Source organism: Oreochromis niloticus, linkage group LG7, assembly GCF_001858045.2.
Source record: "Oreochromis niloticus isolate F11D_XX linkage group LG7, O_niloticus_UMD_NMBU, whole genome shotgun sequence".
In the NCBI taxonomy this organism is placed as follows: Eukaryota; Metazoa; Chordata; class Actinopteri; order Cichliformes; family Cichlidae; genus Oreochromis; species Oreochromis niloticus.
This window is the reverse complement of record NC_031972.2, coordinates 51,795,481-51,936,410: the sequence shown is the minus strand read 5'-3', so window position 1 is coordinate 51,936,410 and position 140,930 is coordinate 51,795,481. Positions and strand designations below refer to the sequence as shown.

Here is a 140,930-nt window from a genome sequence, read left to right as displayed (position 1 = left end):
CAAAGGAAGAAAAAGGTCTGAGATACAGACAGGAGGTGATCATGGATATTGGAAACATATAGGGAAACAGCTAAATGAAATGAAAATTATGATATCACAGTAGAATAGTAAAATTAAACACTAAGAAGAAAGAAGCACAGGACTGTCGAAGTAAAACAGCAAGCATAACAACATGCAGACATGACACGAACCAACAAGGGAGGCTTGACAACATGAAACACGCAGACAAGAAATACATGTCGTACTAACTACATAACAAGAACTGGCTTACACAATGGGATATAGATGATAACATTAACTAACATAACACTACCGTAGTTTCCTTCAGGATAAATAAAGTATCAATTTCTTTCTTTGGTGTTTTCATCTCACCTTCCTGTTTGATCCTTGTTTTCCTTGCTCTGGCCCCCTGGTGAAATAAAACTGATGCTGGATACAAACTACTGTGCAAATGTCTTAAGCCACTCCTCGTTTCTGTTTTGTTTTTGCTAGGGAAATGGGCGCAGCGATTTATTGAAATGTACAAACATACAGTATATAAGGCAAAAATGGAGTTTGTACAATTCGTTTGAGTGTAAAAGTGAATATTTGGTATGACCACCTTTATTCTTCAACACAGCCTGAACTCTTTTAGGCAAGCTTTCTTGTTGTTTCTTTAATTAGTCTTCAGGAATAGTTCTTCAGACTTCCTGAAGATCATTCAAAGCTCTTCTTTGGATGTTTGCTGTTTGGGCTTGCTTTTAGCAAGCAAGTTATAAAGGAAAAATGAGGGTTGGCTCAAGACTCTTCCACAGTAACATGAAGCTCACTGTTGGCCAAAAGACAGTTCATGCTCACCTTTTTCTTGTTTATGTAATCATGGTCATCGTCTTTCTTTGCCCACTTTTTTTGCCTTGGGTGACTTTGAATCTTAAAAAAATAAATTAAAGAAAAAAGTTACTTAATGAACATTTTCATGTACATTTCACCTGAAGTGCTAAACTTCTTGGGAGCATTACCTTTTGGTGCCATGGGCCCTGGATCCCCCTAAAATTATAAAGGTAGACAAATAATTGTGTGATAAATAAAATCATCTGGCAGAGCTTTGTTATGTTGCATTTCCTTTAAACTCACTCTGAACCATATCGTTCTCCCATTATGATCCCGGAGTGTTTTCATCCCGTCCACATAGTAGCACTGCAGCCATGCCTGAAAGTCAGAGAAGTCCCCACTTGCTGGATCATATCCTTTCCCACCTAAAAACCACAAGTTATCCAACACTGCGTTCATCTCACGAGTGGCCACACTGTACACACTTGACTACCCACCGAGGTTCACCACTTCCAGAGGAACTGTATGACAAAGTCTGAGCAAGTTATCCGTCTGGTGTTTCATCAGTTTCTTTTTTGTTCTTACAGATGTCTTCTGAGAAGAATAAAACAAAGACACTGTGAGAAAGAGGCTGAGTTTTATGGCGTTACTTTTGTCCCTCTATTCTGAGTGCATGGAAAAAAATTTGCAAGTGCAAATGTTGCATTTCAAGGAGAAAATTATTTTAAGCGAAGAAAAGTTTAATTTGAGCGAACAAAATTCATTGCTGCGTGAGAGAAATGTATTTCAGTGTTTGCTATTATCCATATACACACACAATAACAGCCCCTCTCGCCCAGTTTTTGGCATTTGCTCTTGCTCAGATCTCTGCTCTGTTTGCTGACATACATCTGCAGACCTGCTCTCAGTGTGTCGCTCCCGCTGTCAACATCTCTGCTCCTCGCACCTCAACTCTTTCTCTACACCATTATAAATGTGGCACACGACCAAGCAATCACAGACTTGAATGCAAAAATTCTGATTGTCTGTTTTGGTCTCCAATCAGCTCGCTAGCTCCTGCATTCCGGAAACACTGTCCAAAGTGTAGCTTTATAATGGTGTAGAGAAAGAGTTGAGGTGCAGGGAGCAGAGATGTTGACAGCGGGAGCAACACACTGAGAGCAAATTTACAGTGTGCATGGTTTTGGGAATACCTTTGGGATGTACTTCAGTAGGTGTGAAGCAAAATGTGGTGTGAAGACAGGAAGCAGAAGCAGGTTCAGAGCAAAGAGCTGGTGAGATTTTAATAGTTAAAGTAAATGTTTAAAGCATTTAAAAAGACATCTGGAAAATAAAAAGAAGATAGAAATCTAGAAGGTTTACTGCAGGGACTTGAATCACGAATACAACAGGAAATTGTACGGCAGCCGAGCAGGCAGCCAAGGAGGAAAAGGAAGAGAGAGTACGTTAGTTTTTCATCAGAATCTATTTTTACTTTCTGACACAAAACAAAACCTAAAAAATTTTTTAAAAAAGTAAATTGATACCCAAAAGACAAGTTATATTGAGACTTGACAATTAAACAAATCGTGACCGGGTTGAGGGAAGAATATAAATCTCCAGGTGATTACCTGGATAGGAAAATGAACACTGCCCAGAACTGTTTTAAAAAAGAGGCTTTGGGAAATTTAAACTGAACTCTTTGTGGTGATTAATACTTCTGTCTCATAGCGGTACAGGCTGGGCTTTTCCTGTGAAGTTTGTGTGGGTTGTCTTTTACCTGTTGTTGCTTCCTTTCACAGTCCAAAGACATGCATAGTTGGACTAATTGATGATTCTAAATTGGCCGTAGATGTGTTGAGGGGGCACCCTGCCTCCTTAGATAAGCTCCAGTTTGCAGATATTTGGACAGTGACACAGTTTCTATAATTTTGCTTTTGTCCACCATGGCAGTGAAATTTAAATCAAACAACCAACATGTGATTGAAGTGCAGACGTTCAGTTTGAATTTGTGGGTTTAACAAAAGTAGCCTATTACATGAACTGTTTAGGAATCCTATAATTTGTGTACACAGACCTCCTTACCATTGTTAAATACATTTTTAGTATGACACATTATATCTCAAACAGTCTCTAAGGACTGTTGAATAACTTTTAAAGGACCATTAATACCCATAATATGCCATTTTCGACCTGCCAAAAAGTGATTGTGGACTATAACTTGTCACTGAAATACTATTTCTGCTTCAAACTTGGTGGATGTCATTCAGAAGGGTCATATGTCAAATATTATATCTCAAACAGTCCCTCAGAACTGCTAAATAACCATTAAGGGAACAATAAAACTGACAATATGCCATTTCCAACCTGCCAAAAAGTGATTGCCGCCTATATCTTGTCACTGAAACAATATTTCTGCTTCAAACTTGTTGGGTATCATCCAAAAGGATCATATGTGGCACATCATATCCCAAACAGTCTGTAAGAAATGCTGAATAACTTTTAAAGGAACATAAACATTGATAATATGCCATTTCCAGCCTGCCAAAAAGTGATTGCTGCCTATAACTTGTCACTGAAACAATATTTCTGCTTCAAACTTGACTGATATCATTCAGAAGGATCATATGTGACACATTCTGCTGCAAATTTAAATCAAGCCTTTATTGGACAGCGCAGAAAATGTCAAATTTCAAATATAACACAAAAAAGGATAATGGCCAAATGGAAACAGCTGGGAGGAGATATGCATAAACAAATTCGGAACAATAAGTAATACTAAAGAGAAAACAAAAGGTAAAAAAATGTAATTCCAATACAGCACTTATTAATTGAAACTAAAACCAAAAAAAATAATAATAATATCCAATTAAAGAACAAACCACCAATTGAAATAAACTAACAAATATACCAGAAACATTGGGTATAGCGGAAGCTGAACACCAGTAAACCATGAAACAACATCAAAGCTGAATTTTAATGTTGTTAACAATACAGAAGCACACACAGCAACACAAACATAAATGAAAGAATAAATAAATAAACAACTAATAAATACTATTGGAGACAACGATACAAAACACACATTTCAAAAAAGAAACCCTAACTGGCTGACCAGCATGCTTCACAGACAAATTTGTTTTCTTTGCTCTTGCGGGGCTTCTTTGCACAGCTCCTGTGGTACCACCGTGGGCAAATGTCGCAGCCAATCTGAATTAGACAAAACAAGGTAACACAATTATTATGTTAATAGTGTTATATAAATAAGTATTTAAATAACAATTTTGCAAAATACTCAGATCATAAAGCAGTCCACCATTTATTACAACTACAATAAGTCATATGATGTGTGGTCTGTGACATCTTTAAAATTATATTTTTGTTTCATGATTTTTTTTTATCATCTTTTAAGCTCAATGGGCTAAGGACATGTAAAACATAAGCATTTACCCATTGGGTGTCACCATCCTGGTTCCCACAATAGTGGCATAGGTCAGTCAGGTCATCTTCAACAACAAGAAGCAAATACTTTACTTTTAACAATAATGAACTCTGTTTGCATGACTACATAATAAGATTATAGCAATAAAAGAACAATGTTAAAAACACGTTCAAGATAACAGTTTGTAGTTTATTATGTAATTTATATTTGTAATGATACCTGAATTCTCAAGAAGACATATTGCAATTTGTTGTCTCAGACTTGCAATACTTGAAGCAGAGTTCTCAAACTCTACTGCAACATCTTTTAAGATGCACTCTGCAAACTGTGAATAAAATATATAACAATGCAGTCATTATTTCAAGTAACATTTGCTATTCAAAAAATTTGAATCATATTTATTTTTAGAAAATCATAGTAAGTGCTTGTGTTGAACAAGAACGAGGACAGAAATGGAGACACTGGAGGAGACAGAGCAGAGACTAGAACCAAAAGCAAGTGGTTTTATTAATGCAAGTAAACATGAGCAAAACACCAGCAAAGATGGAACAGGAGTAACAACTAAAGTGGGAAAATAATTATGAAAACTGTTATGAAACTATGATAAATATGAACCAATTTAGACAACTATCACAGCTCCTTCCTGATACACCCTCGCTGCAGGAAGGAGTGCTTTCGCAGATCATTCATCCCAACAGTAGTTAAACTCTATAACTCCTCAATCACGATGTCATAATTCACAGAACTTTGTGGATATCCATGGACAACATTAATGCAAAATGCACCTTCTCTGTTTATGGACGTGTGCAGGTATATATGTATGTATATGTATACATATGTATATTTAGTGTCTATGTGTGTGTTCATGTACATGTCTATACGTATAGATATCTATTACTTCACAGGAACAGTAATAGAATAGTTATGTTAAGCTATATAGTTTATGTCTTGGATATTTCCACAAGCACATCCATAAGCACATACTTTGTATGCTACCGTTGTATAAAGTGTATTTTATATTTGTTTGTATTTAGTGATACTTTTGTATTTTCCTTCCGATACCTACTTTACCTACTTGAGCTGAGGTAACGCAAAAATTTCACCATTGTGTGATCAATAAAGTCTTATCCTATTCTATCCTATCTTATCTTATATATGATGACTACAATGAGTATTGTGATGAGATGTGAAGTTAAAATACACAGAAGACTTGACAGCAAAACAAAGGAAGAAAAAGGTCTGAGATACAGACAGGAGGTGATCATGGATATTGGAAACATATAGGGAAACAGCTAAATGAAATGAAAATTATGATATCACAGTAGAATAGTAAAATTAAACACTAAGAAGAAAGAAGCACAGGACTGTCGAAGTAAAACAGCAAGCATAACAACATGCAGACATGACACGAACCAACAAGGGAGGCTTGACAACATGAAACACGCAGACAAGAAATACATGTTGTACTAACTACATGACAAGAACTGGCTTACACAATGGGATATAGATGATAACATTAACTAACATAACACTACCGTAGTTTCCTTCAGGATAAATAAAGTAAAAATGGTAAATGGCCTGTATTTATGGTCCCTAAGGACCCCAAAGCGCTTTATATATCCAGTCATTCACCCATTTACACACACATTCACACACTGGTGATGGCAAGCTACGTTGTAGCCACAGCCACTCTGGGGAGCACTGACAGAGGCGAGGCTGCCGGACACTGGCGCCACCGGGCCCTCTGACCACCACCAGTAGGCAACGGGTGAAGTGTCTTGCCCAAGGACACAACGACCGAGACTGTCCGAGCCGGGGCTCGAACCTGCAACCTTCCGATTACAAGGCAAACTCCAAACTCTTGAGCCACGATCGCCCCAATCAATCAATCAAGTGATTCCTAACTGACATTACTAACAAAAGAATTAACATATTTTTTTATACAATATGAGAAATCAAAAGTACAAGATTAATTCTAAGTCAAAGACAACGCTTTATGCTAAATGTTCAGACATTGTAGCTGACATATGCATATACACTTACTGGACAATTTATTAGTTATACCTAAAAGGCTAATACATAATCACGTGCCAATCACATGGCAGACATGCATTGCGGCATGTAGACAAGGTCAAAATGAACTTCGGAGGTTGTCATTGAGCATCAACATAGTATCAGCAAGTAATTGTGAAAAATATGTATATTTGATGATATAATTTATCATAATTTTTGGTCCAAGAGCTGGTCTTTATTGCTCCATATTCTGCATGCCTTTTATTCAAAAGCTAACATTGTGTTTATTTCAGTCATGCTCTTACACATACCTTCAATACGTAGGCACCACATGAAGTTGCATCCTGTTGAATAGGATGAGGCAGTGTGTCACATGCCCATCTTGATGCATTAAGCCCTCTGTGTCTCATGAAAAACCTGAAAGACATATGTAGTAAAGATTAATAAGTTGTTCTGTATAAACGATTTACATGTTAAACCTAGACATGCAAGGTGCGTGTGGGGTACTGGTACAAGCCACAGGAAGGACATCCAGCAGAAATCTTCGCCAAATTAGAAAAACAAAACATCAGTGTTGTTGACCAGAAGGTGGAAACTGTGCTACAGTTGGGTAAACTCAGAGGAAGAGAGGGGGAATATATATTCCGGGGCAGTGTGCCAGTGGGGCGGAAACAGAAAAGCATGCATTACTGTGGGGGTCAGAATAGGGAATTTCAATGTACGCACTATGACTGGTAAAGAGAAAGACAGTGGGATTACATCACTGATTGTGTCAGAGCCCGTTCTTCTTTGCCATGTTGATGTTTGGTTCTAGGTTTACAGATAAGGTTAGGCAGGAATCTCCATTGAGTCATGTTCAAAGATGACATTGTGACCGGTTGTGAGAACAGAAATTAAAAATCCACCAAAAATTTTAATGTTTTAAAAGACAGCCTGGAGGGGTGGAGGTGCCCTGGAGAGAAGAAAAATGATAGTCCGACAAAATTTTCTTGTGTGAATGACTGCTTGGTAGGTGTAAGCCGTAGAGGTAGCGATAGCGAGTTATGAATTTAACTTGGGGTTAAACATCGAAAGCAACAGACAATTCAGAAGAGAGGTAAAGAAGTGAATCCAGAGGGTCGGTGTGACAGATAAGTATGTATGTATAGTATGAGATATAGGCAGATGATCCAAAGTGTTGACCCCCACATGAATCAGCTGAAAGAAAAACAAGATAAAAATTAGTGCGTTAACACATGAACTTTACTTCTAAAAAATAACATTAAAATTTCAAGCATAAAAGGTTATATCAAATGTATAAATACTGCAAATGAAGGAAGAAAGAATGACATTTGAGAATAATAAAATGACAACTGTGTCAAGGAAGCAGCTGTGTGTAGGCAGGCGAGGACACGAATGCTGGACTCAAAACACACGGGGTAAACTTTAAAACCCGGCTTTATTAACTGAAAGGCAAGCAGCGATCCAATAACTTTACTGGGATGAACTAAAGCTAAGACACAGGGAAAACATGAGGAAACGCTCGCATCAATGACGCCAGACAGAACAGAGAGAGATCCAGACATAAATACACAGAATGTAATGAAGGACGTGTGAACGTAAGGGGACTACAGATGGGAACAATTACACATAACAAGACAGGGAGGACACTGAAATGAAAATAGTGACCCAAGACTGGGACCTTATGTAGACAGGAGGGGGAGAGAGAGCATGAGGGAGCACAGACATAACGGACTGGGGAAACATGGAAGAAAACACAAACTGGGGAAAGAAGGCACAAGACTTACCTAACTACATAAACAGTAATACAGCGGGATACCCAGAGGACAACTACACAGGAGGAAATTACTAAATAATCTGGGAACCAAACATAATCCAACAACCCCAAAATATGACACTTTTCTCTATAGAATAAACTCAGAGTTACAAAGTGAGCTTTGAACATAAGCCATAATACAAAATCACAGGGACACAAGACAACTCAAATCACTGGGTCGAGAGACCCAGGATCCCAGCAAACTGTGTTTTCGATTAAATGAGGCATAACTTACAAATGTAATTACATAAGTCATTTTAAAATAGTGTATACACAGAAGGTGCAGTGCTCCGAAACAGAAAAAGTTGAGTTTTCTAATTGAGAGATTTGTGATATTTCAACAAGACTGTTGAATCCAATAAAGTAATATGCTTGGAATTCATACTTTTTAAAATATATATTAAAAAATGATTGTCTTTGAGCGTATAACTTCTACATCAAAGACTTAAAAATGTGTATATTTGGCAACATCCAGCAGCTCCAAAATGTGAGATGAGGATGCATTAGACAGATTATTTTAAAGATCATTGCAACTACTACAATTTTAAGGTAACTTATAATGTCACTTTCTGAGTTTTAAATGTTTCTGTTCTACTGGATTTACATTGTGTTAACATATATGCAGAGACAAATTTACCTTGAAATGTCCTGACATTGTGTGACTCTCCTTTGGCTTTCACCAAGTGGATCGAGAAACACGCTTCTCTTTTCTCCAGGTTTGATCACCTAAATGTTGAAGGACTAGAGTTACAAATAAATAAAATTGACGATGTACTTGTGTATCGCAAGGCACACTGAAAGCACTACTTAATTTATGCTTGAACATAAGATCAAGATGGGTGAGAAATAAATTTTAAAAAGACATACAATGTCTTAGTAATATGCTCTTCTACATTGTGTCTTGTCTTAATTGCAAATGATTCTCCAATTGTCCAACTTGGAGAATGTTTTAAAATGTATTTATATTTTTCTTGTAATTTGTCACCCACTAATCTATACGCAAATGACCATGAAGTATGAAAAAATTATTACCACCAGCATCCAGTGATGACCTTCATTGACAACTCCCAAAATATACTTGTAGAAGACTGGGTCAATCTGTAACACATTAAAAAAAACAAGTTAAATAGACCCACCTCATTGATAATACATATTACAAAGCCTTTAAGGACAACTTAATGACAGAATATTGTTTAATACCTTAATTTTTGGCTTATTCCGCTTCCATACCCATGTCATTTCATAGGTATCAACCACAAATGCTTTTTCAGCACTGTCTTGGTTGAATTTACTTACCAAGACAGTCAGATAGGCATTAATAACCTGGAATTACAACAAGAGATTTAAAATAATTGATTTACATTTTTAAATTAATTAAATAAAGTTAGTTATGCTACAAACAATTTTTGTTGGAAAGCATAAAAACAAAAAGAAAGAAATGTCACTTTACCTCACTTTCTAGTTCCCTTTGGGGAGCTGTATTGTAAATGTCTTGAAAGAATATCTTGTATGGTCCGATTTTTGACAGGAGGACATACGTCTTATTTCCCTCCCATGCATCTGTCACATCTGTGAAATGTTTACAAAAAATAATGTTGTATTTGGATGGACCTTAGAATAACCCCCCCCCCCCAAAAAAACAAACAAAAACACAAAAAAACAAAAAAACAACAACAACTCTAATTTGTTGTAAAATAATTCAGCTGACTATTTTTAGACATGATAAGAAGATAATATTAGATCAGTTTTAGTGTTCCTTAGCTTATTACATCTCAGTTTGCACATTAAGTAAAATATTTTATGAATATTTCAGACTGCTTTGTGATTTAGACTAATGCAAAAGTGACAGTGACAGTATTACCTAACTGCACATTAGTGTTCCAGGTTTAAGGAACACATCCTCAGGGCTATTCAGCTCTATGTTACTGTTCATCAATCTTATATTACGACTAAAAGATAGACAGATCTTTTGAATACATGAGCCCACAACTCATAAACATTCAGCATCAACAGTTAAAGACTACGTAGTCAGTAAATGCTATTCCAAAAACGCCAATAATTTTAGAACTTCTTGAAATGAATAAACATACTCTTGATGATCGAGGGGTCTGCTGTAGATTTTACAGAGGCAGTGGAGGCATGCATCATGCCCAGAGCGGCACTGGACAATGCATTGGTGTCTGACACAGGTGTGGACATGGTGGTGGATGTTTCAGAGGTGGATGTGGTGGTGGATGGTTCAGAGGTGGACGTAGTAGTGGATGTTTCACAGGTGGACGTGGTGGTTGGGGGCCCGACTGTGGATGTGGTGGTGGTGGATGGCTCAGAAGAAGAAGCATTAGACAACTTATGTGGAATTCTTGGCTGTTCCTCTGTGAACACCATTAAATGGTCAATGTTAATTTTTGGTATTGTCACACCTTTGCTGTCCAAAAGATCCACACTTTTTCCTGATATTGCAGCAATTGTGTAGGGGCCGAGGTAATTGCGATCTAACTTTCCCCCTTTCCTCTGCTGGCTCCTCGTGTTCATCCTCCACACTTTCATGCCAACTGTAAAACTCGGAGTAGGTCTGCCTTTATTTTTGTTTTGATATTTTGACTGTGTTTTTTTGCAATTGGAAATAGCAGTCTGAAGGACTTCATCCAGCTTAAGAATTTCTTCTGTTGCCTCTTCAACAGACAAAATGTCCTCTACACTGCTGTCCACCTGTAAGATGTAGAAAAGGGATGTGTTATTATATGAAAATCTACAAAAAAATTCAAGAAAAGAAAGTCTAGTCTTAAGTATCTAATCCAAAAATGTTTTTTTTTAAATAACTTACTCTGTATTCATCTGGGATTTGAGTAGGGTACCTCGCCTCTCTACCAAACATTAAAAAAAAGGGTGAGTACTTAGTGGTCATATGGCGCTTGGTTCTCAGGCCAAACATGACAGGATCCAAATGTTTGTCCCATTCCTCTGGCTTTTCATTTACCAACTTGGAGAGTGCTCTACAAAATTAAATAACAAAGCAGTTATTGGGATATGAAGCAAAACCAAATTAAAAATCTAAACATATGAAATGCGTAAATAACATTATACCTCTGTATGGTCCCATTCATCCTTTCTACCAACCCATTTGTCTGTGGGTGGCATGGGGCACAGAGACTCCTTTGAATGTTTAGGATTTTGCAAACATTTCGGTTGATCTGAATTCAGAAAGAAATAACCACATTACACTAGTAAAACAAGATGACACTTGAACAGTTAATTCAGTTCTAAATGAGTAATGGATTTTAGGAGTTTCTGACTTACTTCATTCACAAACTCCTTCCCCTGGTCCGTTAGAATGCGCTTCGGTGCTTCAAACTGGTAAAAGAACTTCAGAATGCATTTTGCTACCTCTTCAGCGCTTTTGGACTTCAGCGAATATGCCTGGGGCCATTTTGTCAAGTAGTCAATAAGTACACATATGTACTGGTTGTTATTTGAAGTCATTTTTAATGGACCAATTAAATCCATTCCAATAAGCTCAAATGGATGGTTGACCTATTAAACACAGAAATCATTAGCAATTCCTTATTTTCAATATAGTAATTTGAATTCTAATCAATGGTTTTATCTTATGTATTATGTCACAAACCATTTACAGGAAAAAAATACACCTAAAATGTTTACCTGTATCGGTGTGTACTCCACCTCCTTTTTAATGATGACACTGCTGGCCTGGCATGCCACACACTGAGTCACCTAAAAGGAGGGCAAAATAAATAAAATAATATTATTATAATATAATCAGTATAATTATTTATGAGGGGCCGTACAAGCCAAAATTCATTTATGAGGGGCCGTACAAGCCAAAATTCATTCTTTCACTCTCACACACATATATTTTCACTCTCACATACATATATTTTCACTCTCACACACATATATTTTCACTCTCACATACATATATTTTCACTCTCACACACATATATTTTCACTCTCACATACATATATTTTCACTCTCACACACATACATTCTTCTTTCACACACATATATTTTCACTCTCACACACATATATTTTCACTCTCACATACATATATTTTCACTCTCACATACATATATTTTCACTCTCACACACATACATTCTTCTTTCACACACATATATTTTCACTCTCACACACATATATTTTCACTCTCACATACATATATTTTCACTCTCACATACATATATTTTCACTCTCACACACATACATTCTTCTTTCACACACATATATTTTCACTCTCACACACATATATTTTCACTCTCACATACATATATTTTCACTCTCACATACATATATTTTCACTCTCACACACATACATTCTTCTTTCACACACATATATTTTCACTCTCACACACATACATTTTCACTCTCACACACATACATTCTTCTTTCACACACATATATATTTTCACTCTCACATACATATATTTTCACTCTCACATACATACATTTTCATTTATGCATTCCTACATTTTGCTCTCATTTACATGCATTCAATATGCATTTAATCTCACAAATAATATATGTATGTAAGAAGAGAATGCATACATGTCAGAAGAAAATATATGTATGTGAATGAAAGAGTATAGTGGAAACGGAAGGAGTTTAATGGAAACGGAAGGCTGGGTGTCTGTACCGCTGTGATTGGCTGAGAAGCACGCGCGGGTCACTTTCAAGTGTCTGACAGTATGGAGGGGGGAGAAGAAACTCGAGTTCTTCAGCAAGCTATCGGGGTGTTAAGAAATATTTTATCATCTCCTGAAACGGTCACATCGTTGTCCTCGTCACTTGATCGAGATGGGACGGGCTCAACTTTTTTTTTTACGTGCGCTCAAATTTTTTTTAGGTGCGCTCAGAATAGTGGGACAAAAATAAGGCCATAGGTAACAGGCATCTCCGAAAATGTTAGAGCACTTATGGAAATATGTGATGTCTTGATGAATCAAGCAGATATTTGAAGTTTACACAGCACCATTCTCGCATGAAAATATCTTAAAAGTTTATTTTGTGACCTATGGCGTTATTTTTGTGCCACAAAACCAGCCAATCACAGACTTGGATGCAAAAATATCTGATTGGCTGTTCTGGTCTCCAATCAGCTCGAAATGACGAAATGCAATATCTCAGAATCCATTTCGTCCAAAACTCAAACGAGGCAGTGGCAGAGAAGCACAGAGTGGCGGAGTTTGAAATATTACTCTTTCTGGGTTACTGTGGCGTTATTTTTGTGCCACTATTCTGAGCGCACGTAAAAAAAAAAGTTGAGCCCGTCCCATCTCGATCAAGTGACGAGGACAACGATGCGACCGTTTCAGGAGATGATAAAATATTTCTTAACACCCCGATAGCTTGCTGAAGAACTCGAGTTTCTTCTCCCCCCTCCATACTGTCAGACACTTGAAAGTGACCCGCGCGTGCTTCTCAGCCAATCACAGCGGTACAGACACCCAGCCTTCCGTTTCCATTAAACTCCTTCCGTTTCCACTATACTCTTTCATTCACATACATATATTTTCTTCTGACATGTATGCATTCTCTTCTTACATACATATATTATTTGTGAGATTAAATGCATATTGAATGCATGTAAATGAGAGCAAACTGTAGGAATGCATAAATGAAAATGTATGTATGTGAGAGTGAAAATATATGTATGTGAGTGTGAAAATATATATGTGTGTGAAAGAAGAATGTATGTGTGTGAGAGTGAAAATGTATGTATGTGAGAGTGAAAATATATGTGTGTGAAAGAAGAATGTATGTGTGTGAGAGTGAAAGAATGAAAATATATGTATGTGAGAGTGAAAATATATGTGTGTGAGAGAAGAATGTATGTGTGTGAGAGTGAAAGAATGAATTTTGGCTTGTACGGCCCCTCATAATTATTTAAATCCTATACATCTCAATAAAAAGACTTTTAATTTTTTTCTGATACAAAACGTATAAGACATCGACAGCAAACTAGTAAACTTGTTAACTTGAAATTTAAGACATTAAAGGAAATTTTTTCGAGACAAACAATATGCGTGTATAATCAAGTTGGATACAGACCCATAAATTTATGTCCTCTGACATTCCAGGCCAATAAAATCTTTTTGAGATTGCTTCTCTTGTTTTTTTCTGGCCACAGTGCGAACCACCACTGCTGGCATGAAAGTCAAGGAAAACTTCATTGGCTTCGTTGGGCCCACACAGCACTTTTGCCTTAATGCAGTCATTTCTGCCTTTGTACCTTATGTAGTACAACTCGTCATCTGTAAGAAATCAAAGAAATACATTAGTAGTTTTAATCAGCTATAACATAGTCATAAATGTGGAATTATTACAGTACTGTAACATGGTCAAAAACACATGATGTGTATGTGTAAATAGAATTATTTCCACAATATCAATGTACCACACCAAAGAGTTAATGTTTAATTATAAATATTTCCTGAATAACACACCATAGTTCATTATGAATTGCAGTTATGAGCCAATGCACACATTTAAAAATCAAAAGCAGGGCATTTTTCTGTTTACTTTAAATTAAAAACTTCATTAAGAGGGAGCGACTGTTGTATTGCTGACACGTGTATTATTAGCACAGCAAAATAAAAAACAACACACGAACAGAACACGTGGCCTCACGATATAAATTGCTTTTGTTTTCTAAATTTTTCCTTTTTTTCAAATTATGTTTTTCATTTTAGAAAAATTACAAGACAACAATAATATGTTGTTGGTGTCATTAACAAAATCCCCATTTTAATTTTTCAAACAGAATTAAGTTGTAAACACTATGAACTTCTAACGCTAGCCAGTACAAGTTACCACACCGTCACACCTAGTAATCGGCGGTGATAGCGATGATGTTGTTCACTTGGGAATTAGAAAACACACTATACATGTTTTAGGACAAATATTATGTATTCCTCAAGAGACGTAACTTTTCTTCGCTGTTGTGCGCAGCTGTTAATTAAACTCAAATTTGGCAAACAGTGCAAAGCTAAAATTATACGTAAAACATTCGACAAACTCACCTTGAACCTCAAAGTTCTTTGCCTTTCGACGAAAATTACACTTTTGTGTGGTGGAAAACCCACTAGGCAAGGTTCCGTTGGTTTTAAACGACAGGATATCGGCATAAAGAGTTGGGTCCATGACTCTGAAACGCTTTGCTCACACTGCTAATTGAAGGACTTTAGGCTTCTGCTCCGTGCTGAAGTTTTCTGGTGACTCTGCAATAGTCGGCCTCATCGCTGATGAGGACTCAGGAGGACAGAGGACTCCACGAGTAGTGACATGGGTCAGTTCCAGTTTCTCCAATCAGGGTTAAGTTTCAAATGATGTGACTCATCCTGTGCATGCCCAATTCAGTTCTGCTATCACATGTGGAAAAATCAGCACATTTTGTCAAACACAGACAATTTAACACGAAAAAAAAAGTAATTTGTATGCCAGAAAGTAGGTTTTTCTACTTTATTTCAATTTCTAATAGCATTATCTGCGTTGCAGTTAAACTCATAAAACTTAAATGATGGTATTTGTATGTCTATGGGGATATATTCTGTGTAGGTCTTTGGTTCTAATGTTTTACCCGTTGGCTGTAATGTTAGCTAGTTCATGGCTATAGGAGTCTGGGTCAGTTGTAACAGCAACAGTCTGGGTTAGTTGTAACAATAATGCAGATGTTACAACTTACCAGAATATTACTTTAACTTATATTAAACAAGTTGGGTCAACGACATCAGCAGAGGTTCGCCTTTGTATATGCGGTTAATGCCATTGGCAACACAACCACTGTTTGTGTTCCCACACATACATTATGCAGACCACTGTATCAGAGATATACCAGTAGGAAGTAGTGGTAGTGGAAATAAATTAGGATGGATGCAAGAAACAGATTTCCTCATCTTTCTGAAGCACTTTGCAAACAACACCAAGGTAAGCCATGATAAAAAGAAATGGAATTGCGATGCTGGTGCACAACTACATTTTTTCAGCTTCATTGTTATGTTCAAAAGTTGGTGCAAGAGTTGTAGGTTATAATGCCCACTGAGCCAATGAGGCCAAACTCAAGGAAGACCAACCAAAATTAATGAAATATTCAGGTACAGAAAATTCCATAATTTGTCTTTTTTGGGGGGTTGGAATATGTTCAAAAGCTAGATTTCTGCATTCTGTCACACACACACATAGCTACATAAATGGTTCTATGTGCATTCATGTGTTGAATAAAAAGGATTACATGTAAATGTTTTGTCAGTACCCTTATTTCATTGTGTTACATTTCACCCCAGGATATGTTACAACTAACCCAGACTATGGGGTTAATTGTAACATTTCACTCTTTGTGTTTGAGACCATACCATGCAATGGGTAATTGTGCTGCAGAGAAAATAGCTGCACTATTTAATAGCAGAGACATGTAAATACTTTGCATTACATTTTGAATCCACTACCTTAAAAGAGCTCCAATTTACAGACAGAAATGTCAAAAATGTTACAACTATCCCCGGTCTCCCCTACAGACAGAGGACTCCAGGAGTCTCTGTTCCTTAATGTTCCTTTCACAGTTATTCAGCATTTCTTAGAGACTGTTTGAGATATAATATGTCACATATGTCCCTTCTGAATGATATCAGTCAAGTTTGAAGCAGAAATATTGTTTCAGTGACAAGTTAGAGACCACAATCACTTTTTGGCAGGCTGAAAATGGCATGTTATCAATGTTAATGTTCCTTTAAAAGTTATTCAGCATTTCTTAGAGACTGTGTGGGATATAATATATCACATTTAACACTTCTGAATGAAATCCTGCAAGTTTGAAATAGAAATATTGTTTCAGTGACAAGTTATAGTCCACAATCACTTTTTGGCAGGTCGAAAATGGCATATTATGGGTATTAATGTTCCTTTAAAAGTTATTCAACAGTCCTTAGAGACTGTTTGAGATAAAATGTGTCACATATAACCCTTTTGGATGATACCCACCAAGTTTGATGCAGAAATATTGTTTCAGTGACAAGATATAGGCGGCAATCACTTTTTGGCAGGTTGGAAATTGCATATTGTCAGTTTTATTTTTCCCTTAAAGATTATCCAGCAGTTCTAAGGGACTGTTTGAGATATAATATTTGACATATGACCCATCTGAATGACATGCAGCAAGTTTGAAGCAGAAATAGTATTTCAGTGACAAGATATAGGCGGCAATCACTTTTTGGCAGGTCGAAAATGGCATATTATCAATGTTAATGTTCCTTTAAAAGTTATTCAGCATTTCTTGGAGACTGTTTGGGATATGATGTGCCACATATGATCCTTTTGGATGATACCCACCAAGTTTGAAGCAGAAATATTGTTTCAGTGACAAGATATAGGCCACAATCACTTTTTGGCAGGTTGAAAATTGCATATTGTCAGTTTTATTGTTCCCTTAATGGTTATTTAGCAGTTGTGAGGGACTGTTTGAGATGAAATATTTGACATATGACCCTTCTGAATGACATCCACCAAGTTTGAAGCAGAAATAGTATTTCAGTGACAAGTTATAGTCCACAATCACTTTTTGGCAGGTCGAAAATGGCATATTATGGGTATTAATGGTCCTTTAAAAGTTATTCAACAGTACTAAGAGACGGTTTGAGATATAATGTGTCACATATAACCCTTTTGGATGATACCCACCAAGTTTGATGCAGAAATATTGTTTCAGTGACAAGATATGGGCCACAATCACTTTTTGGCAGGTTGAAAATGACATATTATCTGTATTAATGTTATTTTAAAAGTTTTTCAGCAGTTCTAATGGACTGTTTGAGATATAATATGTCACATAGGACCCTTCTGAATGACATCCACCAAGTTTGAAACCGAAATATTGTTTCAGTGACAAGTTATAGGCCACAATCACTTTTTGGTAGCGCTAAAATGCCATGTTCTCAGTCGTTATTCTGAACAAACAAGAAAGAGTCATGGTGATACTGGCACAATAGGTCTTTATTGTTTTAACTACTATTCGACCGTCTTATGACAAATATAAACAACGAGAGTAGACTAAACCTGTAGGCATTAATTATTCCATCGTGATGCGTAGTCATTCGTGACTGCGCTACACACTGAAAGCAACCTTCTGATAAGCGTCATAATTCGGTTACAAGAAACGTTAAAGTTCCATAAATGCATACCTTTGCCTAATAACAAAGGCATAAATGTGTTTGGGTCCCCCCCTCCCCACGTTATATCAGTTGCACGGAAGTTGGCATCCGGGCGCTGCAGCTTTAAGCAGACAATCACTTTTGGGCACAACACCTGTATCGTTAGGGTTCAACAGGGTAATTGTTTTTTGCTTAATTACTTTCTGTAGCATGAATGGCCAAAAGTGAGGCTTTTATAATTATGAAAAGCTGTAAACTTTATGAAAATACAGTTAATAGCCAAAATATTTTTGCTATTATGCCATGTGGGCTTATTTGTGGTGATCAAACAAGATAAGAATTATAAATGGTTTCAAGCGCACATTCAGGCCTGTGAGATTCATTAGACACTCAGACACTGAGCCATGGCTCTGTGCTACACGCACACGTTTCTGCATCTCTGTTATTCAAAGGCACTTTGTATATAGTTTATTTTATGTAACATTCACTACTAAACTGTAACTTTAAGGACAAGGAAGCGATTTCTTTTATTCAGTGTTTTCATAAAAGCTTTATTTTTATGGATTTGCTATTACTAGGAGAACAAACATGAGGTTTAAGGCCTGGATTATTTTGAAAAGTTTTGTCCTCCACAATAAAAACAATTGGCTGAAAATAAAAACGGACATCACTTTATTTACGTCTGACACCTCTGCAGTACACCAGAAGATGGCAGCATCTGAGCAGGAAACCCGTCTCCTTAAACGCAACCACCAATTCGCAAGACTCAAACGCTTATATTGATTATATAATGTAATGTTTATTTACACAGCGATAGGCTGCAAGTCACTGGTGCACACAAGCCTTTTAAATAAGACACGAGACTAGCTTCTAAACAAAAAAAAATGTGCACGAATTTGGCTTTTTAGTTTACGAAAATCAAAAGTAATAAATTTCAGATTTACCCGAAATTTGTTGCGTTAAATCAAATTATTTTTATTTTTATTTTTATTAAAAACAGTTAAAGCAGGTTTCACGATGCGGTGCAGTTGCAGTCTAACAGCATCAAATGGTCCGGGTATCCTGTGGCTCTATGCAGAGCCTGTCCTTACACTGGACTCCTCAGAATTCACCTTCTCTCCAGCCTTATTTGTTATTGTTATTAAAGATAATATTAGATAATATAAGTGCCTCTGCAGTCTCTCCTAATCATAAGCACACTTTATATGTTTTACTCCGTGTGCAAACTGTTACTTTTGTGTTTACCTGTGTCCTTTAGTTAAAGACAAAGGGTTGAAGGTGAAGCGAATGAGGTCAAAGATGGGCTTAGGTCGGTGTAATAAATTAAACATCGGATCCTAAATTATGGATTTTCTTGGTGGGCGGAGGACCCCTCCAAGAGGAGCTTCTGTATCTTTAATAGACACGGAGAGGGGCTGGGAGAGGCTGCGCGTTCACGTTCATTTTCTCGCGCCGCAGCGGCGGGGACGCGCAGAGGCTCCCACACTCGCCGGAGAGGAAGAAAAAAGCGCCGTCGGACCGCAAAAGCGACTCAACGGGAGAAAAATGATCCCTCCACCGTCCTTCATCTGCGCTCAGGTCTGCACAAAGCATGTGAAAGGATCCGAAACCTCCGAGGACTCGACTTTTCTCAAACATTAAACTTGTTTCAAGTGGACTGTAAACTCCGAGGGTGATTTATAAGACACGGGAATTGAAGTTAACATTGGACAGGTAAGATGACGGAAAAATAAGCTAATGCGGGAGTTACTGCATGAAATTAGAGAGAGGCGGAGCAGCATCCGGATCAAAACTTTAAAACAAATAGAAAAATGTCTAGAAATCAACCCGCGGATTAATTCTGACTGTGTCTGTGTCACAAAGGCGTTTGTGCACGAATGCAAAAGCTTTAATAATTCGATTGATCGGGAAAATTCTGATTTCAGCATTAAGTGCTTTTGGGAACGAAACCTTCTCGAATAACTAAAAGAAAAACCATTAACGAGAGCTCGTTTCATCACCACGGACAGCGCCAGTTTACCCGGACCTGCCTGTGTAGACGCGCTCAGAGGAGGGCAGAGAATCTGAAATCAAATATGACACACAACTTATGTGCGTATGTGCGCTTGTTCGTCAAACATTGTCGTTCTGTGTAGCGAAGAAAGCAACAGGAAACTGTTTTTATGGCATTCAGAGAAGCACATTTCAATCTATATGAGATAAAAAGCATCCGCAGTACATTTCCGTCGGTGTGATTGCTCTAATGGATGTCTTATAAATGTCTGATCGTAGCTAATGTCTGCTAATTGATGCTTGCAGGTGCAGAAAATGGCAAGAAGGTTCTTACAGCTCCTTGCCTTGTGGACTGTTGTGACTAGCATTGTGCAGACCTGTCCAGAGCAATGCAGCTGCCAGGATAAATTTTCCCATCAAATTGCTGACTGTGCTTACAAAGACCTGCTGGAGGTCCCTGTTGGTCTCCCTTCCAATGTTACCACCGTGAGCCTTTCTGCCAATAAAATCCAAATCCTGAAAAGCAAAAGCTTTGTTAATATCACTCAGGCCACCTCTCTGTGGCTCGCCCACAATGACATAGTCACCATAGAGAGAGGCACCTTGGCCCCCTTGGTTCAGCTTCGCAACTTTGACATCAGCCACAACAAAATTGTGAACTTTCCATGGGCAGATCTGCGCGGTCTCACGGCCCTGCAGCTTCTCAAAATGAACAACAATGAAATGGTGAACCTCCCAAAGGATGCCTTTTCCACGCTTAAAGACCTGAGGTCGCTTCGAATTAACAACAACAGGTTTACCACCATTGTCGAGGGGACTTTCAGTGCCCTCACCGCTATGTCTCACCTGCAGATCTTTAGCAATCCCTTCGTTTGCTCCTGCCGTCTGCAGTGGCTGAGGGACTGGATCACAACAACTAAAATTTCTGTCCCCGAGCCAAATTCAATTGTGTGCGAGGCCCCTGAACATCTGAAGGGTACAATGGTTTCAAGCATTCCCAAACTGGACTGTGAGCCCCCTGCTGTCACTATAACATATCAGCCAAACATAGAAAACACAGATCTGTATGAAGGTATTATGGTGATCTTAAATTGTGAGACAAAAGGGAGCCCTAAGCCACAGATCACCTGGGAGGTGACTGCAGGAAATCAAAATGATCTTTTCCCCTTGCCCTCCACTGGAGAAATAAATGATGTGCCAATTAATGATAAAACAACCAGCAATCGATTTCTTGTTTTTAGAAATGGAACTCTCATCATCCCCAGTGTGAGTAAAAAGGAAGATGGGAATTACAGCTGCTTTGCGGTGAACGAGTTGGGTAAAGCAGAGAGCAGCGTTAAAGTGGCTCTGGCAGGCACCCAAAAGGAAGCCAGCAACGCAGTCATCGATTCAACAGTGGACAAGAGCCGTCCGTCTGGTAAAAAGCCTGCAGACCCCAAGGCCTCCAAAAATAATGTGGTCAACTGGACGAAGCTTGATGAGAAGACAAAGGAAAGTCCCGAAACGTCAAAAGACAAACACGATGCAACAGAGCAGACCAGTGTTGTTCCTAAGACACACACCTTCACAGGCAAGTGCGGTGTTAGAGAAAGCAGTGAATACATCTCCAACCATGCCTTCAACATGAGCCTGGAAGACCTGAAGCAGTACACCTTTGACTTTGGTGTTATTGCATTAGAAGTGTCAGAGACGGAGGCCAAAGTGCAGCTGAATCCACTGCAGCTTGCCAAAAGCAAATCTAATCTTCATCTAAGTCAAACTGAAAACCAGGAAACAGTGAATAAGGAACCTATGGGTCTGTACCAGTCCTCATCTAGCAAGACCACTCTGGACATGCTCTACCTCTGTGTAAATACAGGAAACGGACACTCCATGGTTCAGTGGTCCAATATAGAGGAGGGAATTAATTCCTACCGCTTCCATAATTTACAGCCTGGCACCAATTACACACTTTGTCTCACCTATGGGGGGAAGGACTGCCAAGTCCAAGTAGTCTTCACAACTAGAAAGAAGATCCCCTCCCTGCTCATAATTGTGGTTGTCAGCATTTTCCTATTGGGTCTGGCCACTGTCCCCTTGCTGGGAGCCACCTGCTGTCATTTGCTATACAAATATCAAGGAAAAACCTACAAGCTGATCATGAAAGCTCAGAATCCAGATCAGATGGAGAAGCAAATGACAAAAGACTTTGATCACAGGGGATCTTTCGTGGAGTCAGAGAAAACCAGCGAGTTAGGCGAGGGGGAGGGAGAGGTTGACGGAGAGGAACGAGAAGGAGAGGAAGAGGCTGAGGGGAGCGTGGTGACCGAGTCCATCCCCGGATCATCATCCAAGACCAACCAGGAGGAATTTGAAGTTGGCTCGGAGTACAGTGACAGGTTACCGCTGGGAGCAGAGGCCGTCAACATCTCCGAGGAAATCAACGGCAACTACAAGCAGCCAAGCCGCTGAGCTTCGCTGACGTCTGCGAGTATATTGTAAAATATTTTCCTTTCAAGTAGCCTATATTCAAGCAGGTAACACACACATCATTACTTCACGTGAAAAAACGATGCCGTGTGATTTTTTTCTTTAAAAAAAAAGGGATCGTTAACTTTTTTACCTCAATACTCCTTCAATCACCGCGATTGTGAATGAATTATTGTGACATGTGTAGTTTCCGTAAGGTTAAAACGAGTAACTCACGTTTACAAACCGAGCACAGATTTATATCTTTTATCAGACCTCAAAACCGACGGGAAAGCACCAACGTTTACCCCATCTGTGGGACGTACGCGAACGGGCATATGGGAGCAAATTTCGCGAAGGCGAGACTTGGAGAGATGTGCGTAATTCGAGGCAGCAAAAAAAAGGAGAAAAAAAGTTCACAAAATTTTACCCACCGTTTCGCTGGGTTTTAAACAAGCAAAAACAACAAAAACCACGATTTTCTATGAAACCATTGTAAATAAACTGACATCAGGGACAAGATTCTCTCACTGAGCCGCGTGTGTCTGTGCAAGGCTGTTAAAATCTCATAACGGCCATTTAACATCTTCTCAGGTGTCGGCACTCTGGCTCCACTCGACTTGTCCACGAAACCAGAGAAAGATTGGGATTAATGTGTTTGATGAATTGATATTTGCGCTTGGCGCTGTTGCACCTGACAGAGCGCACAGCGGCGCCCTGCCCGCTGTCCTGTGCGTCCAAAAACGGGAAACTGAGCTTTCAGAGGTGACGATGTGCTTGACGGGAAATTCCAGGTTATTTACCAACGACATGTTGTTCCACGTGTAACGTAAGGCTTTAAAAATGTGCGACTTTAACCTCTTAATCGACGGGTGCTTGCTGTACTCTCGCTTTTTACGGTGAACGTGTCCATGGCATGTCACTCCTTGTGCGGTTTTCTAATAGTTTAGTCTATATAGGACTTTTAGATGTGACTGTCTACTTGTGATGTAAAGCCACGTGAATTTTCTTTCTTTTTTTAAAAATCAATTTTCCAATGAAGTCCTAACAAATGGGCGCAGTGAGCGTCTGTCGGCTTCACTGTCTTGTAATTTGATATGTAAAGTGAGTTTTTTTGTGAACTATGTTGTAAAACAAAACAAAAAAAACAAACGTGACCTTTTAAGATTTTTTGATATAATTTTATGTAAGTGGAATTAATAAAACATATGAAACTATACAGATTGGTGGATTTTTCTGGATTTAACTATCATTCCGATTTTAAAACAACAACAAAAACAAACAAACAAACAAACAAAAACCATATCATTTCGAATAATTATGTTCCAAATAATTATTTCGATTACGAAAAATAATCATTTTTTCTTTAAATATAGAAGATATTCTCCTTCCTTCTTTGGAAAGTGTTTATTATGGCATGGCTTTTTTTCTTTTCTAGGGGATTAAAAACAGAGAAGCCTCAACACTGCTGCGTTTTGGAGCTCCGATCAGTCACAAAGCCTCCCTTTGTCTATATTTTTCGCTTATGGTTCAGTTCAGGTCTCTTCTTTCGGCAGAAAATCATCACACTGCACAACTGGATCTAAATTGTCTTATATAAAAATGTGAAATGATAATAGAATGTTTATCAAAACACTTAAGCAGTTACCAGAGTCTTAGAATTACGTTTCAACAAATTTACTTGCAGCAAGGACTCCTACAGAGTACAGCAATGTACAGAGTAGGACTAAAGCCTACAGTGTCTAGGCTTCATTTATAGTATACAGGGTTCATCCTGAGTTTTACGAGCACTTACATCTATGGAAATTCCCATGAAGACATGCTGAGACCGGTGGTCTTATTTCTGCTACCGCAGCCCCTTTCCTGTTGCAAGTGCATTCGTGCATATATTAGTTGAACAATAGCTTAACAAAATTTCCCATCAGAGTGATTTTAAAAAAACAAAAACAGGATAAAACTGTATTTTTCATTTTATTTTCACAGTTATCAGGAAAAAAAAACAATCGGATGTGTATATTTTCATTTAAAAGTCGGCAGGCATAAATGCGCAGACAAATGGTGAAATATCACGGAACATTAGAAACAAGAAGATGTTTATTTGACAAGAACTGGAAATACTGGAAACAGTAAGATGTTTTGACTTAAAAGTCTACAAATTAAAACAGAATAAATATACAGTCTATTCCACAGGTTAATGTCAGATACACAATGTGTGTAGCCTAAAGATGGGGGAAAAGAGAATTTATTGGCCACAGTATGACAATGGTTCATTATTTATATTCAGATCAGATGTTCTGTCTTTCTGCCCTTCTCTGTCACTCTATATATGAACTCCCATTCAAAGGGATGATTCATTGACTTGTGCATCCATGTTTTTAGTTGGATAACCATCATTTTATATTATCTGCACTGTTGAATGTTGAAAATAATACATGATTAAAGGCTATTAGTGCAAATGAGTTCTATCCCAAAATAAGCACATACATGTTTAGAAAATTATTTTTATAAGTGTGTTTACTAGGTGATCAGTGCCACACAAGCATTCCCATCAGACTGGAGACTGAGGTCCTCACAGACAGGAGAGCATGAAAAGCACAGGAGGGACTCCGAATCTCCAGGCGTTTAGGAAAGACTTGGTGAATATCTTTACACTAGGCACTGAGCTATAATGCATGTATTTCACCAAATGCAGACAAATAGTACAAACGCAGACCCAAACCGGAAGAGACTCTGCAGCCAGTACATAATCAGTATCGCATTCTTGATTAGTTGCTGGCAGCGGCTTCTGCCTCCTTGGTCGTAGCCTCCTTTTTGCTCTCCTCCCTGGTGCTGCGGTTCAGGCTTCCATTCAGAAAGCTGTCTGCGGTCTGACGCTGGAAGTGCTTCCTGGTGCCCACAAGGGAGGGGTTGTTGACCAGGGTGTAGAGGAGCTGCCAGTGCCTGCGGGCTCTCTTGGCAATGGACACTTTGTTCTGCTTCTTATCCTGCTGGACGAGCTGGATCCCTGAGGACGTTCAGACATCATGATTGCACCAAAAGGTATGACATCTATAAGTCCTATGTAATGACATCTAAGGATAACCCTTTTTCTATTTTAAACTGAAATTGGAAAAGGGTGACTTGTGGGCCTCCCAAAAGACACCCTATATACAGCAGATAGAGTAATAATAGAAAGCAATCATATTTTAATCCTCTAAGCATGGTAGGAGCATACTGGGCTTTTCATTAACACGCTGAAAGCCAAAGCCCCTTGGGCTGGATGAATATGTAACAGGCAATTAGCGTAGCTCATCTGTGTTATCAGCTACTGGAGAAGTAATCACTGTAATACAATAGATTATTCCTGATAATACATTGTTTTCTAGATGCAAACAAGCAACATCTCCATGGCACATTTCTAATTGGACTCAGCTGTGTCTAAATTCCACAACAGCCGCTGAATCCTGGTGGATTTTCTTGTTAATTTGTCACCGTAATGCGTGTCCTGCTGTCACGACATGTGAGCGACCATCAGTCTCTTCCTTTGCGTGTCAGTGGCGTCGCTGCACATCTGCGGTCCACCATAAAGCACCCGTTCACACTTTGGATTAACGCAAGTTGTTAATGTAAAAGATACAATATAGCACGTATATTACAGGATGCAGAGTCATAACGAAAGTTGATTCGTTTATGACTGATATGATTAGGACAGGCAGCCGGACTCTAAGTTATACCGCTCTGAGACTCAATTTGCTCTTAGCATATTAAATCAGAGCTGCAAAGCCTTCATTTTCACTGTACGTGCAGCAAAGTGAGATGGTCTGATTATGTGTTACAGTGACCTGCTATTAAATTCTAAACACCCCAGAGAAATTAAAGATGCTACAGCACTTTTAATACAGGTATTAAGCTGATTTTGAGCTTTAAGAATAACCTGGAGAGAATTTCTAAATGTCATGAAACAACTAAAACAATGAACTGATCCCATTAACAAGGACTACCTGTGTAGCAATGGTCACTCCTCTGTGCCATTAAAAAAAACAAAAAACAAAAGAAAACCACAATGTGCTTTTTTTGTCCACAAATGGAGAACAGTCTGTGGTGTGGATTGAGTTTTGCACTACAGACCTTCTTCGGCATCTTGTGACCTCTGTCCAGCTTTGGTGTCCTGGCCCACAGACTGCAGCAGCATCCCACAGAAGGCCTTCATCACAGGGTGAGACTGGCTCACCTCGATCTTCAGATAATGAGCATAGCAGCGGTAGGCTGCAGGCAGACATGGGGAGGGGTGAATCATTCTGACTGGGCAAAAGCAATAAACACACAGGACTGCACCCCATGTTGGCTTTGAGGCAATCACACATAATGACCATACAATCACACTTTTTTTCTCTCTCTTTTTTTAAACCACCTGCTTTTTCTGACAGCAAATCTGCAGCCATTTCCATGCAATTAGAGTCCCTGCCCTGCACAGAATACAGATATCATATGAGCTGCAGTGAGCTGGCGGGAGGGTAAAGTGGGCAGGATGCAAATTTCTAACCTCTAAGTGGGATCAGAAGAAGTGCTTTTTCTCATGGAAAATTGCTTCCACAATGCTTCCACAAACATAAAAGCGTGCTGCTATTACCTATTAATATGTTAACATCCTGTTTCTGAGTCTAAAGAGAAAAAAATGGGAGCTATTAAATATTTATTAACTGTCTTTAAGCAATGGATGCAAAAAAGTGGCATTAATTGATGAAGAAAGTGTTTTTTAGCCAAGGTACAATCCTTCTAATAATGACAGCGTGTTCACTATTACAGAAATGGACACTATAATAATTGTAGCCTGCATACATGTCAGTTATCTCGCTCACCTGGGTCAAAAGCCTCCACATTGCGGTTAAGAAGACTGATATCCATACGTCCCATGTGGACAATGTTGAACAGGGCTGTGATGATCATGCGCCAGATTCCCAGTATCACCCCGATCAAAACATTAACAGGAAACATCAGGTATGTCAGCAGGAACAGATTACCCCTGTGAGATAAATTAGAATGCATCAAATTAAAAATCAGGCAGTGAAATTATGTAAGTACAGGAAAATGTACGGTAGAAAATGCAGTAAATCACCTGTTGTCTAGGTCTCGTGTGCCTCCTGTCTTTTTGATGAAGCAAAACCTGGCGATGACGTGTTGAATCAACACAACCAGGAGAAGCATGAGCCAGAAAGGCCTGAAAAGGTGAAACCCACATAGAAGCAGCAGTGATTAAAGTGCAAAAAACATTTGTAGCTGGCAGGAAATTGTACAACATACACAGAGAATGTTGTTGATTGAAAAACGCTCCAGGTGTCAAATTTCAAACCTAGCAGCACCACTGCACAGATACTCTCAGGTCTGCATTTACTACAACTTGTGTTTATGTATATATTTTTTCTTTCTTTCTTTTTTTGCAAGGTCACAACCTTAAAATAAGCTAAAACTGAAAGCTGAGAAACACCGAGGAATTATATCACTCACCACATGCTCCACAGGACCTGAAAGAGAATCAGATTCTGTCTGTGGAGGACAGGTATGATAACAAGGAAGACTGCAATCAGAAGGCAGAGGAAGAACACTATGGTCTGGATGATCATGCCTGTGGGGGAGAGATCAGAGCGTTACAGTCTTAGCACTTAGACACTATCCAGCATCCAACAGATCTACAGTGGTCACCCCACTGTAGAAGACTTGAATACTCTGATATGTCTCTGCCCGAGCTGGTCGATTTAAAGAATTGTTTTTAGGCAATATTTAAGGAGCACGAACAGAAAATAATACAAATATCTAACAGAATTTGGAAACTAGATATACAAGAATTGGTAGCGAGCACAGTTATGTCAAAAACAGGATGTAAAGATGTTGTTAAAAATTGCTGAGGTTTGTGTTTGGAGTGAGAAAGGATGAACAGGACTTTGAAAGCATAAATCATAGGGACAGCTAAGGTTGGAGAGTTCACAGAAAAGTGAAAGAGGTTTGGGGAGTTGATGTGGATGTGCGTGGTGGAGAATTACTGAGTATACCGAGGGAAGGATTGTGAAAATGAGCTGCAAAGGAAGAGGAAAAGAGAAAGGCCAAAGGAGCAGTTAATATATGTGGTGAGAGAGGACATCCAGGGCACTTCTGTGATGAACAGAGGAAGAACAGATGATGAGTGATATACTGTGCTGACCCCTAATTAGAACAGTCAACAGAAAACTATGAGAGGGCATGATGTACTCTTCCCTGAATATGGATTCACATACAGAAAATTCATCAAAGTTTTGTCTCTAACTTGTTTTATTTAAAGTAGAAACAATATATAGAAAATCTAAATAATAACAATCTTTCAGAGTAACTGTACCAATGCAGATGTGAGCTGCTGTAAAGCTGGTGTATCCCATCCAGCAGACGAGTGCAGGCCGGGAAGCTCTGATATTTCTCTGGCAGTTGTAAACATTATAGCTATCGCCTCTGTACAGCCCTTTCAGATTTGACCTACGGAAGGTATAACACAATTAAGACAATGTGACACTATGGAATACATAAACTAGTTCAGTACTAACTGTGCAAATCAAATAGTAAATTGTAGAAGTAATTTAGCAAGGGATAAACTGAAAACCCAATTCAATACTTGACTCGGAAATCCATTTCTTTTAATGCGATGCCATTTCTGGTAATGGCGCAGTATTTCATTTTTCATCTTAATAGCCATTTTCAATTGGAGCAGCAGTTAACGCAGAGTAAATGCTTCCCTGTGTGCATGATTAGTACTCTATTATGTTATAATAACCATGGCATTATAATGAAGTAGCCAGAGTGCAAAGGAAATTCAATGCAAAACAACAGAAAAAGGGAAAAAGCACTATCACACCCAACCTACCGATGCAGAACCATAGATCGCATGAGCATAGCCAGGTTGACCAAACCAGACAGGGTCATTGCTGAAATATAACACACTGCAGAAACATTGGCACATGACATTCAGGTTATTTAATGTGGAACGATGTTAATCTTGAACAGTAAAATAGTACAAAATAAATGCATCAAACATAAAGGGTATAGTGTGATGCACATGTGCATCTCTCATATTTCTAAATGGCTTCTCTTGTTGTCTTGTGTCACTTACCCTCTACACACCACATGTAATAAACCACTATCCGAACCACTTCATGTTTGTCTGGAGACAGCATGATTCTGAAACCAGCTAAAAGGTTTGCAACATCTTCATTGACTCCCAAACGAGCAGTCTGGAGAGACGGCACGACTGCTGAGATCAGCAGAAGACCCATCTAAGAGGGAAAAAAGGACATTCATTAATAGTCAGTGAAGCTACTCTTGAATGCTAATGCAATAACTTTTACGGATGTGGGAATAAAATGAAACACATCATGATAATATTCAGAGCTTGGCTGAAGTTCTTGATTTAGGATAAGAACGTTTAAGAGATTCTGTCCTCTCTTTAACACCAAGCCATGCGATTATGACTCTCCTTGTGTGTTTTGTTAACATTTATGAAATATACAGGGATTTTTGCGTTTAATAGTAGCTGTGGTAGTTACCTGATACAGGGTTATGAAAGACACAACACCAGATATAGCCAGCTTCAGGGGAAAACGGAAAGCTGCATGAAAACAGTAAAATGGTAGAAACAATCAGTTAACAGGATTACATATTGTTTTTCCAAATCAGATCTAAGCATATTTGTACTGCACACATTGTGTATTCATGCAGGTGCTTCACACGACCACCTTCTGTATAAATGACCAATTCAATAATTCTTCCAAGAAGAGTTTGACCAGTTTTAACACCTAATATGTGCATGATATGGTATTAAGCAGGTCCAAGACAAATATATTTACCATCCTCTGGTGTATAAATGTAAGATTTCACAGCATCGGTTATTCTTTGGGGGAGTTTGGGCTTGTCTGTGCTCGACGTGCTGAAGCGAAAGGTGAAAAAAATGAAAGTTACGTTAAAAATGTAAACAGCATTTTAAACCACAGTGAACTCATGAGGTAAGGCAAAATATATATAAATGAATGAACCAACTTTAAACACATTCTCTTTCAAATCTGTTTCTACTTAGGTTAAAACTTTGGGCTCTTTGTTGCAGCACCACTGCTGCCAGTGGCACTGGTACATTGTACAAAGTGGACGGAATAATAAAGGCCTTCATCACACCTCTACCTAAATTCTTCAGCTTCACTTCAAATCAATAGCTCGATGGTTAAAACTTGGACACAACGGTGCAAAAAAAACATGTTTGTTCTAAAATCCCTAAAATGGTCAGTTCTTGAAATCCACTGCTGTTATTTTGCTGAGCCTCTCTCTGCTATGCTGAAACACAAATTGTTTACTTCACGACATTCGAACTGAAGAAACACAGAGATGACTGTGTAACAGCACAGCAAATCAATGTTTTTGATAAGAGGCAACAACTCTCACCTGATTTTGGTAGACTTTTTCTTATTGAGCATTTTCTTGACATAGTCTCTATAGTAGCTGCTGCTCAGATCCTAAAAGAAGAGCAACCATATAAGTAACCAAATTTGGGGAGACATAAATTATTGAGTCAGGCTTTAATGTACCTAAACACCTTTGGACATCTGTGTCTTTAAATTCTATCTACATGTAAATGTATTTGCTAAAATATGAAAAAAAAAAAACACCCTCCTTACAATAAGGTTTATGGGGGACATTGGGGGTGTGACTCATACACTGGCGATCCCAACATCCAGCTTTGTCGCACCCATGCCAAGATTAGCATCAAATAAACACAGCATTGTGTCTCCTCATTGCAAAAACAAGGTAACCTTTTCATAAACCGATCATGAACATAACGCAAACCAATTACGTCAAATCTACTTAAAATGATTAGGTCACAGATGTGCCGTGTCGGACTTCACATTTTCCCTCAGCCTAGACTTTATGAGCATAATAAGCCTGTAGATTACAAGGCAGCTTATACAGGTTCCTCATGTCCACAGATTCAAAGGAAATGTGAGTCCCAGTAAGAGTTTTTTTTTTAAATGTCAGGTTCACACAAATGCAGACTATTAATACATACAATTGTTTTGAGTATGTTATGCAAGAAGCCCAAACAATTAGTGACATAAGAGCTGTTCAACAAAAATGAATCAATGAAGTCAGAAAAACTGCTCTCAGATCAATACTCACCTCTGTAGCATTGTTCTTTTCAGTGCCCTTTAAGCCCTTGAACAGAAGAAGGGGATACTGAAAGCTAAGGAATGCCAAGCAAGCAATCTGGGGCAGGCTGGAGAAAAGAGAGTAGTGTTTGTGTATCTGAAAAGAGGTAAAAAAAGAAAAAAAAGAAAAAGATTTTAAATCACCTAAAGACTTGATTTGGGAGTTTGGGGATTAAGCGCTGGGAATACATTTTGCAAAAATAGCTTTTTATGTTTGTTGTGGTGAAAGTCTGTACGCTGGCCAAATCAATTCTCACCTGCCACACAAACATCTGAAACCTCCACTGACCGCACATCTCGTATCTAACTTGATAACTGAAATGTATTTTGAAAAGTAGCTGGTTATAAACTAAACGTGGATAGATTTTCTTACTAAATATGTAATTCTGTGCAATTTACTCTATTGTTTTCATGTGATTTGGCTCAAAACCTCACTAATATATTTTTTAAAGACAGCCATCACACACAGTGTACTCTGGATGTGACATATTACTGAGACACACTAAAGTGATTAAGTGTGACAAAGCCTCTTGATTAAGACCAACAGACAGTGGAACTAATTGTTTTGAGTCACAGGCATTCATAGGTCTGAAAACCTTAACAACTTGGACGTGGCACAACATTTGGGATTGGGTAAGGTTTTAAAAACCCCAACCTAGTATCCATGGATCTATCTCAAATCCCCAATATTCATCTATTGAAATCCCATCTTTTGTAGATACTACAGACCAGCTTTGTTTGGTAGTCACTGTGTTTCCAGACAAGAACAAACCAGCTTTGTTTTTGAAATGACCCTTTATATTGAGACAGATGACAGACAACAAAGAAAGTGACTGAATCCTGGAGCAGATTCATTGTAAGAAAATAAACCACTTATAAATGAACTGGAGCTAATTATGACAATGAAAGTGATCTGTGCTTACCACTGGTGTTTTTGGGCAGTCAATTATCTGCCATACCAGAACACCAAAGTGTGTCCAAGACAAGAGGCTACCGAGTACATAGCCAACTTTATTATGTAAAGTGCCACATGCCAGGAGAGGGTAGTATAGCGCGGGGTAAAAGAAGACTCCCAGAATCACCCAGTTCTCTGCAAATACAACAGAAATGTGAGAAGACCAAGAGTATAAAGAGAAAAATGCACTTATCTATGTTTTATTAAACCATATGACACATTATAAGTTTGAAGAGCTACAACTCTTATTGCACCATACCACACACCAAAACTATTGCTGAAACTATAGTTGATTTAGGCTGCATTTCTTACTCTGCTGAACCCTCTACTGTTTAGGGATTGTGTAACGTTGCAGGGGACCAGCTGCCTGCAGTCCTTTGTTATGTACTTTCAGACACAAAGCTTCTTGCGAAGCTTACAATCAAACTCCTGAGTTTAAAATAACATAGGAGCAAAATAATCCAGTTATATAAGGCAGACATTTAACACTATTTTTGTGTATGGAGACACGTCAGTCTATTGGTTTTAACTGCTAAGATAACTCACAAAGTTATGGGACAAGCAAATGTTAAAATTGTTTGCTGGGATGATCAAGACGACCTCACGTTTGTTCACGGTGTCTGTTGTGAAGGGGAGAGGGTTTGGTGATATGAGCAGGCCCCACAGTTTGCACAAGAGCACTCCAAACACAGCCACTGCCAAGCCCTTGTGCTGCGTATGGTCCAGGAAGTTCACCGGACTGTGAATAAAGCAGCAGGTATTTAGAGCTCACTTGCCATCCTCCTCACATTTGGATAAAACAGTTCAACAGATCAAGTGAGAAATTATGAAACTTAAAAGGAACACTTTTAAGTTTTCACTAGAAAACTTTAAAAAATGACAGCTCAGTTAGAGAAGATAGAGACAGAGAATTTTCTAATTCATGTAGCATGAAAATAAGGCTTTAATTTTTAGAGTTTTAACCTAAAGTTTCAAACGGATCACTTGAATGTTCTCACCTGAATCCAGTTCAGGTTTTTGCCATAGTTTTAGTCACTGACCAATGAACAGCAGAAATGGGGGATAACTGAATGTCATGTTGACTTGAGATTTAATTAATAAATAAAGTGACAAACAAACTAAACCATGTTTCCAATTGATTTATGGTCTGACCCAAAGCTAATAAACACAATTAGCACCTGCTACATTTAAAACTCACCTCAAATGCCAAATTATCCCTACAATAGATTCTGCTGTAGCTTCTGCACATAAAGCTTCATATCACTGTTAAATAGATGGAAGCCAATAGACAGGTAGACTGAAAATCTGGATGAGAGTAATAGTAGGATACAGGACGTGTCTGTAAAAAATGGATTTTCAATTTCACCTTTAACCACAAAGTTGATGAAACTGTAAGATAAAGTAAAGTGAGGCTCACCTGAGTAAACCTGGGAGTCCTTTCTGTCTGTCGCCGACCTTCATGCGCCTTGCCAACACCGCCAGAATCAGCATGACAACAAGCTAAAAGGAGAATAGGCCTCAGTTAGCCTACCATAGCTCACTACAGCCCACTATGCAGCTTATGCTTCATTCTGCATCAGGCTAAAAAAGAGGAAAAATGATGGGGTGTCTATGATACAAAAGGCCAAACACCAGCGTCTGACTAATGCTCCCCAAGAATGTTGCTTGAATGAAGTTCAATGACCTGTCATGACCTGAGACACATTTACAAAACAGAACTGGGGAGAGGGGGGGGTAGACTATAAGTCTGGACCAACTACAGAGACCATCCATAATCAGTTAATGAAGGAACTTCATCATGAAAACACAAATGTACTTTTCATTAAACCTAAAATGGCAAATCTGTGTTCAGTGATTATACAAACGTTTTGTAATGTAGTGCTTAACAACTTCTAAATTTGAAAAATTATATCTCAGTTTAGTCAGAATGTGGGCTACAAATAGCTTTCTTTTTATTATTCGTGTAAGTGCAGCGTTTAATAAGCAGCAAAACATTAGGCAAAAACAATTTTCCAATATGGATCACGCTTGTGATCACATAACAGGATTATTTGTTCCTGGGATCATTGCCAAAAGGTTCACAAAACTTCATTCAAACCAACATTTTTAAAACTTGAATGCAATTAGAAACGAAAGAAACGCAAACCTTGATGTCTCAGTGTGGCACATCATTACAGACACCGTATGCCTGACAACACGATGTAATATACAGGACAGTTTAATGTGATGTCATATCAATCCAAGAAGACTGTGGACTTACAGATATCACAGTGATGCATATATGATAGAGCCTGTCATCAGCAGTAGGGTCACAGGGAGGGATTACTCTAAAAAAAATGGAGCAAAACATTCACGTGAGTAAAATAATCTGAAAACTGAAGGCTTCTGAGTCACTGCACTGACCTTCAGTATACCTCATTAACCTTTTCACACTTTCACTATCAGAGCCATTTGTGGTTGGAAGCTCTGCAGCTGAAATCCCGCAGCAGAGATTTGCATGTTAAACGGATTGGTATCGGCGTGACGGGGAAACAACAAATGCCTATGTTCATGTTCCTGTGCTCTAGAAGAGCAGGAATGCCTGGTCATGGGGTTGTAATTACAATTCAGAGAAGGCCTCACACATCAACCACTTACTTTATCATCTGTGAGCATAAAGATGGCAGCTTCCAGAATAGATGTTTCAATATTTCCTAAACAATCTGTGAATTCCTAACTTGCTATTTTATAACAATGTGAAAAAATTAAATTATAGCCAGCTCTCAGTGATGCAGCAGGATATTTTATACTTCATAAACTGCCAGGGAGCTATATTAGAGGCCCAAGACTAGCTACAACTCAATACAGTATTATTTTTTTACAACAGCAAAATGGCTTTTTAGCTAAACATGGCAGCTTCTTCCACCATACTTCATTCGTGTTGTTCATCTGGAGGCATAATTTCTTTTATTCACTACCCCGTACCAGTGAAAACATAATGGATATTAACAACATAGAAAAGCAATTTGGACAAAAGGAGCTAAGAGGAAAAAGCTTCACTGTGGGATACGTCATGGATCTTTAAGCGGTATCATATACAGTGCAACTTGGTAACATTTTGGGTGTGAAATATACATACAGACAAATGTTTAAAAAGTCTAATGTTTTTGCAATAAGTTCCACAGGCATTTCCAGGACAGCCTACAACCTCAAAAGATGAAAAGGATACAGCCTCGACATGATAAATAATAAGAACTGAAAGAAGACCACACACTGACGCTGGCACTAGCACTGTAGAAGTGTGCCAAGTGTCACCTAATATCTCAATGAGAGGAGAATCTCACAGAGACATTGTTCACCCTCAGAGAAAGTTTTAAGAACTACTAATAAACATCAAACAAAGTGCAGACTAATTTTAAGCATTTAAAAGCATTAAAAGTAAAATAGCATTAACTTGAAAGAATTCAACTTAAATCTTAAGACTTTACTTACTCTGGTTCAATTTTGGATGGCAGTGGATCCAATTCTGGGTAGTCATAGTCCATTGCGACTTCTCTTTATCAAGAGTCCCACGTCTTACAAAAGATCTGGAGTTCTTTTAACCACAAAGTGGCACACAGCTGTGATCACCTTGTCTCCAAGGCAAAAATGTCTTCCAAATCCCACGCTGGACTCAGTTACTGCTGCAAGTGTCCTTGTTTCCCTGTGTTTGGTCTACTTGCACTCAGACTGTGCTACCCTCCTTCACTGCATTCAGGTGACCTGGTCCCACTGTGGAGCTGAGAGTAATGTGACAGGTCCTGGCTGCAGCGCGTTGCCTCTACCTTCCAAAGGCCCTATTTCAGCTCAGGGTTACCACCGCACCAAGAGCCTGGGGAAGAGAGCGAGAGGGGGGCAGGGTGTGAAAGAAGGGAAAAATGTGGAGATCTGGGTAGCCAATCTGTAAGGCCACCTGTGGCTTACAGGGATTACATCTACTTTTGGAGTTGTTTTATTGGACCTGTGGCTGGTGGCTGCAGTGGTCAGGTGTGCAGAGTTATAAATCTCCAGCTGGGACTATGTGGGTAGCTGGGAGCTATGAGCCTTTTCTATCAGAGCAATCAGAGTTCCACGTTGATAACATGGAAATTCAGGTGTTGTTCCTTTCAGTCATGGTTCAGGTGCATTTGCAAAAGGTTACCCAAACTAAATCCAGGAAACCCACCATTGCAGCATGGAACAAGGAAAGCAGAATGGAAGGGTTTCAGTACAGTCACTAAGGTGTATCCTCACATCACCTCGCATAACTCTGCACCTTCAGCATGATAAGGATCAAGGAGGGGTTGATTTACCTCAGTACTTTGTCTTCTGCACATAATTTAAGATAGCATGTCCTAGTACATATTTATGTGACGACAAGTTTCTTAATCAGATATGTGCATCTTTAGCCTCCATACTGATATCAAGTTATTTTAAAATATTTGAAAGTTATGTCCAAACAGTGTTGCAAGTTGTCCTGATAAGGATCACAAAACATAATGAGAAAGGAGGAAATGTGTTCATGCAAGTATATATGTGATGGTGAATGAGTTACTGTCAATGTGCCCAGAAGATAGAAATTTCATCTGAGCTTTTTTTTTTTTAACATACCAGTGGTGTCTTTGACAGATGAATAATATACAAAAAAGGGTTTCTTGTATGGATCTACAATGGTCAGTAAAGTTCAGAATATAAATATTAATTGCCTTTCACATATCTTTGAATTCAGTTACTACTGCACATAGTTAAATTATCACATTATTAATATATTTTAAAAAATCATTTGATAGAGGTTTGAAAAAAATGACTTTCTTTCTGACTGACTTTCATTTCTCCTTCTTCTCCTTATTCCTAAATAACTGAATACCTGATTTGTTGGGCAAACAGAAACCATCACTGATGCTTTTAATAATTTATTATCCAATAGCTGTAAGTTATTTGTCAAGCAGGGATGTCGGACATTTGCTGTTTCAGTCTTTTCATGATGAGTTCCTTCTTTTCTTTTTGGTTTTCCATTATAAACCGAAACTCTTGGATTGGGTCAAGTGATCCAAAAATATGTAGAAGTTATTGTATTGGTTGCTTTTGCACATTTCCTTCAAGTTTGAAGCAAGTGGCTGATCGGTCTTTTAAAAAATAAGAACAAATAAATCAAGAATGAATATAGTCCATGGTTGAAGGTCTAAAATAATAATATTTATTGATTTATACCTGAGTTTTTGCCTGTTTCACATGACCTAGTTCAACCCATGGCAGCAGGTTGCCATGACTCCCTAATCAAGACAATTCTTCTGTAAACATTAAATCCAGGTACAAAGCAGGTTTACTCAAAATATCAAAATGTGGCTATGCTATGACAGATGACATCACAATGGCAACGACACAGGTTCAGGTGATGTTGCTGTACTTCATTAGAAGCAGTATAATCAACAATAATCACAGCAGTCGCTCTTATTTGTCATTACTTTCAATAAGGAATGTAGAATATCAACAGAAGCTTAATCTCTCTAAAGTTAGGCTCATCCTTGCTCCCATCTAATTAACCTTATTAACTAGATGTTGGCTACATGGCTATAGCCTTAAGTACGACAAAAGCATGGGAATGTGTGACCGAGGTCAGAGGTCAGCATTACAACTCCTGCTAATTTCCTTTTGTGCAACAAGTTGAACAACAACAAAAAAAACAGAAACACTCGAAATTGTATATCTATGTTGCCCCACATACACAAAAGATCCTACTATATGTATTCTGTGCAGTATGTCTGCAGAAATCTCTTCCAGCATTCAGCTGCAGCTGGCTGAGACTAAGTCAGTTCTGCAACATTGCTTCCATGTCTCATTATTCCAAGATTAAAGGCACACAACCTTAAAACTCAACAAAATATCCCCCCTAACACCCTTAAGAAAACATGGTTTCTCAAGCTTAGTAAGCCACCAAATCAAATGTGCTCCCAAAGAAAAACTAGCCCGACAAATAAAGGGGTCAGTGAACAAAGAATGCTTTGAACAGTTACATCACAGAGAGGCAGTTTGATTGAGTCAGACAGTTCACTTGTATCAGGTTTAGGAAGTCAGCTCTAAAGCCTTTTGGAAGAAACTATGTTAAGCATGAGTGTTTAAAATAAACACACTTGAAATACTGATTAACTAATCCCTTCTTAACAATGTAAACACCAACATCATAAAGACAGACAAGGCAGGCATTCAAAAAAAAAGTTAGATCTGGGAAAGCAGACATTGAAAAGATGTTAGCACAATCATTCACCGCACCAAAATTTTATATACATATATATCTGTTTTCTGTGGCAGATCCACCTGTATAGCACCTTAAAGTACCTCCTAAATACTGTCATGCGGAGAAGATGATTCATAACTCTTTATAATCAAACACTCCACACACCTTTTATGTTTTTCATTTTTCACAGTTCAAACCAAAATGTAGTTGCGAATCAGATCAGTTTCCCACAGATGAACATGACTGCCATGTATTGTGTGAAGGACAGCTGCAGGGATCGGTTAGATTCGGTTTCCTGCAAACATCACTGAGAAATTTCATGCCTTTGAAGTGGAGTTTGATCTTGCAAACAAAGGCACTTTCAGCTTGAGAGCGACAGCAGGTAACTCAACCACCTGTGCCACTGTCCCGCATGTGCAATGGACTAATCTAACCTTGCTTGCGTTTTGTGCAGTTAAACCTGCACCTTCTAGGGTGATTAGAAAAGCAAAAATGTGAGTGTATTTTACACCATCTGCAGTGGCAACTTAATTTCATTATCTTTAAATTGCTAGCTACTTAACGACCACATGTGGGTGTGCTGCAGCACCAGATAAGCATGGAAAATCATCAATTGCTTAAGATCGACTCGTTTCCAATTTTGCCAAGAGCACGAAATCAGGCACATTTAAACAAGGTTGGTTTTGTGCATCACCTTGACCTATCTGGCAGCTTCAGTAAAACACCACTCAGGACTAGCTCACAAAGTTCACCAAAACTATGGAGCCTGTAATTAGTACCTTACCTTGTGCTGACCTGGTGCTGTCTTTAGAGAAGGGACTGAGACTTCATGCACCCCTTGGAGAAGTTCACTAATTACAGAAACATAACTCTCAAGTGCAACTAGTTTTTTTTTCTGAACAGCTCTTGCAGTGTAAAGTGGGGACTTTGTACTCTCTATCTTGTTGTGATGAAAGCATCATAAAAGTGCTGCTCCATGCAAAGAGAGAAAAAAAAAGCTGTTGTGAAACATAAAGAAATGATTAATGTGGCCAAGTTCAAGTTTTAGTGTGGAGTTATAGATGCATATTTCCATTATTACAGTTACAAGCAATCGGTGCAAAAACGTTTGTTACATGGGTGTGCCTATTGATTGGAATCAATATATAAAGTGATACATTATTAGTTTACTGCCATTATTTAGCCTTATTGGTGCTTTTAGCCTACTTACTGACCTTTGGTGACATCCTGCTGGGGATTTTTGCACTGTTGACATATCAGGTCAAAGAGGGAATTGTTCCTGTCATAGACGTGTCAGCCTGGGGAAACATTGGTCACAATGCACGGGAGGTCCATTCTCATCCACTGTGTCATCCCATGACTGTGAATTTCATCTGATTTATTTAGTTTTTGCCCAAGCTGTGCAACCTGGGAAGAGACGCTCTTCAGATTCAAGACGAGTCAGCCGACAGTGTACCATTCAATTTTTTTTATTGATATTTTTTTCTACTAATTGAGGCTCTGTTTGTGTTTCACCCAAGTAAAAGCATCATAGATGGGGATGTACTCCTGGGCAAAATTATCAACTTAGTTCTTTCCCTGGAGACAAAGTGATCTACTAAGAGCAGCTGGTGTATAGTGAGTTTATTAAGTTAGGTGCTTTGTGAAGGTCATTATTAACTCCTTTTTCATGGAGGAGAGTACATTGTTATTCCTGGAGAAGAGGAGTTATGCCTACACTAACCTCGGGATTTTGATAACACTCACAACATACCTCACTTTCTATTTTTTTTACACCAGGGAGCAGTAAAATTCATGTCTGCAGTCTCTTAGAATCAGAATCAGAATCAGAATACTTTATTGATCCCTAGGGGAAATTATTTGGGTAAAACAAATGCTATTCTTCCCTTCTCTAGTTTTGTGATACTGGAGTAGAAATCTCAAGTGCAACTTTAAGAGCCCAGAGTTGCTCTTCTACATACACGTCACAGATGACCTTCCTCTGGCCTTTCCATACAAGTGAGTACATCCTCCTAATACTGTTGAGCAAGCTCTTGAGGAAGCACAGTAATCACATCATGAGGATGAGCTTGGTATCATAATTATTAACTTGCTGACTTCAGGTTTCTTCTGAAAAAACCTGTAGCTGAAGTAATGAGCAAGCAGCCATGCTGTTCTCATTCAAAAACATGAAATCAGTAAATAATAAGAAGTCAATCGGAATTCGGCTGTTATTTTTTACTCCATTGGAGTAAGTGCTGTGCGCTGGAGATTGTTTGAGGCCTTCCAAAACAGTTTAGTTTCAATTTGAAATAGCTCAGTTGAAAGTAACTCAATAAAACTTAATCTTCCTTAAAATATTTGGGGGTTTTCTCTTCTTTATTACAGTAATGTGCAAAAGTCTTGAGCCACCCCACATTTCTTCATATTTTGCTTCCAGGGAGCTAGAGTTTTTCACAATTTAAGTTTCAAAGTAAAAGTTGTCCAGGCTTTCTAAGGCCTCTTAAAGTTTTTCTTTGTACATAAGCAGCCTTTTCACTAATTTTCAGTCCGGTCTTTGTACCTGACCATTTTCAGAGTAATTTGTTTTTCTTTGTTTGTCAAGACACTTAACACTGACTATTCAAGCACACTGGTTCAAGGGATGAACTGGTATTGTGTCTATACATAATAAACATTTGGTCACTTTGTTACTAGCAGTATGTCACAAGAACACATTGTTCTAATTTCTTTAGTTAATCTAATCTATGAAAAATGCAGTAAATAAATTAAAAACACAGTTTGACAGGCATAAAATAGTACAACAATGTGACCTCCCAGATAGCTATTAGTTGGCATATCTCAGCATGCTATCCAGTGTGTCCTTAAAACATTTGAGGAAACTGGACAAGTGGAGGACAACTGGTGAAGAGGCAAGCCTAAAAAACTATCTACAGCAAATAAATATGATCTAAAAGTCGTGTTTGTAAAAAAGACCTGAGCCCTTCAGTTGATCCAGCTACTATTCCCTGAAAGATAGCTGTCAAGGAGCCATTATGCCAAACTACACAAGAACTGGAATGAAAATCTTGCTGCATGAAAAAATCCAAGTTTGAAATTTTCTGTTCATTTCATTGTCAGTATGTACAGAGGATGTCAGGAGAGACAACAGTGAGTGTCAACAGCCATCTGTAAAACATGGTGGAGGCTCTGTCATGATTTGGGGCTGCATCTCAGTCAGTGGTGTTGGGATCTTGTCAAACTTGGAATTACAGATGCAGAAAAAGTACCATCAGACTTTGGAGAACTATTCCTAAAGTCTACTCAAAGAAATGGCAAGAAAGCTTGCCTTGCCGAGAGTTCAGGCTGTGTTGAAAATAAAGGTGGTCATAACAAATATGGACGCTTGTTAGAATTGCACAAAATCTGTTTCACCAAATCACTGCACCTACTTCCTATTTTCCTAGCAACATATGAAGAAATACGGGTTGGCTCAGGGTCACTCCGCACTGCCGTATGTGTGCCATAAATATGAAAATGTTATTGTTGGCAAAATCAATTCATATTGAGTAACCTGAGTAATATTAAGAAATATTGCCTCTGTGTTAAATCATGGCTAGTGAAACCTCGCGGGTACATGAGGCTAATTACTGGGGATATTTTTCTTCCGCTCAGTCTGCTTCACTGCCTCTGTCATAATCAATGAGCCTTGTAACAGTCAATTAGGACATAATTGGATTTGTGCATGTTCGAGGCGGGAAAAGAAATGTACATTTGAGGAGACATGAAAGAACTGCTTATCTCTGTTGACAGCTGCAATGTAGCTGAATTGGGTTGGCCAATTGTAAATTTCTGAAAAATTAAGTCGGTGTAAGCATATTTCAACACGTCCCCTCCCACTCTGTCCTCACATGCCTTTTATTTGGCTTGGTTCAAGCAACTTGGATTTACATCAAAATGCTTGAATTTAGCCACATAGGCTACATACAGATTCAGTTAGTTACATGTTCACATTGATGTATACACAATGAAGTTTAATATGATGATCAAAAGACTGAAGTCATTTACTCAGTTTAGAATGAGTAAAATGCTTTATTTAGGGTCACTCTGATTTTTGAATTCTTCTCACATCTGTTTTCACCAACGCATACAAATGAAGATAGACATCTTTTTTTCTTAAGTAATTCCTCTAATATTGTATATTTAATGTTTGAGAGGATTTACAGTTTGGAGGAGTCATTGTGAAATTCATATTCCACTCAGCAAGCTGTTAAGCTAGGCTACCTAGCTTTCGTATGGCATTGGACAATAGTTAGCCTAGCTTGCTAACTTTAAAATAATTCCTAGGATGTATTGTAGTAACAACTGGATCTGGGACTTCAAAGCATCACCCATTCACTTGATGTACATAGCCACGCATGCATGTTACCATACTAACTTCACCTTCTTCTTTTTAGGTTAAGAATTGTAATTATATGTGATGATTAAAACACGAAACCCCAAAGGCAATTTTTTTTAATTTTTTTTTTTTTTAGGATTCAGTTATAGTTATAGTTGTAGAGAAAGTCCTTATTGGATTTCTAGTAATCTGGGAACCCACTGGTCATCACCTAAGGACTTGCCCTTTGGTTAAACAGGAAATATTTCCCATTTCTCAAATTGCCACCTTCTCATGGTGGAGGGGTTTGTGCGTTCCCACGTTGTTGGGGGCAACTTGCCCCTGGTAGGGTCTCTCATGCAGGGGTGGATCTAGAGAAATTTTCTTAGGGTAGCATGGAAATCAGATGGGATAGCAAAATCTGCCATGGTGGCTGTGTGGCTGGCAGAGCTAAGACCCAAATGCAGGACTCAGAAACACAAGGATTAAACTAAAAACTGGCTTAATTAAAATGAAATACAAAAATGAAATACAAAATAACATGAATACCAAAACTAGGAAAAATACCTTACATAAAACAGTGATGATTTTGATTTTATGTACAGTATAACCTATAATAAACACACATGTAGTCCATTAAGTATAAAACCCAGGAAGCTACACAACATGAGGTAGATTAAAAACCTTTATTTCTAACTTAAGTTAGAAATAAAAGTCTAACTTAAGTTTAACACTCTTTTTATTAGAAATAATCAAATTGTTAATTGCTGAAATTTACACAAAATGTCAGAAATCTGCACTGTCATGAACAAATGATGTATTTTTCACCAGAAATTTAATTTACATTATTTACTGGGTTATTAACACTGAACGTCATTCCATTTCCAGAATGTAACAATGAACTACCTGTGTTGAAATCTGAAATGGCCATAGTGCTGTTTTAAAATGTGCTCTGGCACAACCATAGGCGTCAGTTTTGAATTTATATTCAATGTTAATTTTAGCTAGACTCAGGCTACGTCCACACGTGCCCGGGTATTTTTTGAAAACGCAGATTTTTCTGTGCGTTTGCACATTTCGTCCACACGTAAACGGCGTTTTCGGTCACTAAAAACTGAGATTTTTAAAAACTCCTGCCAGGGTGGAGATTTTCGAAAACTCTGTTTTTGCGTTTATGTGTGGATGAGGAAAACGGAGAAAACGCAGCGTCAAAGGTGTGCGCCTTTTTTTCACGTCACATTGTGCGCCAAGTTATTGTTTCGGTGAAATAAATTTCTACAATGGCGGACTTAGACAAATTACTGTTACTGTTAATTGTACTCTCTGCAGTGTTTAAATGCTTACATATACACACACAGTTACTGTCCCTCCACACATAGGACTCAGTTCTGCTTCTATGCGCCATCTTTGTTTACTCTTTCCCACCCAGGCTTCTAGACTTCTGATTGGCCAACATTTCTACACGGTTAGGAATATATCGCCACCTGCTGCTTTGGCATGTTCCTGGCAGCGTTTTCCTTCGTTTTTGGTTTTTGCATGTGGAAGGGAGTTTTAAAAAAAACGAAAACGGAAAATCTCCATTTTCAAAAATACCCGTGTACGTGTGGACATAGCCTCAATGTGTTAATGCTAGCTTATTTTAATACAAAACAATTTCATATGCAAAACTAGGGTGGCACTATAGGGATGGCAAGAGATTATTTTAGGGCGGCACATGCCACCACAGTAGAGCTGCCCCTGTTATCATGGAAAATTGGTTCCTGTGTGAGGGGTCAGACGTATAGCGATTCAGACACCCCTATGCAGCATACTAAATTAAGGATCCAGTGTACCCTTCCTTCGTTACCGAGCTCATACCCTGCAGCCAGGCCGAGCCTTAACCCACAGTTATTTTATCATTATGAGCTAAAGAGACTTGGGGACTGAGAGCAGTTCAGGTGAGCACTTGGTGGCTGAAAAAGACTGAAACAAAGAAAACAAATTGTCACATTGTCAGAAAATTCTGCTTTGATAATGCTATAATTATGACCAAACGAAGCAAAACAACAATCAAGAATATCCATGTTGCATTAACAATTTAATAAAATATAGTTGTACTTTGAGTTAAGCTTTGACAGCGGTGATCAGTGAGATTCGGTTTTCTTTTTTAGTTTTTCGAAAAAGATCCACAACACTTTTTAGCCATGTAATAGATTTTAATAGTCCTGTTTTACTGTAGATGAGCTTCCATATTGCCAGGTAATGTACCTTCAACCATCATTAGGAAAGAAAAAAAAAGGGCAACTTTAATCATAGAGGTTTTTTTCTGTTATGATATATCGCTGTTATTATGGTAGTCTGGAGGGTGAAAGATTTATATCCACTTTTATGAGCGCTGCGAATGGGACGCTTTATCTAAGCAGCCTGTGACAAGTACAAATCTTCTTGATAGTTATTAAAGTGGTCATGATCACTTTGCCACAGATGCCGGTTTGCAGCGCTCAGTCCATCACGCTCCTGCTGCGATTGCCTGACAAGCACCGTGAATTTATGGGAGGGACGCAGGGTCATGTCTGAGCGACCGCGTAATAATCTTCTTTATATAACCATTTGGAGAACACCTTGGCAAACACTCAAGAATTTGATTTGAGTTTTACAATCTGTTTATCTTAAATGACAGCTGTTTAAATACCATTATGAGATCACAGTTGTGCATGTATCCACTTAAATTGACTTACCAGTATATTAAGTACACCATTACTATGTGTGTATGTACTGTATGGCTGGGATATGGCTGTGTGTGTGTGTGTGTGTGTGTGTGTGTGTGTGTGAGAGAGAGAGAGAGAGAGAGAAAGAGAGAGAGAAGTGGGGGGGGATTTGATGTCTGTTTTAGTTGGGGTGTTATGCATCTCAGTGTGATAGATGATGTCCTTGCCCTGGCCTCTGTTTTGTCATTCTGTGTGTGTGGGTTGTTGTTGGGTGGTCTCTGTAAGCATTAATTTACAGGCTTTGCTGATGTGCTTCTGTGGGTCCTGTGAGCAGTGGCTTATTGGCGTCTTATTGTATTTCAGATGTTGCAATCTTAACTTATGACCATTAAAACTGCTGGGTGGGAGAGTTCAGTCTTATCATATTTTCATAACCTTTTTTCCTGGAATCAGAAGCTCTTTTTTATTTTCATTTTATTTCGGCAAAAGGTCAATCGAGCTTTCTTTTAAATCCGAAAACAGGATGTCCCGTACAACAAAAACAAAACTGGCAACCGTGTCACAATTTTTAGCCAGACACAACGACACAACGAATATGGATCTACAAAGGCAGCACAGTCTCGAGCTGATAGAGTATTTGCATTTCTCACATCTCAGTGGTTTGTTAGTGAAATGAAAAAAAGAAAAAGCACCCCAGCCTGCCCAGCATAATTGCTATAAAAATGACACGTTTGCCAAATTCGCCCAAAAGAATTAATCGAGGCAGAGACGGATCGAGTCTCTGTGCACACAGTGTGGGTGAGTGTGTGCGTGTTTCAGTTACAGATGTATACTCTGTTTTGATTTGTTGTTTAGATGAATTTTGTAGCACATAAACTGGGCTGTTGGCTTGTCTCTGACTTAAATACAAATGGAAATGGGAACCATCTGGCCTTTTTTTTTTTTTTAGAAACATTTGAACCAGCTGGATTTTTTAATTCACAGTATTTAATGTGTTTTCACAACTAAAGTGGAGCTTGTGGATCTAATGTCTGGATGTCTTGCAATGCCTTTCAGCACAACATCATTTGTCCCACAGGGACTGCCTCTGACCACTTTTCATAAGAGGAAGCCTCCTGGCCTGTAAAGCGTTAGATTTTTCTGATGAATAATGTATTCATAGTCTGCAGACGCATCTCGGTGTGTTCAGAGAAGCTTGACTTTCACATGTCTCTGCTGGAATGAGGCTGAATCCAGACCTTGTCTCGGCTATCGGCAGATGTGGGGAATATCCTCCCATGCACAAAGAGCACAAAGAATTTGTGGGTATTTCTCAGGTCATAGATTGGCTTTTGGGCTTTAGAAGGTAACTGCATGAACACCGATCCATTTTGGCCACACAGGTTAATGTGCTGCTCGTTTCCATCACAAAAACCATCCTGAGAATGGATTTTTTGAATTTGCATTAATGGGAGCAGTAGACTGAAATTATAAAGGATGCACAGGGTTACTAAAACATGCATAGTATGATGCAACAAAATATCATACTTGCAATATGTTTTAGTTTTATGAGTTTGACTGGGTCTCTGCTATAACAATTTTTAGGACATATTTTGCCTTTTTGTATATGATTTCTTTAATTGTTATTTCACTATAAAGGAGATAAATTCTAGTTAAAAAAAATGTGGATACAACTGTATTTCCAAGTCAAGCAGCAAAATAATTGTGAGATGTTAATATCTTATCTCCGCAGCATCATATGATTTATTTATTTTTTTCTTGCAGCTTGAATGAAATTTAATCAGGGAGTCATCATTATTCCTTCAATAGCAATTATTATTGAGCCTGAGACTACTGGATTACAGCTTCAGAGAATCAATACTGAGGATCATGTTGCTTTCACTGGGTTATAAAAGTAATAACGTCTAGTTTCCTTTCACTGATGTAAGTTAGTTCTTATCAGTTTTGCTTTCCATCCAAGACTTCTGTCAGTGGAAAATATATAAAGGTCAAAAAAAGAAAAGCAAGATGTTGCACTTAAATTGCTGCACTGCAGTTTGATTTAATAGCAGATAATATTTCAAACAGTACAATTGTGACCTCTGTGCTGTCAGCTGGCTCTTGTGGTTGTTTTTCAAGGCTTAGGAGGGGTCAGGGTGATGAGTTGTTAATGTTACTTTAGCGCAAATGGTCAGACGACCGGGAATCTGGCTGTTGTCAGAAGCTGCCGGTAAATCCACTTTAGACTGCAGTGCCATCACACAGCATGGGTCCCCTGCAAAGATCAGACAGTCCGGACTCCTTTTGCGAAAGATTCCTCTCCACATGTCACAGAAGGAGGAATCCTAACATTCATAAATAAGGTTTTGGTAAACACAGTCTGACACAAGAAAAGAGCTTGTGTAATTCATTATTCACGATGCTGTTTGATGTGAATGCTTGAGCACTGCTGCAGTTCTTTGAGATCTGAAAACCATCTGTGACTAAATGGATGAGGTGGGAAAAGGTGGCGCTTCTTAAAGACAATTTATTGTTAAAGCAGCAGTTTTGCAACATTCTGCTACAGTGTTTGTATGCTAAATGTGTTATTCAGTATTTGCTATATTTGAAGAAAGAAGTATTCTGCCATCTTTTTTCAGCAGTGTGTGGGGTGGGGGGTTTTTTCTTGGTGAGGTTGTGGTATTATGTTACTCCATTTGTGATTCTGATTTCCCTGATGTATTATCACCATTGGTTTTGCTATTCACCTCCTCTCGTGGTGACATCATGGTATTGATTCCCTGTATGACTGTCACAGGGAACTGAATCATGTTTCCCGGAGAGTTTTGGCTATAGGCCATTAAGGAAACCCCAGTGGGTCCCATACAAGCAGGGTAGAATACATCACACCTCTTCTGGTTTGTCACCATTTTCATTACTAGCTTCTAAAATCCCTCTTTGAACAGGTTTTATAAACCACTTTTAATAACATCACAGTCCTTACCTTCCTCAGTGGGATGCTTGAAGTGTGATTGGATGATAGTAAGACCCCTTCTTGAGCTCGCGGAGTCACGCAGCTCTCTTTCACGTGACCTAGACCTTAATTAGCATGGCAACAGATTGTCATTTGCATGTACGTGCCCCGGTGAGTAGATGGGAGGTGAGGTAAATGTGGGGGAAGGATAGCGGCACTTCAGGGCCAGTTTGCTTAACAGACCCTGAAGGTACACTCATTTCTCAATTTGTTTTTGTAACTTATAACACTACATGAAATTATCCTGAAAGACTGGAGCATTTTTGTGTTGTAAGGTGCAATTAAAGTACTGTTATTTATATTTTAGAATCCGAGAGGTTTTCTTTTCACTCCATTAACATTTACTTTGCCATTTAGCCGCATGTCACATGAACAACAGGAAGGGAACGCCACAAAGCGTCATTATTTTTCAAACTGGGCCCTGTACTCCTGACAAAAGATGTACTTCAAACCTGCTGGGAATTTCCGACTCTGGAGAGCAGAGCTGCACAGCGCTGCAAGACTCCTTTCATTTAGCAGGCAGCGGGATTTATACATTGTATGCCTTTGGCTGTTTGCTTTAATGTAAAAGTGCCTCATGTGCCGCAGAGACACAGCTTTGTTCTTACTTTGATACAACAGCGATTCAGTGGTGCCAGGTTGTGATTTTTTTTTATAAATTCTGGGAGTGAGTCATAAAATGTAAGACAAGTCATGCTTTATAGCTTTGCCTTTACTCGTGTGCTTTGGTTTAAATTGTTTTAAAAGAGTTCTTGTTTTAGTAAACACCTTATAGTATTATAGTGTCCTTAATTCATCAGATTATGTCCTCTTTTTTGTGAGAATGATGCTTTATCTTGTTCCAGTCTCCTTTAGATGTGGCAAAAACATTCAAAATTGTCTTTTATAATTTGTTATGGTGGTTGTCATTTATACACACGCTACTGGCCAGTTTAATATCACACATCATTGCTCATGCTGTCAGTGGCTGCTAACTACGCCCATTCAAATATTCTCCGCAGTGATTTGCATCTGGGCTCCAGACACTGATCAATGCACCATGGCTCTATTGTTCATACAAGTGTTGGCTGGGTGTAGCTATAGCAATCAGATGCCTTATCTCACATTAGACAGATTTCTCTGGTGAAACCCCAGCCATGGAAAATAAAAGGAAAATAGCTCCTTTCCAGTTCTCCGTAATGACCGTTCGCCTGCACTGAGGTGCCCCGCTGATTGACAGGTAGAATCCCTGAAAGCTTCTTCTGACATGTTATTGCTCTGGGTCAGGAGCAAGCAAACAGGATTTAGCCCCCAGATTCCCCTGTATCTACTCTTTTCTGCTTTTCCGCCCTTATTTCAGAATCCACTATCTTTCTGCCTCCTTATAAAATTTTAGTCCCTGTGCTGAATTATTGACTTGTCTCCAGTCCTGTGAGACTAAGCTGGTGGTGTGTTGTTGTCTGTCAGCAGGAGAGGCTTTATTTCTGTTAAAGCTCAAAAAAGTAAATCTGAGGAGATGGTAAGGCTACAGTTCATGCACAATGCATGCAGCATTTTCATGCACTCATATAACAAATATTACCATAAAGATACCTTCAGTCTTACGTAACCTCACCTAACCTAGTTACTTTTTGTAACTATGAGATATCAGGTGTTTCTTGGGAGCAAAGTCTGAATGAGGTCTTTTCTGTTCTGATCCTTGGTACCTGATCGATTTGCTTGTTTGTGTTTTAAAAAGTCTACTTTTGCATGGATTGCAGATTTTTGCAATTATCAGTTCAGATAAAGTGTTGTGAAATATTTCTTGCATATGTGCAGTGAGGTAAACAGCTGAGATGGTCATGCTACCTTGGAGGACACCTGAAACCTGAGAAATGCACAAAAGCCAAAACCAGAGTATTTGTCCTTGTTGTGGCACATTTCTAGAAAGTGTGTATGTGTACATGTTTAGACCTCTTTGTGAGGACACAAAATTGGTATGTCACTATACTTGTGGTGACCAATAGTTACTTATGGGGACAAAATGCCCATCCTCACAAGTTTGAAGGCATTTTTGAGGCTCAAAATGTAGTTTTAGTATCAGGGTTACAATTAGGTTATGGTTAGAATTAGTCATTCTTTTTCAATAGTTAGGGTAAGCAGCTAGGCAAAGCATTATGTCAATTGGAAGTCCTCACTAAGATATGAAAACGAGTGTGTGTGTGTGTGTGGTGTTTCAGTTTACAGACGTATACTGTATTTTGATTTGTTGTTAAAATTTGTAGCACATATAATAGGCTGTTGGCTTGTCTCTGAGATAAGTGCAAATGGAAATAAACCATCCAGCCTTTTTCCACAAACATTTGATAGCTGAATTCTTCTAATTTGCAGTATTTAATGTATTTCTGAGTTGACCAGCAAAATAAAAGTGAGATGTCTCCCTAGCATCAAATGATTCTTTTACTTTCTTGCAGCATGAATGAAATTTAAAAGAATCATCCGAGTCATCATTACTTCTTTAATAGCAGGTATTAGCAAGCCTCAGACTACTGGATTACAGCTGTAAAGAATCAATACTGAGAATCATGTTGGTGTGTGTGTTCACTTATTTATGCATCTGGGTACTGTAGTTTTTAGTAAATGTTCAAACAGGAGGACATGTGTGGATTTCATGTAGTAGTCCGTATAACATTAGAACAGTGTAGGGCACATAGGGTGGAACAAAATATATAAATGCATGTATGAGAGCCACGCCCTTCTGTATGTATTTGGGAAACTCTGACTAGACAAACAGAATAAGCTTTACATATGATGGCATCGTCTTTCTGAATTCTGATCTGATCTGCTGTTTTGGCTGATATTCTGTTAACTCTAAAAGCTAATGGGGTCTTCTCGGAAGCAGCTTTTGTGACGGGTTGGTTTTCGTCTTATCTGTTTAAACTCAGTAACCTGAGACTGTGCCTGGAAACCGCAGGTTATACAGGGGAATGTTGATTCATATGGCACTGAAGAAGACATTGCTGCTGAAGACGAATGCTGCTTCATTGTGCTGGAGTAATTATTCCCGTAACAAGTGTGACATTTCCCCCCAAGCTTTGACCACAGCTTTGAGCAGTATTGTTTGGCTCAAGGTTACCATCTGATGTGACTTTAAATGGGCTCGAAGCCCTGCTATGAAAAGCTGCTGCTGCACGTGTGTTGTGAAATTACCTGTTGCTTAGGAACCAGTGTGACTTCATGCGTGAAAGAAGACTTTACCAAGGTCGCTGAACGACAGAGTTTTTCAGCAGAATTTTCTGTTCAACTTTAAAAACAAACTATCTTCTCATCCTACTGAGGACATACCCTTTCCTAACTGCCTCTGAGACATTATATCTGTTGTTTTACTAACATGAACAGAATTGTGAAAGATAATTTCATATTCAGTGTTCTAGGTGTTACTCATTCACTCCTTAGCATACTGTTTTATTCTTTTACATTTCGACGGTTCAAAGGGATGTGTAAAAACATATTTTTTTGGACTCACACTGGATCTGAAGGATGCAGAGGTTTTGGTAAAATTCGCCCACGTGTTCATTCCGGGCGTAGAGGTTGTCATTAACACAATGCATAGTGATTAAATCTTCCCACGCTAAGCATTTGCATCCCAGCCATTTCAAATGGTGTGAGCGTCACATCTGAAACCTTACATGATAAACATATTTGAACAGCGTGTGCAACATCTGGGAGTAAATAATGATTTTTTTTTTAATTATATGAATATTCCAGTTTTTATTTGTTTAATTTATTTAGTTAAAGGCACTGAAGCAGATCATGAACATCATTATTATTATTTTAATAATAGTAGTAACAATAATAATATTAATATGCAGGGGAAACAAATTGATATAAAAGATCTTCATTTAAAATGTTATTATTTACAATGATAAATGTCTACAATTACATATTATGTATATTGGTATTACATTATTGCAATTAAACATCTTATTTTACTGACTTTTTCAAAGAATTTAAGGTTAAAATTGAAGTATATTCAATGTGCATATCAGCTGAGCGTGTTTCATAAAAGGGTAGCCAGTCAAAAATAGTTTACTTTGCAGTCCTGCAGTGTCCATATCAGATGGAATTACACAGGTGTTTCTTGAGATTAACAATAGAAAAAAGAGTGAAACGTTTTAATGTAAGAGCTACAATATAATGCAGATATAGTTCTAAGAGAGTTGTGTGGGTGGCTTCTAAAAGCAGCTAATCAATGTCCTGTAATTGGTTGCGAGCAGCAAGGAGAAAAAAAAATCCTTGATTAGTGAATACCAGTGAAGTAAAGCCATGGACACCGTCCCAGCCTCTCTCCCTGATTTGCACACCCGCTGTGAGGGGGAACGGTCGAATGAAAACTGCAGATGCAGCCACCATCAGTGGGGGCAGCATCAGAAGAACAGCAGCAGCACTTCAAATGAAATAGGCATAGCAGTCATAAATTTTTCATCTACAACCAGCTTTGAGGCAGGAGAGGGGGCAGGCCTGGCAGGCTCCAATTGAAGGCTTCTAACAACAAACCAAGGCTTTCAGAAACAAAAGGTAGCTGGGGGAAGGGCACTTGAAATGAGAAACAACAACAATCCTTTGTTTACAACAGATGAACAAAGAGCGGTAAATAATAAAAGTCAATGTTTAGCCGCCATAACCGAGAAAATCTGCCAAGCAAGCGTGGCAGAAATCACGACAGCAATCAAACGGATGAAGGCAGAGCTGCATTTGTGATAACTGTTAGTCACAATTATGGCTGGCACAGCGGCAAACTTCAAGGGCTTACTAAAGTGCAATTCATTTATCATTCATTTGTTTATCTTATGATTTATTGCTTTACTTCCCTCATGTGTTCATCATTTTGTGCCTTACAGTGCAAATGAATCCATAAAACCTTTGGTGCCTACAGTACATTAGCTGTTATATGCTTTTGTATAACAAATGGAGGAGCAGAACATAGTTTGTTTTATACTCATAGAGTAATTGTCTTTGAAATCTGTTTTTAAATGTTGAAAGCATCGATATTATGTCATACTTTATCTCAGGCATGGCAAAAATAAGTGCACAGGGACTAAAGCCACTTATCTATTTTAGCACAGTTTTTTGGGGTTAGAATTGTGAATAATAAATCTCAATTACAACATGCTGTAGTTAAAATATGGCAAGTTCTGTTTCCATAATTCAGAAATTTAAAAAAAAGAAAGATTGTATAAAATAAACGCCACTCTTTATCTGCGAGGTGGATCACAGATCCTTCACTAGCATCCATGACCGCCCCCCCATCCAATAAGCAGACAGTGAAGCTCTGCAGAACGACTGCAAATTTAATGACTGAGTTTCTCAGCACTGCAGAGTCCTCTGGGTGCAGAGGCTGTCTGGATGCTAATGCAGCCTGACATCTCCATCCTTGTTTAAACAGACCATCGTATACTGAATGGGATACTAAAACAACAAATTAAAGTCAACTTTAATGCGAAAAATCATCTAGACATTATACTACACGGCTCTTTCAGTATACTTCGGTCCCGGTCTGGTCTGATTTGATCCTGAAATTATTATATAGGCAGTTTGCAGACAACCACTTCACTGTGCTCTTTTAAGCACAACTCAAAGCTCATTTTAACTCTTTCACTTTTGAATAGCGTTCAGTGTGTACATCTTTTGGACTGCCGAGACCATTTAGCCTAGTTTGAAGCTCCTTAGGCTGCGTGCTACATATACAGTATAGCAGTATATTATTCTCACAGTTGAGAGCCATGACGGTAGATGCATATATTCTGCTTAAAGGTTAAGATGTATGACTTCAAACTGGTAATGTTATGTCACCTCTAAATCACAGGCAAAGGCCAAATCATGTGCAGTAACTTCTACTTGATTGGCACTTAATAAATTATTTGAGGAAAAAGTTTAATACTAGCTATGACAGTTAAACAAACACTTAAATGACCATTTTTTTCTGTAGATAATGAAAGGCTTGAATTTGCTAAGGGAGGATGGAAATATGTATGCAGCACCAAGTCTAGATCCAGCAGTGGCATCTGAGGCTATGCATTTGCTCATGAGATTATGGCCAGCGTGGTGTCACAAGGGCAGTCAGGCCACGAGCTGGTATGACTGGAGGCAGGTGGCACGTTTCTTACATCCGTGCTAAGAGGGATTAGGCCTCTGAAGAGAGAAGGAGCAAGCCTGTTTGTGAGAATGTAGAGCTGTTTGTGCGATTAGCCAGGCATTTTGAGCTGCATTTCTAGTTTCTGTGGACGTGTTTAACAACGTCTTATGAAAGATAACAGGGTCATTTCAAGGTCACAAAGGTCAGTTGCATAATTTTCTGTCTCGGGGGGAAAAATCACTTCTTTAAAAAAATGTATAACAAAACAGTCCCAGTAAATTCTGTCTCCTTAGCATACGGAATATGTTAGCTTCTGTTCATTTATGGAAAAAGTGAAGCGAATGAATCCTGTAGGTGGAGGACTCAGGATGTGACCTGTTCCACCCTCCCATCCCACACACCATCCTGAGAGAGGCCCACTATGGAGCTGCAGGCCTACAGGGAGCATGAGAAGCCAAAGAGCACAACACCACCAAATAGGATAAAGCTATTGGGTAATGTCGTGTGGGCTTGGCTTTAGATTGTACACTAGAGTACAAAGAGCTAAGAACACAGATTGCGATCTGTCTGGGTGAGATTATACTGACTTGTTAGTATACACCATTTGAATTTAAATGTGTAGCATGCTATACATTCTCCGGCATTCATACTTAAAATCATAGTTGGTACTAAGGGGCCCAAAGTGTGGCAAGAAACAGCTACACCACACAACACCACCTTGATACCAGGCAGAATGCTTTAGTGCTTTCATATCGTTTACACCAAATTCTGTATGTAACACCAGAAACCAAGACTCATCAGACCAGACATCATCTTCTCCTCAACTTTAGTGAGTCTGTGTGAACTGTGTCCTGTTCTTAGCTGACAGGAGTGGCACCCGGTACATACTTTGGTTGTAATAAATGATTATTTGAGTTACTCTTGCCTTCCTATCAGCTTGAAGCCTTCTGGCCATTCCCCTTTGACTTCTGACATCAACACGGTATTGTGGCCCATAGAACTCAAGGCTCAATGGATATTTTTTCTTTTTTGGGCTATTCTCTTTAAACTCTGAAGAAGGTTTTGTAGAAAAATCCCAGCAGATCAGCAGTTTCTGAAATATTCAGACCATTCCATGCTCAGAGTCACTTAAAACCCATTTCTTTCCCTTTCTGATGCGTCGTTTTGACCATGTCTATATTCCTAACTGTATTTAGTTGCTGCGATGTGACTGGTTGAATTCATATTTGCATTAGTGATGAATTAAACATGTTTATCTGGTGACTGTAAATGCTGTGTGTTGCAATTTTGGGAAACCTACCTGTTGCAAAGTACATAGTCTGAAAGTACCGTATTTTTTGGACTATAAGGCGCACCGGATTACAAGGCGCATTAAGCGAAACAAAACGTGACTGATAGCCTTGAGTTTGAAATGTCTCTTAACAGGTGCCATTTTGGGGGCCTTATACACACAGAATAATATTATGTTGAAGCACCGTACATATTACTCCGCAAGGCTCCTGACTATGGTAGCCGTAATGCTCCGACAAACTATCAAGCGGTGCGGCTTCGTAGCTTACCAAAGTCGTACTAAAACATTTTGACAGATTGCTGAGCGCCGTGTAGCACATAAAATCGGTTCGAGGTCAGTAAGCACAACCAGAATTAATACATAAGGCGCACCACATTATAAGGCACAATGTCGATTTTTGAGAAAATTAAAGGATTTTAAGTGCGCGTTACAGTCCGAAAAATACGGTAGGTACAGGACCGATACATTGTGATGGACACAATCTTTAACTGAGGAGATGTAGTGGTTTACTGAGACTATAGCAAATGTACAGGCACTAAAATTCCCACCTGTTTGCAGTAGGGCTGTTCGATATAACGATATATATCGGATGACAATAGAAAAACGTCTATCGTTTCATTTTACGCTATCGTTTGTTTCGTGGTGTCGCAAAATAAACTGTTTACGGCAATATTTTTTCATCATTTTGATGGTCACTGTAGTGGCTATATTAATTTCCTAAAGTTCTCTCTTTCTCTTATATTTAATATAACCACACTATGGAAGGACAAGCGCTTGTTTTTTATGCGTTTTCGTTAGCAACAACGACGGTAAAACCACGGCGTGTCCGCTTGTTTATTTTCCACATAAACCTTTCACAATAAAGCTCAAGATCCTGTTGAGGCTTTTCAAAATAAAACGAGTCACGTGAAAGATGCAGAGTATTAACGGATGAGAAGCAAAAAAGAGCCGCCAGGTGCTAAAAAATAAACCTTAGACTCAAACGTTAGAACAGGCTTTTCCCCGCAGCACGCCGTGTAATAAATACTCACAAAGAAAACGGCGGCCGTTACAACTTACGTCTAAAAATATATCGTTTCATGCATCAGTTAAAACACTCGACTCCAGGTACGCGACGCCCAGCTGGAAACACTTCACGCAAGTCGAGATGCCCGACATTCACAGAATTTACAGGAACTGTTACATTTTTGTAATTTATATCGTTATATCGACGATAGATGTTTTAATATCGGGATATGAGATTTTGGTCATATCGCACAGCCCTAGTTTGCAGAGCTCTGGCCAGCTATTGCCCATACTACTTCATGCTCAAGTAGGTATATAAGATGTGTTGCATAGTGCTATTTTTCACTTTTACCCACAAACACTGACTCACATTGAAAAGCAAAGATCTGTTAAGGTGTTTAAATTTGTCTTTAGGAAATGCACTCACTGCAATCAGACTCATACCTGTATGTGTCCTGAAGTCTCTCTGCCACTGGGGAAAATTATTCATTTTAGGGTTGTAAAATTGCACTTATTCACGTAAAAGCCATAGAAATTAGCAACATTAGGTTCTTTATACAATTTTCTACCAAAATTTCCCATAATTAAATTTTTTAAATTATTTTTAAATCGACCTGCTTAGAAAAAGACATAACTGCTGCTGACAATTGTCAAGCATGGGTCTGCTCTTTTATGGAGCATGTTTTCTGACTGTCAAGTGACAGTTATAATTACACATGAGACTAAATAGTGCTCTTATTGAGTGTGAAGTGATAGCAGTGAATGTGGAGAGAATACTGATGTTCCAGCAGTTCCTGAAACCCCTTTTCCTTTGTTCAAGTCCCTCCTTTATTTGCCTATGGCTGCCTCCTCCCCTTTGCGGCGAAGCAAGCTCATTGGAGGAGAGCAAAGTCACGGGCTGGCGATCATTACCACCGTGTGATAGATTCTAACTGTTGCTAAGGTGTTTTGAATGGTTAGTTGACCATTATACTAGTCCATCTCCTCTCCATCTTCACCTGCTGAATGCTCGATGACGGCATGGGATGTGTTAAAAGTGTGAAATCTCAGCATTACTCAGTTTCTCATCAGTGAACCAGACAGTCTTCGCTGTCACTGTCTGGGGTGTTGATGGTTTCAGGCAACATTTGTTGCTGAGGTTTGACCCGCATTGTGTTGGATTCCTTTATACTGAATGCCTGTTAAATCCTCTGCCAAGAGAAATTTGGCAAAGATTCATGCTGTCTGCAGATAGGCCTCTTTAGAAATGGAGTTTTAAAAAAAAAACGCAGGTTCACCCTCAGTTCAGAGCTCATGTAGAGGAAAATCTATTTCAGTACTGCAGACTGAGCAGATCATTCAAGGCAGGAGTCAGAGGAGCTTCCTTTAAACACAGTTATGTTTTCATGCAGTAACTAAAATATTGTATTTATTAAAGTCAAATTATTCATTTTCTTATATAATTTGAATTTATTACATGTCCCTGTCCATGTCTATGTACATTTTAGTTAAATTAATATTTTGTTTTTTCCACAATTCAAAAACGCCTCTGTGAGAATTTCATTTTTTGTTAAAAATAAATCTTACCATAAGAAAGTGTTCAGTTATGTCACAAATGAGAGTTAAACAACTATAGAATTATAGAAGCATACATCTAATTTTAAATACATCTATATTTCTGCGGTGATGATGGAAGATGGCAGAGTTTCATTCCTTCCATCATTAACACCCCTACAGCTTTTCCACCTACTGCTTGGAGCTGATCCAGGTGAGTTCACCCATTCAAAGGCAGTGTTAACATACCAAAACAGCAAAAAGAAAAAAAATGAGAGTTCAGTGCATTACTGCACGGCTCAGAAGGTGACAATGTTTTTGCATCCCTTTTGTCACCCCGTTGCCCCTCCAACTGCCAGCTGATTTGTATGACAGGCCCTTACACTCGAACGCCATCAGCACTTGTCTCCCGCTACACTCACTACCTGTCTGCTCTACTACGCCCCTTTTGAAACTCTAGTTTAAATTTAGGCTCACCTCAGACCACACACCATCATTATGTCTGACTGCAGAGAGGAGATGAGAGCCGCTGGCCCTGTCTGTGATTCTGGGGGAGCTCATCATGCCGGCTTCGCGGTGCAGCATCAGGCAGAGCTGCGCGGGACTGTTGGTATTGAGCAGGGAGGAGCGCCCCGGGCAAAATCCATCAAAAAGGAGCTGTTTGCACTGTGGGAATAGACATGAATAATCCATGCTTTCTTTACCATTTCCTCAGTAACTGTGCGTATCCCATTACATTCTCGGTTGCCTTTTCTTCAAATAGCCTACCATTGTGTTTGTATTAATGTTTTTAGTGAATAGTGATATTTTTTAAGTATGAAGAATTTATCCACGTATTTTTTTTTTGGCAGCTGACTTAAGTATATGACAGGAAAAAAAAGGAAAGAAAAACAGTTTTATCATACTGATATCAAGAAGTCATCAGGCTTAACAAATAAATGATTTAGGAATATATAAAACATCTAAAAACTGAAGCGATCATCACCAGTATGAAACAAAAATCACTAAAAGTATCAATAATTTCATCTTTAAATAACAACTTACAGTTTTTTGTTTTTCTATGCGCGTTTCCATCATTTAAATGTCAGTAAAGTGTTATTGAAGTGTTATATGGTGCTATTGAGGTTAGAATGAAGCGCCACATTTTTGTGTTATGTTAAATAACGCTTAGGTTCTTTATGTTTTGTGTGATCAGGACTTTTGTTGTTTTGATCTTGGAAAATATTTACTATAAAAGTATTAACATAAAAATACTGTATTATTTTATTTATATATATGATTTTTTATTGTATACGTGCACTTCCTTTTATAATGGTAACATGAAAATCCATACAATTTAGAATAAGTTACAGAAATGATCCCGTAGCTTCTTTCTTCTCCTTCTTCTTCTTTTTTTTAATTTGCCATTTTATATTGTGGTAATATAAAAAAACCAAGATAGCAATACTGGTGTTTAATTTTTCTTCCCCTGTGGAATAAACACGATGAGTTAACAGACTCACCAGGCTTCAGAATAGAAAAGCTAAAGCTGATGAACATACTGTGCAAAGAACAGATTTTATGGTTGGATCAGGCTTCGGGGGCTCTCTAGTTTTCAGATTTTTACAATGGTCATAAACATTGATTTGTGCAGCATTATTAATGGAGGGCACTCTTGAGACCTCTGAACCATAATTACTGTTTTTTCAGGGGGTTTTTTAATCCTTCAAAGGCAGACGTTAGCACTGTACTATTTCTCAATGCTATTTCTTCCTAGATGAGTTATGTAGTGAATGCTGCCTGTAAGGAGATCTAATTCTTGGATTATAGTTTAACAGACTACTGCCCCACTGTGGCAGTAACTGTGGCACTAATATTGCTGTGCTCAAATGCCATACTGTGCTCGTTTCCTTCCTTTTTACCACTTTCCACCTAAGGTCTTTAGTCTTGAGTAAAGTCGCTGATTTTTGCAGCCGCCTTGTCCCTCCTTCTTCGTGTTTGAGGTGAGCACACCTTTTTCCATCTAAAATGAGGTATCTATTAGTAGATAAATGGATAAATCCCCTGGCGGTGATGAATATCCAGTGAGTTGTGAGGAAGAGTTTATGGGCTCTGGACCTGAGCAATTATATTGTCGGCAAATCATTTTGCTTTAATTAGATCTTAGAAAATCTGATAAGATACCTCATGCCAGTTTTACTTTGTCACAGTTCTGTGCAAGCGAGATGAAAAAGATAGTAATGCAATCAAGCAAACTGAGAATTTGATCTTAAGTGAATAATTCAATTGATCTTACGCCCACCTGGTGGTATTGTATTGCATGGGCTTAAATATCGGCATGTGATACTGCATAACTTAAACGTGCCAGTAGGGATGTGCTATGTTTATAGATAAGGATTTGTGGTGTGTGTCCTCTCTACCTCCGTCTCTTTTTTAGCCATCTCAATAAATCAGCCTTGCTTTTAGGCAGTTCTGCTGGCGAAAGAAAAGCCCAATGGAGACCTCACTGCAGTAGGTCATCTGCACACCACCTGCACATATTGTCTTTGACGGCCACTCAAACAGGTCAGGCAGGAAAAATATCCCACTCCTTTTATTCTGCCTCCATGAGCAGCATAATCAATATGCTCTGGCTGTATCGTGCAGCTGGTGGGCAAGGCAAGTTGCTTCTTGGAGTGAGGGCAAATGCACACCAGCATGGCACATCTTGCAAAGCACTAACCTCAGGGCCATGACATCAATTAAGAAAGACAAGCCTCCTGTGCATCCGGTGCATTTGTGAAGCAAATGGGCATGAATACCCAGTGAAAGGAAAGGCCGTCATCAATGAGGTCTCTGCTGAGATGATATTGTGTCACCAATGCCCATCTGCTGAGACAGTTGTCCTAATGTTTTTAAGAGATTTTGGGAAGCAGGCTTATCTGTTTCCTTGCAGAAATTCATATGAGAACACTAATGTGTCATTTAGACTCCCAGTTAACACAGAGTAAAAACTGGGGGAATGGGGGAGATGATTAGAGTCATGTGAAAAATTAAGAACAGTCAGGTCTTCATTAATTACACTTGATTAATTGATCATCAGCAAACATGAGCGCATATATAAAAGTGGATGTTTTGGCAGTGTGCTTGCCTAGAGCATTCAGGTGTATGTTAATACGATGCCACTATCTTCCAAGAGGATGGATGTCCTAGCAAATTCATGTCAAGGTCAGCTTAGAGAAGCTTAGAGAAACTGCAAAAAGATTCTCAGAGGCTACAGGTTTCAGTTTGTTAAATCTTAAACTTTTGCAAAGTACAATTACAAAAAGACTAAACAAGTACCGCTTGTTTAGAAGCATTGCCAGGGGAAATATTGGGGTTTGCAAAGTTGTATTTGTAGTTGTACAAACAATAACATTTTGGATGGACGGATAAAATTTTGGATCTGTGAGGCCAAAGTGGAGATGATATGGGTGGCCACAGGATCTGGATACCTTACAGTCATTGAATTGACTATGAACTCCTCTGTAGACCAAACATTTCTACAGTTAAATCTTCTTTTTAACACAAATTCCTTGTATAGAATAAAAAAAAACAAGATATGAGGTGTCAGTTAGTGAGCTTTAGACAGACTTTTTTTCACAAGTCATCTCAAACTGAAGGTGAGATTTCTTTAAGTTTAGTTTAAAATGATATGATAAAGTATGATTTTTAGAGTCCTGTTTTGAGCTTTTTCAAACTGGTTAACACATACAGGTCTGGCTTGTCTGAACATATTAGAGCCTTTCTGTTTCAGTCTCTGCTTCATCTACCAATCCTTTAATAGCAGTAGAGCTGCTGCCCAGGTGCAAATGGTGCAACTCGATGTTTTATTTATTTTGCTCTCACAAATTGATTTGCTAGCTGAGTGTCAGAACCTAATCTGTAGCAGCGATGCTGGTCGACATCCACATCATGTTTTCATTTATGCCTTGCGAGGGAGGGGTCAACATTACGCATTCATTTTATTCTGGACGACAGAGAGAGCAATTCTCCATTTCCACAGAAACTATGTTTCTGTCACTCAATTTCCCAAATATGGCATATTGGTGATGGTGACACCTAAATTGTATGAATGAATATGTATGAATCAGTAAGGAATGAAGCCAAATTAATGTTTTTACATATATATATATATATATATGTGTGTGTGTGTGTGTGTGTGTGTGTGTGTGTGTATAAAATCATTCAGTTTTATATATATTATGATGGTTTTCACCTCAGCAAGCAGCAAGGCTGGCTGTGACTGCAGTATATTTTCCACTGCCTTGTTTCCACCCTTCACGCCTCGCTGCACAGGGTTGACTTTGACTTCAGGTATGCATGTTCTGTTTTTAGTCCATTTTATTTTGGTTTCCCTCTGAAATACATCCAGAAAGATAGCAAGATGATGTGTGTGATGAAAAACCCTCAAGAGCAAATGAAGAGCTCTGCATTTCTCTTGATGGCTGTAACTGAGCGATGATGGGCAGGGCATGGCTGCCGTCCCAGCGTCATGGCAGGGAACTGGAGTCTGGAGAACCGGCATGTCTTCCTCTCTTCTCTCAGAGAGCTCTGTTTGTTGCTTGCTTTCACCGTCTGTCACGCCGCAGAGCGCCATGGCTACACACTCTCTTTTCATACATTTTTCCATCCTTCCCATCACGGCATATTTCACTCTCACATACTCGACACCTCAAAGAGGAAACATGTCATCCTCCTCTCCACACATAGTGCTAAAAGGCCCCAATGTCCCCTGCGGGAACTCTGCTCTTCCTCTGCTGATCGATCTGCTGAACCCTCGCCTTCATTCATCTACCTATCAATCCGTCTTCCTGTCTTTATGCCTTGCCATTTGTCTCCAGTCTTTATTTGCTCACAGAGGATCTCTCAATAGCTTTTGTTAATAATCAATATGGTGTGTTCTTCTCTGTTTAGAATATAAATTATGAATATTAATGCTTTTAATATAGATGCTGGACATCCTGTGCCCAGTGTGGACTCATTGCTCACAATGAGTGGAATCCCTCCAGCAGACCTGCTTGCAATGTAGGCTGTATGCATGTTTGAATTTTGCCTTTTCTTGCAGTTCTCTTCCTTAGATTGCTTTTTTTCCTGTCTACATTCAACCCCCACATGAGGTATATTGATTGTTCCAGTGCACTAATTATCCTTCTTGGCCTTGGATGTCTGTGTGAACTACAGTCAATACTTTTATTATCATGTCTGGATGAAAAAAAAAACCTGTCTGATTACAGAATTAAGAGCATATTTTGGTTCTTGTATTTTATAAAAGTGATTGCTTCCTAAATGTCTCTGCAGTCACTTCCTGTGCCATACAATGAGGTCTTGACTTGGCTTGTCAACACCACTGTGTGGGTGAAGGCACTGTTTTCACATGCATCCATGCATACATTATTATTATATATATATATATTCTATGTGTATATGTGTGTGTGTGTGTGTGCATGTGGACAAGCCTTGTGGGCAAAGGTACAGGTTGGTACATCCTGCTCTGCCACCATCTGTGCTCAGGCAGGGATCAGGCCACTTCTTACATGCACATACTCTTTCCATATAGCCACACAGATCTGCTTTTATTTGTTGTTGAATGTTTCTAGCATCAAAAAATAAATAAATAAACACTTTTGCTTGGTTTTATTAGTGATGTAAAGCCTGTTGGTGGTGGTTGCAGCTTGGTATTGGAGCAATTACTGGTCCTATTTTTCCCCTTTGTTTTTGTGATTGCACATACAGCACATTATCAGAATTTACATGTCAAGCTATCACGAATGTGACGTCACCTGTTGGTTTTCCTGAAGTTTCCAAGCCGTGAGCTGAGCATTTTGACTGCTGCTATCTTTTTGTCAATTGGGGCGGGTGGGCGTGTTTAATATTATCATAAAATCTCTACACACCTAAATGCACCACTGGAAAAATACAGTGCACTGGTTCTCAAAGGGATCCCTCGACCTCATGTTTAATTATACATGTACTGATCCTAAATTACAATTCCAGATACGTCCTCATAGTGAATGTATATTCATGATTAAAATTTCAGGTGCATCTGTAATTGCCAGGCATAATGATGGTGGATTGGGAATCAATAAGTGTGCTGGAGCCAGTGTCACTTGTGACCTTTGTGTGTGCTGACAGGAGCCTCATCCAATGACATTTTAAGCCCAAAGGTCCCCATGGATAAGTGCTCATCGGGCGGTGTGTAAATGACACTCTTGGCAACCTCTGTGTGTTGCTAAACAGTGCTCAGCCGCCTGACAGAGCATTTGAATGCAGAGAGGCAGACGTGTGTGTTCATGTGAGCTGCACCCAAAATATCGCTTTAAATGTTAAGTCTACATCCTGCCTAATAAAATGTTGAAAGGTTTTTTCTCTGTCACACATATCTGTGTGTTTTTGAAAATGGCCAAGACAAAATCATTTATACCTATTTTAAAAGTTGTGATATATAAATAGGATGATTTCACCTAGACCTGAGTTGCATGCTAATTGGTACCTCTGACAGAATGTCCTTGGGACAGATGAAGCTAAAGCTTTTTGGAGCTTTTTGGAAAGACATATCAGTGTTACGAGGTTCAGTTTTATCACAAGGCAAAAATTAAATTCCCTTGAAAGACTTGATTATCACAGGGCAGTATATATCTCAGCCGCACAGAAAGCACTGGGTTTTGGTTGTATAGCCACCTGGCAGAACATATAAACACCTCTTTTCAGTCATTCATAGAGTGCTGAAATGTTAACACCAAAAATGTTAAACTAATTAAACTATTTTGAGAGAAAACTGCTAAATAAATTATAATTATGAATGCATTCTTCATTTTCTGCTGGAAAATAATAACATATGGACCGGCTGGAGAAAGGTACAGAGATCGTAGGCATCAATAATTCATTTATTCAGCATAATAGACGAGATTTATAAACCCATATGAGCTCAAACATCTGTCTGCCTGAGGCACATCGTGACCTCGGTAGCCTTTCTCCCACCAATCCAACGGAGTCCCTTTGCCCAACCTTTTTGGCAATGCTGCCTTTCCTCACCTGCGAGGCACCCTCCTTGTTTCAGTACTCTCTCTCGCCGAGACTGAGGCTTAAACATGCTCAGTATATGAGGAAGTACACCCTAGCGTCAATACCATCTGCCAGCTCCCCTCAGGGCTCCAGCCAGGTGCTGGGCATGCTCTCACCCCAGCTATGCCACAACAGCACTGCCTGCTGGGATAAGCCTGCCTGTGCCAACTGTTGATCATCATGTCCTCTCATTCTCGTCCAGAGATTCCCTATTAACACAAGGAAAAGCTGTGCTTAGTATACTACGTCCACAGTAGACCAAAAAATGTGTTTTTAATTTTTGATGAAAGCAGACAATTTCCTGAAGCCATGCTTCAATCTTTGTTATATGTTGCTGCACTCCTCCCCTGTGTTTACTGCTGGTCTCCCAGGTTGTTCCCCTCGAGAGGCAGCGTGGAAGCACAGCTTTCATTTTCTGGAACAAGACTGCACTGCCATGTTTAGCTGTGCGTCTGCTCTGATGCTGTACTGCTAAATTAATCACTGTTAACACGGGGACTAAAAGCAAACGCGCATAAGAAGAGAAGGTGAAACAGCATGGCGCTTAATCGAGAGCATTTGTGCAGTTTTGGTGATGCTAATTCTTCAAGTGCAGCTGCTGTTTGCCGCATTAGAAACAAGGTTGAACAGTGGAAGAAGGTGGAGAAGTTCAGCCTAAGAGTGAGTGAGGAGGTAAACTGGATTTTTAAAACCCAAAGCCTTACTACCCTTCATTTGGTGGTGCAGTTGTTGTTTAGCCAGGCTTAAAGGCATTATTTAAAAGGCACAACCATTATTTTAATAAATTGCGTTCCTTTGCCATTGTAAAAACTGCATATATCAAATATCAAAAGCATTATGTTTAGTCACAACTAGTCAAAACATTGTTTTCTTTCTTTCTTTTCTAATTACATATATATATATACATATATATATATGTAGTGAACAGTTGTAAGCATTGTAACTCTTGCATGAATCAGAATCTTGTACACAGCCAGCAATCACTGTCATAAGTCACGTCCACACACTTGCAGTCACAGGCCTTCCTTCTTAGCTCAATTACTAAAAAAAATAAAAAACAGAAGCATGCCACTTGCCTTGAGAGGGTACTAAACATATTTTATTGCTCTTTAATAATTGCCTTTTCAACATTGTTATCTTAATGCACCCACTTTTACAGGATCTAAGGGAAAAAAACATTTACTAGCTCTCAGGAGCAGAGTGGCAATCTTGGATGTGATGTGTCTCACCAACTATGTGCTCAGTCTGCCTTTGGCCTGCTGTTTGGCTCCTTTATGAGACCTGATTCATTGGCAAGGTGCAGCAGTATTATATTAATAGATCTCTGTTGAACCAGAATGGCTCTCTTGTGTGCCACACTCATAAGTTTTATGTTCCTGGACAATAACCTCTAAAAAAAATATTCTCCTGACTGTCTTGTTGCAAATAACTGTAGATGTGCGCAGGATTTATTACAATCAGAAGTGCTTGTTTTTACATTTCAAAATAAAATTCTAAACTTTGTGCTCAAGGTCAGAATGTACAACTGCATAGAGGAGGGGCTTATACATAATATATACAATATACTGTTAATTAGCACTAACAGGAAAGGATGCCCCCAGATTTCCCCTGATTTTGGTCTCATTTGCATAAATATAATGGGGCACAAGAGAGTGTAAATCCCGACGTCTGTCCTCCCCAAGGGGAGGAGGAGAGGTGTTAGTACGATCTGGGTGCACAAGTGATAATTGTTAGAGCTGTTATTCTGACGCTCAGACCATAAACTACACAATGTGAACAAAGACTGGGTAATATCTCTGGTTAGTTATCTAGATTTCTTTCATATATGCACACTTATTTATATTCAGATTGGCAAATGGGCTGTTTCCGCTGCATTTATTGGGGAGAGTGGAAATAAGAATTTGTTTTAAAACAAGTACACTTCCACAATATGTGTAATGCTAATGAAAATGGACTCTGATCAAATGCCATATCTTTGCATATACATGTAAAAGGTTTTGACATAAGAATCTAACACTTGTTTTGCCCAAAACGAGGAATCATTACAGAAGAGTTGAATGATGGTGGGATATGGGGGGTTGGGGACTGATTTAAGGGAGTGGTGATACATTATTCACATGGGTGGGGGTGCGGGGGGCCTTAAGTGCCAAATTAATTTGTTTTTTCTTTCCAGTTGGACGGCAGTATAAATGGGCGCTGTCAGTCGTGCAGTAAAGTGCTGCGCATTCATTTAGACAAGTGTTATTGCTGCACTGGAGCAATACGGTTTTAGCAAAGCAGGCCAGCCTGGTGGGTGGAAGCTGTGTAATTATCTTTGGTTCCTATGATGGCAATCATTGCTAAAACAGCCAAGTGGTCCCAGAGCACAGCAGGTGTGACTGTAGACTGCAGGTTGGTGAGACTGTCAGCAGATGTGAGTGCACATGAGCACCTTATTTGAAGACAGAGAAGACTACTGTCTACATTTGTCTTTGATGGCAAAGATACACTCATAATTATTTGTAAGGACAGATTCAAATAAAATCTGATTTATTACTTAGTGTTCAAAAAGTCACGAAAACGAAGTCTCCTAAGAGACCAGACATCATATATCACAAAGTGGATCCCATCTAATTACTCCTATACCCCCAGCAAAACCATATTTTAAGCTTGCCATCTTTCCTACCTCTGTATAATGATCTTAAAACATAGTTTCGAGCAGATTAATGTTGACAGATATGGTGCAGATTAAAGTGAGCCCAGCAGATGTTTCATTTTTTTCCTCCTTTAAAATTCTGCCATTACTACTAAGCAAGTCTGACAACGTGCAAATACAGAAACACAGACATCTGCTGCGTTTCAAAGGAACAGGGGAACGTAAAATGAATACTGATGTTGCTGGGCTGCATTTATCTGCCTGACATTCAAAAGCGCTAAATGCTCTGTTTGTTCTCTGTTGCACAGAAGAAACTTTGAAACCTGTCATACTTTCAGTGGTGTGGGTCAGACAGATGTTTGCCAAGAGATATGGATGTTATTGATGCTCTCACACAGCTTGGACTGTCAGAGATATTGAGACCAGTTTCCTATTCTGACTGCCTTGAGTTGGTTCAGCTACTATGGACAGTCAGTAACACGAATGATGTTAACTGGTAATACACTCTAAATGTAAAATATAGGAAATGGAGGTTGGACCTATAGACTTTATCCTTTATAAATGGTGGACCAAGCCAGAGTGCATGCACTGCCCACTGGACTCACATTTTGAAGCCTTCGCTCTAGCTTTATGAATATCGGCAAGTTAACAGCAGCAGTTTGGGCCAGAGGATGGACTTCTAATACAGGGGTGTCCAAATCCAGGCCTCAAGGGCCGGTGTCCTGCAGGTTTTAGATCTCACCCTGGGTCAGCACACCTGAATCAAATGATTAGTTCATTACCAGGCCTCTGGAGAACTTCAAGACATGTTGAGGAGGTAATTTAGCCATTTAAATCAGCTGTACTGGATCAAGGACACATCTAAAACCTGCAGGACACCAGCCCTCGAGGCCTGGATTTGGACACCCCTGTTCTAATACATACACAATTGCTAATAAGTGTAAAGTAACATACAAACATTTTTCTATCATTTTCACTCACAAAAACTCCAATTGCATGTTTCAGATCATCAAACAAATTTTAATATTAGACAAAGATGTTAGCAAGATGTAAATGAATTTTGTCTTGGGGATAATGAAGGTACTTTTCGGCAAATGTGAGACAAGCCTTTGTGTTCTTTTTGTACAGTAGTCACTTTTTCCTTGGAACTCTCCCATGGATGCCATTTTTGCCCAGTCTGTTTCTTATTCTTGGATCATTCAGCTCTGACCTTAACTGAGAGAAGTGAGGCCTGCAGTTCTTTAGATTTTGTTCTGGGTTAACATTGTTTTAGATCTTCTACCGTACTTCACTTTTTGTCAGACAGGTTCTATTTAAGTGATTTTTTGATTCAACAGGTCTCTCAGTTATCAGGCCTTGGCGTGTCTATTAAAACTGAGAGCAGCTTTCCAGAAAATTTGGTTACAGTTAATTCATGATTTAACAAGATTGAAAATCACTTTTTCACACAGGGCCAGGCACGTGTGGACAGCTTTTTTCCCCTAAATTAAATCATCATTTAAAAACTACATTTTGTATTTATTCAGGTAAACGTTGTCTAATATTTAACTCATTCAAGTGTTTCAAATATACAAAGAAAAACATGAACTCAGGACGAGGGACATATGCACTGTTGTACAATTAACCACACAGCTCCTCACTGCTCCAAAAGGCACCAACACAGTCAAGAGGTCTAGACCAGTTGTATCCCTAATAATGCGTTGTTTTCAGCCTTAATTGGCTTTGGGAGCCTGCCTCAAGTGGTCATTCAGGGAATGGCAGTTTTTGGGATGTTCTGTTGGCTTCGTTTTTCAGCCCTGAAGGTTAGCACTAGGTTGTTCTTGATCAGTCTGCTCTCCAAAAACTCACCAGCACAATGAACAGCAAAATAAGTGTACACTTTGCTTTGCTTTGCTTTTTTTAAAATCTTTTTTTTTCCTCACTCCAGCCCGAGTCAGAAGAAAATCTGTCCCTCCTCATATTTGTAAAGACACTGTTTGAGATGATCAACACTCACTCAGCTGACTAATGAGGTGGATTCAGCATGGGCAAAGGGCTTGGTTGAATGTCTTTGTTAGACAGGCCTGCAGCCCCATTTCTTTTTCTTTTTTTTTTGCAGGCAGTTCCCAGGGGAGGCCTTGCAGACTGCCTAATTGAATCAAGTACATATGGTGCCTCCCCCTTTGCAGCTCAGCCCCTCCCTGAATGAGATGAGCGAGGAGGAGAGCTTCAGCTTTGATGCTTTTGTTCTTCTCAGCATCATGGACAGCTCTGGGGGGCTTCACTGCAACTAGTTGACTGGTGGATGGAGAGGCACGCCATCACTACAGTATGATGAATCCATTCTCCCAAAAGTCCTGAAGCTGAAAATTGGTGTTTTAGACTGCAAATTTCTATTCTAGCTTTGGACAGAAAGAGTTGACCCAATCAGAGAGATCCAAATATTCAACAGCCTATTTAACCTGTATGTGATGCAACCACATTATCACTCATGTGTCAGTGGGCAGGTGGCCCAGACAGGCAAAATAAACAACTGCCGATAAGATAAAGACATTGCTGTGTGACTGTGCATAACTTGGTGCCTTCCCTTGTATTTCAACAGCGACTGTTTCTGTTCTTCTTCAAACATGCCCAGGCATGGACTACATATCCTCAGCGTTCATCGCAGTTCAGCACCCTCAATTCAGAAAGACAGATTGGAGCTGTGCTTCCAGAAGAAGTCTGCTCATTAGATAGCCTCCAGATGCCAGGTTAATGAAGGATCCATTTGTGAGCCGGCATTTAAATTGCAAGACTCAGAACAGAGTATGTCCACGGTCCTGTCTCTGTGAAGCACAAAGCCTCCTCCTGCTGGCCGAGTGAAATTCCATTAATGTCATGTGATATATTTATTTACATAAACATGTCTCTTATACTCTGGCTGAACTTTTAAACTTTGATCCTGTAGTGTTTTTAAAGGGTGTTTAATACAGGGCATAACAATTCAGATAAACTCTTCCATAATACTGCTGCATGAGTTTGTCATATTTTAGCTTCTCCACTTGGCAATGGTAATAAAGGTATAAAGTATAGATCTTTGAGTGGTCACCTAATAAAAGCATTTAGTATATTTCCTGATTTGCTGGTGCAAAAAAATGTATCACCGTCATAAATTTTGAGCCTCCTTTTAGCAATGGTGCAGTTCATATTGAAAAAAAAAAAAAAAAAACAATACTCATACTGGGTAAAAATAAGACACACAGATATTTTACTAGACTCCTTGTCAGCCAGTAACTCACTGATTAAGTCCTGCCTGGAAAGCACTACTCAAATGAACTTGGGTCAGCTATGTTCTAAGAGGCTAAAATGTAATTGAGGGGAACAGCTGGATTAGTCCTGGCAATGTATATCCGCTCCTAATGGTATTAGATAGTAGTCTGGAGAATACCTTCCAGCACACAGCTCTCATTTTGATGAGCCACAGGAAGCCTGAACTGAGATATTTTCAATCTCAGATGAGGCTGGCGCTGGCTGTTAGGCTACCACGTTTTTCATTTCAAGCATATCAAGGTTACACAATCTCTGCACTGTTATGAGATTGTTCTTTCCTAATCATGTTTGGATTCTTTAAATTATATGTATAATAACTTTATTTCCAGAAGTAACACACACATTGACTGTGTGCTGGGTTGAAAATACTGAACTGTCACATTTTCTCAGGCAGGAGCACCACGCCCAGCCCAGCTGTCTGCAAGTCCTGCAGCTAGGGTATCAGCATTTTGTGTTGGATGTATCTGATTAACATTAAGGTTCTACATACAACACTGTGGTCAAGTTACTAATTTAATGTCCATTACATGCATTCTTTATTGCTGGTACACTTCTAATCGTGGTGTTTTAAACTCCACATTGATTGCAAATCTACATGGGTTTTCAAAAGTCTTTTGACTGCAACTGATCAATATCCACTCTGAGTACAAATTTCAAATTCATCAGGCCTCCTTATATGGTATTGATTTTTGTGCAATGGCTCCTCTGAAAAGAATCGGATTACTTTCCCCCCCATCAGCCAGAACAAACAGAAGCCTGATATGCAGTCAGGTAGAGCTGCTGTGCTTTTGTACCTCTGCTTTTAATCTTTGTGCCATTTGAGGTAAATGAGCAAACACAGGCAAGAAGGAGACATGGGTTTTTTTCCTTTTTAAATTATTATTATTTGCCAGTAATTCTCCCCTATTGCAGACTTTTCCATTCATTTGCACACTTCTCTGTTCACTATCATCACTGCAATTATTTTGATAATGACAGTAAGCGTGGGTGACATGTTTTATGTATTTTTTTTATTGAGTTGTGATAGTCCCCACAGGCTGGACCCTGGGTTCATACATGTAGCATAATGCATGCAGTCCTCCTCCTGCAGAGCTGCAGTGTACAGTAATTTCTGAGCGCCCTGCCGCCGGGCACTCTTGTGGTTTGAGAGCATCGCAGGCAGAATTGACGGGAAGTGTGGAACGAGTCCTGAATAGTAATGGCTTTACGGACAATTCTCAGACATTGCAGTTTAGACACAGCAGTGTGAGCGTCCTATTGAAGAGGCAGTCTCTCACTACTTCTCTCTCACAGAGGTTGCTGTAGTTGGTCAGCTGACAGGAGCTGAAGTGGGGTCACAGTGACATCTAGTGGCTTTTTGATGAGGCCAGAAAGACGCCTGGTGCCTTTGTGCTGTGCTAATTTTGCTTGTTTTTCTGTCGTGTGACAATTCTGTGCTGTGTTTCCAGCTTAATTTTTTAGAGGAAGCTATATTTTTCAGTCACTTCAAATCAACCTTGTAAACACTGTGTTTTTGTTTGTTTTTTTGCAGAGAGCACATTTATTATGATTATCTGCACAACCTTGACTGTCTGGTATGTTTTTGTGGGGGGGGTCCCTCAAATCCTTTTGTGATTTCCGTGCTTTGTCTGCATTGGTATGCAAGCACAGAGATTCCTTCTTTTTAACAGATAAAATGAAGGTGTGATGTAATCGATGAGACCGGCATATATGTGCAGGTCAAAACAGATGTGATACAAGCTGGCCTTGACAGACAAAAGCAAAAGCTGTGGAGCAAAGGAGGCATGTGTGGGAGGGCTGCTCATGAATGTGGGTGGTTCAGTCTGACTCTATATAAGAGCCGAGTGCTTTAAAGACCTTGAACACCGAAGGCCACTGCAGGCCAAGGTTCTAATGATAGCTATCGGGATGCTGCAAGCATGTGCTTACTGCTTGGAGTCAACAAGACTATACTGAAAGCCTTTTAATCTGTGCTGTGCTTCCAATTTTTAAAAACAATTATTTGACGTAATGATTTCCAGTTTAACGTACCTCACATAATTTAGTGCTCTGACCTAACTCTCAGTGATTGTAGTTTTTGCAGACAGCAGAGTCGTTAAGACAACGCTTGCCAGTCTTATTTATTGCTAATTCCCCAGCTGTTTACCTCAGTCTCCTGTTATTCTCTGATAAGGGCGGAGTGGGGATGCAGGGAGCTCGGCGGCTTCTGTCTGGCATGTAGGTTGGGCTGGACTGTTCTGTTTGAAGTGCCCGTATCTATATGCCACAGCTGGAGTAGTGTGTTGAGTAGATTTACAGCTATTCTCATATTCCCACCTCAGCTAAATGTGTAACCTCACAATCGTCTCTGAATACAGACTTGCTACTGCTACAGGCTTTACAATGAAGCTGTTTCTGGCAGTGTCAGCTATTGTCTACCTTGTCTTGTATCAGCTCAGCTCCAGCTAATGGACTATCATCATCCCATCTACGCTGTGCTGTCCATCAGGAGTTCTTTCTGAATAGCCTGGCCTGCTCATTAAAGATCAGATCTGTCCTGCACAGAAAAGGGTTGAGGGGTTAATGTCTCTATTCTGTGTTGTTATCTGATTTTAGAACCATAAACGGTGTACACAGAGCTCAGAATATCTCATGAGTCCCCCATGCCTTTGCTCTCCTTGGTTAGTATGAAGCTAATGTAGGTCTTAACCTGCTGATGGACCCCTAGCTAATGCCATTAAGTCCTTTACACATGATAAATGGTCTTTTCTGTGGTTGCGTAGATACAGTGACTGATGACTGGATACCAAACAGCACTCTAAATGTCTTTCTTCTCGACAGTAATGTACAGACTTGAATGGGAACAACTTATGTGGTTATCATTCGGGTCCATTGACCTTGTCTTTCATGGCACTTACTCTACCACCTTGTTCTCTCATGGGATGCAGGTCAGCGGCTTTCCTCCAGATATTCATCTCCTGACAGGATCTGGGCCGGAGCTTGATGTTTCCTTCTTAGCTGGTAATTGCATCAGTTGACTGACTGACGTCAATCTCATGATTTTTGGGAAGAGGTGTGTGACTTGGTGTTGACATAATTGCATGATTTGCCTTCTCATTAAATAAATTCAAGGGACAGTTCTGCCAAAAACAGGCATGCCTAGTTCCCTCTCAGTTTCCATTACCCTTTTCAAAGCCTTAGACAGGATGTGGCGTGCTTTAAATTTTAAACAAAGATCTTGTTTGTTTGGTTCTTTCTAACCACATGTTTTCCAACTAGCTGGCCTACTCTAAGAAGGAATTTATTTTATTTATTTATTATTTTTGGCAAAATCTACAAGTCTACAATCTATGGATTTAATCCCCAATACTGAAACACAATGTAAGTTTATGCACATCTCCTCTTCTTTCGCTCTTCAGGGGCCCCTTTTGGGTGCAAAAGCTAGCATTAGCATTTTGATGTTTCTTTGAACTATTCAACAGCGAGCTGCCTTCAGTAAATGTCAAACGTTGTGTTAGTCATTAAGCTTCAGTTGTATAGCATTTTTGAAAAGGTCATGCGGAACCAGTGGGGAAAAACTAGTCATGGATACTTGCTGTGTTGTAGCTGACTACCGACTTGTTCAGGTAAGGTTTTAGGGCTCGATTGGATCATTTTATTCTCCCCTGAGCCTAAATCACATTTCGTGTTTAGTAAATATTAAATAAAACTTATAGGAAAAATGAATTGGTTGTACAGCAATATATGAAATTCAGTGTTTCCCATTTGTTTTGTGTGCCTTCAAATATTAAATACATTTAAAAATCACTTTGTGTATTACTCTAATGATCCAAGTGATGAATCTTTTAGTGATTAAAGTGTGCTTTTCCTTATTGTTTTATATTACTACAACGATTATATTAAATATTAAACATGGGAAAGTGTCAAATAGTAAAGTGACCTTAATAATAAGTCCACCTTAAGTATTATAATTACATTTACATGTTTGTTTCTTTTCTGTTTGATAGAATACTACTTTTTTTTGCTGCATACATTTTAGACAGAATGGCCTACTATCTACTATAACATACATATATAAAACTACACATTATACTGTGTACGGTATAGTTCGTCCTATTGTTTGTGTGTAAATTAAAGAAGGTGAAACCACAATAGTCAATACAATTTATCAATATTCAATATATGGATATATATTATATGGAAGCCATATTTACCCCTTTTTTAAAATTCCTTTTTATTTATTTTTTCTCACACTCATCACCAACACAATTCATTATACCTAAAGTCAATTTTGCCTTTATATTCATACCTCCTTAATTTATGGAGTGCTGCAGTTTCACTGCAGTGTATCCTTAATTGACAGGAGTTGATTTACAGATAATCCTTGGCTTTGCTTTCGCTGTGAACCTCACAGGGAGTGGCAGTGGCTGTCAGCCACACATGCCCTTGAATCAGAGCTGCACACTGTCCTTGACACACACCCCACTCTCCATCCCTCTTGCCACTCTCTCCATTTTGCCATATTTTAAAAATCTTTATAACCACATAACCAGCTCGCCGCAGATGTGATTTTATTTTGCTGACAGGGCACAGATATGATTACATGCAGGGCGAAATGTAATTTCTTCTGCAAGACAATCAAGTGCTACCTGATCTAGTATTACCGTGTTATTGCTAATAGAAGCTCAATGCAGATCAGTTGTTACAATGTTGATTTAATTTTAATTTTTCTCAAATAAAATATCTCGTATGTATGTAATCATTGTTACAGCAATAAATTGTTGTCTCCAGATTTCTTTTGGTTAAATTTTAAAACAGGGCCCTAACGTTGATGAGGATGCGCTCTCTGAGTTACCTTTTGGCTCAGCGCTACATTAAAATACATTTATTGTTTTTTGTGTTAATTTTGCAGATAAGCAACACACACTGTAAAAAATCTGTAAAAATACTTTCTGTATTTCTTTTATATATGTTGTTTTTATATTTTTTTTAATCACACATTGAATTTTACCATTTAGAGAAGTACCCATAAACTTTTGCTTAAAAAAAATAGGTTTCAACTTTTTTTTTCGGCAGTATTTTTCAGTGTAATCCATGAAAATGTACCGTTATAGCATTTGTGTAGCCTTTTGGATTTCATTTCTGGTTTATAACTTATAAAGCATTTAAACGTGTCCTCTCTGCACATATTGGCCAAAGATTTATAATACCTATGTGTTCAAAGCTGGGTGTTTATCAGTACTCAGATATCCTTTAGGTGGAAACCGAGAAGGATACATGAACTATAGTGTAGAACGGTAGAACATTTAATAACATTAGAATTGTTTCTATGTTAGTATTTCTTTCCTTTTTACTCAGAAGCTGAAGAGCCCGAACTGTTTCTGTAGGGAGTGAGACACACCAACACATCCTGTCCTTTAAATTTCCTTCTTTCATTTCTGCTTTAGTTCTCCAACACCTCTTTTGCCTCTGTGTCCATTAACACATTGTAAGTATTTCCGCTTGGCCTGTCATGGTGACACGGGAAAAGCTGCAAAAAGATTGTAACTTAGGTAACAGGGACAACGGAAGGTGTTGAAGTCCGCTGTGGAAAAAGAGGGAAAAAGAGGAAAATCCAGGTCAGATGAAGGGTTGACAGGAAAAATAAAAGGTGGTGGATGGCAAATTTGGAATGAGGAGGTAGAAAAGGCTCCTGGGAACTGGCTGCCTGGCAGGCTAATTGAAGCTCTGTGTGGCAGCAGATTCAGAGCTGTCACTCCCATGAAGAGCGCATTGGCTACATTTTGCAGGCTATGTCCTGAATTCTGATGATGTTAGAGATAGCCCAGAGTGAAAAACCAACACTGTGTCACTCAGACCCCCACCCCCATCCCCACCGCCCGCACAGCACAGCACAGCGCAGCACACATCCCCCCGAAACATAGCTCTCCACAGATTATATGTAACACGGTCAGAAGCATTCTGAACACGAGCTGTGTCTACAAAGTGCAACATGTGAATGTAAATTATTTAGTTGTAGGGATTTTCTAAATTTGTCGAGCAATCTCATACATGATAATGTGATATTAGAGTCCGCTGGAAGACTTTTCACTTCTGCAGGTTTTCCCTTGTTGGATTAGAAGAGATTATGTCTTCTAGCAGAGCACATAGCCAGAAGCACCCAGTGAATTATTCAACACAAATTTAGCCTAATATTTATCTAATAACCAAACACAGTAGAGCTTTTTTCATGGTAAGATACATGTTGTTATTAGGTTGGCTGTTATTTTCCTCATACTGACATGTTTGACTTTTCTAGCATATGGTATTGCACTAGTTGTCAGCTGAGGTGCAGTGTGATATCCCTATGGAAACAACATCATCTCTACAATATGACAGAGAATGAGAATGAGCGCTCTACGGCGTTTACCTTAATGATAATTCTTCATCTTTTCCTCCAAACACTTCATGCACATAGGAAACCTTTAGTTACTTAAGGGCTATAAATTCATGCTGGGGATTAGGTTAATTTATAACAAGGTAATAACAACACCCCATTTTCAGCAGTGGTGATTTAACTCCAGCATTAGGGCATTCTGTAGTTTCAAGGTACAGTATAGATACACCAAACCCCTTTTTCAGGCTAATATATTATTGAATAAAAAGTACTGATACATTTACATGTGCACTACTTTTATATTGCTGCTGGCAAAAGCTTGGTACATGAATACATTGTTTGTGTGAGTCTCTGAAGCCTCAGTGAATTAATGAGAAGAACTGAAGCCTCAACATTGTTTTTCTGTGAGTTCTGCTGAAACATGATATTAGAGCATTTTGTACATAGTGGGAATTCACTGCCTGTGAAGTCGCTAAGGTTTGTGTTGTGGTTACAAGCTGATTGATGTCAAAGCTCCAGCTTTCCCATTCACCACCAGTTAAAGGACTCTGACATTTTGTGTTGGATGAAGGCTTCAAAAAAGACAAAATCACTCAGCACACCTGCAGCTGTGCAGGTAGGTTCTGACACTGTGGAGGTATTTGCGTTAGTGGGAAAGTCAGTGGGAAGATAATGGATAATGACTCTATTTAATGCCATTTTTTTTTATTTGCGCTGCCAGGCAACTGCCATCATTGAAAGTGTACACTGTGTATGCAGCGCTCACACTTAAAGGACTTCAGGGCTATTGACAGAGAGCTCTCTAGTTATGGAGTGGGTAGTGTATGCCTACTGATGTAACAGCATTTATATTCAAGTGATGAAGAGGCAGAATGGCCTCGCTCACAGTGCAGTGAGAAAGGTCATAGATACAATGTATTTTGATAAAAGCTTTCAGTGTATGTAAAAATGTTAGATAACATTAAATCTAACATTGTGGAAGTCATTTAGTCCTCCCATGGTGTCACGGGAAATTGTTCAGCATTTTCCATCATACAGGTAACAATGACCATTTGACATCCCTTTGTGTTTTTTCAAAAGCTAGCTCTACATCTTTGGAGTTCCACTGATATCGCTGTTGTCTTTGTAATAATAGCAGTAACAGTTTTTACTTCACTTAAAAGTTTTACCTTTAAATGTTTACATTTCTATTTGACCAATTGGAATTCAATATCTAGGAAGTAGAGAACGTGTTTTGGGGGGGAAACTTTTCTCATTGACACAAACTACTGATTAGATTTGATGAAGGTGACCACGATGATGGTGATGAAGAATGGGTTTTGTTTTGCTGAACTTCTGTTAGACCAGTTATGAGCATACTATTATCTTCAATATCACAAATGCCTTTTGACACTTAGGTGGAATTCTGCTCCATTTTAAAAAAATGATAAATTACAGCCAAAACCAATCATAGATGGAGAGCCTATGAACCATGTTATACGCTTGTCAGTAGTGGACTCCTGAACCACGTCATTAAGTCATCAGTAACTCTAGTTAGCTTTATTCGCAAGGTGCCGTGAATACAAATTAGCACAATCCGGACAATTAACAATACTAATATTACATTATAAATTTATAAATAGGCCAACACCACAATCACTGCCTAGAGGTCCAGTCTATCCATCCATCCATTCCTTCACTCATCCATTAATTCATTAATTTTCTGATTATCTTTTCCGGGTTGTGGGGGGAGCAGTCTAAGCAGAGATGCCAAGACCTCTTTCCCCCCACCTACGTCTTTCACCTTCTCCAGGAAGACGACAAGGGATTCTCAAGCCACCCAACAGATGTAATCTCTCCAGCATGCTGAATCTGCCCTGGGACAACTTTTAAGTTCAAGCAGGCACCCAGGAGGCAACTAGCCAGAAGACTGAGCCAAATCATCTGGCTCCTTTTCTAAGCTCTTCCTAGATTTTTGAGACCCTCAGTCTTAATCTTAGGGAGAGCCCAGATACTCTTGGGAAAAAGCTCATTCTCGCTGCTTTTACCCATGATCTCATTCTTTTGGACCATGTCATCCTTAGAATGCAAAGTTCTGCCAGTGGTGAGAGGTGTGGATCTGCCAATTCATCCAACAAATCAGTTCCTCCCTCCATTAGGGTGTCCACCCAGCTATAAACGATGCAGTGACTCATTGACTTACGATAAAGGGTGTCCCAATGCCAAGTCCACAACACCCTTACAAACAGTCTGTGACTAATACTTCAGTGACTCATATAAGAAAAAGTTAAGTCATAGACATTATGGTGACATTATTCATTGTTTACTGAAGCCATGTTTTGAAGTCTCGAGTTGAACATTTTTGCCATCACCATGTAGAGCAGGGCAATATGACCAAAAATATTTATCATGATATACATTTGAAAATTTGTGATAACGATATAACTGATGATATAATTGACACTAGACAAAATACTTTACAACTCCACAACTGTATTAGTGCAAAAAAACCCCATCAATGTATTTTCACTTAAACAAGCAGCTGTTTTTTATGTGCATTAAAGTTATATAAAAATTTAACAGTGCAAATGCAAATTCCTCGCTGACAGTTTGACCAAAAGGCATTTCCAGTGGAAATCGGCCGACATATCCTCAGCATAACCATGTATAATATCCACAAAACTTAAAAGAGGTTATACACACACAATACCGTAATATTATTTTAAAGCACAGTACGTATTACTCCACGAGGCTCCTGCCTACAATAGCCGTAATGCTCCGACAATCCATCAAGCGGTGCAGGTTCGTAGCTTAGCAAAGTCGTACTAAAACATTTGACAGATTTTTGAGCGCCATGTACCACAGAAAATCGTTTCGAGGTCAGTAAACACAACCAGAATTCATACATAAGGCACACGGGATTATAAGGGGCACTGTCGATTTTCAGAAAAATCAAAGGATTGATTTTAAGTGTGCCGTATTTTCCAAAGAACACGGTAATAACGACGGCCCGCTAGCATGCTCTACCAAAAATAGTGCTTTGTTGTGTATCTGACGGACGAAAGCTAAACCAGTTCCACACCACTGCAGTTGCACCATTTTTACAAACCAATTCTGGTTCATCCGTTTCATTCAACGATCCGCCTTCGCCCTTCTCATTCTCCGTCGCCGCCATGCTTTTTCCGCCATGTGCGTACCCCATGTGCGTATGAAAACAAAGGCACTGCGCATGCGTGCTTTACCCATATTCTATCGCAATATTTCATTTTCTTATCGTTGCCCAACATTTTACCGGTATTACCGTGAACAGTATGATATGGCCCAGCCCTATCACCATGTTGATGTTCTGATACTGAACAAGACAAGCAAGAGGTGGATCTGACAAAGAAACCAAGGACACCACAACTGAGTAAAAACCTTTAACTGACAGGTCATTAGCCAGTGAGCATAATCCTCCTTTCTGACTCACAGAATGCCCACAATTTACAAAATAGACCTGAAACTACTGATTTAAAGTCATTACCATGTGTTTTGACACCAGAGGAGTTGATAAAAAAAGAATGCTGGTTTGAGGCACTTAAACTTTGGCTTCAGCTACTTTTATCTTTTACAGGGGTGAAGCCAAGTAAACTAGCTGCCTAGTTAGCATCTGTCATGCAGACTGGACCTATAAGCACTGATATAATTAGTGGACAAAGAATAATAAGAAAATAATTTTTGTCCAAAGCTCTAAATTTTTATCATAGGAGTTGCTTTTGGAGCCAACCTGAAGTGGCCAATCAAATAAGTACACATTTTGGGCACTTCAGGTTGGCTTATCATTTATTCTGAATAAGTTATGAGTTATGTTATGTTTCTGGGACAGTAAATGAGGTTAAAAGAGACCATTGGCATTTTAAGTGATGCTTGTTTGATATTCATACAGATTTTAACAACATATCTGTTTACAGCTTTGAGCAAGTTTAGAAATCATTTTTGACAGTCAGAAACAATATGTGCTCTACAGTTTCAGAGGGGAAAATACAATCTCCCATCTCATGATGCCCTGGCACAGATCCTACCAGATAATCAGCTGCTCCTCAACAGAGCGAAGACTGGGCTTCCAGGCACTGCCCAGCTAGACCAGAAGACTCCAGCTGAGATGACAGACTCCACCGAGAATGACAAACCTAACATAAACAGCACGTATCAAGTTCCTCATCCACACACGCGGTACGGTGCAAAAATATATGAGAAAGATTTATTTGATTTATTTTGAAAGTAAATGAAAGACTTAATTTTAGACTACAATTGTGTGTTCACGCTTTAGACCCCCTCTGCATGACTTTGAGGATGATCCCCACGTAGCAAAGATCTCTGGCCTCCAAACAAAGGTGAATAGACATAATCTTAACTGTTCAATCAATCAGTGAGGCAATGCTATGTCATGTTTAGTTAGCGAACAGTGACACAGAGAGGCCAGTGGGATGGGAAGATGATGAAGCAAACAGTCACAGTTTGGAGATAAAATGAATACATTAACATTTCTCCTTGACTGTAATTGCACTGAAGGAGGATTACACTGATGAGGCTTAAAGTGTTCCAATAACATTTTGTTTTTTCAATATCTTGCCATTTTCTCCTGTTTTATTTACAGCCAGACTGTTATGTCTGCAGACTGGCTTAAATTCTGTATGTCTGTGGGTGTAGATTTTATATACGCCTAATTTATCAACGAGTATCAACTGGCTTTTTTCATTGCAAACGTGCATATTTGAAGTTTAATAGATAATGATTATTAACACTTTACATGAAAAATAATGTGGTTAATAAAATGCAGCCAAATGTGAAATCCTCATGTTTCAGTCGAGCTGTCACACATCTGTCCTGAAGCGACTTTATGCATGACATCAAACCTGTTTAATGGCTTTATATCATACAGAATAGAAGGGACCCAGCCAGAGACAGAGATTGCCTTTTATTTTCAATACATAAAAGGACTTTCCAGACTCATCACGGGGAGCTCTCCTTCACATCACTGCTTTGGGCCCCCAGCAGAGACGACATCTCATCTACAGTCATGATTGTCACCTCGTCCCTGCCCTTTCAATTAGATGCTCAATTTCACCCCTTGTGTCCCACGGGAGGCACAACAACACCATCCAAGATTGGAATCCCCTAATCGTCACCCCCCCTGCTCATACATACAGCTGGACCTGCCTCTTGTCTCCATTCAATTCTGGCTATTCAACTTGATAGAAGAGCATGTGACAGAACAATGGGTGCTACACGCTGCTAGACAACATCCAGGGGCCTTGTACAAAGAAATGCTTTGATAAAAAAGCTCTGCTCCCAGACTCATTTTGTCATCCTTTAAAGAAACAAATTTCTTTAAAGAATTTCCCAGAAATATATATTTTTTGCTCGCTTCTACAGAAATTCGGCTTTCAGAGAGGAACGTGTGTGCATGCATGACTAGACGACTAAAATTTGTGCAAAATCCCCGGTTAAATTTCCCCTAACAAAACACCTTTACAGGATGGAGTGGTATGCCCTTATGAATTTGAGGAGTCAGAGTTATGAATACATTATACCAAACCTTAACCAATCAATTAGAGGAACATCCACCTCAATGGATTACATTCATTTTTGGCTTGCAGTAATACCCCGTGTCTCATGCTACATGCATATCTGAAAACCAGAAGTTACCAGTTATCCTATTTAAAACCAGTTCAAGCCTGTTCATCCCTTTTGCTGCTATAATTGTTTGCCTGTCTATGGTAATACATCCGGTATTACTCTCTTAAGACATGGGATTGAGGAGACATCTAGTGGTGGCGCTCGCTCATAACCACCTATTATCAAATTGTTTCAACAGGCCAGTGAATTTATTGTTGACACCAGTCAGTGCATGACAGTAAAATGCCACTATAAGCACTAAAAAGAATGGCATTTATTGATCTGACAGGCACTAATAAGGTTCAATGCAAGTAGTAGTAGACCAGTAGGACACAAACAGGGAAAGAGAATTTTAAAAAATAACTATTTTCTGTTACCTACGTTGTAGAGGGTAACTTTGCCTCCACACCTAAACAGGAAAATGAGTAAAGTCATTGGTTACAGTGGGATTCGGCAGGTGGGGGGAATCCTAAATTCTCTGTAGTGGCTCAGTGGGAAAAAGAATTCCAACTCATAATAATTAATGCCAGCGTCAGCAGATTTTCTTAGTGTACAGGCTGTGATCAGCTGACCTGCTGCTTTTGTGGATTTACACAACTGAATTCAACAAGATGTTAGCAGTTTCACAAGCTACCATGGATAATGTCCATCCCCTGACACTGACGCTATACTTTTTCTTTGATTTAACCCAATTCTAACCATAAGCACCACAGCCACTGTGAAACAGTCCAACACAGTGTGTTAATGCAAGCTAGCCTGTTTATCCTGGGCAAAATACCCAAAATATTCATGCAACATTTGAATGGCACAAAGTTAGTATAGCTTAGTTTCTTTCACAAAAATGAAAACACATAATTTAACAAAACACCTCATGCACAAATCCAATATGTAATTAAAAATTAAGACATTGCATATAAGCTTTAAATTTGCAGTTCATCAAAGTCACTAGAGTCACTGAGCACTCCTTACCTTTAAATACAACCTCTCTTCTTCCTCTCACGTCCTGTCTGTCTTCCTCCATCTTTCCTCCAACGCAATAAAATCTCATTGAATTTATTGCGCACTCTTTTCTCTCCCTAGGAAATCCAGACCTTTAGCTAGCGACACACTGTGCGACAAACTGCACACAAACAGTTTGTGTGTTTTTGCTGATAGAAACGTTTAATTTGAATTTACCTGCCACTTAAAACGTTACTTCCTTTAAGCTCGCGCCTCTTCTATGGCGCTAGCTTGATTCTGAATTACCGCGAACACAATTTGCGGACACCTGCGCTCCTTCCGGCCCACCTATAAACTATAAATGACCTTTTTGAACCGAAAGTAACGAGACTGTTTTGCATATGTAAGGAGTAGAAAGTACACATATTTGTATAAAAATGTAGGTAGTAAAAGTAAAAAGTTGTCTGAAAAATAAATAATCAAATAAAGTACAGATACCTGATAATTCTACTATTTGTAGTATTTGTACTTCGTTACTTCTTAAGTACTCTACTTAAGTACAGTAACGAAGTATTTCTACTTCATTACTTCTCACCTCTGCTTTTAAGCCACTGAAAATGTTCTAATCTGAGACTTACAGGCACTCTTTCACCATCAGGAGATTGAAAACTATCGCTCAGCGTTGTCTAGGATGGCAGAAGACATAATAACACTTAGGACACAGGTGCTGTCTTTGGAAGCAGAAAACAGTCAGCTCCGCAGTGATCTGTCTCTGCAGCAGGACCTTGGACGAGATCTTCTGGCCGACACTGACATTGATGTCATGACCAAGGCTGAAATTGCTGACCGAATAGGTACAAATGTAATATATCACCCTAACTTCACTCTCTGGTAGCTTACTTGTGGTTCACGGAGGGGCGTTTAAAAGTAGAGTTTATGTTTTAAAAGTAAAATGGGAGCCAGAGTCTTCAGCTTTCAGCTCGCTCTTCTGTGGAACCAGCTCCCAGTTTGAATTCAAGAGATATACACCCTCTCTGCTTTTAAGATTAGATTTAAAACTTTCCATTTCGCTTATATAGCTTATAAGTCATTAGCTTATAGTTGGGGCTGGATATGTGACCCTGAACTCTCCCTTAGTTATGCTGCAATAGGCCTAGGCTGCTGGGGGCTTCCCGTGATGCCATGAGTGTTTCTTCTTCACTCACTGGGTGTTTATACATCACTCTGCATTTCATCATTAGTTATTTGCCCTCTCATCATTTTTCCTTCCCAGTGTCGCCCATTACTTCTTCATAGGGGGTTTGTCTGATTGTTGGGATTTTCTCTGTGTTATTGTAGGGTCTTTGCCTTACAATATAAAGTCCCTTGAGTATGTTGTTGTATCATCTTGTCTCAGTAACAAAATTTTAAAATCCTAAGAAGTTAAGAGCATATAAAGGACTAGGTGCTGATCCACTCATGTCAGATAATTTACCACCCAGCTAGCTCTCTCTCAGTGCCGTAATGGACTTAAGGTCATTTCCTTGGCAGATGAAGTCATGACATCGAAGGCTCAGCATGCGTTTGTTAATCTTTATGAGTGTCCATTCCCAGGGAGACTGTCATTTTGTGATAAGGAAGCTTATTTAGGCCATGGACCATGATAAGCTCCGTGTGTACTACAACCCTTATCTCCTGAAGGACAGTTTGTGGCCCTCGGTGAAAGGACGTTCCAGAAGGTCTCTTTGCTAACATCAAAAGCAAAAGGATAGGATTTAAGTCCCATCCCTCCGAAAGATCCAGTCAAATTCAAAAGTATATTGATGGATCTTTTGGTTATTATTGGTCCAAAGCACATGGCATAAAAATGACATGTTATTGAAACTAGTGTGAAATTTGAACTCATTACTTAGATATGTTCAGCGATCGAGTTTTTAAGTGAACGTACAGAAAACACATTCCCTGTAAATAAGAGATGACAGACAGTTTCTGCAGTTCTGATGATTGTTCTGCTCTTTTTAAGCCACTCTAAAATTCAAGCTTGCCAGTGAAGTGAGTAAGGCCACCACACAAAGGGACCGCATACAACATCTGCAGAACGAGCTGATCCGGGTTAGAAAACACACCACACACATTATGAATATTTTTTCGAACACATCTCAGGAAAGTGTCGGTCCATTGATTATATAACTCGTATCGTGTTTTTTTTGAGCAGAAAAATGATAGTGAGCAGGAGTTATTAAAGCTCCGCAGAGTCCTCCAGCAGGAGCAGAAGGATCTGCAGCATCACCAGAGTCACTTGGCAAAGATGGCAACTTTAGAGGCCACAGTGAAACAGCAGGGAGAGGTGAACAGTCTGTTACTAATCTAATTTCATGATACTGAATATGCTTCTCGTGTGACTAGCAGCTTATAATTCGCATGGGGGGATATTTACATTTGTGCCATCCTTATTTTTAGGTCATAGAAAAAATGGAGAAAGCATTAGATGGAAAGCTCAGAGACAAGAATAGTCATCGTGGTGACAAAAGGCTGATGCTAATGGAAAGAGGTAAGTGCACCCAGTGGGAACAATTATGGTCACAAAAGCACTGGCACTGACTGGAGTGTCTGATCTCCTTTAATGCTGAGAAGATGGCCTTAAACAGAAGGAAATGAAATCAGCCTTGGCAGCAGAGAACGCCCGTCTCAGAAAAGAGCTGGAAAGGATTCACCAGCTGCCTGCACCACTCAAAACACAACAGTCAGACCAGGTACTTCTTAAACTCCTTAAATATTGCAAATTACTGTGATAGTATCCAAATTTTCCCTCTCAACTGCTGAAAGTGACACTTTTTTTCTTTTTTTTTCCTTTTTTCACAGGAGGAATGGAGTTTACAACATAAATTGGAGAGGGCTGAGGCACGAATCCAAACACTGGAAGCTCAGGTAAAGAAAATATAAATAAGATATACTTGGTCTAATTATTTTTTTCCTTATAAATATATATTTTTTTTTTCTTTTGCATCTTTAAAGCTGGAGGAGAACGCTAAAGTATGGGGGAGAGAGAAGCAAGAAATGCTGACCAAACTGAGCGAGCACAGGCACGGCTTCATCCAAACATCCAAAGCAATCCTTCAAAATGTTCCTTCGGTCAGTCAGGCCTCACTCTTCGTACCTTAACGTATATAATTATGGTATGAGGGATTTAACATTCTCCCATACTGCGTGTTACTTCCTACAGCTCCTTATACCAGCAAAGAGGACAGCAGAAGCAAAACCTGGAAAAAGACCTGCAAATGAATTGAACTGTTGATGGCACACACAGAGTCTGTGGTTTAAAATGTAGATGTCATTCAAATGTAATGATTTAATCTGGAAAGTGTGTTTCAAATGTAAACCATGGACAGTTACATATAAAAACAGATACTTTGTATCAGTTGTATTTTTTTATTCATCATTGGTACATAAATGAACATTTTTTGCCAATTACAGGTGGAATAAATTTGCACAATGCATTCCTGATTTTTAGTATATTTCACACACAGAGTACATGTCCCTTAGTAATCACACTTTTCACTAAGCAATCTACAATATGTATCATTACTTTGTTGTCTAGCTATAGAAATACTGAGGTAAAAACTGAGATTTACTGCACAGCTTTAGCTTATTCCTTCCTTCCTGTGTTTTTCTTGCTCTCCCTACAACTCTAAGGTTGGAATATTTTCATTTGTTGTTCATATTGTGGAGTTTTGTGAAGCCGTTTACAGTTAATTTCATCAAACATGTTACTGACTTGCTTGTAGAGGTTTCAGTGTCAATATTATGGGCTTGTCTGGCAAGAGAATTAGCTCAAAGGTGCTCTGTACTTCCACATGTCGCTGTTTCTCCACTCTGAAGTTCTCGAGAATCTGCAAAGATAACACAGGCAGTTTGTATGATGTCAGTGTGCCACATATATGTGGAAATACTGCTGATTATTTTCTTTATATCTTACGTGGATAAGAAAGAGTTGCATCTCTGCTTCGGCTATTCTTCGTCCTAAACACTGACGGGGCCCAAAGCCGAAGCCCAGACTTCTGAAGTAGTGGGTCTCGGTCCTCAGCCAGCGAGAGGGCTGATACTGCTCCGGACGAAAAAACACCTTGGGGTCTCTTCCCATAGCATACAGCCCTAATTGGACCAGAGTCTGAATACGCATACAGACATATATAGACACAACAACATGCATGACAGTTGGTATGAAAATGGTCAAATACTCAAATATAAATACATCATTTATATGTTTTTGTGCCTCCTACCCCAGCTGGGATGTGATACTTTTGAATAATTATGTCTTCTGCTATGTATCTTTGCAAGCTCACTGCCACCGGATGCAACCTGAGACACAAAAAGAAAACCACTTTTATAAAAGAAACACAAATTAAGGAACTAAGAGAATTGCAAAAGTTCATGCTGATAAAATGTATCTTTTCTTGGCTTATCTTAAATGTCTTGAACAAGTGTTTCAGTCACCTGAGTGTTTCCTTCAGAGCACCTTTGACCAAAGGGATCCGCTTCAGCATCTCCAGCAAGTCTCCCTGACTTTCGGCCCGAGCTGCAGCCACCTCTGCCCTGAGCTCCTCCTGGAGGTTGGGGTGCCTGGCTAATTCATACAATGTCCACAGAAGCGTTATAGAAGTCTGTAACACAACCAGAAGCAGCCTTAAAAATCTGGATAACAGTCACACAATTCCTCATACTTTGAATTTTTCTTTTTTTCTCCTTACTGTATCTACTCCACCCGCCATCAGTTCAGTGACACTGGCTTTGATGTCTTCAATGGACAGCTTGTCCAGCATGAGCAGGCTTGCCAGGACTCCTGGGTATTTCTTTGGAGTGCCTGCATCCTGATGCAGCTTCTTGTAGATGTTCTGGATACAACGGTCCGCTGATGCAACGAAAGGATAGAAATGAAACAAGAAATTACACCACAGTAAAAGCAAAAACTGTATTTTTAAATTTCAGAATTAATTTTCAACCTATGTGTCCCACCGTGGTTGAATATGCCATCCCAGGCCTCCACATGGTCCCGCCACACCTTTGACCCAGTCTGCTTCAAGAGAGCCGGAGGTATGTACAGCATGGGCGAAGTAGTCTTGAACATGAGGGTGATGCAGTCAATGAAATGCTGAGCTTCTGGGTCAATGTAGTCCAGCAACAAACCCAGACGCTCACCATACAGCACTGAGCTCACCGCTATATTGGACAAAACAAACATGAGATAGAAACAAGTGTGAACAAACGTGTGATTGATTAAAAAAAAAGGCAGGAATAATTAGAATTGAATATTAAAAATAAATGTTATTCTTACATTCTAATGCATATTTAAAGAGTTCTTGAGAGAGGTCAGTGGTCCACTTGTTCTGGCCAGTTCGCTTGATCTTTTTGTGAACTCTGGCCACAAAATCCTGGCCCACTTCATCCAGCAAAGGCACAAAGTTTTCCAGCATCTTCAAGGAAATCACCTCCTTGTTGAGAATCACGCGGTTCGATCGCCAGTCTTCTCCATTCCTGTTTGACAATCAGATTTTAAATTAAAAGTATTTAGCCAACACTGGTAATGCTTATTGAAAAGACTGGTTTTGTCAAAGTATCTGAATAGTGGAAGAGTTGGAAGAGGACAATAACAGGACGTACTTAAGAAGAACTCCATATTTGCGATTTCTGTAATCTCTGTATGATGTCCATGCTTCAACCTTCAGCCTTTTAGGATAATGGCCCTCTGCTTTGAAGAGGATGGCAGCATCCTCGGGGTTGATGATATTTACACTTTCATAATGACCTATTTTTTCTCTGCCATACAGAAAACAAGAAAAGAAATTGTGAGATGAACATTTGACCTTGGAAATTGTAGGTTACAGGTTTGTTTTTTTGTTTTCTAAAACCCATCATGTTTTTGGTCAGCCTTGTGCAGTAATTTTTTCATTTTATGTAGAATGAATCAAACAGCCTGGACTCCTTTACCTGTAAATGGGTCCAAAAGTGTTGAAGTTCTGCAACATGAGGCGGTGAAGGTTTCTGAAGCCATCCAACTTCCAGAAATTGTACAAGTTAGCCCAGCCATTCTTCCACAGTCCAGGAATCTCATTGAAAGGCCTGACGATGCTGCTGCTTTCCGAGTATGCCTGTCTGATCATCGGCATGCTGCTGCTGCAGCGTACACCTGATGCTGTCAGCTCCTCTGCCCAGCACAGAGGCAGCGTCACAGGGCTACGCCAAACACTCCACTTGGCCATTTCAACAACAAAAATGCTCACTCTGCTCTACCTTCAGCAGCTACTCTGGCTCTGCCAAGGACATCTGGTGCAAAAAGAGGGAGGCGAGAGGCTGGTCTACAGAGTCGCCCCCCCTTTCTGCCCTAATCAAGGCTTTCTAGTTGAACCTCACAGAATAGACCAAAGAACGGTATGTCTGATTATGACAGAGCTCTGCCGCATTACTGAAGCTTTTATCTAGTTTCACGGCTCTTTTTATAATCATGTTTCAAACAGTGTTGCATAAAATAACCCTCAGAAAGCATGTTATCTTTGTAAACAAGCATTTACTTTGAATTTGTGAGAAATGATAAGAACATTACAGAAATTCAGTCACAGCATACATGAAAAACACAGTTTATAGTTGAAATTAAGGATTTAATAAATAAATTAAAATGTACTATAGTTGATGTTTCTTAAGTAGCTTTATGAGTTCTTCCAGCTTCATGGCTGTTTTAATGTCTCCCTGGACTTTAAGTCTGCCACTTGTAAAAGCAGCTATTGGTCGTAGTTCACCCTGAAACATGGCCAGAAGGTCACGGTCACTCATATCCAGGGTTACATCTGGTTCTCGACACAAGGACCCTTCCCCAGCTGCACCGCTACCTAAAGTACAAAGAGAAATAGACAGGTTTCATTTTTTTATGTTTTCGTACACACATTTAGCGCCAAGTAAAAATTCCATAATCGTGACATTTATCACCTTGGCTCAGATCCACATAGTAACGGCGCTGTTGTCCATCTCCTGAGCTGATGTCAAACTGATAACAGGCCCCAACCTGTTGGACCAAAGACTCAGAGAGGAGCAGCTTGACTTTACTGAGCAGCTCGTCAACACAACCTGGTGTGGCGGTGACAGACTCAGCGGCACTGCTGAGCTCATCCATAAATGCTATGCTGTCCTCTGAAGAAAGAGGTAAAGATTACAGCAAAAATTATGGAAAAGATGCAAGAAGATTTTTTAAGTGTTCTGTCTTACCCTGCTGAGGCTGTGATGTGGCACCGTGGCTCAGAAAGTGCATGGCCAACTGCTGAATGGGGCCAGTGAGGCCTTCAAGTCCAGGTGCAGAGGGCATAATCAGGGGGGCAGAGGGGCTGTCCTCTGGGGCTTTCAGTAGAGAACCAAGGGTAAGCTCTACTCTATCCACCTCCAGCCCCCAAGGACGAGTCATCTCATTTATGTCCATCTGTAAACATGAAGCATGAATGTAAGTATGAACTGATACAACAAAGAAATCAGCACAGAGTAGCTGAAGCGTGATCTCACCCCAAGATATTCCCCTAGTTTCACTCTCTCAGTTTGAATTTCCCTGACGGTCTTCTTGGCCAGGCTGTGGGTCAAAGCCTTCTGTGCCGTCATTCTGGTGGAAGCATTCAGATCCTGGACTGACACCACTGACAAGACTGGATTCCAGATCCTGAACTGGATGTCTGCTCCCACTGACAACACACCACCATCCCGGGTAGTCACCTATAACAGCACAGTGTACTTACTGTGGCAGCTAAACTTACATGAAGCCAAACTGGCAAAAGAATGGATAGTACATAAGCATCTCCTCTTAAGTAAATAACATTCACAGCTCCTAAGAGGAATGGTTTTGCAAAAATTTGAAGCTCAATTGAATATAAATTGTGCCATAAGCTTGAAGTTTGAATTGTTTTTGTCTTTTTTTTTTAAGTGTATTGAAGGTAAGAATGGCAGGCTAAGCCATTTGAGAAGGAAGAAATTATCTCTAGCACACACAAAATAAATTTCATGGAACTGAAGCTACCGCTTTTAAAACATTTTTAAATGGTAAATGACGTGTATAAGACGTGTTTTACCAGTATTCAGAATTCAGAAGTGTCGTGCTACAGTGTGGCAAGAGAAGAAAAATCAACTGATCTTATGCAATCAGAAACCAGGAAACAACAGCACACAGATCAAGTAATTCATCCTATGCTAACCTCTCCTGTGGCTTAAGGATAAAAAGATATGATGTAACAATTCTTTAGCTATTAGATCTGGGCGATAGAACGATAACTATATGTATTGCGAAATAACTTTTTCTCGATAGAAAAATGAAACTATTGCAATAGACCTCATCTCTCTCTCTTCCTGTCTTAAAAAAAAAGAAAGCACAGCCAATCCAAATTAAGTAGCGCAGAGCCGAACCAATCACAGCCGCAGCGTCACGTCACGTGACTTGTTACGTACAGCACAAGTGCCAAGCCGCACATGTGTATTTGTTTGGGAAGCAGCCAGCTGCCGTGCCGGTGGGGTAATGGAGAAAATGAGTGTGCCCACTAGAGAAAAATCAACCGAGAGCTTGGGTGACCAGGTTACCGAAGAGAACACAGTGACGGTTCCAATGCCGGAGAGATTGTTGAAAGGAAGGGCCAGATAAGTTCCGTAGACTGAAAGCGCTAATTCGTCATTGAAAACAACCAGGAGAATCCCTGCGAAGCAGCAACAGTCAATTGAGTCGGCTTTCTCCAGCGTCTTACCATATGACAAAAAAGCTAAGAGACATAGCGACATAACGAATACCATAGCCTACCGTCTTGCTAAAGACATGCTACCAATAAACACGTTTGAAAATGAAGGATTCAAGCAGCTAACTGAGGTAATAGCTAAGCTATACAACAAGGAGAGATTGAGAATTTCCTTTTAGTTCTCAGTTTATTTGATATTGACAAAAGTTAGTCAATTTTGTCTGTTCTTCTGTAAAACAAACTAAGATCTATTTTTAGAATTAATATTTTGTTTCTAAGTGGAATTGACAATTTAGTGGTCTGTTTTGTTTGTTCTATTTTGAAACTTAAACGCTTTAGCGGCTGCCTTTTGTATAGTTTGCAATATTTGCCTTTATTTATCTGAAACTGAAGTCTCATGTTCCTTAAGTACATCTGCCCTGTTGAACTTATTATGGGAAATAAATATTTAAATCAAAACAAGCTGCTGATTATTTCATATTTTACTTGTGAGCAACGGCACATTTAAATCTTACAAATATAGTTATTTGGCTTATATCGTGATATATATCGTTATCGCCTGAAATGAAAAAAACATATCGTGATATGAAAAAATCTTATATCGCCCAGCTCTATTAGCTATTAATTATCATGTACTGTACATGTATTGTCAGCCATGTATATGGACAGAGGGGATCTCATCCAAAAGACTACCAAAAACAATTTTTAACAAACATGCTGAAACATCTTTTTATTTATCTTTTTAAATGCCACAGGCCAGCTATACCAATAATAGCATGTCTGGCAGTTTACCTGGCAAGGGGGGATGTTGAAAGCACGGGTGCGCAGATCTACTTTCTGCCACTGATCAATGAGAGGCAGCACAAGGACGATACCAGGGCCCTTTGGAGGACATATTCGACCCAGACGAAACACTACTATCCTCTGATAGTTTGGCACAGTCTGAATAAAAAATAAAAAAAAGTCTGTTTATTCTCAACAAGTGAGTGGAGATGCTATGGGTGCAATTCATTAAGCCAAACTTACTTTCAGTACAAACCATCCTGTTATTGGAAAGGTTAAAAAGGTGCAGATGTAGACCAGGGAGATGACAACTAGGTTGCAGATCCATGACAACCATCCCTGGGAGGTGTCTAAAAGGGAAGAAACCCCAAGGGGTTATTTTCATTAGTGATGGTCAAGTTAAGTCACTCACACCCAGAGCTATCCAGTGTACAAAGTGTACTAGTATGCAAAAGTATATGAAATATAGGAACACATGACTCAAGTATGTCATGTGATAATGTCATATCGTGGGCTGTCTGATGATTCCCACCTCTAAAATATGACACATTTCATTATATTCTTTGTGTATTTTGATATAACTTATGTTGACGTCTTTTAAAAATCCTTTGCGGTTACGAAAAAGAGGCTAAGCGTCTGCCTTACTTTCTCTTTGAAGTGAATAACAATCCACAAATTATGTCCCCCTAAACCAGCTCGTGTTAGCTAGTGTCCTACCTGTGAAGTCGTTTTCAGTAACATTGGGGATGTAGTCAAACGAAAGGCCTTTGTGGTAGCTGTCAGAGTCAACAAACAAACCAGGAGTCCTCGGAGTGCTGAAGTCCCTTTGAGGGAGCAGACGATACGAGTTTTTAAACATTGGTAATTTGAAATAATCGCTATCGCCTAATTAATGCACGTTCATACTGTTTATCGGGCACCGTGCAGATGTTAGGGCGCCAAAAACTTTGTTTTCACACACTTTTACGTTAGCTCGCTATGCTGATGCACTTCCCTGTTTTTGTTTTGGTACGCTTCTGCTTCTTCCTCTTCTGACACGGAGGCTGTCAAATAGCCTTTAGGTGCATTAGCGCCGCCCTCTGGATTGTGGGCGATAATCCCTAAAAATAGGCCGGGTTGTACCAAAAAGTTATCATCTGTCAAAAACTAATTTCCAAAGATTCGATGTGTTTTTTATGTGTAATGTCTTTACTTATATTAGTAAATAGACTTGAGTGAACAGGATTTACAAAGGGGTTATATATAACATTTAAAATGTACCTGTTTTAAACACCTGCACTGTGGACATATTGAAGACGGAGGGCCACAAGTGAAAACATATATTAAATAAAAACATTATTAAATAATTAATTAAATGTGCCATTAAAATTAGAAATTTAAATGAAATGAACTGATATTTAATCATTTAATGAATATATATACATGTGTATATACATATATAGATGTTAATTAATTACTCAGTGACTTAATGATGCGTTTATTTAATTCATTTTGCAATTTTGCATTTCTTCTGCAATTTGGGGGCCTCACATTCTAAAGGTAGGTGAAGCCCCTCCTCTCATTACACTGCATGTGTATAATCCATCTGGTAACATGGACATATTAAAAGTACTCCACTCCAGTTTTTTGTTGTGACCCCAAAGCCTATTTTTTTATGCACTATACATTTTCCTTATGAATTAAATGTTATCTCTTTTATTGCGAAGGCACTATGCACAATATTAACATAATGATAATAATAAGAACAATTAACAAATATATTGGACTGCCTCACCCCTATCTTACTCATTTGTACAAATTAACTTTTAAATTATGTATCTGAAGTAGTGTTCTAAACAAATGTATGATATATGCATGAGAATGTGATGCTCTGTTTGCTCTAGTACAAAACCTGGCCTACCACAGAGCTGTTGCACCTGTGGATATAATTATCTTTTACCCAGTATAAATATAGTTTTCTCTCTCTTATAATCTCTGTCTCATACTTATAATATTTTTTCAGACCAATGAGAACAACCTGATACATTTAATACAATTCAACAAAGAAAATGATGGTCACAAAACAGTTGGAAGATAAGCTTATCAGAGCTCTTTGGTTTCTGTTTCAAATATGTGTTATTTATGTTCTTCTCAAAAGATTAATACTTTTTATACTGAATTCTATATTTTATAGTGTTTATTGCATTGTTTATTTACTCTATGTGAATCAAATAGAAAAAAAATCCCAGAAATCATTATACTTGACAATACAACTTCATATTTATAGACAATTAAAACATTTAAAAACATGTTTGCTGGCATGTACTGTTACTTCGCTTGTTACTAGGTACACTGAATGATTAAGTCCAGCTGTAAGCTTCACAAGACGGCTTCGTGGTTATAACTGAATAGAAAAATGTTCTTTAATAGAATGCCATAACCAGAAGTAAGCCTTTGTCTTGAGGAAAAAAAGCGCAGTTTCACATAAATGTCTCTGATCCACTCATGACTGTGTTTTTCGAACAGTAACATGTCAAAATATCTTTTGTCATCAAGGCTTTTTTGCGTTAAACATGAAAGAAATCATCAGCAGAATGCATGAATTACACAGTCACACAGCTTTTTGCTTGCAGGAAGTTTTCCTCCATGTGTTAGTTTTTGAACATGTCACACAGCAGCTTCTCCATGGGTGTGCTGCCAATAGTCCTCTGAAAGAACAGCTTAGCGATCTTCTCTGAATTCACAAAGCGGAGGGAAGGCAGCAGAAGAATTAATCTCCCAAACCTTGTTGGACAAAAACAAAAACAGTGCAAGCTTAATGTTTCTGTGGAGGGGAGAGATTTGATGTTCTCCAGCTGTTATTTTGTGAGATTTTTGTGGTAGTTTGTTGGATAAGAAAGTGCAGATACCTGGCACCCTGGTTGGGGTACACTGAATGGATGTGTTGACCCAGCAGCACCTGTGACTGATCCTGCAGATTCTCCACCTGTTCTGGATCTTTAAGGTTGCGTACCTCTGCGTGGGAGATTCAAACAGCAGACATCGGTTTGGTGATCCAGAAATCAGTGACTACCATCGCTGCATCAGTGATTCCTTACCTGGCTTAAACAGCACAATGGCCTTCAGACAGGCAAATTCTGTCGGGTCAACAGTCAGGGCTTTAAAGCGACTAAAGACTTCTTCTAAGATCTGCAGGTCAGCAGTAAGAAGGCTGATATTGGCTTGCTGTGGGATAGAAAGGTCTGGCAGAGACAAAAGAGGACAGCTGTCCATGGGCAGAGACCACTGGATGGCACACAGGAGGAACATCTCACTCCAAGCTTCTTCAAGAAGAATCACCTGAGGATTTCACAGAAATGTTGAGCGTCTCATTAGTCTCACACACTATCCATATACAAATACACAAAGAAAAATTATCTGTCTACAGGCCTCACCTGGTCACGAAATGGCAAGTGTGCAAACACAGGCAAATTTTTTGCCCACTTGACTGACATGAAGAGGAGTCGTGCCGATGTCTCATACACATTCTCTGGACAGCTGGAGGTATACGGGGACAAACGGCTGTCGAAGGGAGTGAGGTCCCTCTCTGAATTTGTTGTCACGTCAATATTTTCCTCCACTGTGTAGCAGAAAAAGAGACATAGGCATTACAATCCAAATATCCCACAAAGTAAGGTCAAATCAAAAAGTCTGTTTTCAAAATATTTTTACTCATTTCAAGACAAATATGTTTACACCTCTGTCTTCCAAGTTATTTGACCTCTTTCATTTGATCTTACCGTCCTCTGGCTCCAGTTTTGCACAGGTTTCTGCAGTCAACAGGCTGACCATAAAGCGGTGGTTGTTACTTATGTTGCTGCAAGGTTTTACTGTGGCAGAAGTTGGAGCTGACGACGTGACCAGAGGTCTGGAGATGACTGCTGAGTAGGTGTCAGAGGGGCTGAGCGCTTGCGTGGTGACCAGGTGCTCCTTTTTTGTGTCGACATTTATAGAGTCCGGACTGATGTGAGCTGTGCTTCGAGGCTGTCGCTCATTCTGCACAGCTGCCACAACAAAGCACAGGAAAAGCTACACCATCTGAGAGTGAGGCTGTAGGTATTTAATATCATTATGCACAGATAATATCTACACGGTCTGCTTTTTCTGAGTTTCTCACCATCTTTGTTCATGCCAGCCTGGAGGCACTTCTTTAATCGACAAGCTTGGCACTGGTTTCGATGCGCTTTGTCAACAGGGCACCTGCCATTTCCGGCCTGACACCTATGAAATAAAGACACAGACGGAGTTAAAATGCACTTCATTTATTGTCATATGATTGTTTTCCTGTTATGTACAGCTGCCTTTCACAGAGCCACTTGCCCACCTATAGACGAGTCTTCTCCTCACGCTGCGCTTGAAGAAGCCGCTGCAGCCATTACAGGTAAAGATGCCATAGTGTTTGCCACTGCTTGAGTCAGAGCAAACTTTACAAAGCAGGCCTTGGCCAAACGATTTACGCAGACCTTTTTCTGTAGAGAATAGATAGTAGAAATACTTAAAATCACTCCACATTCTTTTGAGCACCAACCCTGTTTTAACTACAGACTGATGCAAAATTAGCTCACTCTTTTACGCATTTTGAGCTTTGTGTCAGATTCTGTGTGTAAATCTATGCATTTAAAACTTTGTGAGCATTAATTATGAGTCTAGTCTGCTGTACTGAGAAGCCTTTAACAATCATCATCTTAAAGCTTTCTAAAATCTTGCAAATTTGTAGTAATTTGTAAGTAATGGCTCACCTGCTTGAGCTCCGTCTGTGCTCTGTTGTGTGAAGTCCTTTAAGGTGTCCAATGAAAACATGTTCATCTTTGAAATCTGCTCCTCCATCCTTACTGAAAGACATATAAACATAAGATGACTTCCTGTTTTGCGTGAACTGTTTTCTGCAATAAAGTACTGGCCACAATTTTCCCAAAAACATGCTCATCAAACGTTTTTTCTTTACACTACCTCACAGAAAGCTTCTGGGAAGATCCTTAAAGAATAAGCCTGGTTGAGTGATCTGGATACAGTGCTGATGTTCTTGTACTGCTTAAATCTGATGAAGGTGGGGTCAAGGGAGATACAACTCGTCGTCTTCTTTCTTTCTCTCTCTCCAGAATGAGTGTGAGAGCTTGAGTCGTCTGGAGGAAGACAAGGAGATTAGCACCAGGCGCTGTGTAAGCAAATGCTGATTTGTCATCCTCTTAATCTTTACTGTCTATAAGGGTAAATCAATCAGTCACACCACTTACAGGCACTAAGTATATTCATTCCTCTTTCCTGTCTCGCTCCTTCTTTTTGTCTCTCTCTGGTTATTTTGTTACTTGTGGTTCCTAGAATATTTAAAACTGAGAGGCAGTCTTCAGCTTTCAGGTCCCTCTTCTATGGAACCAGCTCCCAGTTTGAATTTGGGAGACAGTCACCCAAGATTAGGCTTAAAACATTCCTTTTTGACAAAGCATATATTTAGGGCTGGATCAGGCGATCCTGAATCCACTCTTAGTTATGCTACAATAGGCCTAGGCTGCTGGGGGTGTCCCATGATGCACTGAGTGTTTCTACACCACTCAACATCTAATCATTAGTTATTATTTATTTCCAGTTTAAAGTGCATTGAGGGGACTGCTGTTGTGATTTGGCACTATATAAAAAAAACTGAATTTTCTCCTAGATTGTTTTCTTCTCATCCTGTTTTGTTCTGTTCTGCTGTGAACGATGTCCCCACATTACTACTGTAATCAGTCTATTTCTGTAACATGCTAAATGATATTACAAGACAGCAACTTTTTCTCCCTAAAAACATCAGTGTTGGTTTATTAGCTCATGTGTTCAGAGATGCAGTTTAGCCTTATGGCACTACAGTTCTGCGCTGCAAGGATTGTATCAGTGTCACTTTAAGCATGGTTTGCAGAAGAAATTTCCTGCTAGCAATAGCCAACAAGCAAACTATTATATTAGTGCTCATCAGCAGCAGACTGTCTTGTTTTGCTTTGTTTTATACCAGAGTTAAGATGTTCCTTCTGTGCCATATTGGCTCTGTCGATGACATTAACAACCTCAGGAGAAGAGAGCCACCCCAAATTAGCAAAAGAGCTTAACCTTCAATGAAATGTGATCTCCTTCTGGGTGGGGGGCCACGAAAGAGCATAATGAGAAGAAAAAGAATTAGCACAAAGATTGAAAGAGCAGCAAAGGGTTGAACCTTAATTCCATTTTACTGCCATATGGTGACTTTTTTCTGAAGCCTCCGTCTGCCTAATTAAGTGATGCAACTTATTTTTAAGAAACTTTGAACTAGATTAACTCAAATGAATCATTTCTTGCCTTGAATGGCTTGACGGAAAATCTCATTTCTCAAAAATCTCAAGAAATTCTGCACACTATTTTCTGTATTGAAGACTGCATATAGCTGACCACATATATTTCAGTTCAATTAGATTAAACATAACAAAGACCCTAACACTACTGATGCCTACAGTCTCCATAGACCGAATTATATCATGTCTGTAATCCTATAAATCACTCTTGAATTTAAGAGACCAACTTAGCATTGAAAACAGAGCTCTTTTTGTTGCCCTAAACTGGTGTATAAATGGATTAAGCATGGGCCATCTTCAGATTATTGCTGTGCACATGGGGCCACGTAAACACAGAACCTATAACACTCACAGGTTTGAAACACTGTGGTAGCTTGTGAAATTGTATAAAAAGGCTAAATAATAATTATAAAACCTTTTGTCAGTTATGTTACCATCAGCTTACTAGAGAATGAATAACTATAGCAATCTGAGTATCAGCTACTCAGTTAGTCTCAAAAAAGTAGAAATTTCCTCTGAAACTTTTTTCTACAAAAGACAAAAAAAAATTCTTAAAAAAGAATTTCTCAGACTGATTCTAACCAGAATAAAATCAGTGCACAAATGAGCAAGAGTATAAGTATATCAGAATCTTTAGTTTAAGAAACACATGTTACAGCTGTCTGCCTCAAAAGGCTATGCATCAAGAAAGAGTGGAGGGATTGTAAAGAGTGGAAATGTAATGGCTTATGCTTGAGACTGGTCAATAAAAGTAATATTTTGCTGTAAGATGTGCAAAAGCATCAATTCGATTCAATTTCCGGTCCGGTTTTATTTATATAGCACCAAATCACAACAACAGTCACCTCAAGGTCTGTTGAGTGTCTTTACCTGTTGATATTGTCAGGTAAAGATCCTCCAATAATACAGAGAAAATCCCAACAATCCGATGATCCCCTGTCAGCGAGCACTTGACAACAGTGGGAAGAACAGTTTAACAGGAAGAAACCTCTGGCAGAACCAGACTCAGGGAGGAGAGCCCATATGCTGCCCATCAGGGTTTGAAGGGAGGGAGACAGGACATTAGAAGGGAAAGACTGGTAAGGAAGTTGTACCGGCAAACAAAATTAAGTTGGAGGTGACTGACTGGGTTAGAAAGAATGAGATCTGTCAGATGTCCTTGATGAAAAATGGCATCAAGCACATATGATAGGAGGGGTGATTAGTTTGGATTCCCTGGTGGTGATGAAGTGGGAAATTTTAGAGTGTCAATGACCTTCAACTCTGACTCTGTTTGGACAATGACTGAAAGACACAAGAAATATTTAGGAAGAGCTTCTTTTGTTTGAAGAAGCAGATTATTATACTAAGTACAATTAGTATAAGTATATAAGTAAAATATTTTTTTTTTTCCTGAGTGGTATGTGAATCGCTTTTATTATACTATACTGGTAGTTATATAGCAGTTTTTCAGATGCTTTCCTACTACAGGCCTCATCCATACAAGTGCTTTTTTTTATTACTTAAGCACTTTTAACCTGACATTCACGCACTCTGGTGGATGCATCAGGAGGACTGGATGGATGGCTGAATGGATATTTTTATTTATTTGCCATCACTATTTATGTCTTTGATATTATTGTTTTTATTTTGTTCTGTTTATTTTCTTTGTTTCCCACTTTTATTTATATCCACTCCACTTTCTATGCTGGTGAAGGCAAATGTAGCATTTGATGTAATAAATAAGGCTTTGGGAGTCCATACACACTGGACACCTTAATTTTGCACATTAGCATTTACACTTCACATTTGGTGACATATAAACATATGTGAAAACGACCTCTGAGGAGATTCATAAGTCAGAAATATTATTTAAGTATGGCAACCTGGACTCCCACATCAGATTTTGTAGCACGTGTTCCTCACATGTCAGGGCGAGATGATTATTTTGTTCTTAACACTAGGAACTACGCATGTTAAGTCCTTTTTAGCTCCATTTTTTGAGGGGGTTGACTCTCTTCCGCACAGTTAAGATGCTGCAGCCATCAGCAAGCTCCTGCTTTGAGTCTTTTATCTGCCAGGAATAACTGTCACGTTTCTTCCCTGCCCGGCCCTGTGATTGTTGTGCAGACACGGCACAATCTTTAGCAGCATGCTGCCATGAGCTGTTTAGATGATTATGTATTTAGTGGAAACATTTATGAGGACAGCGCCGGTCATGTGATTGGACACACGTCACCAGTAAAACCTTGGCTCTGTTGTTTGTCAGATCAAACAGATCAGTTGCTCATTACTTTAACCCTCAAATGCATGGGTCAATTCAAATGCCTTGCATTCATTTATGGGTCAGGAATGGCATTATCTTATATCGCATATCTACATTTTGTGCATACTAAAGACTTATTATTGCAGCGAGGTGCATTGCATAAAAACTACGTGCCCTGCAGAAAACAAGGAAGGCATAATTTTATTGTCCTTCGCAGGATGCCCTTGAATGCTAGTTCATAAGTCTTTGCATCAGTCTAAGCAGCTTTTTGATATAATCTCCTTGAATGTCAGCAGTTGTCAAAGAGTGAGATTAACTTTTAAAGTTATAGTGGTTCTCTACAGGATCCCCAAATTCTGTAGGGTTAAATAAATGACCATTCTTTATTTGGATTAGGATTTTTGTTCATTTAAACTTGAACTTTTTCAAGATTAAAATAATTAAAGTTCAAAATAGTAATAAGTTTAAAACCCCCAATGTTTTTATTACATTTGTAACAGTTTTGTACCAACTTATATCTAAACTTAACCACCTCAAATAAGTAGAAAATAAAGCACACTAACCCTGACAGGCTAATGATATTCTGCCCTATATATTAACATATGCACAAGCTTTGATTACACAGGACTCAGCATGTCTGTGTGATTCTAAATGGCCCCAGTGATAGGTTGACCGAGCTTGCTTGCTTAAGCTTTGTTGTGTTTGGTTCAGCATTTCGTGTGAACCCCCCCAACTCCACCCCAAATTAGATGAAGTACAAGTAGTGAGGTGTCAGCACTAAGGATAGGGATTGGCCCTCCTTGCCATCTGCTACCATTGCTTTAATCCACACAATGAGAAAATCAGCTATCTTGGCCCACATCACATCAGCTCTATTCAACAGGTGTTCGGTGACAGCTACTGCGAAATCTGTGTTTCTGCTGACAAATTAATCTTATTTGGTTGGATCAGTTGACTATTTCCCAGAAATATCAAAATAACCCTGGGTTAAGTGATTTACTTAACAAAGCCCACAGTGCTCAAGTAAAAGTCCAGCACACAAAAATACTAGGTTAAACTGCAACAACAATAAAGACTTATAAAGAAGCAGCCAATAGAAGTCATGTATGTACACTGACACTCACAAAAGCATCCTAAAATGATCTAAAACAGGGCTAATCACGTGGTTCAATGCCTTTATTTTATTTTTTATCATAGTCATTCCCTAGTTGGTCTGTAGAGGGAGACACACACCACTTGACTGTGTTACAAAAATGAACCAACTAAGACCAAAACTGGTGAATCAGAGTTGCTGTATGACCGACTGGGACAATTATGGTTTACACATTACAGTTCACTTACAGTAATAAGGCTCATGACCACTGTTACATCAGAAGCAATCTGGATTTCTGTGTAAAAACACAAACAGCCAGGGAGAATTGAAAGTGTCTCTTTGTGTAAGAGCAGTGCTGCAGCAATGTTCTCAACATCATATAGGCTCTGTTATGGCATCTTAGGGCACTGCAGCATTTTTGCACTTTATATTGTTTTTGTAGCAACACAGTGGCACAGTGGTCTCACAGCAAGAAGGTCTTGGGTTTGAATCTGACCAAAGCATTTCTTTGTTGAGTTTGCATGGTCTCTCTATTTCTGGGTTCTTTTCAGCTTCCTCCCACAGTCCAAAATCGTAAATTTAGGTTAATTTGTGATTCTAAATCGCTCACAATGGTGTGAATTTGAGTGTGAAAGGCTGTCTGTCTGTCTCTGTTAGCTGTGTGACAGACTTGTGACCTGTCCAGGGTGTACTGTCTCTTGCCCTGTGGTAGCCTGAATTGGAGAAGTGGAACGATGGGTGGTTTTGTTTTTTGATATTCCATCAAAGTAAAGCTGAAAGTTGTAAACAGGTCTCAAGTGGACTGTTTTGCTCTGTGTTATTGTGTAGGACTTGGGTAAGAGACAGCTTTATGCTTTTGAAAGGATGCTTATCTGTTTTATAAGCTTTATAATTAGGCCAGACACAGTCATGTGTCTTTTGTCTAGTTATGCTGCTACAAGAACCTCTCTATGCATTTTACCACTGTGACACATTATTTCCTTTGTGTCTCCCGCCTCACCTTTGTGCTTACATATCTGTGGTTTCTGGACCAACAGCCTCCCAAGTGTCTATTCATCACTGCACACTTCTTTTCACTCTGCTCTCTTCGCTTCCAATCAACCTTTACAGACAGACGGCCACCCATCTGGAATAAGCACTTAGTCAACTAACGGTGAATAAGTGCTTATTCCAGGGGAAACACTGAATTTCTGCAATCAGCGGGCTATTATAAGGGTTGAGCTTAGTATGTGAAGTGCCCTGAGATTAAATGGTGTGAGAAAGAGTCAATTTCTTATTTTTCATCAACTTGCACTATAAGGATGGTCGGCAAACCTAGGAAAAGGGTTGCTGTTTTTATAATTCCTCCAAATAAACCTCAGATTATTTTCATTGGCTAGTAAATGGTGGTGGTTTTTCTGTTTGTTTTTTTAAATAAACAGTCATAGTATGTGCAGGGGTCTGTGTCCAATATCAGCAAGCTTTGGAGGAAACTCTTCCTTCTACAGAATTTTGTCTTCTTTTGTTTGGATTGCTTGTTGAGGGTGGTGTGCAGTTAGTTTCATTTGTAACATTAATCTAGTTATAAAATAGGGTTCTACGTTTAAATCAGTTGCCTAGGATGAGACGATCATGTGTTCTATACCTGAGACAAACTGTATATTATTCTAATAATAATTAAAAAACCATCTTGATGCTCAGTCATCCAGGTAAAGAAATCCCACACAGTTGATTCTGTTCATCTGGACGTAGCGTTTTTCAGACAAAATGTTTCTCCCACTGAAAATGCTACATCCAGGTGAATTTTAATTTTGATAAAAGTCTACACAGCAATGTGACTTTATTGTGATTTTATTACATTTGAATGGAAAAGAGAGCAAGCTACATCATACTGGCGTGTACCTTTTAAACTCAAACGCAACTGCTTTGTATATTTTGTAATTATCTCATATAATGTAGGTAAACTTTCACATTTATTACGTTTCTATATGATCGCTACATGATATAAATGTATCAAATGTAAAATTAAAAAACAGCAGTTGCAATACAAAAAGGAAAATCCCTGAGAAAGCACAAGTGTAAATTTGACTGAAAAGCAGAGAAAATGTTCTTTTTGAAGAATTTACACCTCCTCAAATGCCACACACAATACTTTTTAAATATATTAATTCCAGTTACACCTCAGAAGTTAATCAATTCAAATGCTCAAAAAAGTCACATGGTCCGTTATGATCAAACACCTTGGTACTCGTGTTTGCAGTGTCCGACAAAGAGAGGCTCTGCCTGGATACCCCGCCTGCAAACGAAGTGAAACAGAAGCATCAGTGTATGTTAAGCAGACCTCATAAAAAAGAGTGCGGTGATGTGTTATAGGTATGCCATGTGCGTTATCAGAAAAGCTAAAGTACCTCAGGAGTTCGCAACGAAAGTCCTTCAATCGAGGAAATGCCTTGTCCACGTCAGAGGTCTGCTTCTCATCGCTCCACAGTCTCTCTGCGGCAGCACTTGCCCTTGGCCTGTGATTTTGGATTCATCTAGTCATTATTTTGATTAATCTCATGGGCTGCACATTCTACTTAGGTTCTCTAGTTTGATCATTTCAGGGATCTTTTCAATCTCTTACCAAAGACGTGGGGTTAGATTAGTAGCATCTACATATTCCCCCCACATGCAAACTTCCCCCCCTATCACCAGCTTCTTCTGTTCCTCGGTACCTGTGAAAAAGATGTGGATTTTTTTTCTTTAATAACATGTTATACTTTCGAATTGTTCAATGTTATCACACCACTTCAAGTCAAACTTATCAACTCAGAGTTTTAATGGGTCTCACTAATAAGAAATGTCTACTGATAGCTCCCACCACCAGAGAAGCACCATGGACAGCACATAAGTGAGCAAGGTTGTATTATTTTGTTATATTACTTGGCCAACACACACCGGAAAAGTTCAGAGGCTGCACGGTATAGTAGTTGCGCCAGTCCTGGCCATAGGAAATGTGGTTGATGTACCAAGGTGCAGCGAGCAGGACCCTGTAGCCAGCTTTGGTGATAGCTCTGAGTTCTGCCTCATAAGAAGCGGGGACGCCCTTCCAGATGTGCAGCACTGTGTCCTTAGGAATCTGAGAAGGGTAACAACAACAACTGTCTTGCCCCTTGTGTGTTATATTGCCCAAGTTTTTTTTAGTATGTTGAATCCAGTTGATTAGTATGTTTATATTAAATACTTTATCATTCAGAAAAGTCACATATTAAAAAAAAGCCACAGTTCAAAGAATTTCTAATCCTCAGAGCACAAGCCAGAGCACAAAGTTACTCATCTACTGCACATTCATGTCTGGAAAAATGCCCAGTCTGGACAATCCCCATGTAGCCAACATTTGGCAACCAGGGTTGAACTTTCCTTGAGCCATTATTCCTACGCATGTGCACAAGATGAAAGTGAAAGACGTTGCCAAGAATTTTCTTTTCTTTCTGGGAAAGCATCAAGCTCAACTTCTGCAGAACCCCAACACTGCCTCTGATGGCAAAGCACAGTCTACGCTGTTAAACTAATTATCTCACCAGCATATTATCCTCACATTACTACCAACAAACTGTGCTCAATACAGACTCTGTCCAAGGAGAATTGTTAAACTGAACTGCTGCATTTATTCTTTTTAAACATGTTATCTCCCTTGACATTATTTAAAAAACCTCGAAAACATCTGTATAATGTTTTTATAATTTCCCATCTTTCTCAGCACTTGCAAAGATAAATTTATCTTTGCTTTTTTACCCTAAATTTAAGATAAAGTCTGTTAACTTGCTCATCCTGTCCCTTAAAGAGTTTTTTTCATATATTTATATAATGACGATAAAGAAAACTGTGCTGAATTTCCAACAGTTTTGTGTATAAAAACAATGGTTTTTAATGGCTTGTCTGAGAACCAAACACAAACAGTATCTGTAATTTTCTTCTGCTAAGCTTGTCTGATGGAAGCAGCTGTGGAATCTCTAATGGGCTACCAGCAGATTAGGTCAGGAGCAAGCATGTGGTTATGCTTTCAAGAACTTTTTTTTTTTAATCTGGAATATTTAGTAAGACACCATTATGCATATGCTTAATTCTTTGATTATCTCCTAGATAAACAAAGAGTCAATTGCTGGGTTTTTGCTTAGGCAAAGTAGCTGGCAGTAGCAGTATTTTTATATGTGTGTTCAGCAGTAAGCAGCATTCAGTTATATAGCAGAGAGCATTTAGAGATTACATCACAACAATCAGATCTCTCTGTAGCTGTGTCCAAGTTCTTTACACACCTAGTTGTATTATTATTATTTGTTCAGTCTTGGGACACAGAACAGTCTTAGTAACACTGATGTATAAACTGGTGGTGTGGATACAAATTAAAAACTTTGTACACCATGTAAATAGTCCCCAAATTTTAGCTATCTATAGATATATATTTTATGTAAAACCATGCTTTATCTGTTGATTAATATCAGAAAAACAAACACACACACACACAGCAGCTTGCAAATCTTCAACTCTGCACAGCACACAGTTTTTATATTCTGACCCTTGAAGGCGAGGGGCCACACAGTGTAGTAGCGGGCCCAGTTGTGTGTGGGTCCGGGCTGGTCCAGATACCACGGAGAGGCTAGAATTACCCTGAGCCCTGCTTTAACCACCCTGCGTACTTCACACAGGTAACAGCCCTCTCTCCATACCTCCACCACTGATAGAGAAGTGCGCTGCAACACAAGGCTTTGGACTCTCAGACAGACAAACAGAAAGTGTGATATACATAGACTGTATACGAATAACGGACACAGCTAGGTGTCTTTACTGTTGCACTCTTGCTGTTTTAACGAGTATCACGTTGGGCATCAGTAAGGCTTAAAACTGGCAACTGAAACTAAACACAAGCTTTCTTTTTGCACTCAAGTGACTCGCCCCCTTCAGGACACTAGAAAGAATGCCGATTTCAGGCACTGTGCATTGGCTGTGTTTTTTCAGACCTCTCACGTCCATTGTTTGTATACAGTCCATGGTGAAAGATCAGATCAGATCAGAACAGATGGATGTTGTCAACAAACTGCTTTAAACTGCTGGTTAGTTGGCTCAAACCACTAAACCTGCAGAGTCTATAATTAGATTTGTATCAAATGTATCTGAAGGACTTGTTAATAAAGGATTTTATTTTTTCCAATTAAATTAGCCAGTTCTGTTTTAATGTGACAAATTCCATTCAGTACTGAGCTGCAGATTTAATAGCAACTGAGTCAACAGTGTCACAACAAGTACAAAAGCAACTGGTGCATTTTTATAAAATATGCATGGATCCTTTAATTAAAGTAGATACTTGAACACACTCTAAAATATCTATAATTAATAATCCAAGAACAAAACTGTAAAGACACAGGACTATGCAAAAGTGTTGAGCCACTCCTTATTCCTTCATATTTTGCTTCCAAGGAGCAAGACTTTGTTGTAATTTTTCAGGGGTTGTCTTGTACAATAGTTCTCCAGGCTGGTTTTTCTTTGGGCATTGGCTGCTTTGGCACCTTGCACCCAAGGATTTCTTTTAGGCCATTTAACACTTACCAATGAATTATTCATGCATAAAAACATACCCAAGGGATGAACCAGCAAAGAATTTTACATTGTATCTTTAGACACTTTGTCATTAGCAGCAAGATTAGCAAGAATTTTGATGCAGCATGCAATACCATCTGTAAAGCGTCTGATTGGCAACAGCTTTATTTTTTAGCTTGACAATGACCACAAACACTGCCAATGCAGTCAAACGAAAAACGAAGAGCTTTAAATGTCCTTCAAATCTGGAGAACTTTTCCTGAAGACTACTTAAAGAAATTACCAGAAAGCTTGCCTAAGTGCAGGAACGTTTATATACATAACTGCACTTATTTCTTATCTTCTTAGCAGAATATATATTTAAATTATGGGTGGCTTTTGCACAGTACTGCCCTGGTAAAATATTGTTTGTTGCTTTTTTATGATGTCTGCATCTGCATTGCTATAATGTACCAGTTAAACTTTAATTTTACACAGCAGTGCTTCACTGAAATTCACTTTTTTTTTTTAGTTCAAATTTTTATTTGTTAAAATCAACATCATGCACTTATAGCTAAATATTTCCAACCACATCCTCTAAAAACCAGAAACGCAGGAAATTTACATTTTTTATATTATGTAATATAAGTGTTTCGGTGGGGCGTACTTACTCGTTCATGATAGTCAAAAACGTCCTGCCACACAATGGATGTTCTGTTGAGGGCTGCAGTGAGGTTCACAATGCTTAAAAAAGGTAAGCACATGAATGCATCAGTTGGTGTATTTTGCAGAACCTTCTACATTGTATTTTCCCTTTTACAACCTACTTCTCCATGTAGTAAGCTTCCAGTTTGGTGAAGTCTGCTCCAAATCCCATTTTCAGCATGAATGCTCGGACATCAGGGTTGGATTTCCTACAGAAAAAAAATTGTGTTCATTGTTTATGTAAAATTATCATAAACTCTCTTTTATTTAATTATCAAAAATCAGAAAATCTTATTTGAAACCGATAACAATCAGCCAACGTGTAAATGATCGTTACATTTTAACCTACCAGCAAGAAAAGTTAACCTCATCTCCTCCTAAGTGGATATAGGAATCAGGAAACACCGAAGACACTTCCTTAAATAGTGTTGCCATGAACTTGTAAGTGGAGGGCAATATTGGATTAACAGGACCAAAGGTACCAGAAGGGGTGCTCCCACTGTAGCAGGGAGTCAACAGGTCAGACTGCCCTGAGAAATAATTGTAAATAATTAATTTGACTCAGTCATATCCTTCAAATACATTTTTTGCATTTTCTATTGAGTGCAGAATTTGTTCCACTAATGTAACCACATAAGCAGTAAGTCAGCCTTCACTACATACATATTATATTGCCATTTATAGTCTTGACTTGCAGATTTGGCAGAAATTATTCCTACTGAGCCTTAACTAGGCATCATGCCAAATACTTTTTCTTCTATAGATCAAAATGCTGAAATCATTTGGACTAAACTGTTTATTATCAATGTCACTTACTGGATGTTGGGAGTTTAACTGAATTTTTACCTTTTCCCCAAGACTGAGTGTGGCCTGGTGAATCAAACTCAGGAAGGACTCTTATTCCCCGCATTCTGGCATATGAGATCACCCTTCTTACATCTAACTGCGTGTAGATGTGAGTCATCGGATGGAAAGCCCCCTGAATAAGAGTCAGAAGTCGATGTTCAGAGTGGATGCTATTTTTCAGCCATTTCCTACCTTCTGAGTCCATATGCATTAAACCTACTTAGATTTCTGGGATAAAATAGCCAAGAACACCTCAGAAAATGAGAATATTTTTTGCAAGGCAAATTGTAATGAATGTGCATAGTTACAGTGAGGATCATATGATAGGACTTACGTAAGTGCCTCAAGGAAGAATATCAACAAACCTTAGCAGACAGGTCTGGAAAGGTGCGGCTCTGATAAGGGAAGGAGGGGTCATCGACAATGTGCCAATGAAACACATTGAACTTACTGAAGGCCATCGCATCCTAACAGAAAACATGTATGTCAATACAGCTTATAATAAATACAGTGAATGAAACAGAAGGGTGAAGTTTAGATTGTGTCGTCTGATTATTACCAGGGTTTTTAAAATGGCCTGCACTGGTAAATAATGACGTGAAGTGTCCAATAAAATCCCTCTGAACTGAAAGCGGGGGAAGTCTTCAATCTCAGTCTTGTTCACATAATACTAAATTAATAATGAACAGAAAAAAAGGGAAAAATATTAATTAAGCACATATTTGAAACGTGATTACTCCAGAGGCCTTGTTGTTAGTTCGTGCATTCGGAAAAGCTGCGACTTACTGAGCCAAAATCCTCTTGATAAACCAACTGACTGAAGGTTTCCAGACCTGTGCTTAAACAGAGGGTGTACAGTACATAATCAGCAATTTGTTATACATGATAGATGATGGTGACAAAATGTTGAAATTTCCCTACTTTATAAATCCAAATTCAGTAGGCCTGCTTAAATTCTACTGTGTAAAACTATAATGAATGTGTCCGTGTGTGCCACATGAAGTGTTAAATCAGTTGAGTCACATGAGTTAAAAACAACTGGAAATATATGGCACAACCTGACAGGCTACTTACTGAATATGTGGTAGAACAAGAAATCTGCTACAACTCACCAAGCTTTGGCATACTTTGCCAGCTTAAGGTGATGGTTAACATGTTTGTTTAATTACCGATGCTCTTCAGATATATTTTACATATGCTATAATCACCTCTTAGAGCACCCCACACAGTTTCTGCCTTCAGATACGCTTGTCCAGCAGAGACACTCAGAGTGTCTGGAACACAAACAGGAGAAATTATGATATTTTGTCAATCTCTATATAGTATTATGGTGGTTAAATTCATTGCAACACAGTGTTACTTGTTCTAATCAATGGGCATCAGAGGTTTGTACTTACATTGCTCAGAAGAGTCTTCATCTGGGTAGCTGTCGCAATCATTGCGGCCGACACTTACTTGGACAGTAAATGGTTTATCCACACTGAATCGCAGAAAACCATAACCTGATGGTGATAAACATTAAACCATTACCACAATATTTGCAGAAGTGAACTTGCACTTTAAGCACATTACACACTGATTTTTTTTTCCTAGGAGCTGTGGTTCTTGTGTTTGTTTCTGAAAACACAAACACGAAGCTGTGCTACTCTCGTCCATTGTTATTGTGAGGTTATTTTCAGTTGGTATGCCCGTGCTGGCTGACTGATGAACTGTTGTCTGTACAATGCCCATTGATCTGCTTTAAAAGCCAGCATGACAAACAACATTGAAGCCACGTGAGCACTTTGCTCTGTTTATTGTCCGTTTACAATCATGTTTTAAACGTGTTATAATGCCAAACCATCTACTAATAGTGTCCAGATTAGACTTTCACAAAAAGGTAGTTTTTATAGGCTAGTTCATATCCTTAGTTTTTTTTTTTTCAAATATATATCTAAACAGTCTCACTGAACAACTACAACTTTCAAGGTCAGCAAGATTTTAAATCTTACTTTCGTTTTTCCATTGTAAGAATTTCACCTCACTATAAAACCTACCAGATGAGTAGTCTGGAAAAATAAGAGAAAAGTATCTCTTAAATGCTTCGTCCAGAACAGAGCAGCCCTCCTGTGCAGCTGATTGACTTCCGTAAGTAAAGTAGAAAGCCTGGGGATTCAGAGGGTATCGCTCCGGTGAGGAGGTAATAGATTGCGGTAAAGGCCATACTCCCTCCACTGAGTGCAGACCGAGCTGGAGGAAAATAAAAAAAACTAAATTATAGTTGGGAAAAGTGTATCGTCCAGACGTTACTACAGACATGACTTCCCTCGCTCTTCACTAGCGCGAACTGCACCGTCAAAACGCCACCTGTCATGTGCTTAGGTGGATGCAATCACATGACTGCGGCCAGCGAGTTAATAAGTCAAGTTCGTCTTCCGGAAAATATAACTAAACATTATTTTTAGTTTTCTACCGCAGTTTGGTAAGATCTGGGACAAGGTCGCTGTAGTTTATTTAAACCTAAAATAAATTTTCAATTTACAGGAAATGCTTTCAGTTTTAGTTTATATAAATATATAAATATTTATAAGACTGGTTGCAGGAAGCATGTAGAGTGGGACGTACTAATACTCACACAACTGACTTAACAAAGTGTTTGCAAATGTGTCATGTGTTTGAACCATTGACTGTAGACAGTCAATGGTTTGAACCGCATAATCTGACCCGGATATACATACGCATCCCTTTAAAGTATAAGTAAACGTAAGTTATTTTAAGTCATTGTATACTTTTATTAGGAAGTACTCTACTACTCTACTTATTTTTATCGATCCATTTATTAAATGAAAAGTAAAGAGAAATGACCGAACTCACTCACGAAACTCATTCAACAGGTAATTGATAAGAATGTTAAAAACGATGATAATAAATAAAAAATACAGAAAATAAATTTTTAAAAGACCGAACTATTATAACTCTGTTTTGGTATATAAAACACACACACACACACACACACACACATGCAATTACTGCTTAAAATTATAGGCAACTCACGTTATTTCTTTTTTCTGTTATTAGCCTTCATTTATGAGTAGAAAGTATTTTACGTTTGCATTTGATGTGGCTCTTCAATTATAAATGAAAATGTTCTCATTTCGTACTTATTTGATTTAGTTGGGGCTGTTTTGTAAACACTTAGGTTAAAGCAAAAGTTTGTTATATTAAATGCTTTTTTACATCCGTTCTTGCCCTGCTCGTCTGACGTAAGGCAGTCGTCAGTTGGTGACGCTGTGTCTCTTTGTTGGCTTAGCAGCAGCGGCGACGTTTTGTTGTTATTTTCGCCGCAGCTGAAAAACGGGCTCGGATCAACGTTTCATACGCTATAGAGCTATAGGTGTGCTTGTCACTTGCTGATAACCGCGCTAGGAATGGACTCAGACGAGGGTTATAACTATGAATACGACGAAGACGAGGAGGAATGTAGCGAGGACAGCAATGAAGAGGAACCCGACGACGACACCCTGGAGCTCGGGGAGGTGGAGTTGGTCGATCCCGTGGTGGCCGGCGGGGAGCGAGATGAGTGCGGTGAGACTGGCGGAGGGGGCCACGGCCCGGGCGAGGAAGAGGAGGAAGACTACCGTTTCGAAGTTTTGACTGCCGAGCAGATCCTCCAGCATATGGTCGAGTGTATTAGGGAGGTCAACGAGGTCATCCAGGTAGGTATTTTGGTATGTCAGCATCAGGAAAGATCGGAGTCCTAGCGTAAAAACAGGCCGTTGATATTAGCTAAACCATTAGCCTTCCAGGAGTAGTATACTTGTTATAGTTGACAGTTTAAGAACAATGATGAGATTTATATAAAACTAAACTTGCATATATATAAGATAATGGCACTGTGGAATTTGGTAGTTAAAATGAAGACATGAACATTTTTCTTATATAGGGTGAAGGTAAAAATTTCCATTAGGACTTTTCATCCAGGAAGTAGTCCCATCCCTAAGTTGGCAGCAATGCTTGCTAAGCTAATGTTAGCTCGCTGGCTACCTAGTATCTTACAGCAAAAGCTCTAGAACAGGATGGTATTAAGTGCCAGCTCCTGCTAGACGACAGATAGTGTGCGTTGAGCAGTTAACTGAAACTTGGCTTTTCAGAAATTCTGCATTTGTATAGCTAAACCTTGCGCTTAGCGTTGTTTTAACGTTGGACCCAAAGGCTTGGCCAGCGATAAGTTAGCAAGTGGGATGCTAGCCTAGTTACGCTTATGTAAAAGAACGGGTTATGATAATTTCATTTTTTTACCAATAACATTAAAACGTTAAATTTTGGGATAGCTTTCAATGGAATTTATGAAGAAACGGGGCGAAGCTCTTCGCTTTAAGCTAGCGTTAACGTGGGCCTCCATTTCCTTTCACAGAGCCTCACTTGAGCTCAGAATAAAATGGAAAATGATCTTGATAACTCAGCATCCAGTTTGGTATCTGAGAAAATGCGTTTGGTTTTTATGTTGATTTCTATATAAACAAGCCTAAAATCTAACATTGGCCAATAATGATACATATTATTTTTCTACCCTACGGCCGCATGGCAGTTTCTTTTCTACAGCAAAAACGAGTAACACGGTGATTCCCCCCCGTTAAATATTGTTTATGTTTAATTATTAAATTTTCAGGATTTTGCACCAACAAATGTCTTTAAAGTTAATCCATACATAGACCTAATATGAAGTTTTCGATGTAGAATGTGCTTTAAAAAGCTAATACTTTATTAACGTGCATTGGCTTCATAGTGGTCAAGTTTACATCAACTTTAGTCATCGGTACTGAGAAGTACTACTTTCTTTTGACCAACCAATCCATATCAATGTGGTTAGATAAATTAGAAGAACATTTTGCAGTGGAACCGCAAAGAATAACAGCTAAAGGAAGTGTAAAATTGAATCAGTGCCCTTCTAAAAGATACCATCATCATTGTTGTATGTTTTGCATATCTGTTTTAGGGCGTGTTAGTGTTAGCTAGGTGTACATAATACAGTCAGAACATACTAAATATGTTGTCAGTCCTTTCCAATGTCATGATTTTTGTTATCTCAAGGTGTATCCTGACTTTATTATTCCCCCAAGGTGAGCGCAAAAGTAGAGATATGTAAGCAGGTCTGTTTTTCTGGGCAAGTGAACAGTCCATTACAGGGTTAGGTGGGATTTGGTACAAACCTGGGACACTTTCTTTGAAATTGTAAAATGGGCATTGGGCTAGGGAGATAATACACTAATTTTGGTTCGCTTCTTTATATTTGACAAGTGAGATACAACATATGTGCAACATATACATGTGGTCTCCTAAATCTCATAGATATTTGCCAAACAACTAATTGTTATTATGTGTTATATGGATAGTTTTGGGGTATAGCTTTCCCCATTTTTAAAGACCAGTTTGTAACTTAGGTTAAACACTAATTTAATACCTTACAGTAATTTCTCATTATCACTAAAGACATAGTCGAAAATTAAGTATTATTGTGTCTTAGAATACAGAGTTATTCTAATCCCTGAACTATAGTAAATGGAGTATAATAAGAAATATTTGTATTAACAGGTACATGGAGAGAGGTTCCTCATCATCCCTAGTGCTTTCCCTAAACTGTACAGCCATGGCACTGGACATAGTCCATTTTATGCTACTGTTACACCATCATCCACATTTTCAGATAGTTTGTCAGATACCTGTTACACATTTAGCACACAACAAACAAACTATGTGTGTACTACCTGTTTCTGAACCTGACAAGCTTTATAATTCCAAAGTATTTTCAGAATGATGGTGTAAGCCAGTGGGTTTCCTGGTTCTGAAAGGCCTTTGTGGGGAGTGACATGGCCAAAAGCATGACTGGTCCATTTACCGACAAGGGTGTGAGTTAGCATTACTTTATTTGGAAGAAATGTAAACGTGTTTCTGGACAGCTCCTAAAAATGATATAGTTCTTGGGTGGGTAAGAACACATTTAGCAACATAATTCCATCAGATATGGAGGTGATTTTGCTTTGGCTCTGACTAGAGCTTGCTTTTGGGGGGTGAATCCTTGCATCCTTTCTTTACCCAACTTAAGCCACTTTCATATCAATGTGGAGGCTTCAGTAGCCTAGAAATTTTATTTTTATTTCATTTTCCTCCAGGCAAAAGATCTGCAAAAACAGTACTTTTATAGTTGTTTATACATCTATGGCTCTATAACTGCAATTTGGACAGAAAGTCCTTATATTAAGCCACAATTGGGACTGGATATATATGATCAAGCATGATGATTAAATGCATTTGTAGGGTATTTATTAGTTTGAGTCATCAGAAATCACAATTGTCACATCAGTGGGGCATAAGTGTCACATTTGGCTTCATCCAGTGTAATATGCATACAGACTTCTAAAGACTAAAACTTTTTGTTAATTTGAAAAATAATACCTGTCTCAGTTGTGTCATCTTTAACAGCTACTGTGGTTATAAAAAAGGAATAAGTGCCTGAGTGTGCTTCATTGAATAGCTCTGTAATGAATACAAACTTTTCTAAATATATTGTCTATTATTATGGCCTTAGATTGTGATGATTTAATTTTGTGGTAACTTGTAAAGCTGTAGTTGCTTTGTGTTGTATTTAGTGCAATGGGCAGGTGTTTTTATGTCCATTCACTGATATACATGGGGGAACAGCAAAATCAAATATGAGAACTTGCTTATGTTTTCTAACCCTATTTCTAATGTGTAAAATAGTTTAATATCATGCCATAGAATATATTACCTTTACCTTCCTAGTTCAATACTTATCTTTAATCAGGCTTTAAAAGCTGAAAAGGCCTGAAAGCCATTACAACCGTTGGATCCTCTAGCTCATTGAAAACTAGTAGAAGTTGCAGGTAAAAATCGAAAAAGTTTCTCACAAACTATTTCTTGTTCCTTTAGAATCCTGCAACAATAACACGCATTCTTCTCAGTCACTTCAACTGGGATAAAGAAAAGCTCATGGAAAGGTAAGAAATTCTGAATTACATTCTTGGCCATTTTTAACTTCCTGACAAGTGTCAGCCAAAAGGTTCATAGCAGAGCTTATCTAAAAGCTTATTTTATTTCAATCTATTCAGGTATTTTGATGGTAATCTGGACAAGCTTTTCTCTGAGTGTCATGTCATTAATCCGAGTAAGAAGCCCCGAATACGTCCTCCAATCAACACTAGATCATCGGCACAGGACATGCCATGTCAGATCTGCTATCTGAACTTCCCCAACTCTGTGAGTCACATAATGACACTAACATGGAGCTCCACTATCTTAACGTGTTCTCAGGCAATTTAATGCACACTTTAACTTTTGTAATGCAAGTTGAGAAACAACAGGAGAGCATCATCAGAGGCAGGGACATTGTAATCCTGTTTTGTTACAAATGGGGAAGCCTGTTTTAGTTTTCATATTTTAAAGACTAGTTAAAAGCTTTGCTAACAAAAGTCATTTAACATAACAAAAGGTGGTTACAACAGCTAAGAAAATAAATTGCTAGGATTTTGGTTTCTTATACATGTTATAAGATCTTTATAAACAGACACAAACTTATCCCCCCATACAATAGCATTTTTTTATTTTCAGTCACATTTATTCAGTAATAGCTCCTCCCCATGAACAACCTTGGATTTGGTGACTCTGTCATTGGGCCAGAGTGACATTAAAAATACAAGGGGGGAAAAACAAATTAAATTTTTACATCTCTCTGATCAAAGCTATACATAAGGACTCAGTAGCTGTTTTATAAAAACTGTCCTCTAATAACAATATTAATAAAACAATCGTTCTTTGAATATAAAGCTGTTCAATAACATAAATGTCACTTGTCTATTACACGTCTTTTGTTGAATGTATTCTAAAAAGTTCCCAACAGCACATTTTATACCAAATTTATTTTATACCAGTTATGCCAGGCACCACTTCATTAAATGCAGTGCACATTGCAGTCTTCTCAAAATAGAGGTGGTTAGTGTTTTAAAAAATTGGTAAAGGAACCTCCTGGGTGGAAAGGGTTTAATGTTAAGGTGAAAATGGATCCGTAAATAAAAGGCACACATCATCATGTTTAGTTCTTCAGTTATGATAATGAGATGTCAGAACTATGGATTACCATAACTGTCTGAATTTAGAATATTATCCTTTGGAGCACACATTTCAGTGTTATTTCAATCAGGTTGTTAAAACTGATTTTTGTGTGTGTGTGTCAAATCCAGGTGATATTTTTCTTAGAATGGTTTTCACTGGCCTCTGAAGGCCTTTCCTACCTGGTTACTAATTTTTTGATACCTTGTGTGTTTCATTCTAAATTAAACTATCAGCTTTTTGTTGATACTGTTTGTTTAACAGTATTTTACAGGTCTGGAGTGTGGACACAAGTTCTGCATGCAATGTTGGGGAGATTATCTGACGACCAAAATAATTGAAGAAGGAATGGGACAGGTATCTACTTCAAAATTTTAAGATTTATTTAGAATAGAACTTGTGACTTTTAGACAACAAGTGGCAATGTCCGTTTTCTCTTAATCAACAGTAAGAGGGCACCAAGAGTCCTCAGCAGTTCTCGTCTACCTTCTCGCTTACCAGCCTATGCACAGATACAGATACTAGTAGCCACTATCCAACCAGTATAATTTACAGATCGACTCATTTGATATTAGGATTGGATATCAGTGTAATCCTAACTCAAAAAGCTGAACTGTGTATCCATGACAGTGGGGCAGTGTGTTCAGTTTAACTCTGTTGTTCTCTGTTTGCTACACCATGCGTCAGCACCTTTGCTTGGAAGTATTTCATGTCTGCAACATCAACATTTCTTTCTTTGTATCTTTGCAATAATCTGAATTGTTCATGTTAGTTTAAGAATTTCAGACGCTCCCATGATGAGTCATTTGGTCTTCTCGCTCTTTTGCAATTTTTCAGTACTTTGAAAAACTGTGACGAGTTCTACGTTAGCTAATCTATTCAGTCATTGACACGCATCCATACACTCCTTTTAATTTATACATTTAGCACATTTAACTTGCAGATAGACTTTCAAAGAATGACACAGTGCCTGTAATTTTGGGGGTTTCATTGTCTTCACTTGACATTTAGACAGAGTTTGTGTTCTTGTAACTGTCACAGGGCAAGCCTAAAAAAGTTAAATCAAAAAGGGCAGCTGCTCTTCCTCTTCTTTACCACTGTGATCCACCAAAAACAATTGCAGAGGGCACTATTTGAAACCACCTTTACTATTTCAAAAGGTGGTTCTCTAATTATCTACCTTCTGTGTTTCCTTTACAGACCATTTCTTGTCCTGCTCATAGCTGTGACATTTTGGTTGATGACAACACAGTCATGTGAGTATCTGTGCATATATTTTTTATGTTGTTACATATGGGGCATTGTTCAATGAATAGCGTAAGAAGTAAAATATATGCCAGAAGAATTTCAAATAAATAAAAGACAAGAAACAAAATTACCGGTCATAGACTGCATATAGAGGTGAAACATAATCACCATGACATCATCGAAGTCCCATTGTGAAGCTGAGTGTATTCACCATCATTAGCTTAGCTTTTTGAAACCAGATGTCACCAGGGTGGGTTAAGGGGCATTGTATGCTCATGCTGTAGTGGTTTGTTAGTCATATGGGAAAGCGTATCCTGCTTTGTTGCCCTTGTGAACACTAATTAAGACCATAATTAACAAAAAAAAAAAAAATTATTTTCAATATAATTTGAAATTGTCATCAGAACTCATGAAAAAAAGGATTTACTGTGGTCAGAGCAAGGGAGTGTTTCCCATAGTCCTCTTCATGCAATCAGAGGAGTCACCCACTGCTGCAAAAAAATGCAGGTTTAAAGCACTTCCCCTTTTCACAGCTACGGTAATCTTTTTTTTCATGTAATACATTCTGTTTAATTTTGCAGTTGTAGCCAGAAGCTTGTAAAAGTTATAAATACACACATACATTTCAGTCGTATAGTTCAATCCATATAGACATCCTTTATTGATTCCTTTTTATTTTTACCTTATTGGTATGAAGAGAAACCATATGTTAAAAGGATTTCTACCTGTTGTTTTGCCTTGTAAAAGAAACCTATCAGTACAAGGCTTTGAAGTTGACCCTTTTTGTGCTTTTCAGTGTTCGCGTTCAGTGTAAAGTCCAAAGAAATATACCTGAATAAGCACGGACGCTAATCTCTTGTACCAGCTCTTAAGCTGACAGTAATTGTCTTAACCTACATTCTGATATTACCAGCTACCAAGAGACCTTACTGTATTTTCAGTAATCAGTTTAGGCCATGCATTCAAATAGTTTGTATATGAACTTGTATATGAATGTTGCTTCATAATGAGATAATAGTGAGATTATTTGACTGTTTCCACAGGCGCCTCATAACAGATTCAAAAGTGAAGTTGAAGTACCAGCATTTAATTACAAATAGTTTTGTAGAGGTAAGAGATCTTTTTTTCTTCTTCTTGACAGTATTTCAAGATTGAACATCAAACTTTGATCTGTAATGTGAGCTGCTGGGTTGTCATATGTGCGCTACTTTGAAAAGCAAAAATCTTATTTCTGCCCTCTGAGTCAAATTTGTCTCATTACTCCTTTTAGTGCAATCGACTGTTAAAGTGGTGCCCCGCACCAGACTGCCATCATGTTGTCAAAGTCCAGTACCCAGATGCCAAGCCAGTGAGGTGCAAGTGTGGACGCCAGTTCTGGTAAGAGAGAATTTTTAATAATTTTAAAACCTTTCTTGTAAATTTATTTGCAGTTTTTGAATAATGTGTTTGATATTGCTCCCTTTGTTTCAGCTTCAACTGTGGAGAAAATTGGCATGATCCTGTGAAGTGTAAGGTGTGCAAAATGGAGATTATTTTCTTACCTTAGAGAAAAATTATGCTTTGGATTCAGCTTCTTCTTAAGAAAAATATTAAGATTAGCATTCAATACATGAATCCGTTTCCTTCTTCTATTTTAATTTGTTTGCAGTGGCTGAGAAAATGGATTAAAAAATGTGATGATGACAGTGAAACTTCAAACTGGATTGCAGCAAATACCAAGGTGTGGATTCTGAGTTTTTTTTCTCTCTCATCTAGTTTTGTGTTATGTATTAAGTTTAAATAGGATTACACAATGTTGAAGTACCTATATTTTTGTCACGTATTTGTGTGCTGATAACCTGTCATAAAGTGTGCACACCTTACAGACCTGACAGGTGTTGACAATCAATGTTTATAATCATCAGTGCATATCTGTGACTGATAGTTTTACAGGGCCTTGCCCATCGTTGCTTCATTTGTTTCTGCAGCCTTTTTCTCCCTCTATAGCATGAATCATTTCCTTGAATTACTGTTTTTAAATAAAAATAATGTAATTTCATTCACAGGAATGTCCAAAATGCCACGTGACCATTGAGAAAGATGGTGGCTGCAATCATATGGTTTGTCGAAACCAGAACTGCAAAGCTGAGTTCTGCTGGGTCTGTCTGGGTCCATGGGAACCACACGGCTCAGCCTGGTGAGAATCACTAGCTCACATGCTTGTCATGTAGAGTCTTTTGTTTTAGTGTCTGCTGGAAATGTCAGAACGGGGGATGACTTTTTCCTCCTTTTTATTTTTTCCCTTTTTTTGCTACACTTAAATGACAGCTCAGGTTTCTTACTTCCTCCATCATCACTTGTTTGTTTTTTTTAATGGCCCTAAAACATGTAGAGATTAAAATTCAGATTTTCTGTGTTAGAGTACCATATGAATGTGAATTTGACCACTAAAACACATATAGTATAGCTTATCAGAGAGAAGAACATTACTTTTTTCATCTGTTATATATTTTTAATATTTCAGGTACAACTGCAACCGCTACAATGAAGATGATGCCAAGGCAGCCAGAGATGCTCAAGAGGTAATCAGTTATATTGAAGCTTCAAAATCTTTGTACATTATTCCATTTGCCAGATGTATAAACTCAAGTAGCCTTACCTGTTGTACCAAGCATGGTTTATGTTCCAGTTAACACTTACATCTAAAAATGAATTACAGTTGTTCTTGAGGGGGAAAAACCATGATTAAATAAATAACATGACATTTCTATAGTTTATAATAACTGCAACTAAAATATATCTGCATATTGGATGTCGTTTTATAAAGAATTGTACAGCAAGCTGATAATTACATGAGGATGATTCAGTTGAGACATTTCAGTATATGTCTCTGATATGCCAGTGCCCAGCGAGAAAGTAGAGTGACAGTCTATTATAAGTAAAGATGAGCGTGCTCACAATAAAGGAAGTCCATGCTGTGTGTGTATGTGTGTGTGCAGCGCTCCAGGGCAGCCTTGCAGAGGTACCTGTTCTACTGCAACCGCTACATGAACCACATGCAGAGTCTGCGCTTTGAGCACAAGCTCTATGCTCAGGTCAAGCAGAAGATGGAGGAAATGCAGCAGCACAACATGTCCTGGATTGAGGTGCAGTTTCTGAAGAAGGCTGTGGATGTGCTGTGCCAGTGCCGCTCCACACTCATGTTCACTTATGTCTTCGCCTTCTACCTCAAGAAGAACAACCAGTCCATTATTTTTGAGGTAGGGCAGTTTTTGGCTCAGATACACTAGTGTGATTGTACCTTTTTTATATGAGATATTTACTATCGTGCTGGAAAGTTTTGGTAGCATTATTTGCAGCGGGCATGAATGAATCCAACATGGCATACGAACGAAACTGGACACCTCACCAACCCCAGATGTAACACCTTTTAGCTTTCGACCTTTGTGGAAGCTGTGTTTCTCTCTCCCCTTCTTTCATTCACACAGTTTTGATCTTCATGGATGAACTAAGTGTTGAAGAGCTGTTTTTTGTTTTTGTTTTTGTTGTTTTTTTAACTACTTTATTAGAAATTCTCATAGATTAGACATTTGTTCATTTAAACCTATTGTATAGTGGGACGTTGCTTATCTGATTATAATGCAATTATCACTCATCAGAACAACCAGGCAGACCTGGAAAATGCCACCGAGGTGCTGTCAGGCTACCTAGAACGGGACATCTCCCAGGATTCCTTGCAGGACATCAAGCAAAAAGTACAAGACAAGTACAGGTCAGTGAAGGAAGAACTGTAGTGGTGCATGCCATGGCTGACTTTGTGTGTTTTGGAGCTTAAAATTTGTCCTGTGTCTGTAGATACTGTGAGAGCAGGCGAAGAGTGCTGCTACAGCACGTGCATGAAGGCTATGAGAAGGACCTGTGGGAGTACATTGAGGATTGAGAACACGTCCCAATGCAACGGACTCTTGAGTATCTTGACAAACTAGAGCGCTGATGCAATTTAACAGGGCAGCACGGGCCTTCTGCCGCCTCTCCTTTGGCAAACCAACCACTTTTGCATCATTTTTTTTCTGGATTTGTTTAACAAAATCTTCAAAGTAAATTATATTTAAATAAAGGGTAGAGTAATAAAAAAAAAGTGTACTACAGTATTGTTAGCAACAGAGTGGAGGGTTGAGCAAGCAGAAGATCCATATTAAACAAATACATCCTTTTGGCTTGTATTGTAATACCTCCCCTGAACTTATTTTCCTCATGTTTTGTTTTTTTTTTGTGTTGTTTTATTTTATTTTTTTTTGCTTGTGAATCTTTTACTCTGTTTTGATTTTGACTTTTGTTTTCCCATCAGTGTGAAAATGTTTTCAACACAGCTTTAATTGTCCTGGCCATGTCTGCAATGTCTGCAATATGTGGTAAAGATCCTTGTCTGAGTGGCTGAATGTTGATAGGCTGATTGCAAAGGGGCAAAGACATTTCAGGGGGGGAAAAAAAGGAAGAAAAAAAAACATAAAAGGAACAAAATAGCGAGTCTGTATTTTTCAATTTGTAAATAGTCCATATGCATGGAAGTTCAAGAGCAAGAGTGGCACGTGTTTGCATAATTTTCAAATATTTATTCTTTACCGTGCTTTTGCCATGTAGGTTGAGTCTGTCTACTCTCCACAGACTGTTGATGTTTGGAGGTCTTTGGCAATAAGATATTCGTCCTGTCATCTGCAGTCCCTTCAGAGCAGTCATAAGTTATACCTAACCAGTAACTCAACATGGAGACTGACAGAATTGACTTTAGTTTCCAGGTAATCACATAAAGGACTCAGTGAAAGTGCACAGAGGAGCAGGATAAAGTTTTACAGGTCAGAGGTGAGGTAGAATGCACCGGCCCAGTGTCTCTCTATGCTAACCTTTTGTTGTACCCCCCTAGTTGTTTTTAGAGGTGTTTAACATTTAAGAACATTACTAATTATTTGCAAGAGCCAAACTGAGTGACATTCACTCCTTTTTTTTTTTTTTAATCTTTTTTTTTCCTCTTTCCTGACGTGGCTTGAGGTAGCCCTCCTTAAAGCTCAGCTTGCACCTTGAGAATTGAAAGAGGGTAATGGAATGTACTGACAGCGCGGCGTTGCACTGCTGCTAATTGGGCTCGATCACTGTCAAACAGGGTCAGGCATCTGCATCACTCTTGCAGGGAATATTGGAATGGAGGTGGTAGTGGCATCATCTCCATTCAGGAGCTCTCTTGCCTTGCAGTGAGACTGAACATTGCTTTAATTGAGCTACACAGATGGACATGTGATCCTTAAGGAGCTGAGGGAGATGGGACAAACTTCTAAAGGTTGTAGGAGTGTTTTGTAAAGCTGTTATGCTTTTTCATTAAAGACTGCATTTTTTGTTGTGTTTTTTTTTTTTTTTTTTTTTTTTTTCGCACGTGTGTTGAGGTTTTGGCATTGAAATGTCAGTTCCCCTCAAGATTTTGCATTGCTCTATGTGGTGGTTGCTCTGGTTGTCAAGCTCTCTGCTTGTAAATGCTTGTTCATCTGTTCTCTGAAATATGGCAGTCTTCAAAAAGATTGACTGGAGGGGACGCGATTATACAGGCAGTGATACGAGTCAGAAGATGACACCAAAGTGTCAGCCATCACTGAAACACATCCTTTGCCCCAGTTTCAGATCTTTGGGGAATTCTTTCTCAAATGCTTCTTATGTGTTCAAACGCATTATTTTATCCTAGCAAATTATAAACTGTATTGTTTATTTGAATAAATGTCATGACAAATCTAATTTTTTGGAGTACTGTGTGAGTCATTAGAGTAGGTTTTCTCTCATCTTAATTACCTTAACATCCATGAGTCACTTATTCCCCATTTATTTAGCAGTGTTGTGTTCTGCAGACCTTGCCAGAGTGTCTTCCAAAATGGCATGGAATTAATTTGATAACTTTTAATTAATTTAAACTTCTTTTTTTTTTTTAGTTTATTCAGTGTTCTATAGCGATCAGGTGGTTTTGTTTTGATGTCATTTTATTCTCTCAAATCCCAAACTTATGATGACACAAGGTGAATGGATAAAAGACGGGCTGTTTTCTCCAAGCTGTCTTGCTGTAACACCAGCTGTAGCTTTGCTCATTAGGCTAATGTGCTCTCCAGGGTTCACACAGTTTTCATTGTGTCTGCTAGTAGTTCATGAACATTTCAGCTTAATGGATGGAGTAACAGAAGCAGCTACTCACATTAAATTGACATCCAAAAGACTTGTAATACTTTTATAAATATCTTCACTTTGAACTATCAAAGGTGTCTCAGTAGTGTAAAAAATGTTTGGGGGTGGGGTTGTTTTATATGAAAATATTAAAGTGCAAAATGTTACAGACGTTTTTTTTGTTCGTTTTTTGTTTTTTGGGGTGGAGGGGCATTTTATTTTTGCAGCACCACTCATTTAAGTGTGTGAGGTGTTTTGAAAGTGTGTCATTATGAAGACTTCCACTGTTGTACTGTCACTGGTATAAACCAAACCCATCCCTGGAATTGCATTTTTAAAATAAAGAGCATTTTTGACAGTATAGTGTGAATGTAAGAGTTACATTTTCAGCCACATGATGGGGACAAAGACACCAATTCTGACAAACCTGATTACTAATTGTGAGTTTCAACTTCGAATGCACAGTGTTAAAATGGAAGGTGTGACACAGAGCCCATTATTTTTGACAGCTTATCCATATTTAGTACCAAACAATAACATTTGCCTCAAGGTGCTTTGTACAAGTTAAAGACCCAACAGTAAGACATAGGAACCTTTTGAGCAAGCACTTGAGCAAGAGATAGTGGGAAGGAAAAACTCCCTTTTAACAGGAAGAAACCCCAGGCAAAATCAGACTTGGGAAAAAGCAGTCATCTGACACCACTGGTTGGGCGTGAGGGGAGGAAGAGAGGACCCAAAATTCAGAACTAGTGATTAAATGAAAATGGTGTATAAGGACAGAGTTAAGAAGAAATACTCAGTGCGTCATCGGAAGCCCCATTGCAGAGTAACTAAGGGTTGGTTTTTTTTAGCAAAAAGGAAAGTTTTAAGCCTAATCATAAAAGCAGAGCGGGTGTCTGTCACCTGAATCTGAATTGGGAGCTGATTTGACAGAAGAGGAGTTTAAAAACTGAAGGCTCTGCCTCCCATTCTACTTTGAAATATTTTAGGAACCACAAGTAAACCAGCAGTCTGAGAGCAAAATGCTCTGTTGGCGTGATATAGTACTATAAGTTCTTTAAGATAAGATGCTGCTTGAGGTTGTATCTGAGGTGAAGGATTTTAAATTCAATTCTGGATTTACTGGGCGAGCCAATGAACAGAAGCCAATATGGCAGAAATATGCACTCTCTCCCTGCAGCATTTTGGATGAACTGGAGGTTTTTAATGGAGTTTTTAGGACAGCCTGATAATAATGAATTTTAATTGTCCAGCCTAGAAGTAATAAATACACAAACTAGTTTTTCAGCATCACTCTGGGTGTATGGTTGATTAATAAGCTGATGTGGAAGATTGCTGCCGCTCCTTCTCCTTTGCCTGTACTTTAAGGATTCGAACAGCATGACTTAAACTAACATAATCATCCTGCTTTAATCAGGTTTCAATTCATTCGTTTAGGAACACATTATAGCTTTACAAGAAGTCTTAACACTGTTTTTTTTTCCTTTTTCTCTTGAATATTTAGAGTTGAGAAGTGACAAAACACGACGGTGAGACAAATGTTTTAATTCAGTCTGTAGAAGTAGGAAAATCATACAAAATGAAACCACGATTTGAGGTTCAGTCGTAAGTTTCACACTGACTGTATACAGCACACTCGGCTTGTGTTTTTAAAACCTGAGCAGTTTCAACACAAAAACTACAAAGGGTTGAAAAATTAAAGGAGCTTCCTCTACTGGAGGGACTGGACCAAGCTTCTCAAAGTTATTCAGTGTTTTGACTTTAGTGCTTTCACTCATTTGGTATTTTGCTGATGGTGGTTGAAAGAGCATCCAAGAGCGCGTCCATAGGTGTCAAGCTGGTTACGTCAACCATAGTATATATTATTTACATCATTCTCATCGGCCACTCAGTGAAACCTTTGTTCCCTGTGTACAGGGGCACTGTCATCTTGAAAGAGACCATTTCCATCTAAACAGAAATGGGTAAAGGTGGCGGCTCAGAGCAACTTTGCATTGATTTGCAGTGTAAATTTGAGTTGACTCAAAGTGCACTTTGAGTCACTATAAGGGTCAAAGTTTTTCAATTTAATTCATCACCTGTCTTTACATTACTTACAGTAAGGCAACCAGCATCATCAGGGTCAAGATCAGTTTTCTGCATTAATGCTATATGTGACTGGCACTGCATTACGGTACTGTACAGTACGGTGCTTGACAGTAATGCTCATTCAAACTACATTAAGCCACTAATTTCCCTCTGCTGCACTGTTTCAAAAGAAAGGTCAGGATGACTTAAAAAAATAAATACTCCACTGATGCTCACAGTTTATAAAAGTGAAAGGGGCACAGTGAGGCAGTGATTTCTTTCATGTCATCAAAATTTAATTTATTAAAATAAAGTTACCGCATAAATGATAAGAATGTAAAAAAAAAAAAAAAAAAAAAAAGAACACTGAACATAGCCCATCACTAAAGAAAGCACAACTTTGTGCTTATATAACAGGCAATTTTTAGGTGACTTCATTTTTTGAAGAAGCAGAAGAAGAAGAAGAAGAAGAAGAAGAAAAAAAAGAATCCAGTTCACCCTCATTCTCGAGGAGCCTTTCGTAAGTGAGTTAAGGAAAAAATTGCTCAGTTGTCGTTGCGCTCACAGAGGTGTCATAGCATTGTGTATATGTGCCTGGAAACTAGTCTTCAATTTTTAGCCAGCCTTTTTTATAGTCTATGAGAAGCTCGAGGTAGTACTTCCATTCTGGCTCGCTGTCATACCTGACCTCAAATATGGTCTTAAGGGGGTTGGGGTGAGCTTCGTGGATGCACAGCACCTCTCCTCTGTACCACACCTCTGATTTGTCAACTTCCTCGTACAGATGGCGGATCCTCTTTCCTACCAACTCAGGGTAGCAGAACCTCATGGCCCTCTGAGCCCTCTGCACAGCTGAGCGCAGGACCCATCGCCTCCTGTGTTCGGCGCTGTGGCAGGCAGACAAGTAGGGACAGTATTTGATCTTCAAGAGTGATCTATGTTTTCTTTTAGAAGAGCTGCCGAGGGGTCTTAAAGCATGAGAAAAGCTTCCTGTTCTCTCCCACCTGTGCTTTGCTTTGGGTGTCCTCCTGTGAACGTCGGCCTCACCGATCACACTCTCCCCGTCATCAGTCTGTGAGATGGAAGCATCAGCAGATGTCTCCGACTCTGACACTGCTTGGTATCGAGTTTTTTTTCTCTTTAGACCTTCACTAAGTATCTTCCTCAGTTTAACAATGACTCCTGAACAATTCTTAGAGTTTTCCTTAGATTTAACTGATGGTGAGGACTGACCAACGTGCAACATGCTGGAAGATCCCTCCGTTTCTGCGTCACTCGGGAATGGGGATAGCTCCTCCAAAGGACACATCCATGAAATATATGGATCCTGCTCTGAAACCATATAATCAGTCCCTTTATTATCACTCTCCTGGGGCTCATGGGCACTGCAGTTTTTCTTTGCAGTTGTGTTGACAGTGCTTTCAGCTACAATCTTGTCCTTATCCCCTCTCTCTTCCTCATCTGACAAACTGTTGTCTAGAAACGTACGCCTCGAACTGCTCTTTACTCTTCTTTTAGTTTTATTCCTGTTCAAATGCAATTGTGTTTCCTCATCCTCTGAACATCTCTGTGGGTGCAACTCTGAGTGCGAGGCTGCGGAGGCAGTGGTGTCAGAAAATACAGGAACCCTCCCGCTGTTAGACGCTTCACAGCTTCCATCTTGTTCCCTGCGATCAGAGTCCATATCTAATCCTGCAACACAGGGAAAATGCCAACAAGAGAGCTCAAAACAAATGCTGAAATATCACAGATAAATATAGCATTCTGCTTCCTCATAACATGGGAAGATTAGAGGTAAAAGAATTTATGCAGTGATCAGGGACAGTTACAAGTGAGCAGCAAGTCAGAAACAGACTTTTATATTTCCTTGTCAGAAATCCTGAAATACTTGGTTTCCTAAAGAGCTTTTATTTCATACCTAAAACTAAGGATTTCGGCTTTTGCACATCATGATCCTCCACCACGAAACACCCTTACAGCAAAGATGGAAGAAAAGGCTACGGAATAAACACGAAGGCTGGGAAAAAGTCAGCTGCTGCGAGGGGTGCTATCAGTCACGGATAAAACAGCAGTGAGGCAAGAGGAGGGCAACGGAAATGTTCAGACACTAGAGTCAAGTGCTCCAAAACCATGTGAACCTATGTCAGCAGTGAACAGCAGTTCAATTAGGCCAAGTTCAGTAGGTTCAGGAAGCAAATACATGTAAAATCGAAGCTGTTGACAGACAAAATAAAAGGCAACTATAAAATTTTTTTTTTTTTTTTTTTTAAAGGACGACTCTATTGATGTTCTATAAACTATATAAAAACTCAAAATATTTCATTCGACTAAAGTTGATTAACTTAGTCAATGTATGTAACATTTTTTTCCCCACCCATAATGAGAGAGCACTGTTATTATTTAGTATGTTCAACATTTGCTGAATACTTGAGATATCTTAAGAAACTATACAGTAATCAGCGACAGCATTAAAACCACTGACTGATAAAACGAATAAACCCAATCACCTTGTTACTGTACAATGTCCTAAAGGGATGCAAGTTTGTATTAGTATTCGGATTTTTTTTTTTTTAAACCCAGAGATGTTAACCCAGTCTCAAAACTGACTCCAACCCAAACACAGGACCTACCCTGCAATCTAGATGACCCCCGTCCTGGTCCCAGAAACTGTAAGACACCCCCAGATGGAATGGGTCAGAACTGTTCAGGGAGCACCTGTTCGATATTTGGCACTTGTTTTTAAGGGTGTGTCTGATCAGTTTATATTTGTGACAAGATTGAAGCATTCTTATCAGAAATGCAGAGGGTGGAGAACACAGACAGGCAGGTGAGGAAGGGAAGATTTTTTTTTTCATGAGATTTGACTGGTGTTATACTATTGTCCTGTTCTTTGGACATTACACACTCATATTCTCAGAAACTGCCTAATGCCGCTTCTGTCACTAAGCAGTGTAGATGTGGGTTAGTTAGAGATGGTACAACAAAGGATGAAGTCACCATCTTCTGAAAAGACCTCTGACCTAAAAAAAATGTGCCACACTTAATCCCTCTTGTGTGTAGTGGCCTCTCACTTCCTTCCCCTCATAATGTCATCCACCAGCCTGCCTTACTCTGTTTCAGCTACAGTGCTGTAAGTAGGCAACAAATTCATATGTCCCCAAGCAGCCCAGCTTAGCGCCTTTCCCCCTCTACCCACCCACAGTGTAATCATGCAGCTTCTTGTGATTTGTTACTGAAGGTTAGAAGAAAAATTTCCTGCTTTCTAAATCAGGAAAAAAGCAAAAGAGTAGTGAGATTGAGGGACAACAGGAAAAAAAAAAATACCTGGACTCTCTTTTGGACGTCAGATGAGGTTGATTCTGTAAAAAATAAATGGATTTTATATTGAATAATTCTTCTGTTTTGATTGGTTACTTACAAAAAGGGCCAATTAATGCAGAAAATATGCTTTGAAGGAAATATGTTGCTTTATAATGATATCTAAAAGGGTCATCAGTTCACATCGTGTACCGAAAGGGATCTCCTAGAAAGCTATCAAAGTTATAGTAAGGAAACAAGGATTTTCATCAGATAAAACCAAGCAAAATGAATCATCATAATTAACAATAAGAAATTACAAATCTTTATAATGTATTTCTTTTTACAAGTAGAAACATAGTTTGCACTAATGACTGAGATGATATATTTTATATGAATACTTTATATTTGGTTTGTTTCTTAGCTAATTAACATAAATAATAGCTTATAGGTAGTATTAAATTACTTGTAAAATATTTTTAAAGCCATTGGCCTTATGGACATTTCTTCACACAGTTGTGTCCGGTGCTGTCGGGAAATTAGCACACAGAGGACTCACTGCAACACCTGTATTTTGATAAGTCTTCATTAGAACCCTCACAGCTTCTAATGAACAGTTCCTAATACAATCTTAATTTTTTGGGGGGAGTGGGGGGAATTAATCGTTAAAGAGCTACAGTGTTGTAAGTGTAGCAACCATAGCGGTTTGCCTCGGTATGTCTGTGGTGAATGTACACTCACCCAGCTGTTTGCAGACGCAGACATAATACAGAAGGTTGACCGCGTCGGCATAGACGTTGGGCAGGTGTTTGAGGGACATCAGTCTCCTGAGTCTGGAGGAGCAGGCTCGTTTATGAAGCTGGATGAGGATCTTCTCTTCAGAGAGCGTGGTGGGTCGCAGCTCGACTTTGTGCTCCTGCAGGACCTGGTCAATGAAGCTGCCATGGACCATAGGAAACAGCAGCTCCTTGACCACCAGCATGGGGAGAAAAACTGCTCCTGTCCGCATGACGTGCGGAAAAGGACAGCGTTCCTGGATCGAGTACTCTCTTAACCTCTCGAAGACCGTGTCAAGTGCCGATTTCATCTCCTCATTGAGCCAAGCCTCTCTGGCTTTTACCCCCAGCAGGCAGGACACTTTCTGGACTTTGGTGGCGTGAGACAGCGATTCAGTTAGTTTCAGTTGGGACAACCACTTTTTAAGGTCCTGCTCTGAAGAAGTCGACACAGATTTGGACACAAGCTTACAGAATGACTGGTGCAGCTCAAAGAAATGCTTGCGGGCGGGCATTTGGAGATCTTGGTTTGGTATGAACTCAGCTGCTGGCTGTGCAGTCGGCGTCTGTGGTGGTGGAACAGGGAAATAATTCTTGCCGTTAGGGATAATAATCTTATAGGTGGAAAGTTTAAGACACTGAGGGGGAATGTTTTTGAAATTTAGTTTGCTCCCAGGCAGTGGAGTCGTGGGTTTGGGGGGGAAGGGTGAGCTCCTGTTTGTGTTGTGTTGCGTTTGTGTCACCTTCAGAAGTCGAGTTGGTCTGTGCAGTCATCTCAGCAGGTTTGGACTCATCTGAAGTCCTTTTTTCATCTGCTGTAGAGGGCTTAGCTTCACGTTCTTCAGGTTCAATTGTCTTTTTTTAAGAAAATAGGTCCATCATCAGGTGAAGCAGTCTCTGTGGGCTCTTTTTTGACTTCCATTTTGCTGCTGTTGTTTGGACTAATGCTGTCATCTGTAGAGCTGCTGATATCGGATTTATCTAGTTTTTCTACTTTAACATTCTTGGGTTCAACAGCTTCTGCAGCACTTTTCTCTTTTGGAGTATTAGTATGAGTTTCTTTAAAAACTAGACACACAACAGGCTCCTGTTTAGCTTGATCTTGCTTCTTTTCTTTGTCTGGCTTGGATTTAACTTCATGCTGCTCAGAGGACTGACAGGTTTTCCCTGATGCTCCAGCTCCAGATATCCCTCCCTGCAGATATCCTTGGTAAGGTGCCAAGCTGAAAACATTGTCAATAACTGGCATAGGAGGAGAGTCGTTCTTATTTCCTTCTCGGATAATCTCCGTTTCCAACTTTTGTCTCTTCCTGGTCCATTCCACTTCATATAAATCCTTATCCTCCTCTTTTATTTTGACAGGTGAAGATGAATGGGAAACGCTCCTCTTCAGACACTGTTTATTAACAGCGGTTTCTGGACTGGACACAGAGCTTTTGTGTTTGCTTCCTGTTTTGAAAGCAGGAGAATCAATACTTTTTTGGACATTTGCACTCTTAGGCACGTCTGTGTGGATCCGATTTGAACTCCGATTGGGGGACTGAGGTCGCCACACGGCTGGGGAACCTGGAACGTTTTTTGGCTGAGTCGGGCAAGGGACTTGAGAGTCACAGGAGGAATAGTCCACTACTCTGTCCACATTCAAGCCAAGTGGTGGAAGGATGGGTGGGTCCATATGCAGGCGGTTGAGAGGGGGGAAGAATCCTCTCATTTCTATAACTGATGGTGAGACACCTGGCTTGCTCACACGTCTGGCAGGGCTGGTTTGAGTCACAGGTAGGAACGGTGAGGAAATGGGTAGGTGGTCAACATGAAGGGCGGGGTGCTTGGGTTTGTCCTTTTGTAAACTGCTGGCGGACACCATGGGGTGATCCATATGCTGGCTGGATGGCGAAACATTTTTGTGGCTAGGGTGAAAAGTAGGTGATGCATGTTGCCTTTTTAGGGGGGCTCTGATTTGGCTTGCATTTAAATGAAGTCTTGGAACAGCATAGCATGGATAGTTCAAACCCCGCATAAAGGAATGATTTGGCAACATTTCAGTGCTAGGCAAAGGCAAAGGAATTTCAGCATGAAGCGACTGAGGCACTATGTAATGCTCCCGAGGGTTTGAGCTTGTGTGTTTATGAATAACAGCAACATCTTCTCTCTGCTTACTGCCACTATCTTTACACTGGGTTCTGTTTTCTACCTCCACATTTGCCTGGGGGTAGTAAAACACTGGGTGCTGCGCTAGTTGGCCATATTTGGACATGGGAGAACGTTCCTGATAAACCTCTGAGGTCATATGCTCATATGTAGGGTGGGAGGGGTAAAGGCTGGGGTAGCCTCTGGGGGAAGTCTGTAAAGGCTGGCTATGCTCACTTAAAGAACCAAACAGTGGACGAGTCGGGGTGCAGGGGTAACTGCTGTAGTGCGGCTCAATCACAGCAGGCAAAGTTCTTCCTCTAACAGGGCTGTATGAGTTCAGTGTATCTGTGCTGTGTTCAAACTGTAAGACTCTCTGTTGAAGCACCGTGTCTTGTCCTTTCCTTTCAACAGATGGTTTTTCAGCGTAGTGAGCATCAGTTTGCATCCAGTCACGCTCATATACAGTGTTTGGTATCCTTGGAGAGCTATGTTCCACACTGTAGCGTTGTCCTAACATGCAACCCAGTTCATTACAGCAGGGATTATGTCCGTAAACCGGCCTGGGAATCGCTAAGTAAACAGAGTTTTCAGATGGGGATGATGAAGTCTCACCTCCAGTTTTTTGTTTTCTAATAGGTAACGACGCTGCAGCTGTAGGACTGCTGATCTCAGGACTTTTCTTGTACCTCATAAAGCCCTGTTTTACCGGGGTGTGACGCGTAGCAGAAGACTGAGTTTCCTCTGAAGAATTGCTGTCGTGTCTGTAAATCAGATGGTTTCCCTCCATGCCAGAGAGGTGACTCATAGTACTCCGGTCGTTCAGCAGAGATGTCTTTGAGTTCCTCCAAGGAGAAGTGAATCCCGCTCCCTCTTTTCCTCTCGGGTCATAAGCAAAGAAGGCCCCATGGCACGGCAGCGTCTGCTTGCCCAGGAAACCAGACATATTTTGCGGTTTTGACAGTCCTGCAGATGCTATCGTCCGGTCAAATAATGGCATCTTGGCTCGAAACACTGGGTCAGTGAGGGTTTGCATTGACTGGTTGCTCATCATGTAGTAGCCTTGTTATGATGATTCATCAATATCGCTCCGGACCTGCCAAAAAAACAAAAAGAAATTAGATCGTGGCATTTCTCATTGAAAAACTATCAAAAGTTTGTTCAGCGCTGGAATCAATCCGACTGTGTTGACATCAGATATAGCAGCGAAGTGTGTTACGGAAAAATAAATGCTTAGCAGCAGAATCATCATGAGATAAGAACCGACGTGACTTTAAAAAAAATAATAATTGAGGTTTATCTCACATATCACACTCACGCACATAAATGGTGGAATAGGAGTCCTGCACATGAAAAATAAGCTACTATATGAGGAATGTGTGGGGATCACGTGGAAGAGAAAATCCCCACCCAGGCCAGATGGCCTCAGACCATCACCACACAGGTCACTGGTGTAAATAAACACGAAGAGTCTTCAGGGTTTATTGTAAAAAGGCTTCAGTAATGCATATGCGAGCACAACATGTAGATACTTAACAATCTTTGGTGTACATTCATCGCTATTTCATCACGTCTTCCTACTGCAGCCCTAAACATAGTTTCCATGCCACTCCTTCACATTACACATAATCGCGTAACCACATAAATCACAGTTTTAGACAAATAATAACTGGACCAAATTATTTGTAATTCATTCCTTTTGACCTTGTAAAGTAAAAAAGTACACACGGCTAATAAATGGTTCCTACAATGAGTTACAATTTAATTCTCGTACAAGGAGAAATTTCAGGTTTGAGAAAGGTTTTCCACAAACTGCCAGAGAGATAGTTGACACATGTTGTGCCAAACCGACTGGCTCTCCCTGTACCACCTCCACTCCAACTGTTACTTGTGGTAACATAATATCCAGGTGTGACTGAGAGCAGTCTCAACTTCAAGGCCATCTGTAAAAATGAGAACTATACTGTAGCACAACTGTTGTCATTTCTGTGAGTCATATATGATGTGTTATGGTTTTACCATGGCTTACTTCAAATGTCAATGTGTCATCGTGATCGTATCAAAAAGGCTAGGCTTGTTTTTGTCGAAGTAGGACTTATCGCCTGATCTGGCATGCACTTCTCATCTCGTGTTTACATTCTCAGACAAAACAAGTGGAATTGTTGCTGTTCTGCATTTTATTACCACAGCCCTCTGGTCATACTGTAGGTACTTCTTTGTTATACTTCTTCAGTGCTGTTTTGCATCTGACTCCTATTTATGGGAATTTGCTGATTAGCTTTTAATGACTAAAAACTTTTTTTGGTAACGCCTGACACTGAAACTAGTCAGCTACCAGTTCCTCCTATCAGCTTTTTAAAATGAAAGTTAAAAGTAAAATCCAAACAAGACTTTGGGCTCAGCAGGTAAATGAACACAGTCAAAAATGATCTGCAATGACAGATGTGTAATCCACAAAGTGATAAACACTAGCCACAGTGACCACAGTGCAGTATCAGACCGACCCCCCCCACCCCACCCACACACACCCCTACCTTTTTTTTTCTAAGAAAAAAGTATTTTTGCACATTCTTGATATTTTCACTTCAGTCTCTCAAGGAAGGTTCTGCAAGTGTAAGAATTGGAAAGCAGAACAGAAAGCCCGCCTCCAGTTTGGAAGTAAATGATTGAGAGTTTGGGGGGGGGGCTTGTCTGTTTAAATGTGGAATACAAAACCTTCACCACAGTAAGACGCTAGATGCATCCCATCCCATTTTTAAGAGATACAGATATATATAACAGATAACAGATACATAGATATACACGTCTGTCTATCTATCAACCTCTGCTTAAACTGCTGCCACTCATGACCCAAGTCAAGCTGTGGAGCAGCCATCGCAGATATCAGCACTAACAGTCAAAGATCTTCTAAACATGCTTAACATTTCAGCTTTCGAACCGTGTTTGTTTTCAACACGTAAAGAAGATTTTTAAAAGTGATAATTTAACAATCACACCAAGGAAAATTATTCCAGGAAAAATGCCGCTTCTCTAAAAAAAATTTTAATAAAAAATAAACGTACGTATCTCCTAAATCTGGCATTTTTAGAAGGCGCAACGCAACGTGTGGATCGCAACGCAGTCAGGCTTCTTGGAGCAGATGAAAAGAAGATAACGTCGTCACGTGATCTGCCATGCAAGCATGTGCAGGCACCGATGAGGTCATAGAGGAGATAAATTATAAATTATACAAAGGTTTATTTGCACTTGCTTGCCGACAACGCGTGGAAATTTGGCTCAACAGTTAAAGTGGAGAGGTTTAGCAAATACAACATCTGCCAGCACAATCTGTAAATGTAAAAAAAATTATAAGACGTTCTGAGAATAACTGAAACTCTTGGTGAGGTTTAGAGATGTAAACGACTTTTTTTTTTTTCTTTAATCCCACACAGTGACCCTCTCCAGTCTAATGACAGCACAGCACTGAGATCTTATCTTCTCATCCTGTTGACACCTTTCACAAAAGTGGTGTGACGGCTTATCTGTATATGGCGAGGAGGTTTATGTGCATGGAGGAAACTGCGCAGAGCTGTTTTCAACGGACTAAAAACCGCACTCTAAAATGTGTGCCTGTCTGTGTTCGTGCGCCTTTGTGTGTCCTCCCACTCCCATGATCTGTAGGGCAAGGGTGATGGAGAGCGTAACTTTCGAAAACAAAACGCCCGTGGCTTAAAACCACGCGAGAGAAGAGTGAAAAGGCAAAAGCTTACTTCAGTCTAGTCTAGCAATCATTAATCATTTATCTGATCACCAATTAGTCTCTCGGGTCAGGATATGTTGAAAGATCTCCGCAAGTTCGTGTGACATAAAAAAAAAAAAATCAATTTCCTCCAATATGTCTTAGACTTAACCAATGAAAACGGCTCACGTCCAAACATTAAAAAACGGAACTTGAACAAGGAGAAAAAAAAAGTTTCTTCTCAGCTTCTCTTGACATCCTCGTGAGCTGTAGCTTACGATGCACATATATTTGCTTCTCAGCCAAAATGTGAAAGTACGAGACCTGCCGAGAAGAACAACCTGCCAAATTTAATAGGACGCAAATAATATGAAAATAAGACGGGCGTAAGAGCTTGACTTTCGCTCACAGAGCGAGTCATTTCCATACAGCCGCGAAAGCCTCGTAAACCACGGCAAAACTAAAACCAAACTAAGTTCCAAACAAACACACATACACGCGCGCGCACACACACACACACACATATATACAACAAGAGGATGCACAAATCGATCTCGATTGTATGAAATAGTTCCACCTTCTTTGACGCACTCTAACAGCTTTACTAAAAGGTTCACCGGTCCTGCTTTTCTGACTTTACGCACGTCTGCATCATAATCAGTCGTCAGTTACTTTAAACTGCGAACAACTCTCCTTACCTCACCCGTGTGATCAATGATTTCCACAAAGACTCCATGAAACTTCTAAGAAAAAAGTGGGGAAATCTCTCCGCCGCCCGTGGAGTGGGTCAGTCCAGATGCGTCAATCCCACCAAATGAAGCGACAGCACAGCCTACAAAAAAAAACTGCTGCGCGGCTGGCCCGAAGTCCACGAGGCTTTTAGAGAAGTTAACAAACTGAAGAAAAGACAAAAGGAAGGAGGATGGTCTTTGATCAATAGGCGGAGTCACACCCTCCCTCTATCCACGGCTTGTTTTCTTCACATGTCATGTTTTCTCGCTTTCAGTGACTTTATGTCCGGCTGCCAAATGTCTGCTGCTGCCGCCGAAATTAACTTAAGAGTCGTGTTTTTTGCCCCTTGCCACACCCTGTCAGATAACACACGTGTGTCAGGTTGAATCTGTCTCACCTTCGCGCCTTTGCCCGGTTCCCATGCCCGAGTGTCAGAATCGGACATGTCAGTCTCGGAGCAATAAAGGAAATCACGTGTTTATAATTCCCCGTTCTTTATCTTTGTGTTGACTTATATGCAAGTCATTATCCCACAGCACCTCTACGGTTACGTGAACTAGTCACTGCATACTCAACCGTGTAGTGAAAAGGCATAGAAGACGTCCAGAGTTTGGAACATACATATTTAAATATATCTGCAACAATAAAACTGGTTTAAAGACATCCCACTGATGTCAAAATCAACTGTTTTACTGATTAGACTTATTAATGGCAGAGTGCATGTATTCTCAGAAATTAAAATAAATAAATAAATAAATATATGACTTGACACAAAAATAATCCAATATATGTAAATAGCTTCATCTAAAGGAAGCGTTTATGGCAGAGGATTGCATGGGTCGATCTCATCCTAATAAAGTTAATGGTTTACTATAGTTGACCAAAGTTAAATTCAGGTCAGCCATTACCCCGGGCAGACTTTTTTTTTAATTTCTTGTCATTACTCATGACTAGCATTTTACCTTTCAATCTAATCAAATGTTTTATAATATAATACATGTATATTATATATTGCACGCCTAAATTCTTACACTCTCCACTGATTTGACATCTGGATGAGTTCATGTCTTGTAGCACTTGCATCATGTCCCTCTTCACCTGTGAGCCAAAGTCTAATTTATGTGTCCTATGGGGGTGCCACAGTTTAGTCTAGACAAGTTGGTTGCTTCCACAAGTCCCAAGGGGTTTCACAGGTAGAAAGATGCTCATCAAGGAGCATCTTTCTACCTGATGTGAGGAATTACACCCCCCACCCCAATGGATCATTCCTCACATCTTCCCATTTCCAGTTACTATGGCATTACAGCTCTGGGGCATCCAACACAAGCCATCAAGGGGACTCACACATCATCAAACATACAAGGCAACAAAAAAAAGGAATATTAAACATATACAGTACATAGCTTTGAGACATGTGATAGACATGTAAAGCTAGACATGACAAGCATGTTTATAAATAGGTCAGAAATAACTCAAACACTTTTAGAACAACTGCTGGGAGCCAAGTCTGTAAATGATTACACAGGATGAAAAGATACCGATTGATTTG

General features: G+C 39.2%; 10 protein-coding genes and 3 long non-coding RNA genes across 20 annotated transcripts; 3 read left to right on the top strand and 10 right to left on the bottom strand.

The window, feature by feature from the left end:
• Window positions 1-368: 368 nt before the first annotated feature.
• Window positions 369-1,348, bottom strand: LOC109203044 (uncharacterized). The gene is made up of 4 exons (XR_002063009.2): window positions 1,114-1,348; window positions 999-1,026; window positions 838-909; window positions 369-409 (listed from the first exon to the last, which is right to left on the bottom strand). It is a non-coding gene; the product is annotated as an uncharacterized LOC109203044 (long non-coding RNA).
• A 2,329-nt stretch (window positions 1,349-3,677) lies between these two features.
• LOC112847342 (uncharacterized) lies at window positions 3,678-4,541 on the bottom strand. Its single transcript, XR_003220843.1, has 3 exons — window positions 4,451-4,541; window positions 4,240-4,295; window positions 3,678-3,999 (listed from the first exon to the last, which is right to left on the bottom strand). It is a non-coding gene; the product is annotated as an uncharacterized LOC112847342 (long non-coding RNA).
• Window positions 4,542-6,537: 1,996 nt separating this feature from the next.
• On the bottom strand, window positions 6,538-11,220 carry LOC112847255 (uncharacterized). Its single transcript, XM_025908465.1, has 8 exons — window positions 11,145-11,220; window positions 10,885-11,053; window positions 10,151-10,769; window positions 9,511-9,629; window positions 9,261-9,383; window positions 9,093-9,158; window positions 8,698-8,786; window positions 6,538-6,661 (listed from the first exon to the last, which is right to left on the bottom strand). Exons 1-8 carry the CDS (start codon window positions 11,162-11,164, stop codon window positions 6,538-6,540), a joined length of 1,329 nt encoding a protein of 442 aa, XP_025764250.1. The 5' UTR covers window positions 11,165-11,220.
• Window positions 11,221-19,655: 8,435 nt separating this feature from the next.
• On the top strand, window positions 19,656-23,876 carry islr2 (immunoglobulin superfamily containing leucine-rich repeat 2). The gene is made up of 2 exons (XM_003440312.5): window positions 19,656-19,930; window positions 20,516-23,876. The coding sequence occupies exon 2, from the start codon at window positions 20,525-20,527 to the stop codon at window positions 22,658-22,660; it is 2,136 nt and encodes a 711-aa protein (XP_003440360.1). The 5' UTR covers window positions 19,656-19,930; window positions 20,516-20,524; the 3' UTR covers window positions 22,661-23,876.
• Window positions 23,877-24,609: 733 nt separating this feature from the next.
• Window positions 24,610-39,976, bottom strand: stra6 (signaling receptor and transporter of retinol STRA6). The gene is made up of 18 exons (XM_003440313.5): window positions 39,820-39,976; window positions 36,275-36,653; window positions 35,064-35,130; window positions 34,221-34,303; window positions 33,409-33,542; window positions 32,772-32,938; window positions 31,820-31,945; window positions 31,088-31,158; window positions 30,502-30,581; window positions 30,202-30,263; window positions 29,769-29,931; window positions 29,523-29,598; window positions 29,004-29,137; window positions 28,142-28,259; window positions 27,753-27,854; window positions 27,496-27,659; window positions 26,765-26,902; window positions 24,610-25,661 (listed from the first exon to the last, which is right to left on the bottom strand). The coding sequence occupies exons 2-18, from the start codon at window positions 36,325-36,327 to the stop codon at window positions 25,423-25,425; spliced, it is 1,977 nt and encodes a 658-aa protein (XP_003440361.1). The 5' UTR covers window positions 36,328-36,653; window positions 39,820-39,976; the 3' UTR covers window positions 24,610-25,422.
• A 37,554-nt stretch (window positions 39,977-77,530) lies between these two features.
• Window positions 77,531-88,283, top strand: ccdc33 (coiled-coil domain containing 33). Of its 2 annotated transcripts, none has more exons than XM_025908893.1 (11): window positions 77,531-78,929; window positions 82,299-82,504; window positions 82,602-82,665; window positions 85,548-85,743; window positions 86,892-86,980; window positions 87,081-87,215; window positions 87,329-87,419; window positions 87,503-87,621; window positions 87,731-87,796; window positions 87,884-88,000; window positions 88,092-88,283. In XM_025908893.1, exons 1-11 carry the CDS (start codon window positions 78,879-78,881, stop codon window positions 88,161-88,163), a joined length of 1,206 nt encoding a protein of 401 aa, XP_025764678.1. In that variant the 5' UTR covers window positions 77,531-78,878; the 3' UTR covers window positions 88,164-88,283. The 2 variants fall into 2 exon arrangements, with proteins under 2 accessions (XP_025764678.1, XP_025764677.1); XM_025908892.1 differs by having other exon boundaries at window positions 85,530-85,743; window positions 87,084-87,215.
• On the bottom strand, window positions 82,354-85,540 carry LOC112847354 (uncharacterized). Its single transcript, XR_003220860.1, has 3 exons — window positions 85,127-85,540; window positions 84,920-85,026; window positions 82,354-82,461 (listed from the first exon to the last, which is right to left on the bottom strand). It is a non-coding gene; the product is annotated as an uncharacterized LOC112847354 (long non-coding RNA).
• On the bottom strand, window positions 88,284-91,310 carry LOC100692956 (cholesterol side-chain cleavage enzyme, mitochondrial). The gene is made up of 9 exons (XM_003440441.4): window positions 90,854-91,310; window positions 90,527-90,682; window positions 90,201-90,400; window positions 89,882-90,085; window positions 89,617-89,777; window positions 89,363-89,529; window positions 89,149-89,227; window positions 88,845-89,036; window positions 88,284-88,758 (listed from the first exon to the last, which is right to left on the bottom strand). The coding sequence occupies exons 1-9, from the start codon at window positions 91,123-91,125 to the stop codon at window positions 88,636-88,638; spliced, it is 1,554 nt and encodes a 517-aa protein (XP_003440489.1). The 5' UTR covers window positions 91,126-91,310; the 3' UTR covers window positions 88,284-88,635.
• A 100-nt stretch (window positions 91,311-91,410) lies between these two features.
• stoml1 (stomatin (EPB72)-like 1) lies at window positions 91,411-95,445 on the bottom strand. Its single transcript, XM_003440315.4, has 7 exons — window positions 95,119-95,445; window positions 94,645-94,751; window positions 94,411-94,560; window positions 92,411-92,614; window positions 92,123-92,330; window positions 91,847-92,047; window positions 91,411-91,749 (listed from the first exon to the last, which is right to left on the bottom strand). The coding sequence occupies exons 1-7, from the start codon at window positions 95,258-95,260 to the stop codon at window positions 91,544-91,546; spliced, it is 1,218 nt and encodes a 405-aa protein (XP_003440363.1). The 5' UTR covers window positions 95,261-95,445; the 3' UTR covers window positions 91,411-91,543.
• A 1,110-nt stretch (window positions 95,446-96,555) lies between these two features.
• Window positions 96,556-99,545, bottom strand: nr2e3 (nuclear receptor subfamily 2, group E, member 3). Its single transcript, XM_003440316.5, has 9 exons — window positions 99,370-99,545; window positions 99,159-99,251; window positions 98,744-98,888; window positions 98,537-98,640; window positions 98,160-98,423; window positions 97,815-97,999; window positions 97,479-97,719; window positions 97,290-97,395; window positions 96,556-97,164 (listed from the first exon to the last, which is right to left on the bottom strand). Exons 2-9 carry the CDS (start codon window positions 99,244-99,246, stop codon window positions 97,032-97,034), a joined length of 1,266 nt encoding a protein of 421 aa, XP_003440364.1. The 5' UTR covers window positions 99,247-99,251; window positions 99,370-99,545; the 3' UTR covers window positions 96,556-97,031.
• Window positions 99,546-105,868: 6,323 nt separating this feature from the next.
• Window positions 105,869-113,511, bottom strand: hexa (hexosaminidase A (alpha polypeptide)). The gene is made up of 14 exons (XM_005470689.4): window positions 113,176-113,511; window positions 112,537-112,641; window positions 112,348-112,413; window positions 111,926-111,972; window positions 111,699-111,809; window positions 111,505-111,606; window positions 111,140-111,272; window positions 110,643-110,823; window positions 110,416-110,502; window positions 110,260-110,332; window positions 106,973-107,153; window positions 106,659-106,749; window positions 106,444-106,551; window positions 105,869-106,331 (listed from the first exon to the last, which is right to left on the bottom strand). The coding sequence occupies exons 1-14, from the start codon at window positions 113,435-113,437 to the stop codon at window positions 106,268-106,270; spliced, it is 1,611 nt and encodes a 536-aa protein (XP_005470746.1). The 5' UTR covers window positions 113,438-113,511; the 3' UTR covers window positions 105,869-106,267.
• Window positions 113,512-114,377: 866 nt separating this feature from the next.
• Window positions 114,378-126,247, top strand: arih1 (ariadne ubiquitin-conjugating enzyme E2 binding protein homolog 1 (Drosophila)). Of its 3 annotated transcripts, none has more exons than XM_019361633.2 (14): window positions 114,378-114,834; window positions 118,067-118,134; window positions 118,246-118,393; window positions 119,507-119,599; window positions 120,443-120,498; window positions 121,534-121,600; window positions 121,761-121,867; window positions 121,961-122,003; window positions 122,139-122,210; window positions 122,536-122,666; window positions 122,994-123,051; window positions 123,439-123,729; window positions 124,129-124,241; window positions 124,325-126,247. In XM_019361633.2, exons 1-14 carry the CDS (start codon window positions 114,547-114,549, stop codon window positions 124,407-124,409), a joined length of 1,620 nt encoding a protein of 539 aa, XP_019217178.1. In that variant the 5' UTR covers window positions 114,378-114,546; the 3' UTR covers window positions 124,410-126,247. The 3 variants fall into 3 exon arrangements, with proteins under 3 accessions (XP_019217178.1, XP_003440490.1, XP_019217179.1); XM_003440442.5 differs by having other exon boundaries at window positions 114,380-114,834; window positions 123,469-123,729; XM_019361634.1 differs by lacking the exon at window positions 114,378-114,834 and adding an exon at window positions 114,842-117,024.
• A 1,946-nt stretch (window positions 126,248-128,193) lies between these two features.
• Window positions 128,194-139,870, bottom strand: lg7h15orf39 (linkage group 7 C15orf39 homolog). 5 transcript variants are annotated; one of them, XM_005470688.4, is made up of 4 exons: window positions 139,348-139,744; window positions 132,770-136,027; window positions 132,056-132,090; window positions 130,390-130,423 (listed from the first exon to the last, which is right to left on the bottom strand). In XM_005470688.4, the coding sequence occupies exons 2-4, from the start codon at window positions 133,317-133,319 to the stop codon at window positions 130,418-130,420; spliced, it is 591 nt and encodes a 196-aa protein (XP_005470745.2). In that variant the 5' UTR covers window positions 133,320-136,027; window positions 139,348-139,744; the 3' UTR covers window positions 130,390-130,417. The 5 variants fall into 5 exon arrangements, with proteins under 5 accessions (XP_005470742.2, XP_005470745.2, XP_019217181.1 ...); XM_005470685.4 differs by lacking the exon at window positions 132,056-132,090 and having other exon boundaries at window positions 128,194-130,423; window positions 139,348-139,736; XM_019361636.2 differs by lacking the exons at window positions 130,390-130,423; window positions 132,056-132,090; window positions 139,348-139,744 and adding an exon at window positions 139,779-139,870 and having other exon boundaries at window positions 133,333-136,027.
• Window positions 139,871-140,930: the final 1,060 nt, after the last annotated feature.

What these genes read in the sequence shown, in the direction of transcription:
- LOC112847255 (XM_025908465.1), bottom strand. Translation starts at nt 11,164, where the DNA reads ATGAATGGGACCATACAGAG. An exon ending in GGAATAAGCCAAAAATTAAG is followed by an intron (nt 9,159 to 9,260) that starts GTATTAAACAAT and finishes AATGTGTTACAG; the next exon opens with ATTGACCCAGTCTTCTACAA. An exon ending in GTCATCACTGGATGCTGGTG is followed by an intron (nt 8,787 to 9,092) that starts GTAATAATTTTT and finishes TTCAACATTTAG; the next exon opens with GTGATCAAACCTGGAGAAAA.
- islr2 (XM_003440312.5), top strand. Translation starts at nt 20,525, where the DNA reads ATGGCAAGAAGGTTCTTACAGCTCCTTGCCTTGTGGACTGTTGTGACT.
- stra6 (XM_003440313.5), bottom strand. Translation starts at nt 36,327, where the DNA reads ATGGACTATGACTACCCAGAATTGGATCCACTGCCATCCAAAATTGAA. An exon ending in TTACATGTGGTGTGTAGAGG is followed by an intron (nt 29,599 to 29,768) that starts GTAAGTGACACA and finishes ATGTTTCTGCAG; the next exon opens with TGTGTTATATTTCAGCAATG. An exon ending in TGTGGAGGCTTTTGACCCAG is followed by an intron (nt 26,903 to 27,495) that starts GTGAGCGAGATA and finishes GTCTGCCTGCAG; the next exon opens with CCTACCGCTGCTATGCTCAT.
- ccdc33 (XM_025908892.1), top strand. Translation starts at nt 78,879, where the DNA reads ATGAAGGCTTCAAAAAAGACAAAATCACTCAGCACACCTGCAGCTGTG. An exon ending in GTTCCTCATCCACACACGCG is followed by an intron (nt 82,505 to 82,601) that starts GTACGGTGCAAA and finishes TTCACGCTTTAG; the next exon opens with ACCCCCTCTGCATGACTTTG. An exon ending in TCCAAACACTGGAAGCTCAG is followed by an intron (nt 87,797 to 87,883) that starts GTAAAGAAAATA and finishes GCATCTTTAAAG; the next exon opens with CTGGAGGAGAACGCTAAAGT.
- LOC100692956 (XM_003440441.4), bottom strand. Translation starts at nt 91,125, where the DNA reads ATGGCCAAGTGGAGTGTTTGGCGTAGCCCTGTGACGCTGCCTCTGTGC. An exon ending in GGATGGCATATTCAACCACG is followed by an intron (nt 89,778 to 89,881) that starts GTGGGACACATA and finishes TCGTTGCATCAG; the next exon opens with CGGACCGTTGTATCCAGAAC. An exon ending in TGGCGGGTGGAGTAGATACA is followed by an intron (nt 89,530 to 89,616) that starts GTAAGGAGAAAA and finishes GTTGTGTTACAG; the next exon opens with ACTTCTATAACGCTTCTGTG.
- stoml1 (XM_003440315.4), bottom strand. Translation starts at nt 95,260, where the DNA reads ATGTTTAAAAACTCGTATCGTCTGCTCCCTCAAAGGGACTTCAGCACT. An exon ending in TACTGAAAACGACTTCACAG is followed by an intron (nt 94,752 to 95,118) that starts GTAGGACACTAG and finishes CTTCCCTTTTAG; the next exon opens with ACACCTCCCAGGGATGGTTG. An exon ending in AACTAGGGGAATATCTTGGG is followed by an intron (nt 92,331 to 92,410) that starts GTGAGATCACGC and finishes TCATGTTTACAG; the next exon opens with ATGGACATAAATGAGATGAC.
- nr2e3 (XM_003440316.5), bottom strand. Translation starts at nt 99,246, where the DNA reads ATGGAGGAGCAGATTTCAAAGATGAACATGTTTTCATTGGACACCTTA. An exon ending in AAAACTGGAGCCAGAGGACG is followed by an intron (nt 98,000 to 98,159) that starts GTAAGATCAAAT and finishes TCTGCTACACAG; the next exon opens with TGGAGGAAAATATTGACGTG. An exon ending in TACCCCAACCAGGGTGCCAG is followed by an intron (nt 97,165 to 97,289) that starts GTATCTGCACTT and finishes TTGTCCAACAAG; the next exon opens with GTTTGGGAGATTAATTCTTC.
- hexa (XM_005470689.4), bottom strand. Translation starts at nt 113,437, where the DNA reads ATGTCTGTAGTAACGTCTGGACGATACACTTTTCCCAACTATAATTTA. An exon ending in CACTCAGTCTTGGGGAAAAG is followed by an intron (nt 110,824 to 111,139) that starts GTAAAAATTCAG and finishes ATTATTTCTCAG; the next exon opens with GGCAGTCTGACCTGTTGACT. An exon ending in GCAGCCTCTGAACTTTTCCG is followed by an intron (nt 106,750 to 106,972) that starts GTGTGTGTTGGC and finishes TCTTTTTCACAG; the next exon opens with GTACCGAGGAACAGAAGAAG.
- arih1 (XM_019361633.2), top strand. Translation starts at nt 114,547, where the DNA reads ATGGACTCAGACGAGGGTTATAACTATGAATACGACGAAGACGAGGAG. An exon ending in TTACAAATAGTTTTGTAGAG is followed by an intron (nt 121,601 to 121,760) that starts GTAAGAGATCTT and finishes TACTCCTTTTAG; the next exon opens with TGCAATCGACTGTTAAAGTG. An exon ending in ATGATCCTGTGAAGTGTAAG is followed by an intron (nt 122,004 to 122,138) that starts GTGTGCAAAATG and finishes ATTTGTTTGCAG; the next exon opens with TGGCTGAGAAAATGGATTAA.
- lg7h15orf39 (XM_019361636.2), bottom strand. Translation starts at nt 135,985, where the DNA reads ATGATGAGCAACCAGTCAATGCAAACCCTCACTGACCCAGTGTTTCGA.